Source organism: Oncorhynchus mykiss, chromosome 12 (genome assembly GCF_013265735.2).
Source record: "Oncorhynchus mykiss isolate Arlee chromosome 12, USDA_OmykA_1.1, whole genome shotgun sequence".
In the NCBI taxonomy this organism is placed as follows: domain Eukaryota; kingdom Metazoa; phylum Chordata; class Actinopteri; order Salmoniformes; family Salmonidae; genus Oncorhynchus; species Oncorhynchus mykiss.
Genome location: NC_048576.1, coordinates 33741043 through 33885221, shown reverse-complemented (window position 1 = coordinate 33885221; position 144179 = coordinate 33741043). Strand labels below are relative to the sequence as shown.

General features: G+C 43.3%; 5 protein-coding genes across 13 annotated transcripts in view; 3 read left to right on the top strand and 2 right to left on the bottom strand.

The window, feature by feature from the left end:
• Nucleotides 1-7833, top strand: part of LOC110537486 (transmembrane protein 211) — a 204679-nt gene extending 196846 nt beyond the window's left edge. Inside the window, exon 4 of the mRNA XM_036937429.1 lies at nucleotides 4939-7833. Within this exon, the coding sequence (XP_036793324.1) occupies nucleotides 4939-5165 (227 nt within the window). The 3' untranslated portion in view covers nucleotides 5166-7833. The remainder of the gene's footprint in view (nucleotides 1-4938) is intronic.
• LOC110537484 (spermatogenesis-associated protein 22) lies at nucleotides 7821-12207 on the bottom strand. Of its 6 annotated transcripts, XM_021623555.2 has the most exons (7): nucleotides 12013-12207; nucleotides 10612-10752; nucleotides 10208-10394; nucleotides 9688-10063; nucleotides 9197-9305; nucleotides 8981-9078; nucleotides 7821-8617 (listed from the first exon to the last, which is right to left on the bottom strand). In XM_021623555.2, exons 2-7 carry the CDS (start codon nucleotides 10652-10654, stop codon nucleotides 8426-8428), a joined length of 1005 nt encoding a protein of 334 aa, XP_021479230.2. In that variant the 5' UTR covers nucleotides 10655-10752; nucleotides 12013-12207; the 3' UTR covers nucleotides 7821-8425. The 6 variants fall into 6 exon arrangements, with proteins under 6 accessions (XP_021479230.2, XP_036793322.1, XP_036793318.1 ...); XM_036937427.1 differs by lacking the exon at nucleotides 10208-10394 and having other exon boundaries at nucleotides 12013-12205; XM_036937423.1 differs by lacking the exon at nucleotides 12013-12207 and having other exon boundaries at nucleotides 10612-11059.
• A 17541-nt stretch (nucleotides 12208-29748) lies between these two features.
• cltca (clathrin, heavy chain a (Hc)) lies at nucleotides 29749-94567 on the top strand. 2 transcript variants are annotated; one of them, XM_036937421.1, is made up of 31 exons: nucleotides 29749-30187; nucleotides 45694-45901; nucleotides 46389-46391; nucleotides 49757-50025; nucleotides 50194-50355; nucleotides 50609-50722; nucleotides 52596-52769; nucleotides 64982-65179; nucleotides 65515-65715; nucleotides 66112-66264; nucleotides 66587-66709; nucleotides 67807-67944; nucleotides 68073-68237; nucleotides 68429-68609; nucleotides 70256-70419; nucleotides 74550-74675; nucleotides 74877-75019; nucleotides 75225-75459; nucleotides 75667-75789; nucleotides 76041-76186; nucleotides 76460-76643; nucleotides 77153-77345; nucleotides 77496-77653; nucleotides 80355-80627; nucleotides 80887-81204; nucleotides 81402-81533; nucleotides 81696-81806; nucleotides 82320-82490; nucleotides 82844-83065; nucleotides 90977-91052; nucleotides 93200-94567. In XM_036937421.1, the coding sequence occupies exons 1-31, from the start codon at nucleotides 30146-30148 to the stop codon at nucleotides 93334-93336; spliced, it is 5043 nt and encodes a 1680-aa protein (XP_036793316.1). In that variant the 5' UTR covers nucleotides 29749-30145; the 3' UTR covers nucleotides 93337-94567. The 2 variants fall into 2 exon arrangements, with proteins under 2 accessions (XP_036793316.1, XP_036793317.1); XM_036937422.1 differs by lacking the exon at nucleotides 46389-46391 and having other exon boundaries at nucleotides 29750-30187.
• Nucleotides 94568-100604: 6037 nt separating this feature from the next.
• Nucleotides 100605-102408, bottom strand: ptrh2 (peptidyl-tRNA hydrolase 2). 2 transcript variants are annotated; one of them, XM_021623550.2, is made up of 2 exons: nucleotides 102282-102408; nucleotides 100605-101292 (listed from the first exon to the last, which is right to left on the bottom strand). In XM_021623550.2, the coding sequence occupies exon 2, from the start codon at nucleotides 101273-101275 to the stop codon at nucleotides 100751-100753; it is 525 nt and encodes a 174-aa protein (XP_021479225.2). In that variant the 5' UTR covers nucleotides 101276-101292; nucleotides 102282-102408; the 3' UTR covers nucleotides 100605-100750. The 2 variants fall into 2 exon arrangements, with proteins under 2 accessions (XP_021479225.2, XP_021479226.2); XM_021623551.2 differs by having other exon boundaries at nucleotides 102139-102353.
• Nucleotides 102409-138506: 36098 nt separating this feature from the next.
• LOC110537479 (vacuole membrane protein 1-like) overlaps nucleotides 138507-144179 on the top strand; it is a 37388-nt gene continuing 31715 nt past the window's right edge. The window contains exons 1-2 of one of the 2 annotated variants that reach the window (XR_002475633.2): nucleotides 138507-138900; nucleotides 139673-142489. Coding sequence is in view for 1 of the 2 variants with exons in the window: in XM_036937419.1 (XP_036793314.1) it covers nucleotides 138802-138900 (99 nt within the window). In the remaining variant the exon portion in view is untranslated. Of the gene's footprint in view, nucleotides 138901-139672; nucleotides 142490-144179 lie in introns of those variants that run through there. The other variant, XM_036937419.1, reaches the window with a different exon arrangement.

The window sequence follows — 144179 nt, the reverse complement described above, 5'->3', positions numbered from 1 at the left end:
ACAGTATCCTTTTCCCATTGTTTCCTCTGTCTTTCTCTTCCCCGTTAATTGTTCTCATGCCCTCCCTTCCAGTCCCACCTGATTCCAATCTCCAAGAATGTACATGGCTTGTGTGCACATGAGCGTGAATGGCGCAGGAAGCACAGTAAACGGTGTCTAATAGGAACAGGAAGAAGGAAGGAGATGTGTGTTGAAGTGCTGTGCTGAACGCTTTTCACTGCCATGCAGCTATTGTGGAGACGGCTCTTTAAACTCCCGTAATTACGTTTTAACAGCTCTTCTTCGTGGCTAACTGCCTTTATTACTGCTGTACCTGCCGCCCAACTGGCCAAGTGTGGCGTCAAAAGTCCTCCTGCCCCACTCTTGATGGATACTCATTGTATCTGGGACCAGTTCCGAGTCGCCCATCCAAATTATCGTTGTTGTTTTAGGATTTAGATCATCCTTGGTGCTTTACAATTCTATGTGCAGTTTACAGAATGTAAGTCAGCTCAATGGTTGTTTGTGGCCCGTTTTAATGCTACATTATTTACTTTTATGTTATCGTAGCTTGGGTTTTACAGCACTTGCCAAGTTGCCATTGTGGATATTTTGTATTCAGGTGAACTCCACAAACACTCTCAAGTCAAGTCCCAACTCCAGAATAACTGAGTTTGCCCTTTATAATCACACGTCCATTATGTCTCTCTAAACATGTCAATAAAACATGGGACATTCAATATGGCATATGAGATGAGAGCGGGATGCTTTCTCCACTCCCCTGGCCCTGTTGGATGGGAGAATAATGAATGCTGTGAGGTTACCATATGCAGTTTCACTGCATCGCACCATCGTGTAATTTGTTACTGCTCCCTCAGCTTCTATATTCATGAGATTGCATTTACCCATCTGTGTCCATAGTGGGCTGCTACTGCTAATCTCTCAAATGAAGTTTTCACCTTTTACTCAAGGTTGAACACGAGTCAAATCACTAAATGGTATGTACTGTATATGCATGCATACAGTACATGTAATCCTGAACATCATCAAAACCATCATGTACTGGATGTACAGTTAACGTCGGAAGTTTACATACACCTTAGCCAAATACATTTAAACTCAGTTTTTCACAATTCCTGACATTTAATCCTAGTAAAAATTCCCTGTTTTAGGCCAGTTAGGATCACCACTTTATTTTAAGAATGTGAAATGTCAGAATAATAGTAGAATTATATATTTCAGCTTTTATTTCTTTCATCACATTCCCAGTGGGTCAGAAGTTTACATACACACAATTAGTATTTGGTAGCATTGCCTTTAAATTGTTTAACTTCGGTCAAACGTTTCGGGTAGCCTTCCACAAGCTTCCCAAGCTTCACAAGCTTCCCAGTTTAGGGGAATTTTGGCCCATTCCTCCCAACAGAGCTGATGTAACTGAGTCAGGTTGGTAGGCCTCCTTGCTCGCACATGCTTTTTCAGTTCAGCCCACACATTTTCAATAGGATTCAGGTCAGGGCTTTGTGATGGCCATTCCAATACCTTGACTTTGTTGTCCTTAAGCCATTTTGCCACAACTTTGGCAGTATGCTTGGGGTCATTGTCCATTTGGAAGACCCATTTGCAACCAAGCTTTAACTTCCTGACTGATATCTTGAGATGGTGCTTCAATATATCGATATAGTTTTCCTGCCTCGTGATGCCATCTATTTTGTGAAGTGCACCAGTCCCTCCTGCAGCAAAGCACCCCCACAGCATGATTCTGCTTCATGGTTGAGATGGTGTTCTTCGGCTTGCAAGCCTCCCCCTTTTTCCTCCAAACATAACGATGGTCATTATGGCCAAACAGTTCTATTTTTGTTTCATCAGACCAGAGGACATTTCTCCAGAAAGTACGATCTTTGTCCCCATGTGCAGTAGCAAACCTTATTCTGGCTTTTTTATGGCAGTTTTGGAGCAGTGGCTTCTTCCTTGCTGAGCGGCCATTGAGGTTATGTCGATATAGGACTCGTTTTACTGTGGATATAGATAGTTTTGTACCTGTTTCCTCCAGCATCTTCACAAGGTCCTTTGCTGTTGTTCTGGGTTAGATTTGCACCTTTCACACCAAAGTACGTTCATCTCTATCATCACGTCTCCTTCCTGAGTGGTATGACGACTGCGTGGTCCCATGGTGTTTATTCTTGCGTACTATTGTTTGTACAGATGAACATGGCACCTTCAGGCATTTGGAAATTGCTCCCAAGGATGAACCAGACTTCTCAAAAAAAATTGATGATTTCTTTTGATTTTCCCATGATGTCAAGCAAAGAGGCACTGAGTTACCAGAAGCTTCTAAAGTCATGACAGAATTTTCTGGAATTTTCCAAGCTGTTTAAAGGCACAGTCAACTTAGTGTATGTAAACTTCTGACCCAATGGAATTGTGATACAGTGAATTATAAGTGAAATAATCTGTCTGTAAACAATTGTTGGAAAAATTACTTGTGTCATGCACATAGTAGATGTCCTAACCGACTTGCCAAAACTATAGTTTAACAAGAAATTTGTGGAGTGTTTGAAAAACTAGTTTTAATGACTCCATCCTAAACTTCCAACTTCAGCTGTATACCACAGGGGGCTGTTGAGGGGATGACGGTTCATAATTATAGATGGAACGGAGCATATGGAATGACATCAAATGCATGGAAACAACATGTTTGATGTATTTGATACCATTCCACTTATTCCGCTCCAGCCATTACCACGAGCCCGTCCTCCCCAATTCAGGTGCCACCAACCTCCTGTAATGTGTACAGTACATTTATTATATCACAGACTGACTGTGTATACATGTTTTTAATCATCAATAGGCAACATAAATCAAAGATAAATGCTTCAGTTTGATCTTCCCAGTAATCCTATAGTACATAACACAGTAGCTATAGATCTTCCCAGTCGTCGTACATACAGCAACACAGTAATCTACTCTAGTCTTCAGACTTTATCCAGGTAAAGTGAGTCCAGGGTTGTCAGACTTGTACGTTCTTGATAAGTCTGTTCCCATTAACAGAGCTATGCAGCCTAGAGCGATCATATCGACCTGAGGCACAGTGCTTATCTGATGCAGACAACAATTGCCCCCTCTCCGTATACCTACCCTCAAGGCTTTCGTGCCACTTGTTTCAAAGCTATGTTATGTGGTTTGATTTAATTCCTGCATCGACTATTTGGGGGCCTGGCATGTTTCTTCATTATTTATCCATTTGGGTTTTGGCTGTGTGTGACTGCTGTCATCTCTCTGTTGTGGAGAGGAACGACGAGGGAAGTGCCTTGAAAAGGAAACCCTGCCTGTGTCTTTGTGCACCTTCCACAAAACCAATGATAGTTTGATAGAGAAGGCCATTAAAGTATCATTAGCCAGGCTGCTTTGAAGAGCCGGGCCCCTGCAGATAAACACAGGGCCATTCTGAGCAGGACAGAGACAGAGCTCTGGGTGGATTGGGGGTACAGCATCCTCAGCTCTGGGTTGGGGCTCCAGCAGCCACATCCTCAGCCTCAAACAGCTCACTCTAATGGGGTGATTCTGGTACACAGTGCCCTAACTTCCAACACATACAACCTCTCCCCGTTCCCTCTGCTTCTTGTACTTATTTTTTTGCCACCTATTTCCTTTTTCTCACCCCCTTCTTTCTCTGACTCAGTTTTTCTCCTTCTCATTTTCTCTCCTTGTTTTTCTCCCTATCTCTATCAGTTTATCTCTCCTCTGTGCCCTTAGCATGACTCTCACCAGTCTCTCCCAAAGGGTTTTCAAACACACATCAAAAAGTTACATCTTATCACTCTCTCTGCATGGAACATGTCATAATATAGAGCTCCCTTCAACCCTTTCCCAAAAATCTATAACATTGTAGCATAAAACAATTTTGATACTTGACATCCCCATTGCCTTATCTTATAACTTCACTATTACACTATTACACTCTGCTGCTACACTGTCCTTGAAACTCAGAAACTCTGGAATCAATACATGAACAAAAGATGATACGTGTTTAATGTGTTTTATAGACAGACAGACAGACAGCTGTGAATGATAGCTCGTTATCGATAGTACCCTATTATTTCATTGTACCGTAAAAAACAAACAATGACAGTCCAGTTTAATGGAAATATAACCTTAGTTTTTCCTCAACATGAGTAAGAGTAGGAATGATGATACTCAGCAATGGATAGCTGCTTCTTGGCAGCGCTGGCTGGCAGACCTAACTCAATTTTGAAAAACTGAGCCACTCTCTCAGCCAGTCGCTACATGGGGCACTAAGGATGTGATACTGTCTGGGAAAGCTGATTGCTGCATATTAAAGTGCCAGGCTCTTTTCTTGTGGTCGTCAGTTTGGCATGAGAAGTGCTAATGGTTTTTGGGAGACATGATTCACTTTGCATTAGCCAGGCCTGTCAATCCAGAGCCATCAGAGCTCCTTTTTTTTTTTTTTTTACATAAAAAGCCTATTTCCTCTCCTCAATCAGTCCTTCCTCCATCACTCCCTGGCTGGGTTGAGACTCAATCTCAATAGTGATTTATTTTTCTATAGGTGCTATTCAGGGTGCAACTGGAGATAGGGCAGACAGTGAAGCTCCTAAATTACACTTTTGACCGTATCTGTGGGCTGTTGGCTCATAATGCAAAACCTCTAGTGCCACCAAGTGGCCAGGGGTCAACATTACCAGGAACACTTGTCAAGCTGAACGCAAAGAGCCGGGATGGAAACTTTTACAGCTGGATATTTGATTTAGTTCAGTTGGAAGGATGATTGAAATGTAAGGATAACTGAGAGAAGCACATGAGAAGGAGGGATGTAAGATATATTTGTGGGAAGCTGAACAATAGGGGATCTTGTTGTCCAAAGTGCTGTCTAAAGATATTGTATTTGAATGTAACCCTGGTTGTAACCAAAGCCTCTTCCATTTCTCATCTCTCCTCCAGTGTTTATCATGGGATCTGGGCTGCTGGTCTATCCCTTTGGGCTCAACTCCACCTTGGTGAGATCCTTCTGCGGGGACTCAGACATCTATTATGCCGGGGACTGCCAGATTGGCTGGGGATACATGCTGGCCATCGTCAGCGTCATGCTCACACTCTTCCTGCCTTTCTTCGCCAAATACGCCCCAAAGGAGCACCTGTCCCCGACACCCTTGCCCACTCTCTTATAGGGCAACAACTGACCCCACCCTCATCCAGTCAGTCTACTACAATACTCCCTACGTCCGTGTATGATGTCATGGAGATGGAGAAACCCCTGCGTCCACTTCTTCTGTAGGATGCCATTTTAAAAAGCCCTGCCCACTGATATACAACTAGGCTATACACAACTGTGAATAACATTTATGTACCGTCTTCCTTCAAGCAAAATATATTTATTTGATCTAATAATTTACCTTATTGTTATGTTCTTTATTTTACTGTCAATTTGTGACTTTGCATTTTCTGTTTTTTTTCTGGAAAAAATACATGTTTGAAAGAAACACAAGGATTGATAACAACAACCTCTGTTCAGATGGACAGAAGTATACATCTGTTATACATAGAAAGTTGGTTAAACATTGCAGTAACCAGACAGAGGGTGATGGTCAGGTCTATAACCATAATGACTCCAGGGTGACATTAATAGTGGGCAATACTGAATAAGTGTAACATTCCAGAATCATCAGAGCTGTTTGCAAGAGAAAAGGTGGGACAATAAGGAGAATCTTCAATCGTCAAGGGTGGCATGAGATTAACAGACAATATGAAACATTTCTACAGTTATCAAAGGACATGGACACGCTTCAATCTTCAATGGGTTCATGTGCATATGGCGAACAGTCAAGACAATAGGAGACCCATTTAACATCAAGACAAAGCAAGGATCAGAAAGTTATGACATTGACTCAGACCCATAGATCTCAACACAGTGAGCGCATTCAAAGACTCCGTCCAGAGGAGTTTGAGGAAAGGGGATTGTATATAGGTTTGGATCTAGATGCAGTTTGGATCCAGTATTGAACAACACTCTGGCTGTAAGGATGTCATCAGATGGACGTGTAGCACAGTGAAACATTAGCCTGGGGACTCGCCATCTGACTTAGCCTACACCTTCAACATGGTTCTAAAAGGTCAGAGACCATTCACATTTTCAACAAGTCTCAAGCAGTGACCCATTGGACAGTAACAATTCTAGAGAAATTGTTGGACACGTTTTTCAATGGAGGAGATGTACCAAACAATACAGAAGTGTCTGACCTGCCTTCAAGACAAATTAATATAGATAAAGAGGTGTGCATAATAACACAATAATTGTCTGATAGTCAACTTTTAAGGCATGTGAAGAGCATTTGTTACAAATTTGATGTTGGGATGACATGGCATCCTTCTACCAACCTTTCCAGAGTTCCTAGTGTTAATATGGTTGTCTTGTTAGCCCAAGTCATTATTATTTCAGTTTTTACACAACACAATACTAGCGATACACTATAATTCAGGACTACATTAAATCAGGCGAAAGGCAAGAAGATAAGATAGCATTGTCTTGAAATTCTAGACTAGAGTGCAGATAAAGTTGGGGTTAGTTAATAAATAGTAAAACAGCTGATCTAGATTAAAATATATCTGCTCTGACCATACCAACGTGTGCCTTTATAACAAAACCAAGACAAGTTACTTCAATACTACACTCTTAGAAAAATGGGTTCCAAAACAGTTATTTGTCTGTCCTTTTTGGTTCCAGGTAGAACGCTTTTGGGTTCTACATTGCATTGAACCCAAAAGTGTTCTACCTGGAACCAAAAAGGGTTCTCCTATGGGGACAGCCGAAGAACCCTTTTAGGTTCTAGATATCATATTTTTTTCTAAGAGTTTATTAATATCAGGTTACTATCTACTTCAACTGTGGATATTGTAGTATAGAAATGTTCACGTTATTATTTTCCCTGTGTGCTGTACTTTTCCTGTATATGTTTCAAGATGTGCTTCTTCTGTACATTATAATCTTCTTGAATTTGGAAGAATGTTCTATAGAAGAAAAAAACTGATCTCTTCTTAAAGCTTGAAGGCAATGAGAGAGAGAGCTGTACTTGTGTTGAATTATGCCCCTGACAATTTATTCACAAGAGGAAAATCACTTTAATCACTAAATTAAAAGGTTGTGACATGCAGCTAATGCATTAATTCCTGGCATGCCCATACACCAAGTAGAGTGGCACAACTTGAGAGCAGTACAAATTGAACTTAGCCCGCAGTTATCAGTGTTAAGTTGACACATTATCCAGGTAATATGTAAAGTGTGGCTAAAAATAATTAACTTCTGAGATAAGCCAATGGATTAGTGTGTTTTTGCCATCACATTTCTCCTAATTGAATCGTTTTATTCTTATCATGTTTCATGGACAAATTGTATAATTTCCCTGACTACGCAGCCAATTCCACAAATCGGTGTGCTTTTACATACATACTGCATTCCAATGTGTGTGTGTGCATGCGAGCTTAATACTGAGATGAATGTCATTGAAAATTGCCAAAATTACTTAAAAAGAGGAAAAGTCATGATAAAAAAACGTATGTAATTGTGTTGCCATGTTTTGAAAAGAAGACCAAGAAAGAAATGCTGGTATTTGTATTGGACCTCATACTGTGCTTGATACTGGGAATGACTGGGGTTCACTTACTGCACAGGATTTGTACCCCGATATAATGTTGAAACATTGTGTGTCAAGTCTCAGCACTGGTGAAACTGTTTTTGTAGAGTAGTAGAACTAGTTTTTCCATTGTAATATGTTGGTTGTAAATAAACTAATAACTGTATGTTATTGTAGCTCACTTTTCATTCTTAACTGCCCCCCCCCCCCCCCCCCCCCAAATATATAATTTGACTTATTACATCAACAATGTTTGTTTTATCTGAAACTTCCCTCTTAACAATGTTTGCTGTTCTGTGAATTTTCTTTGTAATTAAACATTTAACTGAGGAAGAGAAGGGGGTTTTATTTTGTGTCCAAAACCAGAATTGCACATATTACATTTTTTATGTGTTAAGTATTATATACACAAGAAAAATATGAAATATCTTACCTGTAATCTGATGATATACAGATGCACGTACATATTTAACATTGGGAAATTCATAAACACACAATCTTAATATGTTGCTTGTCACAAACAGATGGCGCCCTTTACAGGCAAGCAGGTGAAACTGTATACACTTGAACTGCCCAGTTCAGAATATTCTTTCAAAAATAAAATAGGGGTATCACGTACTACTCATCCCTGGAGAATCTTCAGACATGTCAAGGATCTACATACAGTAGGACTCTATATACAGTTTCTAATAGTGGAGAGCACTTGCCATGTAGTGATACTCAAGAACCCATTGGCAAAGACAATTGTTTTGCCTTTGAACAGTTGCTGGAAGCTCCCTTATGTGTTTCTGTGCTGCTGATCAGACTTCACTGAGTGATTTCACCAGGTCCCTCATCTCAGCATCCGAGGCTTTGATAGACTCATGTGCGTTCCTCTGCTCTGAGGGCAGAGCGGCCCTGACAGACACACAGGTGAGGGTGTCCCTGGTGTGGTCGTAGTTCCCCACACAGCGGTGCACCTGGCCTCGGATCAGCCTGGGCAACGCCAGCTCCTCGTGGGGATGGAGCAGAGACGCATTAGACATAAAGGGTATACATCCAGCACAACATGGTAAAGGTAACATAATGGGTATCCACCCTGGAGATACACTACGATTTGAGAAGCCATATCCTCCAGCATTGTTGAAAAACTAACTACTGCTTTATAATGCTGTTGATCAGTAGCAGCTGGTAAGTATCCTGTTGAAATAAAAGTCACCAAAGTTCTTCATACTGAAAAAAAGTGTTGATTTTTTAGGCCTTAAAAAATGTGCTGAACATGAAGTAATTGATTGTTGTCCTCTGATTAACTCTAGACAGCCCTGTAACTGCATGTCTCAATTTCCTATTAAAGAGGAAGTGTTTTTCTGACTCACATTTTCATAGAAGACACACTGCACCACCTCTTTCTCATCTCTCATGAGGAAGTTCTTAGCTCCATGAGACCCGGCGGTGACTACAGAGTCAAGAGTGGCTGTGGGACGAACATAGACTATAAATTAATAGAATAAAATAACATTACAAAAATTGTGTATAGAGTACCAGTAATAGTAAATACAATGTTAGAAAGGTGACACTTCTTGAGAACTTACCGAAAATCTCAAATAGGTACGGGGCTCTGCCCTTGAAATGGATCCAGTGTCTAATGCCATCAATGACAGCAGTCAGGATCCTCAGAGAGTTCTCAGTTGCTGGTTTGACCTGGAACACAGATGGCGCCGTCACAATATAAAAGAGACATTAATACTTTAAAATCACTGATCTAGCATTGAACAACATACATTTTACAAGATAGCATGAAAAGATATACCTACAATTGGGTTAAATATGAAAACTATATAATTGTTATTTTATGGTAAGTAATCTACGGAAACCTGTTTTCTTACAGCAGGGGTATTCAGCTGTTACCCTACGTGGTAAGGCCTGCTGGTTTTCTGTTCTACCAGATAATTAATTGCACCCACCTGGTGGCCCAGCTCTAAATCAGTTCCTGATTAGAGAGGAACTGGCTTCGAGGTCCAAAGTTGGGTTTGAGGGTCCTACAGTGTTAAACTATAAACTACAATTAGCACAGATGACTTACATGTTGTACCTGAGACTGAGAGGTATTTTGAGTTTGATATGTGTCTCTACTATCTTCCATCAGTTGTTTCTGTGGCCCAGTGTTGGTGGTGGTTATAAACTTCCAGGATGTGTTCTGCTTCTGTGTTCCAGGACCGTGACTTGGTCTGCTTGGAGGGGGAGTGGGTTTAGACTGCTGGGAGTAAAGAGGAGGCTCTGGTGGGTTGTCCTGTCTCTGTCTGTAACCTGACTGCTGCTGACCCATCTGAGAGTAGCTGCTTGGGGATACCGGCTTGCTCTGTGTGTTCCCACTGCTGCAAGGGGCGTTGTAGTTGCTCTGTCTGGGGTTTGTAGGGGCTCTTGAGTCCTGCCTCACTGGTGGCTGTCCCATCTGCAGACTGGACATATGCGAAACACTGATATGACAGGTTTGTGTGTTGCAAAATCAACCGTCAAAAAAAGAATCTCTAGTACTATACAGCATATAGACAGTGTTCATCTGCAGGTTAACTTTTTATCTGCGCTATAATGACTGCCTCTACCCTGTATTCCCAGTGTTGTATGGGTGTGAAGGTGCAAAGCTTCTCCCCACAGGTACCGGAACAGGTTGACTGTTAGGACACTGAGACATTTGTTGAGACTGCTGGTTGCTTTGTCTGCTGCACTGATTGTGCTGAACAGCAGGTGCAGGACACCTTGGGGCTTGATCTTGGTAATAGCCTGTGTTACCTGAGTAGAGGTAAAAAATGTTGTTACAGCATTGAGATTTTGGCAGCAAAAATGATTTTTCTTTGTGTGTAGTGCCATCTAGTGACCGAGATAGTAGAATCTCACGCTTTTAAAATCCAAGAAAAATGAATAATAAAAGCAAAGTTTATGAATCACAGAACACATCTGATTATTGCTACTACTGAAGTCCATGAGCAGTAGCCTATACTCCTCTTACCTGATGTGTTGATGATGGATGAAGCAGAGCTGTGTGTAGGCATGTATTCATTGCCGGAACAGAATTTCTTCTCTGAGGGATTGGATGTCAAAGGCAGCCTACTCCTTTTCTTCTGGTTAAACAGAGGCACAGAGAGGCAGTCTGGAAAGCAAACAATCATGAGACATTTTTCTCATGACAGTTTTGACAATGTTTTGACAATGCAGCCATCAGTTTATGACATGAAGTTTATGACATCACATTCTAATTAATAAAATGTCAACCTGGCCTATTTGCATTGACCCCTCGATCTTTAAAAAAATATATATACTGCTGCTGCTACTCACTGTCGGCACATTGACTCGGTACTGGTGTTGTTCGGAAAATCTCCCCCCTCCCCCGCTAATTACTTTTATTTTGTGTCTAGTCAAATACTTTCTGTGGCATACATCAGTGTCAAATACTTTCTGTTGAACTAACTTCACCTCAGGATAGGCAACCGAAATTAATAATGAATGTATGTGTGTTATATTAAACAAATGGAGTGGGGGGGCGCTGAAGGGAGGGAGTGGGGGGGCGCTGAAGTGAGGAGGGGGGGGGGGGCGCTGAAGGGAGGGGGGGGCGCTGAAGGGAGGGGGGGGGGGCGCTGAAGGGAGGGGGGGGGGAGGGGGGGGGGGGCTGAAGGGAGGAGGGGGGGGGGGGGCGCTCGCCCAGGGCGTCATACAAGCTAGAACCGCCACGTACACTTGAAACAAAGAGCCAAACCGAAAACTGCAAGCAAAAATGCTTTCTGCTACTAAGAGCAGTGAAATATAGGCTAAACTGACAACGGAGTGAAGAGCAGAAGTCTCGACTTGCAAGCAAGTCGCAGCAATGAAGAACGCAGGGGGATTCTGTCTGGCTGGCGGGTGGGTTTCGGGACAACACCGGTACCCCCGGTATATAACCTCGGTATTTTTCTTAAAACTGCTTTGTTGACTTAAGGCTTGTAAGTAAGCATTTCACGGTAACGTCTACACTTGTTATATCCTGCGCAGGTGACATAACTTTACAATTTTATTTGAATTTCACAAACCTGCAGTAGGTCTAGCCTGCTGGTTTTAATTTATTTTCATCTTATTCCAGTGTCTTCACTCAGAGTCTAATAATACATTAATAAAAAATAAAAACATTTTTACTAGTTAGCCTGACACCGCTATCTACAAAGCATCAACAACAACGTATTGCTAGCTAGCTGTCGTTATCACTGTGCCCAAATACAGTAGTTACCTAGCTACAGTATAACGTTAGCAAAAAAAGTTATCAATAGCTATGTTTTAGTAGCTAGCTAGCTAAATAACAACCAATTAATCAAACAATGTTTAGTTTTCATCAATGCTAGCGAAGTTACATTTAATTAAATAATGTATTTCCAGTGTTTACCTGTGGTTGCTGTTCCAAGTAACTAGCTAAATACCTATTGTAGTGAGCTCGTCAGCGTCTTCCAACCGTCCTAGAATAAAGCAGGGGCCTCCTTTTCGCCAGTCAGATCCAATGGGCACGCGCTACTGCCCGCGATTTCCCACTTCTTGGCTAGCTAGAACACTTAGCTGTTCTAGTTAGCTATTCGCTAAGAGAGGGAGGCTGCACTTTATATAAATACAACGTTGTTGTTTTTTAAACAAATAAACAAGTGGACTGAGTAAGTGGTTTGGCCTACATACTATGGCCTCTACACTCTTCTCACATGTTCAGGTACTGATAACTGGGCTTTAACTGTGCTCTTGTAATGAGTTAGGCATCATCACATATGGGAGAGTGCGTAAATTGAGAGAATTTACATTCAGCGTCACTCTTTATTTGAATTTATTTATTTCACCTTTATTTAACCAGGTAGACTAGTTGAGAACAAGTTCTCATTTGCAACTGCGACCTGGCCAAGATAAAGCAAAGCAGTGTGACACAGACAACAACACAGAGTTACACATGGAGTAAACAATAAACAAGCCAATAACACAATAAACAAGTCAATGACACAGTAGAAAAAAGAAAGTCTATATACAGTGTGCAAAAGGCATGAGGAGGAGAAAATAATTAGAATTTAGCAGATTAACACTGGAGTGATAAATGAGCAGATGATGATGTGCAAGTAGAGATACTGGTGTGCAAAAGAGCAGAAAAGTAAATAAAATAAAAACAGTATGGGGATGGGGTAGGTAGATTGGGTGGGCTATTTACAGATGGACTATGTACAGCTGCAGCGATCGGTTACGTGCTCAGATAGTTGATGTTTAAAGTTGGTGAGGGAAATAAAAGTCTCCATCTTTTACAGCACAACTCTGTCAAGGGAAATATAGTATTATTTCGAACAACGATATCTACATATATTTCAGGATGTTGTATATGTCTCGAAAGAATCCGAATGCAAGTAAACGTTAGTTTAAAAAATAAAAAAAAATACCCGGACAAGCTATTGGGTAAATTGAGCAACAGGACAGGGTAAATTACACCGCCTACACATTTCTGTACTGAATGAACTATTACCACTACATTTAAAACAAGGTCTATATTTCTTTCCCAAACAATCATTTTTTTCCCCATTAGTCATTTTAATGATCTTTTAACACAGGTTTAACACCCACAAACACTTATTTAAAACGATTTATATACATACACCTTTTGTACTTTACCCCCTTTTTCTCCCCAATCTTTGATCGTGTCTCATCTCTGCCACTCCCCCAACTGGCTCGGGAGAGGCAAAGTTGGAGTCATAGGCCAGGCCCTGTTACCTCAGATCCCAGTGACATAATGGCTTGCATTACGCCTGGGAAGAAAACACCTCAATTTGCTCAACTTGCCTTTGGCTCAACCGTTAGCTCAATTTACCCCAAGACAAACATTTTGACTATATTAACCCACACAGCTAGGAACAGACAGGTAACAAAACAGGAACAGTGTCAGCACGGGTAAACAACGACAAATGACAATTAATGCAGCAGCAGGGAACAGAGACGGGGAGGTAATAAACAGGTGATTGAGTCCAGGTGAGTCTGATAATACGCTGATGCGTGTGACAGGGAAAGGCAGGTGTGCATAATGATGGATATTACATTTTTGCATCTGAGCTCCTAGAGTGTGCGGCTCTCCTTTATTTTCAAGTGCATAAAGATGGTGACAGGAGTGTGTAAAGCTGGGGAGCCTGGCGCCTACGATCACCAGGGAGAGGGAACGGGAGCAGGCGTGACAATACCCCCCACTAGGGGCTCCACCCGGCGTCCCACCTGGGCGAGCCTGAGGGGTCGTCTGTGGCAGGGGTGCTGGACAAGCCAGGAAAACTCCAGATGAACCCGCTGAGGCGTGGAAGCCCGATGATTCCGCTGAGGCGTGGAAGCCTGACGAGCCGTCTGGTCATAAAATCCTGATGATTTGGTTGAAGCCTGCCGTGAGATGGGGCGCCTTCCGAGCCAACCGGGGCAAGAATCTCTCGAGTCAGCTAGGGCGTGACAGCCCGACGAGCTGGCGTAGGTACCCCCAGTTCCATCAGTGGTGGCCCCTGGACCAGACGTCACCACCAACCGGAACACTAGCACTCCATGATGCTTAGTATGATGGCTTCAGCATTCAGTAAGGACCGACGCTGGAAATGAGAAGCATTTATTCAGGAACAGACAAGTAACAAAATAGGAGCAGCATCAGCACGCGGGTAAACAACGACAAACAATAATTAATGCAGCAGATAGGAACAGAGATGGGGAACTGACAAATAGGGGAGGTAATAAACAGGTGATTGAGTCCAGGTGAGTCCAATAATACGCTCATGCACGTGACGGGGAAAGATAGGTGTGTGTAATGATGGTGACAGGAGTGTGTTTAAGCTGGGGAGCCTGGTGGCCTTCCAGCGCCAGAGAGGAGGAGCGGGAGCAGGCGTGACACCTCAATATCTGTCATTATTGAAAGAGATTGTGATATCTCACATCTAAAAATAGGGCTACTTAAATGTTAGATTCCTCACTTCCAAGGCAGTTACAGTCAAAGAACTAATCACTGATCATAATCTTGATATGATTGGCCTGACTGAAACAGGGCTTAAACTTGATTAAATTAATGTGTTAAATGAGGCCTCTCCTCCTGGTTACACAAGTGACCATATCCCCTGTGCCTCACGCAAAGGCGGAGGTGTTGCTAACATTTACGACAGCAAATTTCAATTTTACCACCCCCAAAATGACTGCATTTTCATCTTTTGAGCTTCTGGTCATGAAATCTATGCAGCCTACTCAATCCCTTTTTATAGCTACTGTGTCACAAGATACTAGCCCCCTGGTATACAGAAAATACCTGAGCCCTGAAGAAAGCTTCCAGAAAATTGGAACATAAATGGAGCTCCACCAAACTGGAAGTCTTCCTACTAGCTTGGAAAGAAAGTACAGTGCAATATCGAAGAGCTCTCACTGCTGCTCGATCAACCTATTTTTCCAACCTAATTGTGGAGAATAAGAACAAGCCAAAATGTATATTTGATAGTGTCGCAAAGCTAACCACAAAGCAGCATTCCCAAGAGAGGATGCCTTTCACTTCAGCAGTGAAGAATTCATGAATGAAAAGGTCATGATCATTAGAAAGCAAACTACGGACTCCTCTTTGAATCTGCCTTCCTGAAGACAAATAATGTACATGAAACGCTTCAGTCTGATTTTAACTCTGTCAATCAATCATAACTACAATCATAACTCTGAGACTGCACTTGTGAAGGTGGTAAATTACCTTTTAATGGTGTCAGACCAAGGCCCTGCATCGGTCCTCGTGCTCCAAGACCTTAGTGCTGCTTTTGACACCATCAATCACCACATTCTTTTGGAGAGATTGGAAACCTTCTTGCCTGGTTTAGATCTTATCTGTCCAAAATATATCAGTTAGTCTCTGTGGATGGTTTGTCCTCTGACAAGTTTTGGTGTTCCTCAAGGTTCTGTTTTAGGACCACTATTGTTTTCACTATATATTTAACCTCTTGGTGATGTCATTCGGGAACACAATGTTAACTTTCATTGCTATGTGGACAATACACAGCTGTACATTTCGTTGAAACATGGTGAAGCCCCAAAATTGCCTACCCTGGAAGCCTGTGTTTCAGACATAAAGAAGTAGATGGCGGCACGTTCTTTTTATTTTTAAACTTGGACAAAACAGATGCTAGTTCTAGGTCCCAAAAAACAAAGAAATCTTCTGTTGGATCTGACAATCTTGATGGTTGTACAGTCGTCTAAAAAAAACCTGTGAAGGACCTCTGCATTACTCTGGATACTGATCTCTTTTGACGAATATATCAAGAATATTTCAAAGGCTTTTTTCCATCTTTGTAACATTGCAAAAATCTGAAACTTTCTGTTCAAAAATGATGCAGAAAAACGAATCCATGCTTTTGTCACTTCTAGATTAGACTACTGCAATGCTCTACTCTCCGGCTACCCAGATAAAGCACTAAATACACTTTAGTTAGTGCTAAACACGGCTGCTAGAATCTTGACTTGAACCCTAAAATGTGATCATAATATTACTCCAGTGCTAGGCGCTCTACACTGGCTTCCTGTTAAGGCTACTGCTGATTTCAAGGTTTTACTGATAACCTACAAAGCGTTTACATGGGCTTGCTCCTACCTCTCTCAGATTTTTCCCTGCCATACATACCTACACATATTCTACAGTCACAAGACACAGGCCTCCTTATTGTCCCTAGAATTTCTAAGCAAACAGCTGCAGGAAGGGCTTTCTCCTAGAGAGCTCCATTTTTATGGAATGGTCTGCCTATCCATGTGAGAGACACAGACTCGGTCCCAACCTTTCAGTCTGTACTGAAGACTCATCTCTTCAGTAAGTCCTATGATTGAGTGTAGTCTGGCCCAGGGGTGTGGAGGTGAATGTGAACTTAAAGGCACTGGAGCGACAAACCGCCCTTGCTGTCTCTGCCTGGCCGGTTCCCCTCTCTCCACTGGGATTCTCTGCCTCTGACTCTATTACGGGTGCTGAGTCACTGTCTTACTAGTGCTCTTCCATGCCGTTCCTTGGAGGGGTGCGTCACTTGAGTGGATTGAGTCACTGGCGTGATCTTCCTGTCCAGTTTGTCGCCCCCTCGGACTCATGCGGTGGAGGAGATCTTCATGGGCTACACCCAGCCTTGTCTCAGGGTAGGGGGTTTGTGGTCTGTTGATATCCCTCTAGTGGTGTGCGGGCTGTGCTTTGGCAAAGTGGGTGGGGTTATATCCTGCCTGGTTGGCCCTGTCTGGGGGTATTGTCGGACAGGGGCCACAGTGTCTCCCGACCCACTCCCAATATCTATGCTGCAATAGTCTAGGTGCCGGGGGGCTAGGGTCCATCTGTTATATCTGGTGTTATTTTCCTTTCTTATCCGGTGTCCTGTGTGAATTTAAGTATGCTCCCTCTAATTCTCTTTCTCTCCCTCCCCTCCCAGAGGACCTGAGCCCTAGGACCATGCCTCAGGACTACCTGGCCTGATGACTCCTTGCTGTCCCCAGTCCAACTGGCCGTGCTGCTGCTCCAGTTTCAACACTTCTGCCTGCGGCTATGGAATCCTAACCTGTTCACCGGATGTGCTACCTTGTCCCAGACCTGCTGTTTTCAACTCTCTCTCTCTACAGCACCTGCTCTTTCAACCTCTGGATGCCTGGCTATGAAAAGCCAAGTGACATTTACTCCTGATGTACTGACCTGTTGCAACCTCCACAACCACTGTGATTATTATTTGACCTTGCTGGTCATCTCGGATATCAGTACAGCTGCATCAAAGCTGGGACCGAGAGACTGAAAATTAGCTTATATTTTTCAGTCCTTAAAGTCGTCCATCATCTCTGCTCCGGCAGTATCAGTCAGCCAGCCAGACCATATAATGGTATCTACAGTGCCTTGCGAAAGTATTCGGCCCCCTTGAACTTTGCGACCTTTTGCCACATTTCAGGCTTCAAACATAAATATATAAAACTGTATTTTTTTGTGAAGAATCAACAACAAGTGGGACACAATCATGAAGTGGAACGACATTTATTGGATATTTCAAACTTTTTTAACAAATCAAAAACTGAAAAATTGGGCGTGCAAAATTATTCAGCCCCCTTAAGTTAATACTTTGTAGCGCCACCTTTTGCTGCGATTACAGCTGGAAGTCGCATTGATGCCAAAAAGTTCAATTTTGGTTTCATCTGACCAGAGCACTTTCTTCCACATGTTTGGTGTGTCTCCCAGGTGGCTTGTGGCAAACTTTAAACAACACTTTTTATGGATATCTTTAAGAAATGGCTTTCTTCTTGCCACTCTTCCATAAAGGCCAGATTTGTGCAATATACGACTTATTGTTGTCCTATGGACAGAGTCTCCCACCTCAGCTGTAGATCTCTGCAGTTCATCCAGAGTGATCATGGGCCTCTTGGCTGCATCTCTGATCAGTCTTCTCCTTGTATGAGCTGAAAGTTTAGAGGGACGGCCAGGTCTTGGTAGATTTGCAGTGGTCTGATACTCCTTCCATTTCAATATTATCGCTTGCACAGTGCTCCTTGGGATGTTTAAAGCTTGGGAAATCTTTTTGTATCCAAATCCGGCTTTAAACTTCTTCACAACAGTATCTCGGACCTGCCTGGTGTGTTCCTTGTTCTTCATGATGCTCTCTGCGCTTTTAACGGACCTCTGAGACTATCACAGTGCAGGTGCATTTATACGGAGACTTGATTACACACAGGTGGATTGTATTTATCATCATTAGTCATTTATGTCAACATTGGATCATTCAGAGATCTTCACTGAACTTCTGGAGAGAGTTTGCTGCACTGAAAGTAAAGGGGCTGAATAATTTTGCACGCCCAATTTTTCAGTTTTTGATTTGTTAAAAAAGTTTGAAATATCCAATAAATGTCGTTCCACTTCATGATTGTGTCCCACTTGTTGTTGATTCTTCACAAAAAAAATACAGTTTTATATCTTTATGTTTGAAGCCTGAAATGTGGCAAAAGGTCGCAAAGTTCAAGGGGGCCGAATACTTTCGCAAGGCACTGTAATTACTTCGACTCTACGGCCTATTTATTGCCTTACCTCCCTAGTCTTCTCATTTGCACACACTGTATATAGATTTTTTCTATTGTGTTATTGACCCTACGTTTATTTATTCCATGTGTAACTGTGTTTGTGTCGCACTGCTTTGCTTTATCTTGGACAGGTCGCAGTTGTAAATGAGAACTTGTTCTCAACTGGCCTACCTGGTTAAATAACAGTGAAATATATATTTTTAAATAAATATATTTATTCTTATTCCATCCCTTTTCTTAGATTTGTGTGTATTATGTAGTTGTTGTGGAATTGTTAGATTACTTGTTAGATATTACTCCACTGTCGGAACTAGAAGCACAAGCATTTCACTACACTCCAATAACATCTGCTAACCATGTATGTGACCAATAACATATTGTTTTATTTGATGAACGTTTGAACATCTTGGAGACCAACCCGGCCTTAATGGCCATGTACTGTTATAATCTCCACCCGGCACAGCCAGGAGAGGACTGGCCACCCATCAGAGCCTGGTTCCTCTCTAGGTTTCTTCCTACAGTAGGTTCCTGCCTTTCTAGGGAGTTTTTCCCAGCCACCAGGCTTCTACATCTGCATTGCTTGCTGTTTGGGGTTTTAGGCTGGGTTTCTGTATAGCACTTTGTGACATCTGCTGATGTAAAAAGGGCTTTATAAATACATTTGATTGATTATGAAACCTCTAACAAATTAATTTGACTTGGTGAAAACCATTTTTTTTGGACCTAACTTGCTTATCACTTTTTCCATGTGGTTTCTTCCTTCACGGACTCCATGAAATGATGACCTTTTTCCCAAATATATACATTCCCCACTCTCCCCTACCACAATATATGCAATCTGAATCAGTTACAGTATATGAATAGTAGGCTACACACAATGCATTTCCAATGTCATGAATAGAATAGAGAATCACTGATTGTCAAGGTTTTTGTGTTTTTGAAGTACTGATGTTTGAAGTGGGGGTTAGAGTGAGCAGACTGATATCCACCTACTGCAGCCTCCCACAGTCAGGGCCAGTGGTTGAATGTCTCAACAATTCTGTGTCCTGTCCCCTGCTCTTTTATTCTTTAATGGGAGGGATCAAAGAGCATATACATTGACATGTCTCCACAGTCAATTAGTAACTTCCCCTCAGCTCCAAACCAAAGGGTGCATGTTACTGCTGTGCTACCAATGGAACTCCAGACACTTTATAAACTGGCATAAAGAAAATTAGAGATAGAGATTGTGACAAAGTAGATGTGTTTTTGGTGTATTCTTTAATGTTATTTAGAGCGGATTCTTTTTTTTTACCTGTTTCCAATCATAATCATTTAGCTGCCAGGGTGGCGGTTGATAATCAGACAAGGGGAATGATTGTTTTGCTGAGGCTATATCTCTTTCATATCAATCCTTAGTAAAGTGGACTGCAAACTTGATTAAAAGCGATGAGTCTTTTGGCTCACACATATTCAATTTCATATTGAGTATATTGTCATTTGTTCAGCCTAGATAGAAAAGCAGTGGGATCTGCACAAGTGGAGCACATGACAAATGAAGATACACTGACAGTCTCACATAGTTACATTCATTATCACATTCACAATTTGGGCTATTATTTTCAAAGGAGAGGTTTTGTATGTATTATATCAAGGTGGGGAAAACAGTGTATGAAGGACAGCGTGCCAGGTCATGACCACTGGCAGGCCTACACATGCTTTATTTACAATCATTGATTGCCAGACAGAGAGGGGGAGAGTGAAAATGTCAGTGAATGTGTGTGTGCGTGCGCATGTTTGCATTCCATAGCGTCACAGAACCTCTTAAGTATGTTTGGGACTTCTCACTATGCGAGTTCTCGCTCCCTGCACTGGCTCCTAGTTAGTCCATTCTTTAAATCACTGGGGGAATACTTCAGCCCATTAATCAAGAGCCAATAGTTACTCTTACATAATGTCTGTCCAAGACTAGAGAGACAGTTTTCTGTTTACATCTTTTCCTTAACACATATTCTTTATAATCTAAGGAAGGCATAGATGTTTAGAGAATCAATGGCAAGAATCTAGATGGTGGATCTGAGCCTGTTTACTTTATCCATGTTGAAGATGGATCTGTTACTCTGCACTTAATAGGAAATGACAAGGGTCAGGGCTGTTAACAGCGTTTTGCTTCATTAGCTCTAAGCCTGAGGGTAATCGCTGGCTCCTCAGCGTGCCTGTGACATACCGGCAGCAAGTCCGAAAGCCACCCTTTTATGACACACATGGCCTCTCTGTATGAGCAACTGTGTCTTGTGTTTCCAGGGTCCCTACCTTCATGGCAACGGAGATTTGCATAGTCTTCTCAGGGAGAGGAGCCTTCTTCCTTGCACTGCACTCTTTAATCTCCCCTAGTAGTAATTAGTCTCCCAGCAGAAGAGAACTGATCAATTTCTACTCCTTGGTGCAAAACCAATGGCTCACCACTGGCACCTCTTCAGAGGTGGTATCCAATTGTTTTAGTAGCTACTATCTTGTCTCATCGCTACAACTCCCGTACGGGCTCGAGAGAGACGAAGGTCGAAAGCCATGTGTCCTCCAAAACACAACCAAGCCGCACTGCTTCTTAACACAGCGCGCATCCAACCCGGAAGCCAGCCGCACCAATGTGTCGGAGGAAACACTGTGCACCTGGTGACCTTGGTTAGCGTGCACTGCGCCCGGCCCGCCACAGGAGTCGCTGGTGCGCGATGAGACAAGGATATCCCTACCGGCCAAACCCTCCCTAAACCGGATGACACTAGGCCAATTGTGCGTCACGCGACCCCAGAGTCTCTGGTGGCACAGCTAGCGCTGTGATGCAGTGCCCTAGACCACTGCCTCACCCGGGAGGCCAAGGAGACAGATTTAACAAAGAGTATGGACTTTTTAAAAATTTTATAAATAAAATGGACAAAGTAGCTTTAGGCCAACCATTAATGTGCAAGGTGGAAGTTATTCCTCAAACAGGTCTTTCTCCAGTTTATGGAGTGTGGAATTCCATTCCAGGTTTCCCTCCAGCTCGGTCTACTCCAGAGCCACCTCCTCTGGGTAAGGCCTGAAGCACAAAGAAATGTTGAGCAGTACAATGCCTCAATTGTATTTTAATAAATATTTACAATTAAGGCCAAGTGTCTGCGGGTTTTCGCTCCTTGATTGACACAATAAGATCAATAATTAGTAGGAACTCCCCTCACCTGGTTGTCTATGTTTGGTTGGTTCATGGATCAGAGACCAGTTGCTGCTGGAAGTGGTGTTAGAGGACCAGTAGGATGCACTCTTTCCTCTGATCTAAAGTGTTTCTAAAATCCCCATTGGGAAAAATAAATGGTGAAAAAAAAAACTATTGGAACCATTTCCATGTTTGACCGCTATGTTTTATGGGTATTATGACTGTGGTACTCTATTTGAAGCCTTGCAGAGGCAGCCGAGCTGCTAGGGGCGTTGACGAAGGCCGTCAGTCAAACAGAGAACTGGTTTCCACAGCCACAATCTCTCTCGGACAAGGTGACTTTTATCAATGTATTTGCCTGTATTTACCCCCCACAAATGAAATGCTAATTAGAATATCATAAAGAACTACAAATGCCATGATCTGGATGAGAATGCTGAATCGAGGAAGATGTAAGACTCTCTGGATGAACTAATGTTAGCTACATTTAAAAAAATGTACCTGAAAGAAAAGATGCCAGCTCGAGATGACGTGCAGGGATTTGTAGTCTTGCATGACATCTACTTTGATGCTAATTAGCATTTTTGAATCTGAGAGTAAATAGACCTGAATACATTGATAAAAAAGTAACCTTGTCCGCTAGAGACTTACTGTCATGCCCTAGCCATAGAGAGGTTTTTAATTCTCTATTTTGGGTAGGCCAGGGTGTGACTAGGGTGGGCATTCTAGTTTCTTTATTTCTATGTTGGTGTTGTTCCCAATCAGAGGCAGCTGTCTATCGTTGTCTCTGATTGGGGGGGATCATATATAAGTTGTCTTTTTTCATTTGGGTTTTGTGGGTAGTTTTGTTTAGTGTCTGCACCTGACAGGACTGTTTTGGTTTTCCCTGTTATTTTGTTTGAGTTTTAAATTTATCATGAACACTTACCACGCTGATTTTGGTACACTCCTTCGTACGACGATCGTTACACTTACATGGTTATCAAAACTTCACACCGGGGTCATCCTACACGAAACAGACCTTATTGTATGTGTTTCTATTTACCCTGTAGAAAAATGATTGGAACCATTTCCCTTTTTTGACCGCTAGGTTTTATGACACCTCCACTGTGGGGCTCCAAACAAATCAAATCAAATTTTATTTGTCACATACACATGGTTAGCAGATGTTAATGCGAGTGTAGCGAAATGCTTGTGCTTCTAGTTCCGACAATGCAGTAATAACCAACAAGTAATCTAACTAACAATTCCAAAACTACTGTCTTGTACACAGTGTAAGGGGATAAAGAATATGTACTTAAGGATATATGAATGAGTGATGGTACAGAGCAGCATAGGCAAGATACAGTAGATGGTATCGAGTACAGTATGTACAAATGAGATGAGTATGTAAACAAAGTGGCATAGTTTAAAGTGGCTAGTGATTCATGTATTACATAAGGATACAGTCGATGATATAGAGTACAGTATATACGTATGCATATGAGATGAATAATGTAGGGTAAGTAACATTATATAAGGTAGCATTGTTTAAAGTGGCTAGTGATATATTTACATCATTTCCCATCAATTCCCATTATTAAAGTGGCTGGAGTTGAGTCAGTGTCAGTGTGTTGGCAGCAGCCACTCAGTGTTAGTGGTGGCTGTTTAACAGTCTGATGGCCTTGAGATAGAAGCTGTTTTTCAGTCTCTCGGTCCCAGCTTTGATGCACCTGTACTGACCTCGCCTTCTGGATGATAGCGGGGTGAACAGGCAGTGGCTCGGGTGGTTGATGTCCTTGATGATCTTTATGGCCTTCCTGTGACATCGGGTGGTGTAGGTGTCCTGGAGGGCAGGTAGTTTGCCCCCGGTGATGCGTTGTGCAGACCTCACCACCCTCTGGAGAGCCTTACGGTTGAGGGCGGAGCAGTTGCCGTACCAGGCGGTGATACAGCCCGCCAGGATGCTCTCGATTGTGCATCTGTAGAAGTTTGTGAGTGCTTTTGGTGACAAGCCAAATTTCTTCAGCCTCCTGAGGTTGAAGAGGCGCTGCTGCGCCTTCTTCACAATGCTGTCTGTGTGAGTGGACCAATTCAGTTTGTCTGTGATGTGTATGCCGAGGAACTTAAAACTTGCTACCCTCTCCACTACTGTTCCATCGATGTGGATAGGGGGGTGTTCCCTCTGCTGTTTCCTGAAGTCCACAATCATCTCCTTAGTTTTGTTGACGTTGAGTGTGAGGTTATTTTCCTGACACCACACTCCGAGGGCCCTCACCTCCTCCCTGTAGGCCGTCTCGTCGTTGTTGGTAATCAAGCCTACCACTGTTGTGTCGTCCGCAAACTTGATGATTGAGTTGGAGGCGTGCGTGGCCACGCAGTCGTGGGTGAACAGGGAGTACAGGAGAGGGCTCAGAACGCACCCTTGTGGGGCCCCAGTGTTGAGGATCAGCGGGGAGGAGATGTTGTTGCCTACCCTCACCACCTGGGGGCGGCCCGTCAGGAAGTCCAGTACCCAGTTGCACAGGGCGGGGTCGAGACCCAGGGTCTCGAGCTTGATGACGAGCTTGGAGGGTACTATGGTGTTGAATGCCGAGCTGTAGTCAATGAACAGCATTCTCACATAGGTATTCCTCTTGTCCAGATGGGTTAGGGCGGTGTGCAGTGTGGTTGAGATTGCATCGTCTGTGGACCTATTTGGGCGGTAAGCAAATTGGAGTGGGTCTAGGGTGTCAGGTAGGGTGGAGGTGATATGGTCCTTGACTAGTCTCTCAAAGCACTTCATGATGACGGAAGTGAGTGCTACGGGGCGGTAGTCGTTTAGCTCAGTTACCTTAGCTTTCTTGGGAACAGGAACAATGGTGGCCCTCTTGAAGCATGTGGGAACAGCAGACTGGTATAGGGATTGATTGAATATGTCCGTAAACACACCGGCCAGCTGGTCTGCGCATGCTCTGAGGGCGCGGCTGGGGATGCCGTCTGGGCCTGCAGCCTTGCGAGGGTTAACACGTTTAAATGTCTTACTCACCTCGGCTGCAGTGAAGGAGAGACCGCATGTTTTCGTTGCCGGCCGTGTCAGTGGCACTGTATTGTCCTCAAAGCGGGCAAAAAAGTTGTTTAGTCTGCCTGGGAGCAGGACATCCTGGTCCGTGACTGGGCTGGATTTCTTCCTGTAGTCCGTGATTGACTGTAGACCCTGCCACATGCCTCTTGTGTCTGAGCCGTTGAATTGAGATTCTACTTTGTCTCTGTACTGACGCTTAGCTTGTTTGATAGCCTTGCGGAGGGAATAGCTGCACTGTTTGTATTCGGTCATGTTACCAGACACCTTCCCCCGATTAAAAGCAGTGGTTCGCGCTTTCAGTTTCACGCGAATGCTGCCATCAATCCACGGTTTCTGGTTAGGGAATGTTTTAATCGTTGCTATGGGAACGACATCTTCAACGCACGTTCTAATGAACTCACACACCGAATCAGCGTATTCGTCAATGTTGTTGTCTGACGCAATACGAAACATGTCCCAGTCCACGTGGTGGAAGCAGTCTTGGAGTGTGGAGTCAGCTTGGTCGGACCAGCGTTGGACAGACCTCAGCGTGGGAGCCTCTTGTTTTAGTTTCTGTCTGTAGGCAGGGATCAACAAAATGGAGTCGTGGTCAGCTTTTCCTATGCGTCGCGGAAGTTAGAGTAACAATGATCCAAGGTCTTTCCACCCCTGGTTGCGCAATCGATATGCTGATAAAATTTAGGGAGTCTTGTTTTCAGATTAGCCTTGTTAAAATCCCCAGCTACAATGAATGCAGCCTCCGGATGAATGGTTTCCAGTTTGCAAAGAGTTAAATAAAGTTCGTTCAGAGCCATCGATGTGTCTGCTTGGGGGGGGATGTATACGGCTGTGATTATAATCGAAGAGAATTCTCTTGGTAGATAATGCGGTCTACATTTGATTGTGAGGAATTCTAAATCAGGTGAACAGAAGGATTTGAGTTCCTGTATGTTTCTTTCATCACACCATATCACGTTAGTCATAAGGCATACGCCCCCGCCCCTCTTCTTACCAGAAAGTTGTTTGTTTCTGTCTGCGCGATGTGTGGAGAAACCCGTTGGCTGCACCGCTTCGGATAGAGTCTCTCCAGTGAGCCACGTTTCCGTGAAGCAAAGAACGTTACAGTCTCTGATGTCCCTCTGGAATGCTACCCTTGCTCGGATTTCATCAACCTTGTTGTCAAGAGACTGGACATTGGCAAGAAGAATGCTAGGGAGTGGTGCACGATGTGCCCGTCTCCGGAGTCTGACCAGAAGACCGCCTCGTTTCCCTCTTTTTCGGAGTTGTTTTTTTTTTGGGTCGCTGCATGGAATCCACTCAGTTGTCCTGTTTGTAAGGCAGAACACAAGATCCGCGTCGCGAAAACCATATTCTTGGTAGTACTGATGGTGAGTTGATGCTGATCTTATATTCAGTAGTTCTTCTCGACTGTATGTAATGAAACCTAAGATGAGCTGGGGTACTAATGTAAGAAATAACACGTAAAAAAAAACAAAAAACTGCATAGTTTCCTAGGAACGCGAAGCGAGGCGGCCATCTCTGTCGGCGCCGGAAGTAACACAGATCAATATGCAGTGAACCAATGGGAATACACCTTGAACAATTGTTCCTGCATTCTCAAGGGTGGGGTGAAAATCAGATCGCAAGTTGTTACGTTCTCCTGCTGTTGCACTCCTGTGATTGTTGGCAATGAACCCAGGTTGGTGTCACCTTAATTGGGGAAGATTAACTCGTTAATGGCTGGAGTGGAATGGTTTCATACACAAATATGCAAACAATACATTTGCTGGAGCAATCCACAACAACTGTTTCCTTATGAATGTAATTTCATCAGAGCATGATATGGGTGTGTGGATGGTGTGTGTTCCTGTACCATAAAGGCCAATGAGGTTTAAGCTGTGGGAAGCAATCACTATGCTTGCATGAACTGGACTGAGATTAAACAGTACAAATGAAAAGACACTTGATGTCAGCTTTTATTCTTCTACCAAAGGAACAGGTGGATACTTCCAATACATGACCACCAATAACCCTAGCTCTTAAATCTTTTCTCCATATGCAGGGTTTTCAGCGGTTACATTCACCCATGGTTGGCCGCCATGTGAAGTACAATTCGGACACGGTTTTAAAGTTCAGAAACGTCAAATCATTGCTTTCAAACCTGTTTTCGAAACATATGCCGATGTCACTTATTTCAGATCAACAAGAGAAACTTTCAAATAAAAAGGTACACTTACTGTAGAAATGTCAGGGATCCACAGGCTTTGTGCACATCCAGTTGACAAATGACACTTCATCTCCAGTTACTTACACACAGGTGTTTGGAGCATGCAAAGGTGTGTAGTAATTCAACCTTTACTGTTTCTCGCTGATATGTTCCTTATCTTTAAACCATACTGCATACGATTAATTTTGTCATTCAAGACATTAGGGCGCAAGGCGAGACCCAGATGTAGACACAGGAGGCAGATGGTTAGAGTCCAAGATGTTTATTACCAATCCAAAAAGGGTAGGCAAGAGAACGGTCGTGGACAGGCAAAAGGTCAAAACCGGATGGATGGATGGCAGGCTGGCAGGCGAAGTTAAAACCAGGAGGACTCGTAAAAGACAAGCAGACGCACGGGGGAAAACCACACTGGTTGACTTGAACATACAAGACAAACTGGCACAGAGAGATAGGAAACACAGGTATAAATACACCAGGGAAAATAAGCGACACCTGGAGGGGGTGGAGACAATCACAAGGACAGGTGAAACAGATCAGGGCGTGACAGAACAAGCGTCAGGGATATTAACAAAACTCCCCCGGGCCAGAAGATACCATTAATAGGGTGTAAAACAGTTAGTGTCTATAATTGAAACCCTGCCATTTCTCTGTGTAACTATAAATACAGTAAGACATTCATGAAATAATAACAACATTGCAACAGCACTATACAATGAAGCACATTTAGTTGTAAAGTTGTTTCCACTCATAATAATTGCACTGTTATAGCTATTATAGTTAGAGAGCACTTGTAAAAGTCTTGTGTATGTGAAGATGATGAGGGCCATATAGGCTACAGTGGAGTAAACAAGAATCACAATGAGTGTGTGTTCCCAGAGATATCTTCAAGTAACTACATTTATACAATGATGCTTTTTCAATTAGACTTAGGATTTTGGATCACGCTACTCTGCATGTTAAGTAGCGTGATCAATTAACATACTGAATTATCACACAGAACTTCCTGTCATTTCCACAACTTCACTTTGATCAATTTCTTACATAATGTAAGGGGACCAGTATATGAAAGCAGTATCACAACGTGCTCAGAGAGAGAGAGAAAACAATGTTGTGTATTCATAGAAAGAAAGCTGAAACTAAAGTTTAATTAGCATTTTCATAGACAGTATTTCGGCACTCAATATTGTAAGAGTCAATAAAACCAGTGGAGGAAGAGATAGTTTGCAGCTGTACTGACACTGGATTATGCATATGCAGCCATGAGTCATTCAATAAAATGTTTCATGGTTTTCAATTTCATGATTTGCAATATATTATTTTTTGTGTAACTTGCAGCTCAAGTTCAAAAACAGTAATGGGTTTGCATTGGGTTTGAGTTCTATCGGAAATAACTGTAATTCACAAGGCGTGTGGGCTCCTGAGTGGCGCAGTGGTCTAAGGCACTCAGTGCTTGAGGCGTCACTACAGACACCCTTGTTGAATTCATCTGCAGACTAGCCAATTGTAAACAACTCTTCTTACTCTAAAGTGCAAACGCTAATATTCTACTGGTGGATCCAGATAAGATCATTGTCAATGCCTCTTGTCTTTATTCGATCTGATTTAGGAACCAATGTGTTTACAAAATATCAAATGGTCAGAAATACCCACCCATTCTTGATTAAGATAACTTCTTTAACAAGAGGACAAAATAAGGAGAAATGTTTTTGTATTAGCTTATTCTTGACCACTCCTTGTCCACTACTTGAGCAAGTAAGTGCTGGCTCAGACGCCTGCTGCATCTTCATGATGAAATGGCATTACTGCCAGAAGGTCAGCTTCACTGTCAAGTCCCAAGGAAGGCTTTGCCAACCCTCATTATTTTATTGTGCAATTATAGCCTATTACACTCAGTTACCATGCAGATTGTGGCCACATAAAGTAGAAAATGGCTACTTGGATGTCTGACACAGCCTTAGCACTCTGGTATGATAAAGATGTTGATAGACATTTGGATCCAGGATCCAAGAGAAATTGGATTGTTGTTGAGTTGGATGATCTATTGTGCAAATACTCGAGAGTCGAGATCGTTCAACAACTATTTTAAACAGGTCGTTATTACTTATTTCAACTGAAACGATACACTCACCTCAAGATTTAGCTGAGTAAGCAGCTGACGTGTCATTGTGTCAGCTGATTTACTACTACCAGTGCTTTGGAAATGGACAGGATGGAGCTGTGTTGACTTCAACAATGTATATTTGACCGAAAGGTCTTGATGAAATGTGGGATGATTCAGTTCTCAGCAAGTGGATATGTGGAAAGCCCTGTTTGACTTTTGAATGCAAATGAATTCAAGTTGTTCATATTTGCTGCACATACAAGATGCACATTAATTGTTTATTGTCTATAATTAGTGGCTTCACCTGTTATCACCTGAATTCACCTGTGAATTCAAGAGGCATACAAAACTCCATTATCATGATTTTATTGTTGGAGCTTTTATTGTAAATCGAATAACAGTTTTCACCGGTGCGGAACAGGAGTAGCCTACGCACTACGCAAGTAGGAACTGACGTGCATTCACGAGGACGAATGATGTGGCAAAAATCAAAGGGCGAATCGCAAAGAAATAGTACCAATGTATCCTTATCTCACAAACGGTATGCTCCCTTTACACACTAGTCAATTTTCTTGGATTGTATAAAAATGAATAGGTTTCAATGGTGAATATCCTACATCAGTTTAATCATGATTAGAAATGACCATTTTTGAAACATGAATATCAATATTCGTCCGCCCCACTGAAGTACACAGCCATTTCCGGATTGTTTCTCTCCTCTTGAGCAGCTGCCACCGCCATTGCAGGTTCAGGGTGTTCAGTGCAGCTGCAGCCGTCCGTCATCAGGGGAAGAGCGCAAGTTAACAGCAAAAGGACGAATAAAATCACCATTACATTTTCATACAAGACTTCGAGTCTACCCAATTGGACTTTAAACTAGCTGTTCCCTGGCTGTCCGGCTAGGATCTGAGAAGAAGCCGTAGTTTGTTAGCATTACTTGGAGAATCGGGAGGAGAGCAGAGGAACCGTCATGGCTCAGATTCTGCCTATCCGCTTTCAGGAGCACCTGCAGGTATGTTGTCTGTTGAATGAATGGTAATATTTCGAAAAATATATAATGTATTACTTGCCTCATATTCATTGTTCTTTAGGACATCAAATTAACCGATAAGTAAGCAAGCGTCACTGATCTCTGAATGAAAAATAGCTCCGTCTCAACATAATGTGAGTTAGCTTAGCTAGCTTATGACATATCGTCGACCGGCTCCGTGGGAAGTTGACACATAATAGCAATGGATTATATTATTTGGTTAGATATCGTTTCTACCTAGTTATCTTACCCGGTGGTATGGATGGCGAGGTCGTTGGTAGGAAGATAAGCTGTTATTGTTGAAGTTAGAAACTAAAATTAAATCTAGTTAGCTAGCTAACCCGTAACAAACTCTAAGTCAACTACTCACGTATGTGTCGTAGTGGCAGCTAGTTAGCTACATTGCTAAGGAAATAATGCAATACCAATTCAGCAATACACCATCAATCGCAAACTACGATGCCGGGTGGTTTGGTGTTGTCCACATATAACGTTATAGCTAACAATCGCTAGCAAGCTAGGTAGCTAAATTGCTGACTATTCAACCCGGATCAAAGATTAGTTAGCTAAGCTAGGTGGCTGGTTAAAGTTAGCCAACGTTCTAACCCGTCACACATCTGACTTAACAAGCGATTTGAGTTTGAATTTCCAACCCTCCATTTACACTTGTTCTTGCCCCAGTTTTGAAAAGGCTGATCTAGCTCAGCCAGCTGAGCGAGGTCTCTAGCTAACACCAAGTCTGATAGTCAGTACTCAATAGGCACCGTTTGTCTTTCCGAACTTAACAGTAACAATCTCCTTTCATTCATGTTGATTGCTAATACATTTTAGTGCTTTGCTGGTGGTAGTGAATGGACATTACCTCCTAGGTACACACATCTTGATATTATGAGAGCATGTCATCAGCAGGTGCATAACACACCTTCACAGGAAAGCACACTAGGCTTTCTTATGTGATTTTTGTTTTTGTTTGTATGAATGCATACTGACCAAAGATTTCTCATATCACAGATAACACGTTTTATAATTACTTTTTTATTTTTGATATGAGACTCTTAGGCAGGTTGGCTGTAGCTTATGTTTAGTGGACGATCACCTCAAGCACTAAAATGCTCCACAAATGACACCTGACATAGATCCCTGTTTTTTAATATTTTTAATATTTGTTTTATTTATTTAAATGGAACCTTTTATTGAACTAGGCAAGTCTGTGAAGAACATTATTATTTACTATGACGTTGATGACGCTGGGCCAAATGTGCACCACCCTATGGGACTCCCAATCAAGGCCGGATGTGATACAGCTTAGATTCGTGTGCGAATCAGGGACTGTAGTGATGCCTCTTGCACTGAGATGCAGTGCCTTAGACCGCTGCACCACTCCGGGATCCTTGTGATGTCTGAGACCAATAAAACCAAGGAGAACTGTGTTTGTGGGTTTCGAATGACCATACCTTAGCCTGACATAGGTTACATGTCATGGTGACTATTGGACTCTGTCGGTCAGGTTGAGGAAGTGGAAAACATTCATGCTCCTTGGAGAGCATGGAGTGTCTCAAGACTTGGCTTGCAAGATCTGTTACCTAGCTAGTGAATAAATCAGTCTTTGGTGTTTTTGTGGAGCCTCAGATTCAGAACAAGACATGCGATCCGCCTACATCTTGGCTTGGGAAAAATCATCTGGTTTGCTTTGTTTATTTGCTGCTACATAATGCATCGTTTGTTTGTTTTTACAGCATGTCTCGCACACAACCCGTTATTAGAAGCACAGCTGGATAGATTGTCACAGTCAGACTGACTTTACTACAATACTTCCATAGACACAAGCTCTGCTCGTGACTGAGACTACATCACTTGTGTTGTTCAATTGTGTAGGTTATTTTCTACATCTGAAGAGGTACTGTTTTTGCTATTACATTGATTCTACTTTATCTTCTCTATTCTCATGGATATTGTATTGTCTGAGTGGAATTGTTACTGTTATTCTCAGTATTTAAATCTGTGGTGAGAAATTATTATTCTCAGGGGGATTATGGCTAACCACATATGGTGAAGGGAGGAAAAAAGTATTTCCCTCTCTGTCCCCCTCTGTCACTTTGAGCTAATGTTATTGGAGGGATGTCCTCTAGATTTTGTTGTTGTTGTGCAGAGTGCAGACAGGGATGGTGACTTCAACACAAATGAACCCTACAGGCAGTGCCCCAATCATGAGACCCATTATCCACTCTAGCCTTTACTGCTGCACAGCACAGTGCACTCACAGCAATATCACTACTGTACCTGTTCTGTTGGCTACTGAAGCTACATTTGATTCGCCAACTTTAAATAATATAGCTCTGGAGTTATTCATACATCAAGTCTGAGGTTGACAAGCCTGTGTAAAGGCCTTTTGTCTGTGGAATTAGAATGTACAGTTTATAGAGGGGGACAAGTCTGATGCCCTTGACAGGTCCATAATTGCAGGAGTGGGTGTTACAGTAGATGGAGGAAGGTGGTACTGTTAGAATCTGTACGGGCTATTCTGTGCATTGAGCTCAGCTGGCGTTTCATTTATATCTGCAGACGCTGGAAGGCATGGGTGTCGTGCAACAGATCCACCACCTCTCATGCATTCTGACTGAGAAATATTACTTCTCAGAATGATAGATTTTTGACTGAAATGTGTGTGTGTAGAATTCACCTGTGGTGCATTCTATCGTTTTAAGGCCATCTCAGGTTATTCTCAACATGAAAGCATGTTCACTGCAAAGCCAGATAAGGATATTATATTCACACAATTAATTGCATTCATTTGTTTCTGTGGCCTTACAACAGCTGCCCACAGCACACACGTTTAGGGTGATAAGAAGTTATTACTGAAGTATGTATCCTCTGATTTCTGTGTCATTGGCACGTAAAGGTCATTGTGTGTGACTGATGTATACTATATGGGAGTCCAGCCACCATCTCTTATGCATGACCTGCATATGCTTTCATGCATGTTTCACGGATGGTATGGAGCTGGGCATGAGCAGCGGATCATGCAGAATGTGCCACGTCCTTCAACTGGGCATTTCACAGTGGGCTGTAATTGGTAATGAAGAGCCAAGGGTTCCCTTTAGTGTCATTCAGTCATTTACATTATAAAAGATGTAGCAGAGGCCTACAGTGATCATCTGTTGGCCTCCCTGTCAGGTTTATGTCCACACACAGCCCCTCTTGAGTGTCAGGTATATGGGGTGGTTGGTATGGGGCTTCACACACAGGAGAGCTAGCTAGCTCCAAGGAAACAGTCGAAGCCTTACTGAGCCCATTGGTTAATTGACTAATCTAACGTCAGCCCCCTATATCTGTCGCCGTGACGTCACGGTGCTCCAGTGGGCAGGTGATGGATGGTTTCTCTAAAACAGCATAGTCACAGAGACCCAGCCAGCCAAGCTCTATCAGATCCATGACTTCTACAGATGGCCAGATATTGGCAAATTACCAGAATCTCGCAGTATTCTTCAAAGCACCCGTGGCTTCACCCGTACTGACCCCACAGGCTGAGGGAAACCCATGGTTTAACTTCAATGCAGTGCTGCTGGCTGGGACACTGTGCTGTTTATCTCCCACTGGGCCAAGACATTAAAGATGGAGTCCGCAGTAGGGGGAAACGGAGCCGCTGTCCGCTCCACCACCATTGTTATTGTTTTTGTTGTGGAACTGAGGAGCATCGCGCAGCATGGTCCAAAAAATGGTGGTACATATTGTGCCACTCTGTCGCATGCGCAATTATGTTAGCAAAAAAAAGTGTTGGTTTACAGTAATTTCTTTGTTGTAATATCACAAACGGACATGGCTGTTTCACCACTAAGGATTTCAGCTTTAAAGCCTCCCACCCACTTTATTTGCTCTCCCCCTGCTGGTGTCCTGTCCTATCCTCACTCACCCGGGGCCACTTGCATAGCTTGCAATTTTATATATCAACCATTTATACAGCTGGGTGTTTAGTGAGCCCTGGCTGTGATAGATTGGGACTTTTCTCTCTCTAAGTAACAAGACCACTGCTTGTTTTTCCAGGCATTCTTTTACACACTCACATTCATAAATCCAGACACTAAGAATGTAAAATGCTGCCAATTGTGCAAAATTTGGAGTTGAGAAATATATCAAACATGACTGGAAAGCTGGGATCCTGCTCTTTTAAATAATTGCAGACTGTTGTAGTTTAGGAATGTTAGGCAGTGACTGGGCTTATTAGAACACATTTAGTTCCATGCAGCAATTGGCTGTATGAGGCGTTGCATGCTCTCGCCACCTGACATTTGATGTTCTATAGATAACAATAGCATTATTTTAAAAAATAATTGTGATTTGTGTAAATGTTTGTCTTGACAAGCAAGCAGCAACATGTAGTCCTAGGCCTATGTAAACTTTTCTTTGCTGATAATGACATCGCTATGTAGGATGTCTGATATGAAAAAAGACTGAAAAGGTGGACTTTTGTTCTGTGATTGTGGAATGCGTGTGCCAAAGTTAATCTCAGAATTGACGGGTCTGTCACTAGTATCCAGAACATACTGAGGCGGGGCTCACTCGAGACAGAGAGTGAAGGCTTTGACATTCTTGGCTTCGCTTGGAAATCAAATGCTGGTTAATAACAAGTTTGAAACGTCATCTTGAAGATTGGGATGGATTAAATACAAATAGAAAGGATTTAAAAAATATATGTTTTGGAGTTTGAAAATGTACTGGCCCAAGCAGGCTATATGAAAGCTTGATTAACTGGCCGGGTGAGCTCGGCAGATGTTGCCGGGGTAGCCCTGAATGTCGAGCACTGACAACCAACCGTCAAACAGCAGCAGGGAGGCGGTGTAACCATTAGACACACATTCACATGCCCTGATAACTTGTTCCCCATGCAACTGCAAGAACAGGCCATTTTCAACACCACAGACAGCGACCCAAATGCCAGTGATTAGGCTTACTTGTAGGCAGCGTTTCACACGCACTGCCTAGGCAGCGTTACTGATTTGAGATGTATACTTACACAATACACATGTAATGTAATAATAGTAGAGGGTGCTACTGTAAATAAACACTTACTTGTAAATGATTTCCGTCTGTCCTTCTGGGTAAAGACATCCGTTTCAGCACAGAAAATGACCTCTCAACAGATGCTGTTGTGGCTGGTATAGTGCGGACCAGCTGCAGTAACTTTGTTGCCTCGGGGATAGTCTGTTTCAGGTCATGCTGGAACAAAAAGCTGAGGAGCTGTCCAGGTGATTTGTCTCGTACCATTTGTGAACTGTACAATCTGACAAGATGAGCCTTGAGTCCTAACGAATTCTAAGTACTGGTGTCGATCTTCTGTGACCTTTTTATTTTTTTGCATTCGACCACATTTAAGTTCACCAAAGAGGTCAAACCTGTCTGTCACCTGAACATTGACATTGTCCGGTATGTTTTCGATTTGCTTCCTCTCTACTCAGCTGATTGTCTGTTTACAACAAGTTTCGCAGTTCTGCTCGAATCGCTCATAGAAATTATCAAAGTATTATCGCTGCTGTTCCAGTGCTTTCATTGTTCCACTGATACTGCTAGGGGAGAAACCCATATCCATCACTTTGTTCTGCAGAACACGTAGAGTGCGCTAGTTTCATTAAATTCCACCATAGCCCTTGAGCACAAAGCAAACACAGTGGTCTCTAAATGGGTTGCTAGCTTGTTTTTTTTCCCAGCAAAGGCATTTAGTAGTCCTACTTAGTTTCCCCTGGGCCTGTTTGATGAGCTGGTACTCTCATCGTTGCCACGAAATGCCAACTCCTGTTTACCTAGGTAGCATTAATTAGCTAGGTCACGGTTCTCTTTTACCTTTGCGTTGTGCATGCTTATGTTCCATCTCCATTTTTCATTCATTGCGAGATCTATCCGTGAGCTGTAGGGCTGTCCTCGACTAAAAAAAAATATTGGTCGATGAGACTCGTCCTGTTCTTTCGACCAATCTATTGGTTGAAATGTTTAAACTTATTTTTTCATATAGACACACAACTTATTTTTTTGAATAAAAACAACTACTTATGCACATCTGATGCTTTAAGCACACTGGTTGACTAAATAATTAAAACACACACATGACTCAAAGAGCCCGATGAGAGGGCCTGTGTGACAGGCGCACGCTGTCTCGCTCTCCTCTACTGCAGAAAGTGTGTATTGCGCTGTCCGTGCTGAAGCAGCAACATTTCATCCATTTAGTTTCCTTCTTGTTTCTGACTGAAAAGTTCTGTTACTGAAATCCCTAATTTGTTTAGGAAAAACATTCCCTATTCCCTCAACCCTTGCGCTCTATACGTAAAACATGTAAGCATCACATGTATGTGACCCATAGGGCCTGACCTATAGCCCATCATAATCACATCAATAAATCGGTTATAACAAACTCCAGACGTGACAGCAAAATGGATGCAGAAGACATGAAAAAGAAACTCGAAACGGGCTAATGTTTACTGGTTCCTCAGGAGTGAAAGGGCAAGTCAGATCTGTGGAATATTAGGTGTGTGTGTTTTGCGATTTGATGTTCCAAACATATTGCTCAACACATGTCTGTTGCAGAGGGATGAGAGCCATGATAATCAAGTTTTGATCAGTCATGGAAATAAGTGCCTAAAACAAATTGTCTCCCTATTTAAAAAGATGGAGAACAAGCTATGAAGGAATAATACTGGAGTTTTGGTGCTGGTACAGCCAAGTAGCGCAAAAATTATTTTGCGAGATTGTCAACGATCTGATACAAATCAGGATATTTGACGATAGTGTAACTGTATCGATTTGTTTTCCACCATCACTACGAAGTAGCCTAGGTTTATCATAGGGCTGTCTAGCAGAGCATAAAACATAATTATCTCTGTTAATGCAGCATGAACAAGTTACAACCATGTAACCAGTTCAGCTGAAAATGAAATGGCCTCAGTCCTCAAGGTCGCTTCCATTTCTCCTCCTACCTAGCTACATTGTACGTGACTGTGCTCCTCTCCTTACTGCCTTTAAGTCTTTATGCATTTTAGCATGGCAATAACCCTTGCCAAATGGCATTTAAATGAGACATGACATTTTACCCCACCAGTTAAAAAAAAAAGTTTGAATGGATTTTTTTTTGCCCTGCTCTCTTTAATAAGACATGCACTTTAAAAGGTTTTTGTGATCATCTTTAAACTCTCACCTGGTAACCGGCTGATATCTTGTGACATGCTTGTGAGCATATGGATTTGCTGAACACTTGACATTCCTCAGTGCAGGCCACCGGACTGTACAATAATGCAGCAAAGCATTTCACAAAAAGGAAAATAACTACCCGGAAACCAACCCTCAGTCAGCAGAACTGGCTTGACCAGTGGCTGGATTCCACTCTGTGTTCCTCTTCCCTTTTCTCCCTTATATCCATCAGGCCAGGGCACCCTTTTTCCTCACCCCATGGTTGGTGCTGGTCAAATGTCCTGTGGTCACATGGTCGCCGTGGAGACAGGTCCTGCCTGTTGTTTCAGTCCGTGGGACAATGGGCTCCTGCTTCCTGTTGTGGAGTTCTAGAGCGGGTTGGGGCTGCAGCCTCTGCAAGCCTCAGCACATCCTACCCTTGACCTTCCTTTAACTCCCGCAGAACACGGGGGGCTTTTGTGCTGAGCAAGGTGCCAGTGTTCCCTCGAAGGAAAAGAGGAAACGCTAACCTCGGGTTAAATTAGCAGATTCATTCATGGGGCAGGGGCTTCCTCTTATGAGAGAGCTTAAGAAAGCTGTTGGTCAACTTCAAAACATACAGAATGCTGTACATTACACCGGTTTTAAGATTCTTCTTTCTGTTTTTAAATCAATCCACGATTGTGCAGCCCAATACATGTCAGACATGCTTTTAAGTGATGTACCCAGTAGGTCCCTCAGGTCCTCTGGCACTGGCCTTTTATCTATCCCAAAGCCTAGGACCAAGAGGCATGGAGAGGCAGCCTTTAGTTATTATGCCCCCAGCATCTGGAATAGCCAGAGTACCTGAAACTGTGAACATATTTAAGAGATCTTTAAACACATTTTTCTTTGCTTTTCCTTAGGTTGCTTTTTAGTTGTCCTTCTGTTTAAAAAAAATCTTATGTATGTTGTGTATCAAATATTTCAGCTTTTATTTTATTATTTTCCTGTAAAGCCAATTGCGTTGCATTCCCTGTGTGAAATAAAGCTTGCAGTATAAATAAAGCTTGATTTGATTAACATGGGGTCAGGGAAAGTGTCTGATTTGCAGTTTAGGCTAGTGGTCGTAACATAAGCTTTGATTAACCCAGGGAGAGAGTGCAGTTACATGTGACTTGGATGCTCATTCGTCGCCGCTAGGCTCCAGCTTTGTGAAAGGGATTTATTTCCAGTTTAAGGTCACTGATTCCTGGTGAGTGAAGAGCGGACCGCAGCTGCAGTCGTGGCCACAGTGTCGCGCTACTGCAGCTTCTAGAGAGCTGAAGCGGAAGTTGCCAATGATAACACCAACAATTTCAACTGAGCTTGCAGATTTCTTGTAAACCGATTACTGATTTTCTAAAATATTTTTTACAAACTGTCACTAACTGAAAACCCCTTATGAGATTTACTTTCTCTATGGAGTCTGTGCTGCTAATATTAAGCTCTGTTCCACACAGTGCACTACTGCTGTTCCACTGTCTGCCAGTGAGGCTGTAGTGGATATCCATTTGATCCAGCCACGCCAAGGCATCTGACACCAGGAGCTGCTCGGCTCAGCCCTTATTAATAAATGATTGAGATGTGTCAGTCTACATTTCTTGTCGGCTTCCCAGTCTTACATAACAGAAGTATGCAGAGCATGCTCCACTGTAGTGCCATATAAGATCTAGTTCGGGGCTTTCATGTCATTGTGACAGTGGAGTGGGAGAGACGGGTTTGTGGTGGTAATGGATGAGGAGAGGTTTGATGGTGGGTGAGGAGTGACTTACTGTTGCCTTGTGGCAGTCTGTCTGCTTCTTCCCACAGCACAGCACCCACAGAGTCAATAACCTGGCTGGGAGCATCACTCAGAATCATGCTCCCTCTTTTTCATCCCTCTCCCTTTGTTTCCCCCAATCTCTTTGTCTCTTCTGTTTCCCCTCTCTCGCTCTCTCTCATTATGCTGCCGTGGCAAAGTGAACTTGGACAAGGACACCCACCGGATAAATAAGCATGTCGCGCTGTGGAGTCAGCCGTGACCCTAAGTCTTTCTCGCTCTCTCTCTCATTTCATCCATCTTTCATTGTCTTTCAAGTCTCTTTCCTGCTCTTTACTCACTTACATCCTCCATTTACTCCTTTATTTTATCGCTCTTCTGTGTCAAGTCTCGTGGCGTGTGCTTCCCTGCTGTGTTGGCGTACATGTCCATGTTTAATGCAGTGATTCGCCGGAAATTTGCCAAAACCCGCCAATCCTGCTGGTGCCAAGGGGTAGGTAACCCAACAGCTGGTCTGTGTGAGGAGAGGACACAGCCTCATGATTAAATGAGTGATTTTCCAGCCACCAGGTTGGTGTGTGTACAATGGTGTCGGTTTGTTCTGGTTTCACCCAAATGCCACCTCAGTGATGTCATGCATGGCTATGTGGGGTGGGCTATGTTAGTGCCTGCCCAGCCTGCACTCATGTTTTGCCTGGTTGTGGACAATCTGTGTAGACAGACAAGCATTTTGCTCAAATCAAATGTTATGTCACATGCGCCGAATACAACTGGTGTTGACTTTACCGTGAGATGCTTCCAATGATGCAGAGTTAACTGTATTATACAATAGTAACACGAGGCATAAAATACACAAGCATCTTTTTAAGTGGGAGAACTTGCACAATTGGTGGCTGACTAAATACTTTTTTGCCCCATTGTATATTCCCTTTGATTTCTCAGCCATGGGAGTTTAGTATATTTTTGTAGGATGATTTACGCTGGTCTTTTTGACGATCATTGGTGTAATTATCCAGGGTTTTGTCCTACAAGGCATCAGTGTCCATCAACAATAATAATAATTAGGTGGGTGCTCATTTATCCTATTTCACAAATGTACATGATTGTATAATATGCATGTATGAATTGGAAATGTATGTTTTGCATATCCCAACTACCCTTTAGACACTCTCTGTGTGGGGTCACTGCCAGAGCCTGACATTATCGAAGGCGACCTGGAGCAATTAGGGTTAGTTGCCTTGCTCAAGGGCACATTGACAGATTTTTTTCATCTTGTCGGCACGGGGATTAAAAATATTGCGATTTGACTTACAATATATAAAGAACAAAATTAGAAGGGGGAGCAGCCATGGGTGGGCCTTGGAGAGCATAGGCCCACCCACTTGGGAGCAAGGCCCAGCCAATCATCATTTGTTTTTCCACTACAAAAGGGCTTTATTACAGACAGAAATACTCCTCAGATTCATCAGCTATCCGGAAGGCTGGTCTCAGACGATCCCTCAGACTATACCGCAGATGAAGAAGCCGGATGTTGAGGTCCTGGGCTGGTGTGGTTACACGTGGTTGTGAGGCCTGTGGACTGCTTTTTGTGCATATGGAACATTTCTGGGATCCTCTATTTCATCTCACTTTACATGTTGTGTTTATTTTTGTTCAGTATAGAGCAAAACATTTGGGTGAACTGTTGGAATCATAAAATGGAATGATTTATATTTAAAAGTGAAGTAGGAAGCGGCATCGTTCTTGTTTGGAATCGGTTGACTGCATTTGACCTAACAGAACAGCATGCCAACTTGTAGTGAATTTAACAGCGGGGAGGAGGAACTGCGCCCTTGAGTGACAGGGGGTGTGGCTCGGTGTGTGTGGGAGGCAGCTGCAAGAGGAGGATTTTTTTTTACACCTGGCTCAGTGACATTTTAAAATATTGCATGTGATATAGATCTCTTGCAATTTTTGATTTTGCAAATGTGAATTTGATTAATCCTATATCCGAGCCACTAAAACGGGTGCGTTTCAAACACATCATAGTCCTGTCATCACACTGGTTTTATAAATGGAATCTCTTAAAGAATGTCCTTGAATCTGTTGAAGAATTGTGGTAGTATGTGTTTTGTTCTGGGCTTGGGTAAAGTGACGGTAATCTCTAGGGAGATGGTAGCCTTTGTTGTAGTGTGTGTGTGTGTGTGTGTGTGCGTGCGTTTGGCTGGCAGGCTGGCTGATGTTACCCACGGTGAACAGACAGGCAGTTCTAAATGTGACCATGTCTTTACTGAGGGATGAATCGTGTTTGGCTAGGGGCTGCAGGTCTCCATTGTCTACTGTTCAATTCACTTAGTGATCGTTACTGCTTTAGCACTTCCTACGCCGTGTTCCCTACCACTGACAAATAGCACCGAGGTCAAGGGTTCCCTCCAGCCAATGAGAGATGGTTAGACCCAAGATGCAGTGATGTCATCAGGGCGATAGTAAATAGAACTCTAAACTGGAATGTACAGGAACTGATGTGCAACTTTCTATAATAGAATTTCTACCATACATTTAGATGGGTATCTATCTCCTTTTTTTGTCCCTTCTGTTATAATGATAAAGGAGAGTTCCCTTTTCACCCTGACCGTTCTCTTTAACATGTCATTCCCATAACAGGCTCTTAAATTACTTTTACCAAAGGTTATGGCTATACTGACAAGATGCATGTCTCTCCGCCCTAACAATGGGAGTCGTTGTCCACAAAGTGGCAAGGCTGCCTATCTAGAGCCCGCCTATCCTTTTTCTTTGGATTGGTGGATACATCTCATTATTGTAATCCTTTTTTTGTGAATATTCGATGAGTTTTGTTGACGTCAACCGCCTGTATTCATTAGAGAGAGATGAGGCTAGTAGCATAGCATGCCATGAATATGCAGAGCCATCTCGAAGCCGACTCCAATATAGATTTTTATTGAAGTTGCCAGGATTTCACGTCCTACTTATATCAGTACTCGTAACAACATAAGCACTACAAAACTTATGTTAGATCAAATAAACCACACGTAGCAAATAAGCCATACATGTTTTTGAGGTTGACCAAATTCGACACTCATTAACCTCCATTTTAAAACTCCCTGCTTGGTGTTGTGGAACAATGAAAAAACGCCACATGCTGGAGGGAGATTTTCTGCCAAGTTGTGCCTCTGTCTTCCTCTCTGCTTTTACACAACTTTTGAGTCTACTTCCATGACTTTTGTCTTGTGTGTAGGGTAGATGGGTAATTGAAAAAGAAGAACTGAGGCTACACATGAGTGAAAGAATTCGCTGCCTGCCTGGTGTGGTTGTGGAGTGTGACTTACCATTGATGAAGGTTCAGGTCCTGGATTTGTTACACCACATTTCCAGGAAGGGCTCATGTTAGCTAGTGGTCTAGGCCAGGGGTGGGGTATTTACCCATGTGCTTTCTTTTCTTTGCTATACCCTCAGGCCTGATTCAGTCAAAACCGGTATCTGTGTTACCTGGATATTTCAACAACAAATGAACATTTTACCTGTGCACAGTGTGCAGCAAGAGAGCATGTTTGAACTGTTTCAGATTGTCAGACCGAGGCCACATGGTTTTGTTCAGTAGGCAACATTAATCCGATCAAGATGTTTTAAATCCAAAAATAGAATGTATTTTTACCATTAACCCTTAAACCTGGCTACTGGTTTTGATTTGAGTAGGCTCGGTCTCCATGCTTGTGCTTTGTGTACACTCCAGGGCATTAGCTAGGGGAAATCCAGTGGTAAAATACCTGGAATTACTGGTCTCCCATTTGCTTTGTGGGGAGGCATAAAATTAATTGCTTACAATTTAGGAATGTATGTTTGGTCTTTTGTGTAATAAATATGTATTTTAAGAAAAGAATGAAGCTGTCATCTGATATTATGTGAAGAAAAAAAATGTCTTTGGATAGTTGTTGTGAGCCATGGGGGGTTGTGCCATACAGCTGTGTACAGAACAGTTCTGAATCAGAGATGTGTACTGCTTGGCGTAACAATTACATAACGCCTCCCCCTGACCCTCTCTCTGTCAGATTCTATTCCTGTCAGTTACCATAGCCGCTGCAGGCGCTGTGGCACCTCCAGCCCTGTGTGTTTCTGTGTGTCTTGATGGAGAGCTCCCTGTTTTTCTCTTTCACTTTAAATTTGACTCCCCTCAATGTCTTATGTTTTATTTCTTTAACCTTTTAGTTAACTGGGCAAGTCAGTTAAGAAAATTCTTATTTACAACACCGGCCAAACCCTCCCCTAACTCGGACGACGCTGGGCCAATTAGACGGGACCCTGGATCACAGCCGGTTGTGAAACAGCCCAGGATCGAACCCGGGTTTGTAGTGAAGCCTCTAGCACTGTGATTCAGTGACTTAGACCGCTGCGCCATTCAGGATCTTGGTTGGTTTTGGTTGGTTTTGGCTGCATTTCAAGTCTGAGCAGCTAGATGGATGGATAGGGGCAGAGGGAGAATCCTCCATCTAATAGCCCTGGAGGGAGAAGGACCTCCGTGGCCCTCAGAATCAATGAGCCTCAACCTAGACATATACCTGCAGGTTGTAGACTACTACTACCCTGTCAGAATCACAAACTGACACATGTGCCTTGCAGCCCCAGTTCAATGTACACTCCCACATTACTACACAAGTAGTATGAGGTGAGAATGTAAAACAAGGTGAGAAAGACATGCTCAACTTGTCCTCAGAAATAAAGGGTCACCAAATGTGACGGTGAATAGGGATAGATCAATGCTAGATAGGCCCATGGGCACAGTATGCCACTTCACCCGCTGCTACCCTGCAGATGGCCGGTTGTTGCTGTGTCAGGGTTTCTATGAGTCAGTGTGAGTATGTTGTGTAGGTGTTATGCCTGGCAGACACAGGGTGACAGAGTGGTGCCTGCGAGGCAGCTTGTGTAATGTTGTTGATCTGGCCTCCCGCAGGTCTTTGTTATTGGAACACGAGTTGACTCCTTGTTTTCCTTCTCATGCAGGCTGATAGTCTCTGTAGGCCATGTGGTCAGCAGTGAGTTCAACAACAGATCAGAGCAGGACTTGCTACTCAACACAAGCTATACCTAGCCTTGACAGCACCTATGTTCCTCTGCAGGAGCTATCTGGACCAGCTTTTAAAAGAGCCTCAGGAATGGGGTGTGTTGGCATCACAATGCCTCGTCATCATCAGACATACATGTTTGGCTGGCACACCTAAAATGTACAGCACATGATTACACGTTGGAGTTCTAATTGGTGTTGTCAGACCATTACTATGAGCTGAGCCAAATGTAGTATGAGATTGTGAACCGGACTTTGGAGTCCACATTGAATAAGGGTCCAGACGTTTTGCAACAGAGTTACTTAGTGGTGAAATGCTGCCAAATGAAACGTTGGCCAAGGATCACTCCCCCTTCCCTACTCCAGTCCCCAGTCCTAGAGACCATGCAGCTCTGCTCTGTTCTGATCGTCTCTGTTGGGGTGCTGCTCGCTGTCAGGCTCAATGTCATCACCAGTCACAACAGCACCACCACCACACCCCTTTTAAGTACTGTGTGCTGCTGACCTGATGTTAAATCCCTGACATAACACTTGTTTAGCCACCAAGGCCATTCATTCATCCCATGTGCTGCTACTGCAGATAACCACACGACCTGTAGATACTGTTGTCAAGCTTATTACCATCAAGTGAACTAAGTTGCAACATGTGGAAGAGTGAAGACCCTTTGATTGTCTTCCAAGTATTTCTGAATAGTCTTCTGAGTATGCCCCTTCCCCATGTTCTTTTCCCACTTCATAACCAGTCAGCCAGCACCAACTGACAGTGGAGTCTGATGAAAATGTTGATGTTTGTAGAAAAGCAGTGTGCCTGTGTGAGAGAGGCTGTCTTGCTATTGATTGGCTCATTATTATAACAGTACGTTCGGAAAGTATTGACACCTTGAATTTTTCTACATTGCGTTACTTTACAGCCCTAGATTAATACATTTTAGTATATCTATGCACAATACCCTATAATGACCAATCCTGTCTTGTAGCTCTACAGACAATTCCTTCAACCTCATGGCTTGGCTTTTCAATTGATATGTACTGTCAACTGTTGGACCTTTTTTTATTTGTGTGTGTCTTTTCAAATCATGTCCAGTCAATTGAATTTACCACAAGTTGTAGAAACATCTCAAGGATGATCAATGGAAACAGGATGCACCTGAGCTCAATTTTGACACTCAGAGCAAAGGGTCTGAATACTTATGTAAACAAGGTATTTCTGTTTTTTTATTTTTAATACATTTGCCATATATTCTAAACCTGTTTTTGCTTTGTAATTCTAGTGTTTTGTGTGTAGAAGAATGAAGATTTTTAAAATGATTTAATACATTTTAAAATAAGGCTGTAACGTAACAAAATGTGAAAAATGTAATGGGTCTGAATGCACAGTGTACACATGCACACACACAAGGTATCCCTGTCATTCCAGCTGGTATTGTTTTTTTGTTCTTCCTATTACTCAGGTAATTGATAGCTGAAAAGCTCCTAATGTTGTCTCCCCCTCCCCCCTAGCTCCAAAACTTGGGGATCAACCCGGCCAACATCGGGTTCAGCACCCTGACGATGGAGTCTGATAAGTTCATCTGTATCCGAGAGAAGGTGGGCGAGCAAGCGCAGGTGGTGATCATAGACATGGCCGACCCCAACACGCCCATCCGCAGGCCTATCTCTGCAGACAGCGCCATCATGAACCCCGCCTCCAAAGTCATCGCACTTAAAGGTAAGCCAGTCGAAACGGACAGTCTGAATTTCATTAAGCCTTCATTTAACCAGGGTACCATCCCTGGGAAACAATAGGATTTGTCAAGTTATCTGATGTACAACAGACCTACCGTTTTGTACACTTGTGTTGATGTTTTTATTGATGCAGTACAGACACATTTAACCCTTAATGGGCCTGCCTTCATGATTCACTTTTGACATGTTTGTTATGTAGCCAGCAGATTTCTGTCAACAACCAATGTCCATTCAGTGTTGAAGTAAACATCTGTTTATGTCCACATACATACAGCTATTTCTATTTAGTTTTGTAAAGTATATTTGATTGTCCCAGACATTAGTCTTACTGACCTATGACCCAACAGTAGTAAGTCTTGTTCAGCAGCCATAATTGCTTTGTCTGTTTTGTTATGTTATGTTTTGTTTTTGTTTCTCTGTTTGTTTTTTTTGTTTTTGTTTTTGTTTACTGCTTTCTTATGTGTATGCAGACGGTGAGTTAAAATTTCAGTACAACAGAGTTGTGGAAGTTTTAAATCCTGTTTTTAAATCCGCATTCAAACATCCTTAAGACTTAGTTCAAGTCCACACTATGTTCACTAGAAACACTTGCACACACTCATTCACTCTAGTCTCTCCTTTCATATTAGACATATCATCACCATGTTATCATCCAGCTTGGGACTGACTCCCACTGTTCCAGTTCCCTTTTACTCTATTCCAAACCCTGTCTATGCACACAGATGGACATAATTGTGAAAATACAGTGGCAGGACAAATTTTTTCATACATGCTATATTTGGTGCACCTATGTTTAAGCTATTATCTAACTATTAGGCCAATCTAAACAGGATTTATCTTTCACAACCTTCTAGCTTGAATGTTGGCATTACATCAATATTGTTTCTTAGATGTACCAATGATTTAGTATCTGTTTGGGGTGGAAATATTGTGGGTTGACACAAATTTGTTGCTTGCCATTTCGATTCCCTCCCCAGTTCCTGTGTTTGAATCTGTTGTCCAAACCCTTGGGATTCAATGGGGTTCACTACCTTTGTCATAAGAGCTGTGTAAGAGTTTAGGTTATGTATTATCCAGAAACGAGACCACATAAGTTGTGGGTAAAGCAGTAAGTAGACGTGAGCTAGGTTACTCGTGATGTAATCTGATTATTTTATTGAGAGATTTAGAATTCTCTCATAGCTAGCTAACGATCACTGTAGATCCGTGCTCCTCCCTCTGTTAGAGGCAGTGAACGGGGCCTGGGTGATGATAGTGATTTAAATCAATGTTTTGTATTCTGATGGTAGCTCTGCTCAGATTTAGATGATGTTGCATGTCCAGTGAGTCTTCCTCTGGTATTCTATCAGATGATGGTGTCGATATAGCAAGTGTACATTTCAGGCCAGAAGGAGTATGGAGATGATGAATAGGGCCCCTTGACAAGTTAGAATGGCCCAGAGGGCTGAAAAATCAGATTAGCCACCAGTTGATTGGTCGTTAACGTAAAATAGCCATTGATTGGTTTAAACCAGTAGATTTAATAAGAGTCATGCTCCTCCCTGTGGGTCCAACACTGCCCCTTTCCACCCCCATCCCTACTGCCAATCCTAATGTAATTTACACTGGCCCAAACCACTTAAACAAACCTAGATTGGAAATATTTCCTGTGATTCCATTCAGACAGACCGACACAGACCCCATCTATGTGACCGTAGTGCTTGGTGTGTCCTCCTAGCTTCCCGTCTCTCCTTCTTTGTATCGTGACCCTGCGTTTTCCCTGACTGCCTGGTTTCAGCAACCAGTAATATATCTGAAAGGCACATTTTCTAGCTAGTGAGTGAATGAATGACTATTTCTGAAATAGCACAGTACCGAAGGGCCAGTCATCAACTTGGAGTTAAAACATTTTTTTATACCTTTGAGGTTAGGATGGCTGTGTTAATACACAGTGTTTGGAGGAGGGACTCATTATTAGTCTGTGGCTACAGCCAATAGGCCTATATACGGATTTCAGGAGTAGCTATAGTCAACAATTACCTTAGTATTACTGTTACATTAAATCTTGTCTTAACCTGCAATTTAGTTTTGGAGCCCGCTCTTCATTCACAAACATATGACCAAAGGACACAAGTTGAGTGGCAAATGTGAGAAAAGGGACTTCCAGCGCCTAAGATAGTAAAAACACTCATGCTATAAAATGCCATTAAATGATCATCTCATTTGAAGCAGAAAGCAGTTGTGAGATTATACTGGATTAGCAAGCATGACCTTTTCCATTATTTGGCATCTCATTCGCAATAATTTGTGTTGTACTGTAGGACGGAATTACAGGTTGTATTACTATGTAGTGGGAAACGCAGGGCCGTGGTCTTCTAGCATAGTAGCATAGCTATCTAACTTCTCTTCTTCCTCTTCCCTAATCTGCCCTCCCTCTTTACCACCGTGCTAAATCTATCATGTGATGGTTTAGTGACCCTGGGGGATGGGAGAAGCAGAATATGCACCATGCAGATTCTCACGTGCACCTCCAATTGCTTAATCTGGTCTAATCAAAACTCACTTTGTTAATTTGGTTCACACTTTTAAATGGGGCTGCCGATGCTGTAATTGGTCGACTGCAAACTATAGTCTGTGTGATGTTTATGATTATGAAGCCATGGCTTTGGTATCAAAAACTGATAACACAGCAAATAATTATTTAGCAACTTTTGGAAATGAATTGCAATTTGCTTTCGATAAAATGAACAGGGAATACAATAATTAATGCTTCTTAATAAAGCTTTAACTAACTTCACCCAAAACTAATCAAACAAAACACAGGTGAGTAACCTTTTCTAACCTATCCATCATTGATACACTGAGTACACCAAACATTAGGGACACCTTCCTAATATTGAGTTGACCCCCACTCCCCCGCACCGTTTTCCCTTAGAACGGACTAAATTCCTCAGGGCATGGACTCTACAAGGTGTTAAGCATTCCATAGGGATGCTGGCACATGTTGACTCTAATGCTTCCCACAGTTGTCAAGTTGGCTGGATGTCCTTGATACACACACAGGAAACCCAGCAGCGTTGCGGTTCTTGACACAAATCGTTGCGCATGGCACCTACTATACCCCGTTCCAAGGCACTTAAAGATTTTGTCCTGCCCATTCACCCTCTGGATGGCACACATCCACAATCCATGTCTCTATTGTCTCAAGGCTTAAAATCATTATTTAACCTGCCTCCTCCCCTTCATCTACACTGATTTGAAGTGGATTTAACAAGTGACATCAATAAGGGATCATAGCTTTAATCTGGATTCTCCTGGTCAGTCTGTCATGGAAAGAGCGTGTTCTTAATGTTTTCTATACTCAGTGTATATAAACAAAGTAAAATAACATCTAATAACGTACAATGGTACAGGCTTAATCAATATTGAAAACCTCTTTTCATTGACTTTTTTATAAGGGCGTCCTTTGACAGTAAGTCCCCAACCACACTGTCAACATTCCTTTCCTTACCCTCTAATACTGTCTAAGTATTAGTCCTCTTCCTGTTTTATCTTATAATTGACCTGGATGCTGATATGTAACATTTTAGTGGTCTGTGTTTCATTTCTTTGCTTAATCTCTCTGACTGCTGTGTCATGATGTCCTTATTGCCTGATGCTCTCTTTGGGCCATTACTACCATTTCGAGCTTGACTCTCATTACTCAAGGGAAATTTGGCGTTTACTTTACCTTTCCCTCAGTCTGACGTGTGTGTTTGTGGCACTCTGACCTGTGTGTGTGTTTGCTGACTTCTCAGAGTAGCCATAACGGGTTGTTCTCCCATTCGATGCCTCTCTCTGCTCCCTCTTCCCCTCTCAGCCGCCAAAACCCTTCAGATCTTTAACATTGAGATGAAGAGCAAGATGAAGGCCCACACCATGACTGACGACGTCACCTTCTGGAAGTGGATCTCCCTCAACACAGTGGCACTTGTGACTGACAATGCCGTCTACCATTGGAGCATGGAGGGGGACTCCCAGCCAATCAAAGTCTTTGACCGGCACTCCAGCCTGGCGGGCTGTCAAATCATCAACTACCGCACTGATGCCAAGCAGAAGTGGCTGCTGCTCATCGGCATCTCCGCACAGGTTACTGTCTTAGACACGCACACAATCACATTAACTCAATGACAGTGAATATATCTAATCACACACACACATACATAGCTGTGCACTATCAAACTCAACTAATTGCTGTAGCAGAGAATGCCATTACCTTGTAATGAACATAAAGAGCACGTGTTTTCTCTGTTGCAGCAAAACCGTGTGGTGGGCGCCATGCAGTTGTACTCTGTGGACAGGAAGGTGTCACAGCCCATCGAGGGCCACGCCGCCGGCTTCGCCCAGTTCAAAATGGAGGGCAACACAGAGGAGTCCACACTGTTCTGCTTTGCTGTGAGAGGACAGGCCGGAGGAAAGGTAGGCCAAAGGACCTGGGTACTGAGGTTAGGAGGTGATATTGGGGTTGGTTGGTGGAGATGTTTTAAAAAATATTCTCGACAATACTCAGCTGGCAAAGCTGGTTGAAATGACATAATTATAACCAGATTATAACAGGTTAAATTCTAGCTGTGTTGATGTCATTGCAGCCAGTTTTTCCCGCTGGCTAAATGACAGTCAGTGTAGACGACTGTAAATGACATTGTTCTCTAATGGTTCCTCTCTATTGTAGTTGCACATCATTGAGGTGGGCACCCCACCCACAGGGAACCAGCCTTTTCCAAAGAAAGCAGTGGACGTGTTCTTCCCTCCAGAGGCTCAGAATGACTTCCCTGTGGCCATGCAGGTACATAATAGCAATCAATGTACTATATTTATCACTCTAAGACCAGCTGTACTGCACTGGCGTGGTTATGGATCTGTCATAATTGCATGCTGGGAAGTCTAACGTGAAAAGAAAAGTAGTATTGTTCGTGTCGGCAAAGTAATGTGAGAAGGGTATTAGTGTTAGCCAAGGGAAGCCTAGTAGGTAGCTGTGGACTGTACTTAACACTGATAGCCACTGTTGACCAAGGACACCCTGACATTGTAGCACAGCACATAGTGTCTTTGTTACTGCCTGAATTCAAAATGGATTGCGTTTATTTGTTTCTCACCCATCTACACACAATACTCCATAATGACAAAGTGATTTTAAATGTCTTTGTTGTTGAAAATGTTAGTTAATTTATTGCTGTACAGAAATCGAATTTGCGTAAGTATTCAATACATGTTAGAATCACTTTTGGCAGGGATTACAGCTGTGAGTCTTAATGGGTAAGTCTCAAAGAGCTTTCCACACCTAGATTGTACATTATTTAACCATTTTATTTTCAAAATTCTTCCAGCTCTGTCAAATTGTTTGTTGATCATTGCTAGAGAACCAATTTCAGGACTTGCCGTAGATTTTCAAGCAGATTTAAGTCAAAACTGTCACTCGGCCACTCAGGAACATTCGCTGTCTTCTTGGTAAGCATTTTTTTTTATCGTGAAACACTCACCAGTCCTTAACGAATACAAGCATACCCATAATATGATGCAGCCACCACTATGCTTGAAAATATGGAGAGTGGTACTCTGTATTGGATTTGCCCCAAACATAACATTTTGTATTCAGGACAAAAAGTGTATTGCTTTGCCATGTTTTTAGCTGGATTACTTTAGTGCCTTGTTGCAAACAGAATGACTGTTTTGGAATATTTTTATTCTGTACAGGCCCCCCCCCCCCCCCCACTCTGTCAATTAGGTTAGTAATTGTGGAGTAACTACAATGTTGTTGATCCAGCCTCAGTTTTCTCATCACAGCCATTAAACTCTGTTTGAAAGTCACCTTTGGCCTCATGGTGATATCTCTGAGTTCCTTCCTCTCCGGCAAATGAGTTAGGAAGGACGTCTGTAACTTTGTAGTGACTGGGTATATTGATAGACCATCCGAAGTGTGATGAATAAATAAACCATGCTTAAAGGGATATTATAAAAAAAATGTTTTTTTTACCCATTGGTACCCTTTGCGAGGCATTGGAAAACCTTTCTGGTCTTTGTGGTTGGATCTGTGTTTGAAATTTACTGCTCAACTGCGTGACTTTACGAGTATCTGTATGTGTCGGGAACAGAGATGAGGTAGTCATTCAAAAATCATGTTCAACACTATTATTGCATACAGAGCCAATGCAACTTATTATGTGACTTGTTAAGCACATTTTTACTCCTGAACTTATTTAGGCTTGCTATAACAAGGGGGTTGAATACAAGACATTTCAGCTTTTCATTGTTAATTAATTTGTAAAATGTCAAATATAATTCCACATTATGGGGTATTGTGTTTAGGCCAATGACAAACAAACCTGAATTTAATCAATTTTATAAATTCAGGCTTTAACACAACAAATTAGGGAAAGTCGAGGGGTGTGAATATTTTCTGAATGCACTGTAGTAGGGGAGGGGGCTAAAGATCAGCACTGGAATGTATTAGCACCGGAAGAGTAGAGCTCTTAATACTTTGACTTTTATTTTCATGAATGAATAAAATGTAATAAATGAATGAAAGACAACTGTACTGCCCTTGAAGGGATTTATTTTGTACAATCGTAGAGAATACTCTGCCTTTACATATGTTACACTTTACACGTTTTGCGCCTCTGCATTTATTTTTATTTTTAAATCTGACTTTTTCCTATCAGATAAGCTCCAAGCAGGATGTGGTGTTCCTCATCACCAAATATGGCTACATCCACCTGTACGACCTGGAGACTGGCACCTGCATCTACATGAACAGGATCAGCGGGGAGACCATCTTTGTCACGGCCCCACACGAAGCCACCGCTGGGATCATCGGGGTCAACAGGAAAGGACAGGTACAGATACCACCCCTCTACCTCTCCCACCCTCCTCTTTACCATATTCCTCTATCACCACGTTCTTGGAAAGACAGAAATAACATATGACTTGGTTTTATTTAAAAAAAAATCTTGACACTCACAGCATTTTCCAGTGTAAAGAGAACTATCATCACCACGTGTTGATTATTTTACACCCCCTCTTTTGTATGTAACAATTTGTAGTGCACACTACATTATAATCCATTCAGCTAGATGAATCTAGTTGTCATCCTAGCATTGTAACTATTGATGTGCTCCAATGCAAACCAGCCTCGTGTCCCTCATTACTATACCACCGCTGGTTCAATACTGCTCTGCTTTCCATACATTATACAGCGCCTCTCGGGACACCAGAGGAGGAGAAGGCTGGGTCTAGAATACATACAGCAGCACCCTATATAATACCCCCCACCACCACATTTAAGACCCAATAAGGCAGTCATTAATAATCCCACCCTCTTTCATATCCAACCAAGTTTTCAATGGTAAGCAGCACAGGGAGGTGGATAGATGATAAGAAGAACTGGAGTTGAGCGAACGGCCTGTCGTCTCTGTTGTCAGAGGACTCCATCTAAGCAAGGAGGTGTCCGTTCGTTATAAATAATCAAAGGTGTAGAGTTTCACAGGTGATCCAGAGAGAGATCCAACACACACACACACACACACACACACACACACACCCCTCCACTGTGAAGGCATTAGAGCAGGATAACAGCATCCACCTAACTGATGAATAATGTTCCAGCCAGACCACATGCATTATTGAGTGGAGGAGGGGAAACTGATCTGAGACGCACTCCGTCAGACCTGCATTGCTGGAGCTTAGAGCACACAGAGCTAGACACTGGCTGGGGCTCCTATTATAGAGCAGAGACACTGGCTGGGGCTCCTATTATAGAGCAGAGACACTGGCTGGGGCTCCTATAGAGCAGTGAGCAGAGACGCTGGCTGGGGCTCCTATAGAGCAGTGAGCAGTGACGCTGGCTGGGGCTCCTATAGAGCAGAGACACTGGCTGGGGCTCCTATAGAGCAGAGACACTGGCTGGGGCTCCTATTATAGAGCAGTGAGCAGAGACACTGGCTGGGGCTCCTATTATAGAGCAGTGAGCAGAGACACTGGCTGGGGCTCCTATTATAGAGCAGTGAGCAGAGACACTGGCTGGGGCTCCTATTATAGAGCAGTGAGCAGAGACACTGGCTGGGGCTCCTATTATAGAGCAGTGAGCAGAGACACTGGCTGGGGCTCCTATTATATAGCAGTGAGCAGAGACACTGGCTGGGGCTCCTATAGAGCAGTGAGCAGAGACACTGGCTGGGGCTCCTATTATAGAGCAGAGACTCTGGCTGGGGCTCCTATTATAGAGCAGAGACGCTGGCTGGGGCTCCTATTATAGAGCAGTGAGCAGAGACGCTGGCTGGGGCTCCTATTATAGAGCAGAGACGCTGGCTGGGGCTCCTATTATAGAGCAGAGACGCTGGCTGGGGCTCCTATTATAGAGCAGAGACGCTGGCTGGGGCTCCTATTATAGAGCAGAGACGCTGGCTGGGGCTCCTATTATAGAGCAGTGAGCAGAGACGCTGGCGGTAGTTTGTATGATAATGGCATAGAGACACTCAGGCTGGGGATCCAGTAAAGTTTTTCCCCTATATGCATTTAAATCAACGCCACTGCAAAAAAAAAATATATATATTTATTTATTTATTTATTGTTGTTGTGATGTAGATGTATGCCCCGCCCCCGCTATCTCTGCCACTGCTGCTGAAAAAGATTATAGGAGAAACTCTGTAGTAGACAGGTATAATAGTAGGCCACTGTCTGTCTGGTTGGCTGGGGGACAGCCTCCACTTGACTAGGTCCAAGGTAAATGAATGGCAGTGGAAATATTTAGGCCTCATCCTGTACTCCTGTCAGTGGAATGTTTGATGGGTATATTAATTTGCTTCCCTTTCGTGGCTGAAGATGGAGCCTAGCTTGCTGGAGTTGGAATGCGAGGGCACAGTTGTCATGTGTGGTTTGATTGCTCATGAGTTGGAATTAATTGAAATAGCTTAAAAGCATAATGCCTTGGTAGTAGGAATGCCTTGGTAGTAGGGATGCCTGCTGGCTTAGCAGGTCCTACAGTGGTTGTCTTCTCCATCACGGAGTCCCACACAGAGAGCTGTGGGGTTGGGCTCGCCTCTCCTCTTCCCCCTGTGTGTGTGTCGGGAAGAGCTGTGGGGTTGGGCTCGCCTATGCTCTTCCCCCTTGTGTGTGTCAGGGGGAAGAACCAGGGTCCAAGTTGCTGCGTCTGCAACCAGGCACAGGAACACCGTTACAGGCACTGACTGGCCTTGAGATGGAGGAATCCCTGCAAAAATAGCTACAGCACAGAGCTGGCCTGCAGTAATTAGGGGGAGAAAAGGGGGAGAGAAAAAGAGAGGGTAATGTGATTAACTGCCAGAACCAGTTGATAATGTCACTGCTCTCTGTAGCCACTAAGGTTTGGCTCACTGCTCATCTCTGCCTCTAGCCACTACTGACATCTATACATAACCCTCCACACACACACACTAGGGTTTAATATTTTCCCGGTATTTTACAAATGTTCCATCCCGAGAATAAATTGCTTTTCCGGGTAACCTGGTATTTCCTGCCAACTCCTGAAGTGTTGTTCAAAAGCATTATCTGGCATATAAATAGGCCTTTGTTTGGATTTGATTAGAGCTTTGATCCATAATTCAAGCCTGAGCCAGATAAGTCAGACATTAAATACATTTAATGAGCCCAAGCCCAAAAAAGCCCAAAGCATTGTGTGGTTTCCAATAAATATGATGTAGGCTACTGTGCATTACTCATGACAGAAAAACACAAAAGCCCATGGATGTAGCTAGCTATATGCTCTCTTGGGTAAATAAACGAAACTAGCTCCTGTAGACTAGTCTTTTTGAGTGTGAACTGTGTTACTGTATTGTGTTGTATTGATTGGAATTACGCACATCAAATCAAAGTTTATTTGTCACGTGCGCCGAATACAACTGTAGACCTTAGTGAAATGCTTACTTACAGGCTTTAACCAATAGTGCAAAAAATGTATTAGGTGAACAATAGGTAGGTAAAGAAATAAAACAACAGTAAGAAGACAGGCTATAAAGGTAGCTAGGCTACATACAGACACCGGTTAGTCAGGCTGATTTGAGGTAGTATGTTCATGTAGATATGGTTAAAGTGACTATGCATATATGATAAACAGAGAGTAGCAGCACTGTAAGAAGAGGGGTTGGGGGGGGGGGGGGGGGGGGACACAATGCAAATAGTCCGGATAGCCATTTGATTACCTGTTCAGGAGTCTTATGGCTTGGGGGTAAAAACTTTTGAGAAGCCATTTTGTCCTAGACTTGGCACTCCGGTACCGCTTGCCATGCGGTAGTAGAGAGAACAGTCTATGACTGGGGTGGCTGGGGTCTTTGACAATTTTTAGGGCCTTCCTCTGACACCGCCTGGTGTAGAGGTCCTGGATGGCAGGCAGCTTTGCCCCAGTGATGTACTGGCCGAGCAATTGCCGTACCAGGCAGTGATGCAACCGGTCAGGATGCTCTCGTTGTTGCAGCTGTAGAACCTTTTGAGGATCTCAGGACCCATGCCAAATCTTTTTAATTTCCTGAGTGCCCTCTTCACAACTGTCTTGGTGCATTTGGACCATTCTAGTTTGTTGATGTGGACACCAAGGAACCTGACGCTCTCAACCTGCTCCACTACAGCCCCGTCGATGAGAATGGGGGCGTGCTCGGTCCTCCTTTTCCTGTCGTCGACAATCATCTCCTTAATCTTGGTTACGTTGAGGGATAGGTTGTTATTCTGGCACCACCTGGCCAGGTCTCTGACCTCCTCCCTATAGGCTGTCTCGTCATTGTCGGTGATCAGGCCTACCGCTGTTGTGTCATCTGCAAACTTAATGATGGTGTTGGAGTCGTGCCTGGCCATGCAGTCATTGGTGAACAGGGAGTACAGGAGGGTACTGAGCACGCACCCCGGGGGAGCTCCAGTGTTGAGGATCGGTGTGGCAGATGTGTTGATCCCTACCATCACCACCTGGGGGCGGCCCGTCAGGATGTCCAGGATCCAGTTGCAGAGGGAGGTGTTTAGTCCAAGGATCCTTAGCTTAGTTATGAGCTTTGAGGGTACTATGGTATTGAACACTGAGCTGTAGTCAATGAATAGCATTCTCACTTAGGTGTTCTGCTTTTGTCCAGGTGTGAAAGGGCAGTGTGGAGTGCAATAGAGATTGCATCATCTGTGGATCTGTTTGGGTGGTAAGCAAATTCGAGTGGGTCTAGGGTTTCTGGGATAATGGTGTTGATGTGAGCCATTACCAGCCTTTCAAAGCACTTCATGGCTACGGACGTGAGTGCTACAGGTTTGTAGTCATTTAGGCAGGTTGCCTTTGTGATCTTGGGCACAGGGACTATGGTGGTCTGCTTGAAGCATGTTGCTATTACAGACTCAATCAGGGACATGTTGAAAATGTCAGTGAAGAAACCTGCCAGTTGGTCAGCACATGCCCGGAGCACACGTCCTGGTAATCCGTCTGGCCCCGCAGCCTTGTGTATGTTGACCTGTTTAAAGGTCTTACTCACGTCGGCTACGGAGAGCGTGATCACAGTCTTCCGGAACAGCTGATGCTCTCATGCATGCCTCAGTGTTGCTTGCCTCGAAGCGAGCATAGAAGTGATTTAGCTCGTCTGGTAGGCTCGTGTCACTGGGCAGCTCGCGGCTGTGCTTCCCTTTGTAGTCTGTAATAGTTTGCAAGCCCTGCCACATAAGATGAGCATTGGAGCCGGTGTAGTATGATTCAATCTTAGTCCTGTATTGATGCTTTGCCTGTTTGATGGTTTGTCGCAGGGCATAGCAGGATTTCTTGTAAGCTTCCGGGTTAGAGTCCCGCACCTTAAAAGCGGCAGCTCTACCCTTTAGCTCAGTGCAGATGTTTCCTGTAATCCATGGCTTCTGGTTGGGGTATGCACGTGCAGTCACTGTGGGGACTGCACGTGTAAGTGTCCTCGATGCACTTATTGATAAAGCCAGTGACTGATGTGGTGTACTCCTCGACGTCATCGGAAGAATCCCGGAACATGTTCCAGTCTGTGCTAGCACAACAGTCCTGTAGTTTAGTATCTGCTTCATCTGACCCCCTATTTTTAGACCGAGTCACTGGTGCTTCCTGCTTTAATTTTTGCTTGTAACCAGGAATCAGGAGGATAGAGTTGTGGTCGAATTTACCAAATGGAGGGCGAGGGAGAGCTTTGCGCGCGTCTCGGTCTAGAGTACAGGTGATCTAGAATTTTTTTCCCCCCTCGTTGCACATTTAACATGTTTATGGAAATTTGGTAGAACTCATTTAAGTTTCCCTGCCTTATTGTTTCCAGCCACTAGGAGCGCCGCATCTGGGTGAGTGGTTTCCTGTTTGCTTATTTCCTTATACAGCTGACTGAGTGCGGTCTTAGTGCCGGCAGCTTTCTGGGGTGGTAAATAAACAGCCACGAAAAGTATAGTTGAAAACTCTCTAGGCAAGTAGTGTGGCCTGCAATTTATCACAATACACTCTACTTCAGGCGAGCAAAATCTAGAGACTTCCTTCGATTTTGTGAACCAGCTGTTGTTTACAAATATGCACAGCCCCCCCCGTCTTACCGGAGTGCGCTGTTCTATCTTGCCGGTGCAGCGTATAACCCGCTAGCTAAATAGCCATGTCATCATTCAGCCACGATTCCGTGAAACATAGGATATTACAGGTTTTGATGTCCCGTTGGTAGGATATTAGTGATTGTACCTCGTCTAGTTCATTGTCCAATGATTGCACGTTGGCGAGTAGTATGGACGGTAACGGCCACTCGCCTTTTCCGGGTCCTGACCATGCATCCGGCTCTTTGTCCTCTGTACCTGCGTCGTTTCCTCTTGCAAATAACGGGGATGTTGGCCCTGTGGGGTGTTTAGAGAATGTGCGTCTTGTTTGTTGAAGAAGAAATCTTGGTCTAATCCGAGGTGAGTGATCGCTGTCCTGATATCCAGAATCTCTTTTTTTTTGCCGTAAGATACGGTTGCAGAAACATTATGTACAAAATAAGTTACAAATAACATGAAAAAACCCCACATAATAGCACAATTGGTTGGGCGCCCGTAGAACTGCTGCCATTTCTTCCGGCGCCATGCTAAAGCAGAGGGAGAACATGCGATTCTAGTGCAAAGCACTAGGCTAGTGAATTAGATTAGATTTCATAGTATAATTGGGCCTATTTGTATAATTGGTTGGCTGACGACATATCTTTCATAATATTTCCCCTAATGTTATAGCCTACCTTCTTTCTATTGTAGCTTCATTCCTTCCTCGCTTTCAACAGTTAAATTAAATGTTTCATTGTCCATATCTTCATCGTTCTAATGACATGGTTGAATAATATAGGACAAGAATTAGATACAGAAGGCCTTCACTTCTCTTAATGAAGATTAAATGGTTATGGGTCTGAATAAATAACTGCTTTAGCCTACTGCCATCGCGCGTTCGCTCTTTCAAACTATCCGTGAGTTCTATTGGCTGCTGTATTTAACGTTCAGCAATTCTGCTTTTAATAATTTATTGGTATAAGAAATGCTAAAAATAAAACAATACCCAGCAAGCTATTCTAGTCTAGCTTTTCCTACATGGGACTTGAAGAGAGGCCAGCGGAGCACAGGTGCGTGCCATGCGTACGTATTGCATAAGTGACAAGGCTGTAAAATGGAAGCTTATTATGCATAACCTATTATTAATTAGCTAAATGTAAGGCTAATACTACATTGAATTTATTACCTGAAAGGGGTAGGCTAGGACATATCTCATTCTTGAACAGAATGATCTATTTTAGATGCAATTTGAATTGAGTTGATGGTGAGAAGAGTAGTGAATTAGAGGCGCATTTGGTCTTTATTACTGTAGCATAGACTATGCTGCAGCAAATGCATGCCTACCTGTCACAAGAAAAAAAAGTTACCATTATGAGTTGATAGGTCTACATGCGTTGAACTGCGCTCCATAGTGAGATGGGCTGTCTGTCCCCACCCAGAGCGTTGATGTTTAATTATGCAGAGGCCGTAGAGAAGCCTGATTTAGACATTGACTATAATTTAAAGTTCCATTTCATTAATAATATATTATAATTGACTGGTTTCTCAGTTATATATCCTGGGAAAAGGTGTGTGATTTGGGGCGGTAAATCTCTATAACCGGGTTCCCGCCATTCAACACACACACACACACACACACACACACACACACACACACACAGGTGGAGAGAGGGCACATCTCCACAAAGAAGCTCTAATTTCACTCTTTCCCTCCATCCCACCCGCCTTTATTAGCCCAATGATATTATTAGGGGAATTGTCTTTCTGACCGCTCCTCTCTGAGTGAAGGGGAGAAAGAGGTGCAATCATGCCTGTTAACAGCTGTGGGGCAGTGACCTGCTGCGCTTGTTATCGTTGGGCTCCCCCTCTCCAGTCCCCCACATAGAACCTACCACCAGAGATGCATGTTACTGTCACACTAATGATGCATTTACCATCATTACCATGTACCAGCCCCAACCCACTGCCTGGCTCAGTGCTCCCAGAACAGTTAGTTTAACCTAATACGCCTTATTGCCCTCGGTGCATTTCAATTCTGTTTTCGTCACAGCCATCTATCTCAAAGCTCCTAGAAGTAAAAGCGTGTGTGGTTGAATTTGCATGTGTAATACAGTATGTGGTTTAACGAGCTGAGTCTATGGTCCACTCTATGCATTTGGCTTTTGACTGGCCCTGAATCTGCTGCCTGTTGTTGAGAGTATAGGCCACTACATATGGAGCAGAGGCCATTTCATTGGCAAGATTAGCATACTTAGGCATGACATTCCAGCAACAAATGCTGACACTACACATCCAAATATATCTGACCAAATTATGTAATTTTGAATTCAGTAAAGTAAGTGTGGAAGAGGTGAAAAAATAGTTTATCAACAATGACAAACCACGGGGTCTGACACTTGGATGGGAAATTACTGAGGATAATAGCGAACGATATTGCTACTCCTATTTGCCACATCTTCAATTTAAGCCTAATAGAAAGTGTGTGCCCTCAGGCCTGGAGGGAAGCTAAAGTCCTTCCACTACCCAAGAATATTTAAGCACCCTTTACTGGTTCAAATAACTGACAAATCAGCCTGTTACCAACCCTTAGTAAACTTCTGGGAAAATTGTTTGTCCAGATACAGTGCTATTTTACAGTAAACAAATTGACAACATACTTTCAGTACGCATATAGGGAAGGACATTCGACAAGCACAGCACTTACACAAATTAGTGATTGGCTGAGAGAAATTGATGATAAAAAGATTGAGGGGGCTGTTTTGTTAGACTTCAGTGCGGCTATTAACATTATCAAGCAGCCTTGCTGGAAAAACATATGCGTTATGACTTTAAACCCCCTGCTATATTGTGGATAAAGCGTTACCTGTCAAACAGAACAGAGGGTGTTCTTTAATGGAAACCTCTCCAACATAATTCAGGTAGAAACAGGAATTGCTCAAGGCAGCTGTCTAAGCACCTTTTTTTCAATCTTTACTAATGACATGCCATTGGCTTTGAGTAAGGCCAGTGTGTATGTATGCGGATGACTCGACACTATACATGTCATCCACTACAGCGACTGAAATGACAGCAACACTTAACAAGGAGCTGCAGATAGTTTCAGAATGGGTGGCAAGGAATAAGTTTGTCCTAAATATTTCAAACTGAAAACATTGTATTTGGGACAAATCATTCACTCAACCTTAACTAAATATTGTAATGAATGTGGTAATTGAGCAAATAGAGGAGACTAAACTGCTTGGATTAACTCTGGATTATAAACTGTCATGGTCAAAACAGATTGACACAACAGTAGCTAGGATGGGAAGGAGTTTGTCTATAATGCTGTTAATGCAGAACAGCACTTTATCAACAAGGCAGGTCCTACCGGCCCTAATTTTGTCGCACCTGGACTACTGTTCAGTCGTGGTCAGGTGTCACAGAGAGGGACAGCGCGGCTGGCCCTTGGATTTACTCAGAGGGATAACATGTATAATATGCATGTCAATCTCTCCTGGCTGAAAGTGGAGGAGAGATTGACTTCATCACTACTTGTTTTTGTAAGAAGTGTTGTCAAGCTAAATGCACCGAACTCATTCATATCCCACAAGACATGCCACTTGAGGTCTCTTCAGTCTCCCAGTCCAGAACAGACTATGGGAGGCGCACAGTACTACATAGAGCCTTGACTACATGGAACTCTATTCCACATCAAGTAACTCATGCCAGCAGTAACATTTTGATTAAAAAAATAAATAATAATAAACGATACAAATGCACCTTATGGAACAGCAGGGACTGTGAAGCAACACAAACATACACACGATAACACACTATACACACATGGATTTTGTTATTGATATGTGGTAGTAAGGGCAATTTTAAATAGATTAGATAATAGATTCCTGTTTGATAGATAATATTACACAGCTTTTTGTTTTTTATATATTCCATAATAACCAAATGTAGCCCATTACCTGCTGAGTGTACATAGAGATAATCAAGTGTTGGAAAAAGTACCCATACTTGGGTAAAAGTCAAGATCGCTTAATAGAAAATGACTGTGAAAGTCATCCAGTAAAATTCTAAAAGTATTTGGTTTTAAATATAGTTAAGTATTTAAAGTAAGTATCAAATTCCATATTGAGCAAAATAAAAATGATAGCCAGGTGCACAGTGACTTTATGTACATACAAGCATTTGTGAATCCTCCAGATCAGAGGCAGTAGAGATGACCAGGGAAGTTTTCTTGATAAGTGCGTGAATTAGACCATTTTCCTTTCCTGCTAAGCATTCAAAATGTAACAAGTACTTTTAGTTGTCAGCGAAAATGGTAAAGGACATTTATTTTATTTAGGGATGTGGTGAAGTAAAAGTTGTCAAATCCAGATACCCCAAAAAACTACTTAAGTAATACTTTAAAGTATTTTTACTTGAGTACTTTACACCACTGATAATTAAACATAGGCCTTCATTGACCCCAAGTCCGGCCCCCACTTTCCCCGTTTGACCTCGCTGACTTTCCTCTCCTACCTGATTGATTGCTCGTCCTCCAGAGTTTAAAAAGAAAATAAAAATAAAAAAACGTAAATAATCTGGCTAGCTGGTACTTAACTGGGTTGGAGGAAAAGTACATAGAGCGAACAAACCAATGGTTAGCTAGTGCCGTCTCTCCAGCAGAAAGCGAACACCTCTCACTCTTCATCCTTTCCACACATGGCTGTGTCCTTTGTTTACTTGTGACGCTGTGGATGGGATTGCCTTACACACTGTTACAGATCTCTGGCTCTGGCCTACCATCTACTGACCTGTCTGTTAGGAACCTGACCTGGAGCATATGCTGGCGTCTCTACATGTCCTTCAATGGGAACCATGTACAAGAACAGACGCCATTGTAGCTGGATAGTAGATATACCCCCCTGTCAACAAGTAGGTCAATTAGCACTATTGAGATGAAGAGAAAAGGATCAATAGAGCAATGTTTTGTTATTGATTTAGTTTAAACTGAAATATCATTTTCTGTCAGCCCCATATACAATAAGCCCCATGTACATGTAGCCCCTTACACGCATACCGGTAGGCAGGTCGAAAATGGCCGATTTGGGCACTGATAAGCGCCTAAATTGTAACACGCTATACAACAACACGCTATACATGATGTCAGAGCTCAGGGTCTCCGCTTCACATCTCTGTATGGGTTTTGACTGACAGCCGTTCTGAACTTGAGTCCCTCGCTCAACATTTTTTGTTGTCTTAGTGAGGGAAATGCATTAAGTTAAGAGGACTATGTATTTTGAAAGATGATACATTGATGATTATAATAAATACCACTTTGTTGTCATACAAGCAAGCCAAACACCTGTGAGTCCAAATCTGCACTTCCCATTTCCATATCATAAAACTCATGTCATATACAGTGTCAACGTTTATGATCAGTGTTTGACTTAGTTACAAGATGACTTGTAGTTATACCCTGGGTTGTCCTGAACAGAATGAGCCTGTTTGTTGTATTGTGAAGAAAATTTGCATTAATGACTTGATTCTATACGCTTCTAAATGACGATCTGCCTTGTGAAAGCCTAACACTGTAAGATGGTATTTTATAATTTAGCTAGTCATGGTGGTACTAGAACAAGCTTTCAAATGATGCCCACCTGATCCAGATTACGATTTATAATGGATCGTTGGATTGCGTAACAACAACAACAGTAATTGTGTAAAGGGGGCATGCAGGGCTGTGTTCCAAACAACTACAGGTGTGCTTGCTCTTGTTCCTCAATGGCACAGCTAGGAGAGCTCAGAAAAACACATTATTACTTAGGAACTGTGCACACTTTGCAGAGGTGTGTGGACACTTGGAGACACCAGTTAGTCCTCTCACTCTAACCCATATTTGTTTGTCTTATGTTGCACTTATCCCACATTTTCCTAGAATATTAGTATAGTATTTTCAGGTTTCGTTATCAAAAATGCGTAGAAGTACATTAAATGTAAAATGCACAAATCAAGTGTAATGTTTGGATTCAGTCTTGTGTCTGGTGAACATTTGTCATCCCCTTTATAAATTTCCCATAATCTCAAAACTGTTCCCTTTTTTATTTATTGCTACCATGTGTATGCTTTCCATATTTCAATTTAGCCCTATCCATACAGGCCAATTGCCACTCATGGGAAGGTTTTTAAAAATGTTATTTTATTGAAAATCCAAAACATACAATATACTTGCAGTGAAGCCTTTCAACAACTACTAAAGAGGAAACAAGAGAAAGACAGAAGAAAACAGCAAACAACAATGCAAACAGTCCTACTAGTGGGAAGGGTTAAAGCACCAACTCTCAAAGGTGTGTTTTTTTTTTTTTGTTTTGTTTTGCTGCCCCATGACCCCCCCCCCCCCCCCCCCCAACAAAATAAAAATAAGCCTTTTGGGTTTTCTTGGGACATGGCCAATTCAACAAGGTTATCGTTTCTTGTCATCGAACCCAGTCTGAAACGATGACCCAATGGGGACAAGAATCAACTATTGGGTCCTATGTTTATGTTTAAACTCATCTCTCACCGATGTCCTCTCCAGGTCCTGTCGGTGTGTGTGGAGGAGGAGAATATCATCCCCTACATTACCAATGTGCTCCAGAACCCAGACCTGGCCTTACGCATGGCTGTCCGTAACAATCTAGCTGGGGCCGAGGAGCTGTTCGCACGCAAGTTCAACAACCTGTTTGCTGGGGGAAACTACTCTGAGGCTGCCAAGGTGGCTGCCAACGCACCAAAGGTAACTTGTATAGAAACAGTACAGGGTCTTGCTACAGGGGATGTCTGATCACATCTCTGTGATTTAATGGAAGGTAACTTACTGATGTCCATATCCTGTTACATCAATACACTATCAAAGTGATTTAGAAGTTCACTTGATCACGAGAGACTTTGGATATGCAAATACAAACGATGAATAGTTTGTCTCCAGCATGTATGTGTTGCTATGTACAATATGTTGCTAGCAAAACCCTCTCACAGCCATGCATCAGCAGTATCGCTCTGTGTGTGTATATAAACTGCAGCAGACCCGCTCCACCCATGTCTTGTTGTTCCGTCTCCTCTCTCCTCCAGGGTATCCTGCGTACTCCAGATACCATCCGTAAGTTCCAGAGTGTGCCAGCCCAGCCGGGCCAGACCTCTCCCCTGCTGCAGTACTTTGGCATCCTGCTGGACCAGGGCCAGCTCAACAAGTTTGAGTCCCTGGAGCTGTGCAGGCCAGTCCTACAGCAGGGACGCAAGCAGCTGCTGGAGAAGTGGCTCAAAGAGGACAAGGTGTGTCTGTGTCTCCGAGAAAGGGGGGAGAGATGGTTATCTGACTTCCTGTAGGAAGAAGCCTTTCCTGAACTGTGTGTGTTTGTTCATATCTCCCCAGTCATCTGGGTTGTTTGTCCTTTCTTTGACATGAGGCAATCAGTTTGCTATGCTGAGCATTTGAAGAGGTTAAAATATATATATTTTTCCCCCTCCAGAGAGGAATATGGGTGGGAATATGGGTGGCTCCTTAGTCGGTCTCGATGTGTCCCCCCCCCATAGTTTTCTGCTTCACACTAATTGTGAATGTTTAATGTGTTAAAAATCATTCACAACATTTATATTCCAAACATGATAAAGTATGTTCTCTCGCCTGTAGGGTACTTGTGGTGAAACTAACAGTTTGTTTCTTCTCAGCTGGAATGTTCTGAGGAGCTGGGGGACCTGGTGAAGTCAGTGGACCCCACCCTGGCTCTCTCCGTCTACCTGAGGGCCAACGTACCCAACAAGGTCATCCAGTGCTTTGCTGAGACCGGACAGTTCCCCAAGATAGTCCTGTACGCCAAGAAGGTACGTTTTCACTCTGAGATGGAGCTCTGTTGATGTTCTTGTTTCCTTTCCTTGGTTTCCTTATGACACAGTTGAGGAAGTGGATGAGCTGTATATTAGCATTCCGAGAGGGGCTTCAGAATGGGGTCGGCTTCATTGGGTCCAAATGGGGGTTGGAAGGAGGGCATTAGCTAGATACTTGATGTATGAATGAAAGGTACGTCATGTGACAATGAAAGAGGGTTTAGAAATAAAGAAATAAATACATACTCTAAATATGTACGTTGAGTAGGATGGTGCATTGGTAAATGTAACTACTGTCTTGCTCTTCCTGTGTCGGTAGGTGGGCTACACTCCAGACTGGATCTTCCTGCTGAGGAATGTGATGAGGATCAGTCCAGAACAGGGCCTGCAGTTCTCACAGATGCTGGTCCAGGACGAAGAGCCTCTTGCTGACATCACACAGGTTGGTGGTGGGGGTGGGGAAGAGGTAGGATGAGTGTGATGGAGAGGGAGGGAGAGAGTTTGAGAGTGATGAGATATAGGGGGAAGATGAGAGGGAGGAAGACTGAAGGGAGAGATGAGGGAAGGCTAACCTGCTGATAACACCGCTTGCGTTACGTGTGAGAGCATTACAATGATTGTGTACATTTGTTTTGCATCTACACTGCTCGTGCGCGTCGACGAGTGTCTGCGTAGCCAGGCGCTAAAATAGAACTTGGTTCCATTTGTGTCGCTTGATGCGCTGCAAGTCCTTCCTTTCCCATCTCATTGGTTTTTAGGAGCATTTACCCACGTGGGTAATTGAAAGATGAATTGAGGTCCACACTCCAGTCCAGTTGGTAGTGGTAATGCACCTTAAAGTTGGTTGCCAGCCGCCATATAAAGTCAGAAGGAGGAGAGATTACTAGAAACAAACTCGGTTTACCCTTTTTTCTGTATATTAATTGTCAGAGTAGAGGACATTGTGCATTTCAGGTAAAATAACAACTCAATGTTTATATTCCAGGACAAATTAGCTAGCAACAGCAAGCTAGCTAGCTAAATTGCCATAAATGCTTTCTCGACCTGTCCCCAAATGAATATAGTTGGTTCAGAGTTGGTTTTGATATTTAAACCTGTGTGTCCTGATCGCGTCTGGTGTGGGTGGACAAAATCTAAATGCGTGCTATGGCTCACACCCGCTCCTGATCTAGTCAGCATGTTAGGAAAGAGGGAGAGGTCGAGAAGTGATTTGAGAGAGGAACAGAACCTTGACTAGAGCATGCCATCTCTCTCATCCACGTCATTCACTCTCCACTATTATATTCCTCCTGTCTGGGCTTGGCAGGACTGTCTACTCTGAACTGTCAATGTGCTGATCAGATCTGGGTCAAATACATTGGTCAAAATTAGGATGCACTTGATTTAGTTTGACTGGTACAATGGAACCAATTAAATACTCCCAAAAGTGCAATCTCAAAGCTAAATCAAGAGTTTCAAATACTCATAATAGTAAGTAGTGTATTTCTGTGTCTTCTGTTGACAGTTATGTTGTTACTCTCGTGTCCCCTGTCTGTTCAGATCGTGGATGTGTTCATGGAGTATAACCTGATCCAGCAGTGTACCTCATTCCTATTGGACGCCCTGAAGAACAACAGGCCATCTGAGGGGCCGCTGCAGACACGCCTACTGGAGATGAACCTCATGCACGCCCCACAGGTACACACCCTACCCCCTTACATTTAGATGAGAATATGATAGTCAAATATCCGGTGGCCCTTAAAACGAACAGACCATTATTGACATTCACACTTCCAAAACTGCTCCATGCATATCCTTCTCTGTAGGTTGCTGATGCTATCCTGGGCAACCAGATGTTCACCAACTACGACCGTGCCCACATAGCCCAACTGTGTGAGAAGGCTGGCCTGCTGCAGAGGGCTCTGGAGCACTACACCGACCTATACGACATCAAGCGGGCCGTGGTGCACACACACTTGCTCAACCCAGAGGTATGACAGCTAGCATAAAAAAAAATAACTGTCACATTTAGTTTCAATTAACACAGCTAGATGAATGTGACTGTCGTGTACTTCCTCATGACACTATCTAACTCTGACCCTACTCTCTTCTCTCATGCCCCCCCCCCCTTCTTTGCATCTCCTCCCTTTGTCTTCCCTCTTCCCTCTCTCCCTCCCCTTAGTGGCTGGTGAATTTCTTTGGCTCCCTCTCAGTGGAGGACTCTCTAGAGTGCCTGAGGGCCATGTTGTCTGCCAACATCCGTCAGAACCTGCAGATTTGTGTCCAGGTGGCCTCCAAGTACCACGAGCAGCTCTCCACCAACTCCCTCACCGAGCTCTTCGAGTCCTTCAAGAGCTTTGAGGGTGAGACATACAGCCACGCACACTATTTTACACTTCCCTTCCCTGGACAGGGTTCGAGACTGTGACCATAACACTTGCATTTGCAACCCTTTGACTTAGCAGTGCGACACCATTTTTTTGTTATTGGTCTCTAGGGTGCCAGCGCAAATATGTAGCTGGTCACGTTCGTTTTTTGGTTCACAATTTGCTTTTATTTAAAAAAGTCTTTGTTGAATCTTGGCAATGCACAAGTCAGTCATCATGCGCTGTTTGAATGAACGTTTTTGAAGGTTTCCCAAAAAACCTTCCTAATTAAATGTTGACTGCAAAGTAGGCCTACCTGACACAATGATATCATGATGATTTGTAACAATCGCTGGGCATTTGTTTTGCATACACTGCCATCACATGTAGCCTACACTGTACATTTGACAGTACACAAACACAGCTAGCCAAACACAGCAGTCTCTTGCTAGGTGTGCAATTGAATTAAAGGGGAACTACACCCTTCACATTTTTTTAAGTAATTATTATTCCAAGACCTCAGTTGGTCTCCTGATGTGGTTTAAGCATTGTAGATTTAGAACGTCAAAAAATGTGTTTATATAAATAGAGGGATTTTGAGTGAGAACCTGAACTCGGAAACAGGGAAAAACTAACCCTGGAAAAATGTAATTTACCAAAAGGGCCCAACAACTGTTTAAAGGGCCCAACAACTGTAGACTGGCAAATGTACCTGAATGTCAAGCCCTGCAAGGGAATGCTAATTTAAAAGGTGGTTTGTCATTATTAGCCTGGTTCTGTATGGAATACAGGCACATTATGAGAGACAGGTCAGATCAAAAATTGGTGCGACCAAGTCGTGCTGGTGCCAGCAACTGGGAAACGTTGGTAGCACCAGTGACTGCAGTGGAACAAGTTAGTCTAGAACCCTGTTGGATCACTCTTCCAGCTATATGCCCAAGTAGGCCAGAGGCAGCAGGATTGTTGATCGACTCAATAGAATGGCCTGGAGGGGTGGACACTGGGACTGGGGTGGACTAGAGACGAGGTGGCCAGTCATAATGGAGCTACAGCTTAATAAACTAAGTGAGAGCCACTGTTTTCAATTGTCCAAAACAAACAAACAATAGAATGGCCTGGAGGGGTGGACACTGGGACTGGGCTGGACTAGAGACGAGGTGGCCAGTCATAATGGAGCTACAGCTTAATAAACTAAGTGAGAGCCACTGTTTTCAATTGTCCAAAACAAACATGGTGGAAAGTGTTAGGAAAAATGATTTGTCAAAATCACAAAGGGAAGAGAGTCCATTTAAACTATCTTTATCAGCTAATTCTGACTGTTTGGTATTATAGCCTGAAATGTGATGTACATTTAATCAAACAAGGGGCGATGAGATGGTGACAGTAGTCGTCTGCTCCGGTCCCTTGGGGGGGCAGTTGCAGCCCTCTCGTAATCGCTGTTCTATTTTCCCAGCAAAATGTATACTATTGAACACGCTTATTGTGTTCTTCATATTTCTCATGTTTTCTTTCTAGTATTACATTGTTGTTGGTTTTTGAGTTTGCAAGAAGTGCATGTGACATTAAAAGATGTCCTGACGTGACTGACATGGTCTCTGGTACTGTATTTCCTCCTGACTGACATTGTCTCCATGGTGTCCCAGGTCTGTTCTACTTCCTGGGTTCCATCGTTAACTTCAGCCAGGATGCAGAGGTCCACTTCAAGTACATCCAGGCTGCCTGCAAGACGGGACAGATCAAAGAGGTGGAGAGGATCTGCAGAGAGAGCAACTGCTACGACCCAGAACGAGTCAAGAACTTCCTCAAGGTAGAATATGGAGTCTGGGGGGAGAAGGTATCTAGAGGGAGGTGAAATGTAACTGACAGAAGATGTACTCTACTCTCCTTTTTCGTTTTTGCTTTTCTCTCCTTTGTCTTTCTTTAGTTTAACTTTATTCTTTCATTCTCGTCTGTTCTCGTGTGTTCAGTCGGTTGATCCCCTGGACCGCTCTGTCGCTGAAATTCAATGATGACATGGTTTTAAATTTAGAAATTATATTGAAATGAAATTTACAAAACTTCTGTCAATCCTATTTATATGTATATCAGCCTGCGAACACTAGCATTAGTGAAACACTTTCAATTTTCTTTCATTGGTAAGAAGTGATGCCGGTTATTATCTCTTGTGCTTTTCTGTTGTCTATGGAATGCGAGGATATGTACCAGATACATCTATCCCCAAGTGCAGGACTCCCTTACTATTTTATCTGGACTTCTGGAGATACAGGATTAAACCTGGGATATGTATTATGATTATGACACAACCAGCTGCTGTACTAGGTCTGGGCAATATGGCCTAAAAATCAAATCTCTTTAAAAAAATATATATAAAAAAACATATATGGGAGAGTCACGATATATATATATATACTACATGGCCAAAAGTATGTGGACGGCTGCTTGTTGAACATCTCATTCCAAATCATGGGCATTAATATGGAGTTGGTCCCCCCTTTGCTGCTATAACAACCTCCACTCTTCTGGGAAGGCTTTCCACTAGATGTTGTAACATTGCTGCGGGGACTTGCTTCCATTCAGCCACCTTACTATAAGAGCATTAGTGAGGTCGGGCACTGATGTTGGGCTATTAGGCCTGGCTCACAGTCGGCGTTCCTATTCATCCCAAAGGTGTTCGATGGGGTGAGGTCAGGGCTCTACAGACCATTTGTTCTTCCACACGATCTCAACAAACCATTACTGTATGGACATCGCTTTGTGCATGGGAGCATTGTCATGCTGAAACAGGAAAGGGCCTTCCCCAAAATGTTGTTACAAAGTTGGAAGCACAGAATTGTTTGTCTAGAATGTCAATGTATGAGTTAAGATTTCCCTTCACTGGAACTAAGGGGCCTAACCCTAACCATAAAAAACTATTGTTCCTCCTCCACCAAACTTTACAGTTGCCGCTGTATGCGGGCAGGTAGCTTTCTCCCAGCATCCACCAAACCCAGAATAATCCATCGGATTTCAAGATGGTGAAGCGTGATTCATCACTCCAGAGAAAGCATTTCCACTGCTCCAGAGTTGAACGGCAGTGAGCTTTACACCACTCCAGCCGATGCTTGCCATTGTGCATGGTGATCTTAGGCTTGTGTACAGTTGCTTGGCCATGGAAACCCATTTAATGAAGCTCCCGGCAAACAGTTATTGTGCTGACGTTGCTTCCAGAGGCAGTTAGGAGGTCGGGAGTGAGTGTCGCAATCGAGGACAGACCATTTTTACGCACTTCAGCGGTCCTGTTCTGTGAGCGTGTGTGGCCTACCACTTTACAGCAGAGCCGTTGCTGCTCCTACACGTTTCCATTGCACAATAGCAGCACTTACAGTTGACCGGTGCAGAAATTTGACTAACGGACTTGTTGGAAAAATGCCATCCTATGAAGGTGCCACGTTAAATGACACTGAGCTCTTCAGTAAGGCCCGTTCTACTAACAATGTCTATGGAAATTGCATGGCTGTGTGCTAAATTGTATACATCTGTCAGCAACGGGTGTGGCTGAAGTAGCCAAATCCACTAATTTGAAGGGGTGCCCACATACTTTTGGCCATGTAATTTATCTGGATTTTTTTAAATGTAAATTCTCTAAAGAAACTTTGTTGCACAATTTAAGTCAATAAACTGCATGCAAAATTATACATAGGCTAAATATAAGCCTTCCACAACCATAAGACCCACTAATAATACAATTATTTTAACTAAATATTTTAACCAGATTTTTTTTCTTCTTCAATAATCTGGTATTCAAGTATATATATATATATATATATATATATATATATATATATATATATATATACACATACACACACACACACACACACACACACACACACAGTGCCTTGCGAAAGTATTCGGCCCCCTTGAACTTTGCGACCTTTTGCCACATTTCAGGCTTCAAACATAAAGATATAAAACTGTATTTTTTTGTGAAGAATCAACAACAAGTGGGACACAATCATGAAGTGGAACGACATTTATTGGATATTTCAAACTTTCTTAACAAATCAAAAACGGAAAAATTGGGCGTGCAAAATTATTCAGCCCCCTTAAGTTAATACTTTGTAGCGCCACCTTTTGCTGCGATTACAGCTGTAAGTCGCTTGGGGTATGTCTATCAGTTTTGCACATCGAGAGACTGAAATTTTTTCCCATTCCTCCTTGCAAAACAGCTTGAGCTCAGTGAGGTTGGATGAAGAGCATTTGTGAACAGCAGTTTTCAGTTCTTTCCACAGATTCTCAATTGGATTCAGGTCTGGACTTTGACTTGGCCATTCTAACACCTGGATATGTTTATTTTTGAACCATTCCATTGTAGATTTTGCTTTATGTTTTGGATCATTGTCTTGTTGGAAGACAAATCTCTGTCCCAGTCTCAGGTCTTTTGCAGACTCCATCAGGTTTTCTTCCAGAATGGTCCTGTATTTGGCTCCATCCAGCTTCCCATAAATTTTAACCATCTTCCCTGTCCCTGCTGAAGAAAAGCAGGCCCAAACCATGATGCTGCCACCACCATGTTTGACAGTGGGGATGGTGTGTTCAGCTGTGTTGCTTTTACGCCAAACATAACGTTTTGCATTGTTGCCAAAAAGTTCAATTTTGGTTTCATCTGACCAGAGTACCTTCTTCCACATGTTTGGTGTGTCTCCCAGGTGGCTTGTGGCAAACTTTAAACACTTTTTATGGATATCTTTAAGAAATGGCTTTCTTCTTGCCACTCTTCCATAAAGGCCAGATTTGTGCAATATACGACTGATTGTTGTCCTATGGACAGTCTCCCACCTCAGCTGTAGATCTAATTTTGCACTCCCAATTTTTCAGTTTTTGATTTGTTAAAAAAGTTTTAAATATCCAATAAATGTCGTTCCACTTCATGATTGTGTCCCACTTGTTGTTGATTCTTCACAAAAAAATACAGTTTTATATCTTTATGTTTGAAGCCTGAAATGTGGCAAAAGGTTGCAAAGTTCAAGGGGGCCGAATACTTTCGCAAGGCACTGTATATATATGTATATGTATATATATGTATATATGTGTAACCAGCTTAGTTATTTGCTTGCTAACAAGTTAGAAAGAACAGTTGCATGGTTATGAATACACCCTCCTGTCCTTCTCCAACTGTTTGAACAACAAAGCCTGTTCTCTTTGTTTAGATATTGAAATTAAGTGGCCAACCTGGATAAGAAGATGCTTAGGCTATTTCTTAGAATGAGAACGAGTTGCCAATTCCTTATATAAATGCATCTTTTTATGTTTATTGCACATTTTCTAAAACAGTTGTTTGTTCTGGAGTGGAATATTGGGTGTGTTGCAGTACCTCAGTAGTACCTGCAGATGGAGTCCTAGGTCTGTACATGTGTGATTGAGCCTTACCATAGGGTTTTCTTTCTGTTTCTCTCCTTTTTTGCCCTTGTCTTTTCATCTGTCCACTCAGACGCAGTAAACAAAATGTTTGAGGTACTTAACCATCTTCTAACCTCTCAAAGTGTGATGCCTCCCGTTTGTCCGAGTTACATTTTTGATGTCTAATTTTCAAATCACTCGAGCAGGATCGTTTTAACTGGAAATAACTTCCCAATTTCATTTTAAGTGATTCTAATATGTATTTTATCATTAGTACATTCATTAGTGGTTGTAAGACCCCAACAAGATTAGTCAAACGTATAGCTCGGATTTTAACATTGAACCACTTGCTACATTCTTTGCTACTTTCTTAAAAACATCTCTACATACAGGAACTAAAAACCAAAAAACACTCAAAGCTTCAATACTAGCCATTACGATCACATATAGCCTGTGAATTCTCAGTGGTTAAAGTGTCAGGTTTGGCTGTGATCAGGTGTACAGTCTCATAGAGATGTCAAACTAACCTTGACCCACCCCTGCTCTGTGATTGGACAGGAGGCCAAGCTTACCGACCAGCTCCCGCTCATCATCGTGTGTGACCGCTTCGACTTTGTCCACGACCTGGTCCTCTACCTGTACCGCAACAACCTGCAGAAATACATTGAGATCTATGTGCAGAAAGTAAGTCAAACTCACACACTAGCAAGCATCTACTAGACAATACTTTGTCTACATTTCCAAAATCTACCAACTTTCAAACTTGATTCTCAGTTTCTAACTACAGAAACTATATATTTATTAGCGCACTCGAAAAACACACCCACACTCAAAATGCAGTGTCCAGGAATATGTGCGTAGGATATTGACATGTATGTGTGTTAGGTGAACCCCAGCCGTCTGCCGGTGGTGATTGGAGGGCTTCTGGACGTGGACTGTTCTGAGGACGTCATTAAGAGTCTGATCCTGGTGGTCAGAGGACAGTTCTCCACTGACGAACTGGTGGCCGAGGTGGAAAAGAGGAACAGGTACAACAACCCCTTATCAGATGGCAAAAAAATAACTAGTACTTAGAGGGGTGAAATGTAGTTATGTCAGCCCCAAGCTCCCAACCTCTTCAAACACCAGAGTATCAGAACCAAAGTGTCTTTATAACTTAGTCTTTACTATACTAGCTGTGTTGTCAGTAGTAGTCAGCAGGCTCATCTTTCTCTCTCCCCTCATTTTCCTCAGGCTGAAGCTTCTCCTGCCCTGGCTGGAGGCCCGTATCCATGAGGGCTGTGAGGAGCCCGCTACCCACAATGCCCTGGCCAAGATCTACATCGACAGTAACAACAACCCTGAGCGCTTCCTGCGTGAGAACCCCTACTACGATAGCCGCGTGGTGGGCAAGTACTGTGAGAAGAGGGACCCCCACCTGGCCTGTGTGGCCTACGAGAGAGGACAGTGTGACCAGGAACTCATCAATGTCAGTAGCCTGTTCTTCCTCTCCTCTTATAGGAAATAGTTTCATATATAATTACATTTTTTACAGAAAGGCATTGCGTGATAAATGATCTACATTGTTATGTATGATTTTAAAAAGCAATACTGGGAATACCCTACATATTAGGTTATTACAGAATGTGAGGTGAGAGCCTGGTGGAGTAACTGTGTTCTCTCTGTTTCCTCTCAGGTGTGCAATGAGAACTCCCTGTTCAAGAGTCTGTCTCGCTACCTGGTACGTCGCAGGGACCCGGACCTGTGGGCCAGCGTGCTGCTGGAGACCAACCCCTTCAGAAGACCGCTCATCGACCAGGTAGGACCTCATCTTTCTGTTACCCCTGTGCCAGCTCTGAACCAGGGTTGGGGTTGATTTCCTGTTCAATTTATGAATTGTAAATTGACCCAAGTTTTCTAGGAGGATTTTTCAGTTAATTCATTGAATTTCAGTTCACTTCTTCAATTGATAGTGGAATTGGGTTGAACCCTACTGTAAACAATAAAGGAGTTTGAGGTTCATGCATCTACTCATGACCCTGTCTAAATCTCTTTTTCCCTCACTGTCAGGTGGTGCAGACCGCCCTATCTGAGACCCAGGACCCAGAGGAGGTGTCAGTCACAGTCAAGGCCTTCATGACTGCAGACTTGCCCAATGAACTCATTGAGCTACTGGAGAAGATCGTACTGGATAACTCCGTCTTCAGTGAACACAGGTAACAGAGCTCTTAGTGCTCTGATACCTGTGCTCACTGTAGGCTGGGCTGTCCATTATGTGTCTTCTCTCTCGGTCTTCGCTCCATCTTCGTCATAGTTTTCCAAATCAATCAAATCAAACTTTATTTAAAGTACATTTAAAATCGCAACACACTTTACTGTGCATGTAAACTTTATGACTTTACACATACAACTGCTGAATCTCACTACGGTGAATTATGGGATGGTGTTTTTGTGTGTCGATGCTGAGGATAGTTTGTGTGTTGATCCAGAAACCTGCAAAACCTGCTGATCCTGACGGCCATAAAGGCGGACCGTACCCGTGTGATGGAGTACATCAACCGCCTGGATAATTATGACGCCCCAGACATCGCCAACATCGCCATCAGCAACGAGCTCTTCGAGGAGGCATTCGCTATCTTCAAGAAGTTTGACGTCAACACATCCGCTGTGCAGGTGAGAGATGAACCCTAACCCCCACAAACTCCATGGAGTAGTCATATCACACCTTTCTATCTCTCTTATGGCTGTCTCAATGTCAGTAGTCTTGTCGCTTGAGCTTCCATTTCCCCTCTCCTTACGTTCAGTATCACTGATCTGAAAGTATTGGACAGGTGAAAGATAGGGGAGGGGATATCGGACAGGTGAAAGGTAGGGGATGGGGAGGTTGGGCTTTAACTTTTCCTGTTTATACTGAATGTATTATTACTTAAACTCTATGTATTTCAGTTTTTTTCTTGTTTTTCGTGGCAGCCTATGGGTACATGTTTTCTAAACTTAAAAATGTAAATAGATAATGTACCTTTAAACTCCCCCCACCAACAAAAAAATACACTTAAAAATGAAGATGGTAAAAATAAGTCTAATAAAGGAAAGGTGTTGAGAAGAGGAAGCTAGTCAACATGATTGACACACACTGTCTGACTCCCTGTGATGTTGACTCCCCTGTTGTCTCTCCTCCCCAGGTTCTGATTGAGCACATTGGGAACCTGGACCGGGCCTATGAGTTCGCCGAGCGTTGCAACGAGCCGGCCGTGTGGAGCCAGCTGGCCAAGGCTCAGCTGCAGAAGGGCCTGGTCAAGGAGGCCATTGACTCCTACATCAAGGCTGACGACCCCTCTGCCTACATGGAGGTGGTACAGGCCGCCGACCAGAGTGGTAAGGATGGTGGGGCAGACCATAGCTGGGGGCAGGGTGGGATTTCTGTAATCATCATTGGCTCACTGACTGACCTCAGGATCCAAGGTACTGTAACCTCCCAGCCTCTCTTAGCTGACTAATGGTTGTTCTGGTGTGTGTGTGTGTTAGGTAACTGGGAGGACCTAGTGAAGTTCCTTCAGATGGCCCGTAAGAAGGCCCGGGAGTCCTATGTGGAGACAGAGCTTATCTTTGCCCTGGCCAAGACCAACCGCCTGGCTGAGCTGGAAGAGTTCATCAACGGACCCAACAACGCCCACATCCAACAGGTACTGTCGACAAATCAATACAACATGTACCGTACCTAATTAACTGGCCACTGAGTATGGCCACTAGATGACTGATAGCGGGCGCTGTTCTGAAGTCACTTCATTATGACACTCCCACTTTACAGTATTTCAGTAATGTTTCAAGGACAAAAAAAAGTAGTTTTAGTGGGCATTGCGACATAAGAACTAAAATATTCCAATGTTTTTAATTTTCAATTTTTGAAAAATGATGGGCTTCAGTTCATTTCATACAACACTGTGGTATGAAAAAAATACATATTAATCGACCAAAACCTGTAGCCGTTGAAATGTAAACATGTAGCTCAACTCTCTACACTACAAAGCAACACAATGTCGATTGTATAATGTAAAGCTGGAGAAGATAATCCATTATCCCATAATGTTTTCAATATTGCTGACCAATTTAAGATCAATCAGGTGTAAAGTTACTCCCGCATGAAGCCAATGCATAGAAATGGCAATAGTCAAGATCACTAAATGACTCTTAGTACAAAAGCCTAAGACTAGATTCACTCACACTATAAAAAACATGGGTTCCCCGGTGGCCTTTTTTTGTACACAATATGTCATGTAGGTACTAGGCTGGCTGCTAGCTTTAACTACATTCATTGTCAATGCACAATATTTGTTCAACAGTTGAAAGGACTATTAGAAAATCCATAAGAACAGCAGTTCAAGACATTTGCTTACATGCATTGCTATGGTTACACAGTACCACAAGCTGTCAGGAGCGGTCTGTCAGATAGAAAAAGTTAATTTTGGTGCTTCCATATCAAATGTTTTCCAACATGCCTTGAATTGGTGCTGGCTGCATCCATATGCCGCACATTGTGACATTGTTGACATGTTGGCTATTTTAATGTGGGGATATAATTTTTCCCCTGAATAGCTTCCATTAATCAAAGCCCTGAAAGGAGGAGTAGGATTATGGTGGCCTGGTGGCTTCAAAAACTCTTATTGGCAAAGACCTAGCGTCAGCGATCCAGGTTTTTAATACGCTGTTGCATAACAGGTAGTGTTACTGTAGGCCTGACTGCATACAACAGGTAGTGTTACTGTAGGCCTGACTGCATACAACAGGTACTGTTACTGTAGGCCTGACTGCATACAACAGGTAGTGTTACTGTAGGCCTGACTGAATACAACAGGTAGTGTTACTGTAGGCCTGACTGCATACAACAGGTAGTGTTACCGTAGGCCTGACTGCATACAACAGGTAGTGTTACTGTAGGCCTGACTGAATACAACAGGTAGTGTTACTGTAGGCCTGACTGCATACAACAGGTAGTGTTACTGTAGGTCTGACTGCATACAACAGGTAGTGTTACTGTAGGCCTGACTGCATACAACAGGTAGTGTTACTGTAGGTCTGACTGCATACAACAGGTAGTGTTACTTTAGGTCTGACTGCATACAACAGGTACTGTTACTATAGGCCTGACTGCATACAACAGGTAGTATTACTGTAGGCCTGACTGCATACAACAGGTAGTGTTACTTTAGGTCTGACTGCATACAACAGGTACTGTTACTATAGGCCTGACTGAATACAACAGGTAATGTTACTATAGGCCTGACTGCATACAACAGGTACTGTTACTATAGGCCTGACTGCATACAACAGGTACTGTTACTGTAGGCCTGACTGCATACAACAGGTACTGTTACTGTAGGCCTGACTGCATACAACAGGTACTGTTACTGTAGGCCTGACTGCATACAACAGGTACTGTTACTGTAGGCCTGACTGCATACAACAGGTACTGTTACTGTAGGCCTGACTGCATACAACAGGTAGTGTTACTGTAGGCCTGACTGAATACAACAGGTAGTGTTACTGTAGGCCTGACTGCATACAACAGGTAGTGTTACCGTAGGCCTGACTGCATACAACAGGTAGTGTTACTGTAGGCCTGACTGAATACAACAGGTAGTGTTACTGTAGGCCTGACTGCATACAACAGGTAGTGTTACTGTAGGTCTGACTGCATACAACAGGTAGTGTTACTGTAGGCCTGACTGCATACAACAGGTAGTGTTACTGTAGGTCTGACTGCATACAACAGGTAGTGTTACTTTAGGTCTGACTGCATACAACAGGTACTGTTACTATAGGCCTGACTGCATACAACAGGTAGTATTACTGTAGGCCTGACTGCATACAACAGGTAGTGTTACTTTAGGTCTGACTGCATACAACAGGTACTGTTACTATAGGCCTGACTGAATACAACAGGTAATGTTACTATAGGCCTGACTGCATACAACAGGTACTGTTACTATAGGCCTGACTGCATACAACAGGTACTGTTACTGTAGGCCTGACTGCATACAACAGGTACTGTTACTGTAGGCCTGACTGCATACAACAGGTACTGTTACTGTAGGCCTGACTGCATACAACAGGTACTGTTACTGTAGGCCTGACTGCATACAACAGGTACTGTTACTGTAGGCCTGACTGCATACAACAGGTAGTGTTACTGTAGGCCTGACTACATACTGTAGGCCTGACTGCATACAACAGGTACTGTTACTGTAGGTCTGACTGCATACAACAGGTTGTTGTATTCAATGGGAAATATAAACGGTGATGTGATTTTTCGCTCCTAGTTTGTTTTCCCGAACAACTCCTTATGTAAGATGTTGATTGACAGTCATACGATTCTCCTCACCTAAGGTCGGCGACCGCTGTTATGACGAGAAAATGTACGATGCGGCCAAGTTACTGTACAACAACGTGTCCAACTTCGGCCGCCTGGCGTCCACCCTGGTTCACCTCGGGGAGTACCAGGCGGCGGTAGATGGGGCACGCAAGGCCAACAGCACTAGGACCTGGAAGGAGGTGTGCTTCGCTTGCGTGGATGGGAAGGAATTCCGGCTGGCCCAGATGTGTGGCCTCCACATCGTGGTGCATGCTGATGAACTGGAGGAACTCATCAACTACTACCAGGTAAGACTGATGCACGCACACACACGACCCACTCGGTCTCGATGCACCTTATCCACCTTGCTGCTAGACGATGTCAAGGTTGTTTGTATTAAATTTGTGTTTTCAGTGTAGTCAACTTGAAAAATCTTAATTTCGTCCACCTCTCTCCACACACTCGACAATCACATTTGGTGCTTTAGAACCTCTTAATGCTTTTGTTTCTACAAACACACAACCACCTTTAACCAATACCCCCCCCCCCCCCCCCCCCCATGTTCAGGACCGTGCTTACTTTGAGGAGCTGATCACCATGCTGGAGGCAGCCCTGGGGCTGGAACGGGCTCACATGGGTATGTTCACTGAGCTGGCCATCCTCTACTCCAAATTCAAACCCCAGAAGATGAGGGAGCACCTGGAGCTCTTCTGGTCCAGAGTCAACATTCCAAAGGTTCTGCGGGCGGCGGAGCAGGCCCACCTGTGGGCGGAGCTGGTGTTCCTGTACGATAAGTACGAGGAGTTTGACAATGCCATCATCACCATGATGAACCACCCCACAGACGCCTGGAAGGAGGGCCAGTTCAAAGACATTATCACCAAGGTACCAGTCATTGCTGCGTAGGAACTATGACAAAGCTTGACTTAATGTGATATTGTTCAGTGTTTCTTTTTAAAGTAAATTGAAACCTCTCAATACACTTACAATTTAAAATGTTAAAATTGTACATATGCATGCATATTGTCTTCTCTTCACAATACTTTCATACATGACAATCTCTCTTTCCTGTGACTGTGTAGGTGGCCAACGTGGAGCTGTATTACAAAGCAACTCAGTTCTATTTGGAGTTCAAGCCGTTGTTACTGAATGACCTGCTCATAGTGCTGTCCCCCAGACTGGACCACTCCCGTGCGGTCAACTTCTTCAGCAAGGTGAGATGAGCTCTCTGTCCCCCCCTATCTGCCAACACAGGAAACTGAAGCATTGATACCTTTTATAGTAGTTACTCTAAGACTGAAACAATATGTATAGTACAGTGCACTCTGCTTAAAGTGAATGCAGTTCTAGTAATCAATGGTGTGTGTGTGGTCCAGGTGAAACAGCTGCCCCTGGTCAAGCCCTACCTGCGCTCAGTACAGAACCACAACAACAAGTCTGTCAATGAAGCACTTAGCAACCTCTTCATCACAGAGGAGGACTATCAGGTTTGTGGTCAATTTTTTTGTTGGTTACATAGTCAAGCAAGGAAGACGGACACATTTAAGGCTTAAAGAGATACTTAAGGATTTTATCAATGAGGCCTTTTCTATTTCCCCAGTCAGATTAACTTGTGGATACCCTTTTGTCGCTGCGTGCAGGTTGAAGTTTCTAAGTAGTGTTAGCACAACGAATTTAAGTCTAGGATAACTGCTAGCATGCTAGTAGATGCCATAGACTCCCAGTCATTGCGTTAAGAGGTAGTTTCACAAGGTAATATTAACTTCCTTCATAATGGATGCAGGCACATACAAATGGTATCCATGAGTTGATCTGACTCTGAGGAAGTAGATAAAAGGATACTTATTATTGCCAAAGTAAGTATCCCTTTAATCTGGGTCTGGCGATCTGTCTCTATATACAGTAACATTTCTATTACCTTTACGTGAAACCAGTGTTTATTGCTTCACTGAACAACAAAGTAACTCCTTCCTCATCCTTTCTTCCCTCCGTGGTCTCAGGCTCTGAGGACGTCTATAGATGCCTATGACAACTTCGACAACATCTCGCTGGCCCAGCGCCTGGAGAAACACGAGCTGATGGAGTTCAGGAGAATCGCTGCGTACCTCTTCAAGGGTAACAACCGCTGGAAACAGAGTGTGGAGCTCTGCAAGAAGGACAGACTCTACAAGGTAATCATTCATTCCCTTCGCCTTACCAGGGCTTGTTTCTCCTTAGACTGCCATTCACTGGGGAAAGTGCCATTGTCATTTAATGTAATTTGTTAGGAGAGAGAGGTGGATAATGGGAATTATTTTCTGGTAAGGTTAGTGGTTAAGATGATTGTTGGTGTACTTTGTTGCAAATCAGAAATTCCCAATGGGATATTAAAGTTATGCCTAGGTGGAATAAGTCCTATACTTTCTAAGCATTACTAGATTGCGCCACACCTGCCACTTTGTCTTGGTATCTACCTTCCCCTCTAAAGTATCAAGTCACTTTCCTGATCTTGAACCTCCTCCTCATAGTTCCCATTTTCCTCCAGGATGCCATGCAGTACGCGTCAGAGTCCAAGGACACGGAGCTGGCTGAGGAGCTGCTGGGCTGGTTCCTGATGGAGGACAAGAAGGAGTGCTTTGCCGCCTGCCTTTTCACCTGCTACGACCTGCTGAGGCCAGACGTGGTGCTGGAGACTGCCTGGAAGCACAACATCATGGACTTCTCCATGCCCTACTTCATCCAGGTCATGAGAGAGTACCTCTCCAAGGTTGGTGGCTGTTTGGACTTGGCTAGGTGGAGTGTTGAGTGGGCAAAGCGGTTTTATTCTACGTGTTCATTAAGGCATGCAACGGAAAATGTCAGTTTTATTCCATTTGGTGGCTAATGAACACGACCCAGGTCTGCTTTCAGAGGTAGTTGGGTGAACTGTCCCCTAATCATTGATCTAGGGTCCGTTTGGAATGTCTTACCCCAAAAGGTTAAAGCGCCAATCAGCAGTTGAAACAACAACAAATTAAGTCCCCGCCCCTGTTTTGCTAAAAGCTGAGGGACGAGACTGGAGAAATGTAACCACTCTACAATTCATAGACAGAGCTATGGACTAACAAAATCATAGTTTTAACCATGTTTTGAGGTTATATGTTTACTTTGTTTACAATCATTGGAGTAAACAAGCTGATATTGTGTTCTGATGGGGTATGACAGTTGAAGCTCATGAAGCATTTAAGTTATATTCTTCACAAATCAATTGGTACACATTGTTAATTTTTAAGTCCAAAAAAGGATGCAGCAACTGCTGACTTTGCACCTTTAAGGTTAGGATTGAGTGAAAATAAGCTGATCCTAAATACCATCGTCCACTTTGACCCAAAGCCATCCAAACACACTGTGCAGTGATCTTCTGTTACACAGTCAACTGCTTTTAGCAGTTGGCCAGGTTTGAAAAGCCACTTAGTCAGTAGCACAATACCTTATTTTTATATGGCAAGTTCAGTTTCTACCAGAGATTCTTCAATGATTCCATTAGAACTCAGTCCAGCAGTCTAGACTTCGCAGCACATGTGTTGTAATAGAAATATAATTACTGAAATCAGTAGAATATTCTATTTAGAATATAATTGTGTGGCATGCCAGTAGACTCTAGAGGAAGACAGTTATTTATTTTGTTTTTCTATCAACTTGCCTTTTTAGTGCCTCGTCTCTTCTGTTTGTCTGAGTTTGATCAAGCTAAACAAACCTCTGCTCCGATGCCTTATACTCATGCCATTAGTTTGAATTCCCCTCTTGTTAACCATTTTACAGCTTTTTTGTTTACCCTTTCCATATCAAAGACAGTAATTGATTTATTGTTTTAATGCGCTGACAAATTAAACTGCATCATCTGAAATTAAAATTTTTATTTTAGTACAGTGCAAGTGTCTTGTTGATGCATTGTTTCAAGGTGGTGTCCCCTCTGCTTTGAAACGATCTTTAGTTCCTCTCTAGAGTCCAGTTTGTTTTCTTGTCATTGATATTAAGTGCCAAGTAAGTGGAGCTTGTCATTGGATGCTGCATGTGGGACTGCTGTGACTTGAGCATGTCTGTCTGCACACCTCAACCACAGCCATATTTCTCTCTCCATCTACAGTACCAGTCAAAAGTTCAGACATACCTATTCGTTCAAGGTTTTTCCTTTATTTTTACTATTTTCTACATTGACCTCAACTATGAAATAACACATGGAATTATGTAGTAACCAAAAAAGTGTTATATTTAGATTTTCTTCAAAGTAGCCACCCTTTGCCTTGATGACAGCTTTGCATTCTCTCAACCTGCTTCACCTAGAATGCTTTTCTAACAGTCTTGAAGGAGATCCCACATGCTGAGCACTTGTTGGCTGCTTTTCCTTCACTCTGCGGTCCAACTCATCCCAAACCATCGCAATTGGGTTGAGGTCGGGTGATTGTGGAGGCCGGGTCATCTGATGCAGCACTCCATCATTGTCCTTCTTGGTCAAATAGCCCTTACACAGCCTAGAGGTGTGTTGGGTCATTGTCCTGTTGAAAAACAAATGATAGTCCCACTAAGAGAGAACCAGATGGGATTGCATATCGCTGCGGAATGCTGTGGTAGCAATGCTGGTTAAGTTTGCCTTGAATTCTAAATAAATCACTGACAGTGCCACCAGCAAAGCACCATCGCACCTCCTTCCTGCTTCATGGGGGGAACCACACATGTGGAGATCATCCGTTCACCTACTCTGCATCTCAAAGACACAGCGGTTGGAACCACAAATCTCAAATTTGGACACATCAGACCAAAGGACAGATTTCCACAGGTCTAATGGCCATTGCTTGTGTTTCTTGGCCCAAGCAAGTCTTCTTCTTATTGGTGTCCTTTTAGTAGTGTTTTCTTTACAACAATTCGACCATGAAGGTCTGATTGACTCAGTCTCCTCTGAGCAGATGATGTTGATGTCTGTTACTTGAATTCTGAAGCATTTATTCGGGCTGCAATTTGAGGCTGGTAACTCTAATGAACTCATCCTCTGCAGCTGCGGTAACTCTGGGTCTTCCTTTCCTGTGGCGGTCCTCATGAGAGCCTGTTTCATCATAGCCCTTGATGGGTTTTGCGACTGTACTTGAAGAAACTTTCAAAGTTCTTAATTGTCTGCATTGACTGACCATGTCTTAAAGTAATGATGGACTGTCATTTCTCTTCTTATTTGAGCTGTTCTTGCCATAATATGGACTTTAGAAGGAAAGAAATTCCACACCTGTTAATTGAAATGAATTCCTCATGAAGCTGGTTGAGAGAATGCGCAAAGCTGTCAAAGGTGGCAGCTTTGAAGAATCTATTTTGATTTAACACTTTGGTTACTACATGATTCCATATGTGTTACTTCATAGTTTGTCTTCCCTATTTTACAATGCAGAAAATATATTTTTTAAAATAAGAAAAACCCTTGAATGAGTAGGCGTGTCTAAATGTTTAAATAGTATTGTGTATATGGATGATTTATAAAGCCGGGCACATTTAAGTTGGGCTATGGATTATAAACAATTAAGTAGATTTCCTCTCTTCAATTTTCTTAGACAATTAGCCTAATGCAAGGGTTGTTTCCTCGTCATTGCTGCTGCCTCCACCGCATTGTTCTAAATCCCAATATGCTGGTTAACTTCGCTATTGTGCACATAAAGTAGCAACACGGGGAAAGATTGTTTCAGAGCCGCAGACAGTGACCGTATCCAATGCTGGAGAAAGCGCATTTGTTATATAATATTACATAACCATATACAATTTCAGTATGACATGTCTTAGAGTGATGGACTGTGCCATCCCCGTGGACTCCAATGGATTAGTCTACTGAGACAGGCGCGAATCAGACCGGTGTGTTGTGCGCCTTAACAAATGTAAAAAATAATTTGACTGCTCGACTAAAGAAATCTCGGTCGACCAACAGCCTATCAACCAAACAATTGACCAGTCAACTAAATAGGGTCAGTCCTAAGCTACATATTACAGTGCCTTCGGAAAGTATTCAGACCCCTTGACTTTTCCTAATTTTGTTACGTTAGCCTTATACCCTGACCACACCGCTCGCGTCGCAAAATAAATGTAGGTATCTGTTATTCAATTATTGCACCCACTGCTCGTGTGCGTCTGCGTTGCCAAGGGCTAAAATAGAAGTCAATCCTATTTCTGACGCAGATCGCGCTGCAAGTCCTGCCTCTCCAATCTCCTCATTGGTTTATAGAAGCAGGTACCCACGTGCCATCTCCTCATTGGTTATACCCCATTGGGTGATTGAAAGACGAATTGTGTTGCCGTTTTTTCGTTGTGATACTATGAAAGTTTAGATTCCAATCACCATATAAGTTCAAAGATGAAAAACCTGGAAGGAGGAGAGATGACTAGAAACAATTCGGTTGACCGTTTTATGTGTGGATTAATTGTCGGAGTAGAGGACCTTGAGCATTTCAGGTAATATAACTCAATGTTTATATCCCAGGACAAATTAGCTAGCAAGTGTAAGCTAACTAACTAAATTGCCATAAATATTTAATGCTTTTCGACCTGTCCCCAAATGAATGTCATTGGTTCAAAGTTTGTTTTGATATTTTAACCTGCGTGTCGTGATCACGTTTGGTGTAGGGGGACAAAATAAATGTATGCGCAGGCGCACAGCCGGTTTGGGTTCTGTGTTATTCTAAAATGGATTAAATAAAACAATTCTCAGCAATCTTCACACAAATACCCCATAATAACAGGTTTAGTAATTTTTGCAGATATATTGAACAAAAAAGATTTACATAAGTACTCAGACCCTTTGGTATGAGACTTGAAATTGAGCTCGGGTGCATCCTAAATAAGCAAAAATGTATACAAATCTGTTTTTGCTTTGTCATTTTGGGGTATTGTGTGTAGATTGATCAGGGGGAAAAAATAATACATTTTAGATTAAGCTGTAATGTAACAAAATGTGGGAAAGTTCAAGGTCTGAATTCTTTCTGAAGGCACTGTACATGTATTATATGGCTCTGAATGGAACAGTAGTCCAGCAGCTCTCTAGGCCAGCCAATGGAGGATGCTAGTTCTAGCATGTCTGTCTATCAATAGAACAGGGCTAATGCAGTCTGGACTGCTCTGCTCTCAATATTTTAGTACAGCTGTACACTAGCCTACTAAATTGAAAACATTTTGCCAATTTTCATATTTGGCCAGCACAGTAGAAACGATTTTGATGCAAGTAAATGTGAAAAAGATAAGTATTGTAGTTATCTTAAAAACAATATTTCTTAGGATGGAAAGGATAGTTTAACAATTAAACTTGAAATATTCAGAAATTGTTTGACTTCCTTTGACAGGAGTGTTACTGTATTTTCTACAGTGTGTATATTTGGTTGCCTGTCTCAGCCTGCTCTCTCTGCACTATGGGAAACTGATTTTTATTTTCTAAGCTGCGCTTCTTGAATTCCCTTCCAGGTTAATGCAATTAAGGAAAAGGTGAAAGTCTATTCCTATATTCCATCTCTTTATTTCATTTTTGTTCATTTATCTTGAAGGACTGCAACCTCAAGAATCTGCATGAGTTTTATTTTAAGTCATCTGTTACACTATTATTTATCCAAACACCCACACACCGAGTAGTGTCCTCTCAAACGGACTCTCACCGACTGGGCAGCCAAGCACTGTAGTAGATCTGTAGTTTACTCAACAATGACAACCCTTAGTCTGAGGAAGACTACCAACGACGCCAGTCTGCTATTGGTTTCCAGTCCTGACCTTTCAACCCACTAAAGCACCCTTGATGCCCCAAGAGTGTCTGAGAGAAAAGTTAATTTTGTAGAATAAGTTGGAACGCCTTTTAATGAACTCCGTCTTGAGTCTCCACATACTGCCAGCACTTAATTAAGACCTTTTTTCAAAAAGGACTGCAAACCAGTTGTAGACTGCATTTAACCATAGTACTAAAACTGTGAGCCAATCAATTAATTATTGTTTGTGAAGAGAATGCAGTTTTTTCAAAATGTTTCAGAAATTACACATTTTGTAGTGATGACATTTAAGTAATAAGGCCTGAGGTATATGGCCAATATACCACGGCTAAGGGCTCTTATGCACGACGCATCGCGGACTGCCTGGATACAGCCCTTAGCTGTGGTATATTGGTCTTGTACCACAAATCCTTGAGGTGCCTTATTGTGATTATAACCTGGTTATCAATGTAATTAAACCAGTAAATAGTAGTTCTTTGTCCTACCCATGGTTTATGGTCTGATACCACGGCTTTCAGTCAACCAGGGCTCGAACCACCGGGTTTACAATTAAAACTTTGTCATGTTTGTATTGACAGTGAATTAGAAGCTGAGCAACAACAAAACATCAGTCTAAGTACATTTTTCACGGGCAGTAACTGGAAAGTGCATTCCTTCACAGACATTTACACTGTATCTAGGAGAGTATGTACTGTATGTTTAGTTTCTTCAGAAAGTATTCACACCCCTTGACCTTTTCCACAAATTGGGATTAAAATGGATTTAAGTCTTAACGATCTACACAATTTATTTTGAAAGATTAATGAAAAATAAAACTAATCTTGATTTAGATTAGTATTCAACCCCCTGAGGCAATACATGTTAGAATCACCTTGGGCAAAAATTACAGCTGTGAGTCTTTGGTAAATCTTTCTTCAAGCTCTGGTTGATGATCATTGTCATACAGCCATTTTATGTCAAAACTGTAACCAAGCCACTCGGGAACATTCAATGTCGTCTTGGTAAGCAACTCCAGTGTATATTTGGTCTTGTGTTTTAGGTTATTATCCTTTGAAAGGTGACTTCATCTCCCATTGTCTGTTGGAAAGTAGACTGAACCAGCTTTTCCTCTAGGATTTTGCCTGTGCTTAGCTCTGTTTCCTTTTATCCTTGCCAATGACTAGAATACCCATAACATGATGCAGCCACCTCCATGCTTTAAAATATGAAGAGTGGTACTCAGTGATGTGTGCTGTTGGATTTGCCCCAAACATAATGCTATGTATTCAGGACAAAAAGTAAATTTATTAGCATACAGGATGCATGTTTTGGAATATTTGTATTCCTTTTCACTCCATTTAGGTTAGTAGTGTGGAATAACTAGTTGATCCATCCTGTTTTATCCTATCACAGCCATTAAACTGGAACTGTTTTAAAGCCACCATTGGCCTCATGGTGATATCCCTGAGCGGTTTCCTTCCTCTCCAGCAACTGAGTTAGGAAGGACGCCTGTGTGTTTGTCGTGACTGGGTGTACTGATTCACCATCCAAATTGTAATTAGTAACTTCACCATGCTCAAAGGGATATTCAATGTCTGCTTTATTTTGACCCATCTACCAATAGGTGCCCTTCTTTGCGAGGCATTGGAAAACTTCCCTAGTCTTTGGTTGAAATCCACTACTCGACTGAGGGACCTTAACAGATACTTGTGTGTGGGGTAATCATAAAAAAAATATTAAAAAATCTTATCCACTATTGTGAGTCCATGCAACTTTTGTGATTTGTACTACTGAATGTGTTTAGACTTGCAATAACAAAGGGGTTATATGCTTATTGATTTTATTTGTATTGTGTGTAGATCAGTGGCACAATGTGGAAAAAGTCAAGGGGTGTGAATACTTTCTGAAGGCAATGTATGTTTGTGTGAGAAATGGGTAATGGTACCTGCACTTTTGGAAATGTTCTCTGGTTTTAAAATATGCATGTGATAAGAGGCCATGCCATTGAGTAGCTAGGAGACATTGCTGTTGGCTGACGGGAATACGGGTCCTTGAGTGGTTGGACTACAAATCATCCCAAGCTTTCACTCCCTCTGCGCTATAGTACTTATGCCTCTTTCATGCACACTGTTAACCAGCTCTAACAACTACTGTAGCATGTTGCTCTTCTCCTTTCAATGAAGCATTGGCTTGTTGGGATTTTGTGGGAAGAGATTTACTGATAGTAGTTACTTACGTTCCTAACAAGAAGTATGGAGGGAATTAAACCCACTTTAAACACTGAGAACCACAGCTAAACATAGTGAAGAAAAAGGGGGTGTATTTTAATTTGCACAAAATGCATCTTGCCAACACAATTAAGTTTTCTTCCTAACAACATTTGGAAAGCTGCTATTTTTACTGCTATGCTTAAAACGTCACTCCCAGGATTGGAGTTAGTGGGCTGATATTGACAAGCTATAAACTAAGTATGTTAGATTTATGAGGAAGGTTGAATGGTTCTTAGATAAATCGGTGAAAATACCATCGGGTAGTTGGCATTCCTGCTTTTGTAGGCCTGATTCATACTTGATATGGGTTTGGTTTTCTACATACATAGCAATGTATATCTGAAAACTTCAAGTACAGATTGGTGGCTGAATGGTGGGACCAAAGTCAATGGAGTCTTTCTCCAGTCACGCATATCTTAATGCTCATTTTTCTTCACTAGTTTTAAATATATGTCGAAGAGGCAGCTCACAGCAGCCTTGAATGTGTTAAATAAAAATCACCTGAAATGTACACACTTTACACACCGGGAACGGTCCTGTCCATCAATCACTTAACATTTAATTTAACTACTAAATGAAAGTCGATGAATGAAGACTTTCCAGCACATCTAGTCTTCTAAGGCCTGCCTGCTTGTAGCTGTGTTTCATTGTTATTTTTTACCTTTATTCCAGGTGGACAAGCTGGAGACCTCCGAGTCCCTACGGAAAGAGGAGGAGCAGGCGACAGAGACCCAACCCATAGTCTATGGTAAGTACCTTGCGCATCATTCACTACCAGTGTTGGGGGTACCGTGTTACAAAAGTATCAACTCAAATTTTATTGGTCACATACACATGGTAATGCGAGGGTAGTGAAATGCTTGTGCTTCTAGTTCCGACAGTGCAGTACTATCTAACAAATTCACAACGACTACCTTATACACACACATGTAAAAGGATGACTAAGAATATGTACATATAAATATGGATGAGTGATGGCTGTGTGGCATAGGCAAGATGCAGTATATACATATGAGATGAGTAATGAAGGATATGTAGGCATTATTAAAGTGGCGTTATTTAAAGCTGGTCTGCGCATGCACTGAGGACGCGGCTAGGGATACCGACAGTGGCACTGTATTGTCCTCAAAGCGAATAAGTTGTTTTAATTTGTCTGTGAGCAAGACGTCGATGGTTTTTGTTTTGTAATCCGTGATTGGCTGTAGACCCTGCCACGTGTGTCTCGTATTTGAGCCGTTGAATTGCAATTCTGTCTACACTGACGCTTTGCTTGTTTTCCTTGCGGAGGGAATAGCTACACTGTTTGTTTCCGGTCGCCTTGCCGTAATTAAAAGCGGTGGTCATACTTTCAGTTGTGTGCAAATTCTGCCATGAATCCTCTGGTTATGGAAGGTTTTAATAGTCACAGTGGATACAACATCACCGATGCACTTGCTAATAAACTCGCTCAGTCAGCGTCAATGTTATTGTCTGAGGGTACCCGGAACATATCCCAGTCCATGTGATCGAAGCAATCTTGAAGCATGGAATCCGATTGGTCGGATCAGCATTGGCTTGACCTGAGCACGGTTGTTTCCTGTTTTAGTTTCTGTCTTTATGCTGGGAGCAACAAAATGGAATTATGGTCAGATTTGCATCACGGAAGTTAGAGGAGCAATGGTCAAGAATACGACCAGCCAGTGTCGCTATGCTGATCGAATTTACTAAACCTTGTTTACTAAACCCAGCTACAATAAATGCAGCCTCAGGATATGGTGTCCAGTGAATTCCTTTCAGGGCCGTCGAGTTATCTGCTTGGGAGGGGATATACATGGCAGTGACTATAATTGAAGAGAATTCTCTTGGTAGATAATGTGGTCGGCATTTGATTGTAAGGAATTCTAAGTCAGGTGATTACTTTACGTAATCAATTACTTTTATGGGTAATGGAGTAAAGTAACACGTAACCTTTTCAGAATCTTCTCTCTACTGGGTGTGTTTCCATGATTCAATCTCAGCTTGTTTCCTCATTTAGTTCTCGAGTGAGTGGAGAAAGGCTGTTTGGCAGCAGCAGTCCATAGAAATGTATAGAGGGTGCACCTTTAACCTTGCCATTGATCGGTTCTGTGAAAGCAAAGCCCCATAGATGGCTTTTCCGTGTAGTGGTAAGTGTGTCCTCTATACATCTCTATGGGGCCGTGTAAGTGCAGTCTATAACCAGAAAAGAGTCCATCTGTCCAGTCGTATTTTAAAGTAACATTAACTGATCAGCACACTTGAACGGAGACCATGTACAGCTGTTCACACTGAATCCTCATTACCTAGCCTTTTGTACAGCAAGTAGTAAAGTTTTGACTCGAAGACAAAAAGTAGATGGTAACGAGAAATGTATAAAATGTCATGTACATTTTTTGGGGGGTGTTTATTGGTGACATGCATATGTGTATAGGGCTGTCTCGGAATTCGTATTCGTATCATTCATAATAGTTCCTGTGTCAAAAGGCTGGTATTTCTCCTCCTAACAGGTCCTGATCATTTAAAATGCTGAGCCAACATGTTTTCAGCACTATTTTTCTGTTAAACTCACTTCCTTGTCCCTCTGCAGCAGAATGGCGATAGTCAAGTGAACAACACATTTAAGCTTCCTTGTGGTCCAGTGGTTCGTACGTCTGACTTAGACAAATGCCAGAGTCAAAATTGGTTTGAATCTGGCCCACTTCCCTCGATCTCTCCAGTCTCTCTGTTCTGTTTCTATGAAAAAAGATTAAAGGAGCATTGCCCCACTCCTTCCTTGGCACTCTGGAATGTTGAGAGTTGCGCTGTGTCTTGTACGCCATGCTAAAACAATTTTGTGAATGAGTAAACAAATCAAATCTGAATAGATTCTAATCTAATACATGTGTAACTCTCCTCCAGGCACACCCCAGCTGATGCTGACTGCTGGCCCCAGTGTGCCCGTACCAGCCCAGCAGGCCTATGGCTATGGTTACCAGGCCCCTGCGGGCTATCCCCAGAACCCTCAGGCACAGCCAGGCTTCGGCTACAGCATGTGAAGGCCCTTCTGGTCCGGAGCAACCCTGGAGCCCATCCTTCATCTCCCCCCCCCACTCAGCTCAGTCCTTCACCAGCCATTACTATCTTCTACTCGCAACATACAGGGGATTCCAACAAGCAGTTATTACTCTGTTTTAATTATCGTTTTCCTTTTTGTCATGAAGGACTCAATTTCATTTCCATTGTCAAAGAAAAGGATTGGATGACAAGGATTTTTCCCCCACATTCCATTATATTTACTAATGTAATTTGTCCATTTTTATTTTTATGTACAATGAGGGGGCTTGTGGGAAGAGCGAGTCCTTAATAAAGGTTGTTGTGAAGCATCTGATTTGCACTCTGTAGTGAGAACTCATGTAGATGTGTGAGCAGCTTGTTCTGTCAGTCTGTAAAATGCATTTAATTATTGTATATTCAGAAACTAAAGTTACAATGTTCTATATTTGAACACGACTGCCGCTTCCATGAACCACAAACCAACTAGAAACACTACGTACAATACCAGTAATGACCTATACAGGGTTGAAGGGGTTGTGTAGCTCTCGAGAGAAGAAAATTGATTTTAAAATGCATACAGACATGATTTCCATCCTTCCCATTCCAAGCATATGCACGTTCTCCAGTCAGACCGTGCGGTGTAGAGATGTACTCTGCTGCGTGTCACAAACCTTTCCTCGTGCTGTAAAAAGTGCTCTTGTGTGGGACCATTCCATTTAGGAGGGATTGATTACTAGCATTAAAGAAGCCCTGTTCTTCAGTTCAGTTAGACCTATGTGTTTTACTAACTAACCACACCTTGCACCCTGCTCCAGGTCACTGTTCTGGAGTGTACAGAAGAGAGAATATAAAACATAATAGCCTCTGTCCTGCCAGGTTCTTTTTCTTTCTTTGCCTGGGTCCAAAATGGCACCCTATTCCCTACATAGTGCAAAACCCTTATGGGCCCTGGTCAAAATGTTTTGCACTATGTAGGGAATAGGGTGCCATTTGGGACAGGACCTATCAGTTTGCCCTCTGATCTAATTAATCACAGGACTGTGGTAATTTGGTGTTTTTATCGAAGGCTTGCGTGTATACAAAGACATTAATCTACCCTATACTCTCTAAAAACAAATGACTTTAGATTTAACAGTGCACTTAAATACATTGTGCAGAATCTCTGGATCATGATGAATGAAATGGCAGTTTTCTTTTCCACATAAAATAAAGGCTTCTTGTTTGTCAAGAAAAGTCGGGTCAAGTCTCGTTCCCTTCTGAACTTTGTTTTGTCAGACTAACACACATCGACCGTTCGCAGTAGATCACGTGCTGGGTGTCAACTCAATATTTAGAATATATACGGCCATCCGCTGTGCACGGTCGACATTTGTGATGGTCTCTTATGAACCTTCTCACCAAGGCATCCTGTAAGGAAAATCCATATCACTCCATATGGGGCGGCAGGGTAGCCTAGTGGTTAGAGCGTTGGACTAGTAACCGGAAGGTTGCAAGTTCAAACCCCCAAGCTGACAAGGTACAAATCTGTCGTTCTGCCCTTGAACAGGCAGTTCCTAGGCCGTCATTGAAAATAAGAATTTGTTCTTAACTGACTTGCCTGGTTAAATAAAGGTAAAAAAAAAAAAAAAAATGTACAATACAAAGATGGGTTTGGGGTAGTTCAAGCACAGCCAAAGTTAACTATTGGGTCCTATCAGTTACTGCTAGAATGCCAGTCTATTGACAGCATACTGAGTCTGTCTGATGTTCAAAAGTAACCTATTCTATTAGGGGATAAGTATGAATCATAACCTAGCGGTCAAACAGGGACATGGTTCCAATTGTTTTTCCACAGGGGATTTTAGAAACACTTAAGGACTAAGTTTCATGTAGACTTAGCCTGTGACAAGTGAAAATCTCTAGGACAAGGTAACTTGGACAATTCACCTGTATTTACCCCCCGCCCCCCCCCCCCCCCCCCCCCCAAAAAAATGAAACTGATCTGGACGAGACCGCCGAATCAAGGCATTAACTATAATGTAGTAATGAACCAATGTCTTAGTTCAGAATTGTGCAAGTTTTAAATTGACAATTCCTGTCAGCTAGAGATGTGCAGGAGCTTGCAGAAAGTGCTAGTTTTGATGCTAATTAGCATTTTCAAATCAATAAATGGAGCCAAAAATATTGATAACCATGTAAACCTACACAAAACACAGCCCTTATTTGAAGTGTTTCTAATATTCCCTATGGGAAAAATGATTGGAACCATTTCCCTATTTGACCACTCGGCTTTATGACACCACTGCGGGGCTCTATTCGGACTCAAGCGCACATAAATGGAACACACTTCTCTCTACATGTATTCTGACCTTGAACTTAGTTTGGGGTGGAGATCAAATAAATGAAAATGTGGCGACGGTGTGTCTATACACACCCTGTATTCTGACCTTAATTCTCCTAATAATACACGAGGGAACAAGGTCTAGTGAACCAATCCGTTCTGAGAGGAAAAAGCATAACTTTTTTGTTTTTGTTAACACCATTGTCAATGCACTATAATTTACAACTTGATAAGAGATGAAAGTAACACAGTAATCCGTTTGGAAAATGGAATTGTAAATAGGACACGTTTCACCTTATCACTGTAGTCACAACCACAAACTGTGCAACAGTTCATAAGGAAATAAGTCAATTAGGCCCTAATCTACAGATTTCACGACTGGAAATACAGGTATGTATTGTTAGCATCTGTTGGTTACCAATACCTTAAAAAAAAATAAATAAATTGGAACTGGAACACGCTGTCGAACGTGTCGAATCAGAGCATCCCAAACATGCTCAGTGGGTGACATCTGGTGAGTATGCATGCCATGGAAGAACTGGGACATTTTCAGCTTCCAGGAATTGTGTACAGATCCTTGAGACATGGGGCCGTTCATAATGCTGAAACATGAGGTGATGGTGGAAGATGAATGGTGCGGCAATCTATGTGCATTCAAATTGCCATGGAAAAAATGTAATCGTGTTCATTGTACGTAGCTTATGCCTGCCCATACCATAACCCCACCATGGGGCACTTGGTTCACATCAGCAAACTGCTTGCCCACACGATGCGATACACAGTCTGCCATCTGCCCGTTACAGTTGAACCGGGATTAATCTGAAGAGCACACTTCTCCAGCGTGCCAGTGGCCATCAAACGTGAGCAGCCATCAATGATGAGCAATTGCACACTGAAGAAGGTAATGACCCCAAACTGCTGTCAGGTCAAGACCCTGGTGAGGATGTAGATGATATTCCCTTAGAAGTTTTCTGATAGTTTGTGCAGAAATTCTTTGGTTGTGCAAGTCCAGGTGGCTGGTCTCAGACGAAGCCGCATGTGGAGGTCCTGTACTGGTGTGGTTACAGGGGTTGTGATGCCGGTTGGACATACTGTCAAATTCTCTAAAATGACATTGGAGGCAGTTCATGGTAGAGAAATTAACAAATTATCTGGTAACAGCTCTGGTGGACATTCCTGCAGTCAGCATACCAATTGCACGCTCCCTGAACTTGAGACATCTATGTTTTGTGACAAAACTGCACATTTTAGAGTGGCCTTATTGTCCCCAGCACCAGGTGCACCTGTGTAATGATCATGGTGTTTAATCAGCTTCTTGAAAAGACAAACTATGAAATGACATAGGTGCTGCAAGCTAGCTGTGAAGATCAGAAGTAGTGGTGCAGGGATTACGGCAGGAATCCGGCATTGTTGTGGAGAGACAGTCCGATATTGGTAGACAGGCGAGTATTATCCAGGCTAAAACAGGGCTGGTATCTGTGCAGAAGGTAAAAGCCGCTAGTAGTGGCTAACAATGACTAAATAGCTTGTAGCCAATTAGCTGGTTAGCTTCTGGAGATTCTTGAATGTGTTCTAAAATTGAAAATAATAGCGATTCTGTATTACATTGGGTGAGGCTAGTTACCGGAAGGTATAATAAAAAAAAAATTATTCAAGAAGAGATTTGTATATATATTTCAATTTAATTTCAAAGTACACGAGAGGACAAAACAAACACGTATTCACAGCTATGCCATCTTGGATGGGGTCTAACCCCAAGAAGTTATGGGACACTGTTAAAGACCTGGAGAATAAACCCTCCTCCTCACAGCTGCCCGTGTCCCTTAAAGTTGATGAGGTGGTTGTTACTGACAAGAAGCACATGGCTGAGCTTTTTAATCACCACTTCATTAAGGTCAGGATTCCCATTTGACTCAGCCATGCCTCCTTGCACGTCCAACATTTCCTCATCTCTCACCCCTTCTAATGCAACTATCCCCGATGCTTCTCCCTCTTTTCCCCCTGCCCCACTACAAAGTTTCTCCCTGCAGGCAATCACTGAGTCTGAGGTGCTAAATATCTATAGCTCCTTAAATATGACCCCCCCAAAAAACATCTGGGTCAGATGGTTTAGACCCTTCTTTAAGGTTGCAGTGACACATCAATAACCTGAGCGGAAACCAGATTGCATACCAGAGAGAATACTATAGACATCAAGAAAGTCAGTCAGTTGATTGACAAGTTTGTCCAACACTTTTGATAAACAGGGCAAAATAGAGATAGGCCTATAAATTAGGATCAGCTAGATCTCCCCATTTTAAATAAAGGATGAACCGTGGCTGTCTTCCAAGCAATGGGAACCTCCCCAGAAAGGAGAGACAGGTTAAAAAGGTTGATGATAGGGGCAGTAACCTTAAAGGTCTTCAATGATGTCACCATTGCCCTTGATTCTAAGCAATGTTGTGCTGCTATTTTTATTTACTTCGCCAAAGCTTTTGATACGGTAGACCATTCCATTCTTGTGGGCCAGGTAAAGGAGTATTGGTGTCTCTTAGGGGTTTTTGGCTGGTTTGCTAACTACCTCTCTCAACAAGTGCAGGGTATAAAGTCAGAAAATCTTCTGTCTCAGCCACTGCCTGTCACCAAGGGAGTACCCCAAGGCTCGATCCTAGGCCCCACGCTCTTCTCAATTTACATCAACAACATAGCTCAGGCAGTAGGAAGCGCTCTCATCCATTTATATGCAGATGATAGTCTTATACTCAGCTGGCCCCTCTCCGGATTTTGTGTTAAAAGCTCTACAACAAAGCTTTCTTGGTTTCCAATAAGCTTTCTCTACCCTTAACCATGTTCTGAACACCTACAAAACAAAGGTCATGTGGTTTGGTAAGAAGAATGCCCCTCTCCCTGCAGGTGTGATTACTACCTCTGAGGGTTTAGAGCTTGAGGTAGTCACCTCATATGAGTACTTGGGAGTATGGCTAGACAGTATACTGTCCTTCTCTCAGAACATACCAAAGCTGCAGGCTAAAGTTAAATCTAGACTTGGTTTCCTCTATCGTAATTGCTCCTCTTTCACCCCAGCTGCCAAACTAACCCTGATTGATGACCATCCTTCCCATGCTAGATTACGGAGACAATTTATAGATCGGCAGTTAAGGGTGCTCTCGAGTGGCTTGAAGTTCTTTACCATTAGGCCATCAGATTTGCAACTTATAGGACACATCACTGCACTCTATACTCCACTGTAAACTGGTCATCTCTGTATACCTGTTACAAGACCCACTGGTTTGATGCTTATTTATAAAACCCACTTTGCCCCCCCCCCCCCCTGAGATATCTACTGTAGCCCTCATCCTCCACCCGTTCTGCCAGTCACATTCTGTTAAAGGTCCCCAAAGCTCACACATCCCTGGGTCGCTCGTCTTTTCAGTATGCTGCAGCTAGCAACTGGAATGAGCTGAAACAAACACTCAAACTGGACAGTTTTATCTCAATCTCTTCATTCAAAGACTCAATCATGGACACTCTTACTGACAGTTGTGGCTGCACTATTGTCTACCTTCTTGCCCTTTGTGCTGTTGTTTGTGTTATGTTTTGTCATGTGTTGCTGCCTTATGTTGTCTAATACCCTGTTACACCGCTCGCGTTGCAAAATACATTTAGAAATCTGTTATTCAATTATTCTACCCACGCTGCTCGCACGCATCAACAAGCATCTGCGTTGCCAAGGGATAAAATAGAAGTCTCTCCCATCTCCTCATTGGTTTATAGAAGCATGCACCCACGTGCCATCTCCTCATTGGTTATACCCACGTGGGTGATTGAAAGACTAATTGTGTTGCCAGTTGTCGTGGTAATACTATGAAAGTTTAGATACCAATCACCATATAAGTTCAAAGATGAAAAAGCCTGGAAGGAGGAGAGATGACTAGAAACAATTCGGTTGACCGTTTTATGTGTGGATTAATTGTCGGAGTAGAGGACCTTGTGCATTTCAGGTAAAATAACAACTTAATGTTTATATCCCAGGACAAAGTAGCTAGCAACAGCAAGCTAGCTAAATAGGACAAATTAGCTAGCAAGTGCAAGCTAACTAGCTAAATTGCCATAAATGTTTAATGCTTTTCAACCTGTCCCCAAATTAATGTCATTGGTTGAGTTTGTTTTGATATTTTACCCTGTGTGTCGTGATCGCGTTTGGTGTAGGGGGACAAAATAAATGTATGCACGATGGCAGCCGGTTTGGGTAACACTTTTTTGGTTACTGCCTGATTCCATGTGTTATTTCATAGTTTGATGTCTTCACTATTAATTTTACAATGTAGAAAATAGTGAAAAGAAAAACCCTTGAGTGAGTAGGTGTGTCCAATCTGACTGGTACTATATATTTTAAAGACGTAGGCTAAATAAATCACGATGTTGTGCAGACCAAGCCGTAACAGTTTGAACCCAATGGTTGGTGTAGGCAATAGATGAGGGTATAACCTATTGTACACTAACCTTCCAACATTACTTTGGGTTAAAGAACTGAATATGGCAACTTCTGGGATGAATCAAACCACTATTCTTTTACCAATATTTTGTGTGGAAAGGCTCTCCAAACCAGTTTATCATAAATTATTTCCTAAACCTAAATCTACAAGATCAGAGTATATTTAAATCTACCAATTGGTGCTGAAACTGAGACAAATATGCATACATTGAGATGGCTTCCTTTCATTGATCCCTAATGTTCTGAACCCATTAGATAAATGTACTGATAACCCCACAAGAAAATCTCTTGGCCACCAAGTGGGAGGGTTTTCAGCAATTGAATGAAATGTATTCAGACCGTGAAAGGTAGCCAGCAACACCTGCAGAGCACGTTACACGACTGAATAAGGTATGCCTGAATACCAAATACTTAGTGTTTAAGTACATTTCCTAGGTCTGAATCAGCCCCTTAATGCAAATGTGAGGACAAAATTACATGTTTGGACCTTTTAATGAAAATTAATGTACAGATCCCAAAATACAATTTCTCCATTAAAAAAAATACATTTTAAAGTGGACCATGATTATCCTACTTCAAATACAACTAATACAGACAACTCAATTCAAGTCTTATTTTGTGTCTAATAGAGCTTCAAGTGTCCAGTGACTTTGTCCACAAGATCAGCTGCTCCAGGGCCTACACCCAGCACAGTACGGGATCCTGGCGCTATCTGGGTCCTCCCAGCATCTTGGATCAGACTGACAGGCAGCCCTAACTCTTTGGCATGGGTTAGCAGTTCTATCAGACTGTCCTCATCTGGAGCTTTAACCACAACCTTGGGTTGGCCACAGTACTCCCATTGTTTCAGAAGCTCAGGGTTCCTGCGTTGGACCTGTTTATAGGCTGACACGGCAGCGTGTGAGCACTGGGCGGCCACTTTCCCCTTGCCCATCTTCAGGTCGGATCGGACCACCAGGATCATTTTGAACTCCCCTCCTTCTCCCATGACGCTGGTGGCCGTTTCACCCCTACTGCCATTCCCCATCGCCGCCCCGTTGTCTTTGGAAGAGTTGCTGAACCGAGCCCGGAAGTGCCAGCCAAGGAAAAGTCCACAGCCCACTCCTCCCAATACTCCAATGGCTACCTGGCCGTATAGGGAATCCATCTTGAGACTTGTCGAACCTGAAAATTGATTTAAGGCTGTGAATTTATTGGAGGCTACATCTCGTAGCTACATAGTCTATTAGGGCCCTATAAAATCTTTTTTCCCTAATTCCTTTTTGTTTTTCCCTAAATTCTGTTTTCCATTTTCCCAAGATTTATTTCAACTCTTTGCTATCAAAATCGCACTTCTAATTGAATACGAATAACAACTTTATTGGATGTTCGAGGTCAACAATACTGCTTGAACCACATCAGGAGACTACTTTTGAGGTCTTGGGAAATTGAGAAATTTCGATTTTTGGGGTTAAGTACCCTATCATTCCAGTGGGCACCTAGCAAGAGGATGTTCAGTTATGTTTTTGGATTTATGCAAATAATCATGATATCATTCTGGCAGGTATGCATAGGCTACTTTGTAGTTAACATTGAATCTACCAGAAGATTTTTCATTAGCATCATCGCTAACGGCTACACGTAAGTGGTAGCTGGGCGCCGCACATACAGACGGGGAATTGTCGTTTCCTCTTCAGAAAGTTGCATTAAATAAGAATCACTGATGCATTATGTTTGTCTTTTGATAAACGTGTGCTAATTCATTTAATACGTTTATTGTTTAATTGTATCGATTCCGTTCGCATCTCAAAATGTATAGGGCCCGCATAGTTGGCTAACTAGTTTGGAACTAAAATCACCTAGCTACCTAACGTTACCCTAAATGTGTTTCCACTTCAGACAAACATTGACCAGTCATCCGTTGATCTTATAGGATTTTTGAACATACAAAGGCTGAACAAATGCATGTTTATTTATGGTAACTTAACTGTTTGAACAAAATATTCAGAACTGAGAGTAGGCTAACGTTACCTTCAAAGCATCTCTGCTACCATTGAACAAGCATGTGGCTAACGCGTTATCTAGCCTGAGTCAACTTCGTAATATCACCTCAAGGGAGGCATAATTCGTGTCCTTTATAACATTTTGCATAGCAGTTTATAACCAAACTTTACCGATTTTTACTTGCTCCGGGCGAGATCAACACGCTTACATTCGTCTTCATCTACCGTCCACTTCTGATGACGTCACATTAAATATACTGGACACGTTTCAGGCTGCCGGTATGAAGAGTAGGCATCAACTGGGAGATGCACATAAATTGGGTGTATCTCTGAGTTTATGCAGCTTTTTAGGTTTGATGGTTTGAATTGGAGTATTTGAAAATAACATGGTTCAATTTCAAAGTATTACTATCCCATGTATTTCAATCAAAGATTCTCTAGGTCAATCTTTTTAATGCTGGATCACACGTCAGAGTTAATTTTTTTTTAAGAAAAGTGTAATAATCATGGCCAAATAACTACTGGGCACTCAAGGCACGTGCCCAGAAATCATATGGCATAATCATATTTACATGGCAAAAACTGTAGAATTTGCTTAGCTTTAAAACGGCAAAGATTGCTCTCCACCCCATAAGTAGAATTGCATGAAATTTGTTATAAAATTGCTAAATTATCTCTCAAAACTGCAAATGTTGAAGAAAACGATTGCACTGATTCATTGCTCTCGAACGCACCCGCACCCGCTCAGTTTTACCTGACTTTGAAGCACCTGGATATACTCATCGCCTAGCAGTTAATGGATGGGGCTTCGATCAAAGCCCATCCAAATGATAAGGTGTTTTGTGGTACAACTATTCCTATTGGATGGGGTGGATCGAGGTCTGCATTTCAGCTGAAGTACACTCAGAGACCGAAGAGGAAGCGAGACACCAATAGAGATAGATATAGGACTCATCTTTATATCTGTGCCATTATAGCATCTGTGACACCACAAGCGCCTTTGAGGTAATCTCAATTTTGAAATAGTCAATTTTCTTCTTAACAATTGGCTGATCCCTCCTGATGATCTGTTTGGACATGACTCCAACAGTGTCATCATGAGGAATCAGCAAATTAAGTTGGAAGTCCCACCCAGTTGACTACATTAAAATGGTGGAAGTCCTTAATGGTGCTGCCCATGCTTAAATGGCCTTTTGGCCACTAGAGGCCTCTATCATTCTCTATGGACACGCCCACTGTTTTTTTCTGGTTTAATGAAAGTCAATGAACTGTGTAGACCATACACAGCTGCTATTGCATTGGTGTCTATTGGAGACATACACAGTTAGGTAGATCGAAACTACTTTTTTTCATTGGTAAACGGCCTCAGTGAACTATCTTCGTTTATCTCCCATCTTTGGTACACGGTCCATGGAATAAAACACACGTCTGTCTCCTGTGCTGCAGGCTGCAGCGTTTGACAGCTCGAGAGTGAAAGGAGAGGGTAAGGGGACTATTTGTACCGTTCATGTCTGCTCATTGTCGTGGTGTGTTCATAATAATAGTTAGTAGAATAACATTAGGACAAATACAGTCTGTCCCCATTTGACGTTAGGTTATTCTCCATCATCAGCGTGTCTTTGTAAAATGCCAGTCTATTATCAGGTTACATACGCGTGCCAGTGCCAGGTTTTGCTCAGGATAAAACAAGGTTGACATTAATATAGCTACCTTAATAACATATTTTGAGAGGCTCTAAAATCAAGTAAGTGAATAAAATAGGGAGTCCTTGATGAATGCAAATGTTCTAGTGTCTTGGAAAAAACCTGTTGGCAGGCTAACGGGTGAACATGCTTTTATAACAGTGGTACGATCTGGATAATTAATGCCATGGTGTATGAATGAAACCAGGTTAGTATCAATTAAACTATTGTCTTGTGAATTAAATCAGGTCATATGGGTTTTATGGTTTTGAAAAACAAAAATGAACCGTTCTATTATATTTTCTTCTATTTTATTATATTCTGTTCTGTATGCACCTGGCATCTACTTGAGATTAACACCAAAAGTGCGTAGGCAGTCATTTTGACTGGATATGAATTTTAAACTGAAATATCGCTGAAATGTTTAGTCATTCCCACCTCTGTCCTTAACTTAACTTAAAATAAGTTTATTTAACACACATGTTGTTAGTATTGTAATGAAACAGCAGGGAGCAGATCTCGAACCCTCGACCTTTGAGCCCGAGGTCCGGGGCGCTATTGACTGTGCTGCAAAAGCATGCTCTTGCGAGAGAGTCGATTTCCGCAGAAATAGCAGATTCTGAAGTTTCCAAAACCAGTACCTTTGCCAAATAACTCTTTGGCAAAGGTAAGGGTTTTGCGCAGAAGATTGCCTACAGTAACAAACTAATGAAAGTGCTGTGCATATTTAAATGTTCCACAAGACATTCATAAACACAACCAAAGTGTATTCTCTGTTGATCTTTTTTTGTTCCTCGATAACATCACAAATTCCCATCAGATCAACTCCTTGAATGCCCTACTCCTTGAAGTTTGCAGTTGTGTCTAAAAAACACTATTTTGTTCAAAACATTTTTTACCCTTTAGTGCAGTGACTCCCAACCAGGGGTACTAGTGTAACGGGTGTGAAATGGCTAACTAGTTAGTGATGCTCTCTAGTTGAGTTTCAATTGGTAACAATGCTTTGTGTGAGGCAGTTGTCTGTGTTCAGATGGTTCCTGGTTCAAGCCCAGGTTGGCGCGAGTAGAGGGACAGAAGCAAAACTGTTACATTGGTGCCGTGACCCGGATCACTTAGTTGGGCTCTGCCTAGCTTCTGGGGTTGTCGGTGATGTCACTCGCTCTGAGACCTTGAAGTAGTTGTTTCTCGTGCTCTGCAGCTATTGTGGAGTGACAGGTAACGATGCTTCGTGGGAGGCAGTTGACGATGTGTTCAAAGGGTCCTTGATTCAAGACCAAGTTGGGGCAACACTGTTACACTAGAACCGTTGCGTGTACTTGAGAAGACTCATAAGACTACTGGTAAAATGCACATGAGGGGGTACTTCAGGGGTACACCAGGCAGAGCAAAATTCAGTTGGTGGTACAGTAACTGAAAAAGGTTGGGAACCACTGCTTTAGTGTGTGTACTTTACTGTATTTGTAGGGTACTAGGGGGAAACTAGCCCCCTGGGTTAACTGCCCCTTGTAATTCACATTAGGACCTCAAGATGTCACTAAAATATTTCCCCAGAACTTGCCCTCGCTTTTTTAAAGTTGTATATCTAACTTCATTGGAATATATCACGATAGCTGATGCACTTTTGTACATCACACTGTTCTGTACATTTGGCCTTTATTTTAGCACCACCAAAATGTAATAATTCCAGGTCAACTGTAATATGAATACCACTAAAAAACTATTTTCCAGCCAAATCAATGACGAGACCTTCATGCTGCCTGTTTTTGCATGATTGAAGAAGGCAATGGAGCACCACCGGGTCTTTTGCGTGGTAATGAAAGGGATATGTCGTGTGGGGAAACAGCTTTTTTGACCTGATTTCTGTCCAACTTATCACCTAAAATGTAAATAAAACACTATAAAGAGTTTATAAACTCAGCAAAAAAAAGAAACTGCCCTTTTTCAGGACCCTGTATTTCAAAGATATGTAAAAATCCAAATAACTTCACAGATCTTCATTGTAAAGGGTTTAAACACTGTTTCCCATGCTTGTTCAATGAACCATAAACTATTAATGAACATGCACCTGTGGAACGGTCATTAAGACACTAACAGCTTACAGACCATAGGCAATTAAGGTCACAGTTATGAAAACTTAGGACACTAAAGAGGCCTTTCTTCTGATTCTGAAAAACACCAAAAGAAAGATGCCATGGTCCCTGCTCATCTGCGTGAACGTGCCTTAGGCATGCTGCAAGGAGGCATAAGGACTGCAGATGTGGCCAGGGCAATAAATTGCAATGTCCGTACTGTGAGACGCCTAAGACAGCGCTACAGGATGGACAGCTGAACACCTGCACAGGATCGGTACATCCGAACATCACACCTGCGGGACAGGTACAGGATGGCAACAACAACTGCCCGAGTTACACCAGGAACGCACAAACCCTCCATCAGTGCTCAGATTGTGCACAAGAGAGAGAGAGAGGCTGGACTGAGGGTTTGTAGACCTGTTGTAAGGCAGGTCCTCACCAGACATCACTGGAAACAACGGTGCCTATGGGCACAAACCCACCGTCGCTGGACCAGACAGGATTGGCAAAAAGTGCTCTTTGCTGATGAGTCGCAATTTTGTCTCACCAGGAGTGATGGTTGGATTTGCGTTTATCGTCGAAGGAATGAGCGTTACGCCGAGGCCTGTACTCTGGAGCGGGATCGATTTGGAGGTGCAGGATCCATCATGGTCTAGGGCGGTGTGTCACAGCATCATCGGACTGAGCTTGTTGTCATTGCAGGAAATCTCATTTGCTGTGTGTTACAGGGAAGACATTCCTGTACCCTTCCTGCAGGCTCATTCTGACATGACCCTCCAGCATGACAATGCCACCAGCCATACTGCTCGTTCTGTGCGTGATTTCCTGCAAGACAGGAATGTCAGTGTTCTGCCATGGCCAGCAAAGAGCCCGGATCTCAATCCCATTAAGCACGTCTGGGACCTGTTGGATCGGAGGGTGGGGGCTAGGGTCATTCTCCACAGAAATGTCTGGGAACTTGCAGGTGACTTGGTGGAAGAGTGGGGTAACATCTCAAAGCAAGAACTGGAAAATCTGGTGCAGTCCATGAGGAGATGCACTGCAGTACTTAATGCAGCTGATGGCCACACCAGATACTGACTGTTACACATTATTCAATTTCTGTTAGTCACATGTCTGTGGAACTTGTTCAGTTTATGTCTCAGTTGTTGAATCTTATGTTCATACCAATATTTACACGTTAAGTTTGCTGAAAATATGGAACTTCCGGCGCCGACAGAGATGGCCGCCTCGCTTCGCGTTCCTAGGAAACTATGCAGTTTTTTGTTTTTTTACGTGTTATTTCTTACATTGGTACCCCAGGTCATCTTAGGTTTCATTACATACAGAAGAACTACTGAATATAAGAGCAACGTCAACTCACCATCAGTACGACCAGGAATATGTATTTCCCGAAGCGGACCCTGTGTTCTGCCTTTCACCCAGGACAACGGAATGGATCCCAGCCTGCGACCCAAAACAAAGACGTCGTAAAAGAGGGAAACGAAGCGGTCTTCTGGTCAGGCTCTGGAGACGGGCACATCGCGCACCACTCCCTAGCATACTTCTCGCCAATGTCCAGTCTCTTGACAACAAGGTTGATGCAATTCGAGCAAGGGTAGCATTTTTTTTTTTTTTTTTTTTTTACCTTTATTTAACCAGGCAAGTCAGTTAAGAACAAATTCTTATTTTCAATGACGGCCTGGGAACAGTGGGTTAACTGCCTGTTCAGGGGCAGAACGACAGATTTGTACCTTGTCAGCTCGGGGGTTTGAACTCACAACCTTCCGGTTACTAGTCCAACGCTCTAACCACTAGGCTACCCTGCCGCCCCAGCATTCCAGAGGGATATCAGAGACTGTAACGTTCTTTGCTTCACGGAAACATTGCTCACTCGAGAGACGCTAACGGATTCGGTGAGCGAGTTCATTAGAACGTGCATTGAAGATATCGTTCCCATAGCAACGATTAAAACATTCCCAAACCAGAAACCGTTGATTGATGGCAGCATTCGCGTGAAACTGAAAGCGCGAACCACTGCTTTTAACCAGGGCAAGGTGACCAGAAACATGACCGAATACAAACAGTGTAGCTATTCCCTCCGCAAGGCAATCAAACAAGCTAAGCGTCAGTATAGAGACAAAGTAAAGTCGCAATTCAACAGCTCAGACACAAGAGGTATGTGGCAGGGTCTACAGTCAATCACGGATTACAAAAAGAAAACCAGCCTTGTCGCGGACCAGGATGTCTTTCTCCCAGGCAGACTAAATCACTTTTTTCCCCGCTTTGAGGACAATACAGTGCCACTGACACGGCCCGCAACCAAAACATGCGGACTCTCCTTCACTGCAGCCGACGTGAGTAAAACATTTAAACGTGTTAACCCTCGCAAGGCTGCAGGCCCAGACGGGATCCCCAGCCGCGCCCTCAAAGCATGCGTAGACCAGCTGGCTGGTGTGTTTACGGACATATTCAATTAATCCTTATCACAGTCTGCTGTTCCCACATGCTTCAAGAGGGCCACCATTGTTCCTGTTCCCAAGAAAGCTAAGGTAACTGAGCTAAACGACTACCGCCCCGTAGCACTCACTTATGTCATCATGAAGTGCTTTGAGAGACTAGTCAAGGACCATATCACCTCCACCCTACCTGACACCCTAGACCCACTCCAATTTGCTTACCGCCCAAATAGGTCCACAGACGATGAAATCTCAACCACACTGCCCTAACCCATATGGACAAGAGGAATACCTATGTGTGAATGCTGTTCATCAACTACAGCTCAGCATTTAACACCATAGTACCCTCCAAACTCGTCATCAAGCTGGGTCTCGACCCCGCCCTGTGCAACTGGGTACTGGACTTCCTGACGGGCCGCCCCCAGGTGGTGAGGGTAAGTAACAACATCTACACCCCGCTGATCCTCAACACTGGGGCCCCACAAGGGTGCGTTCTGAGCCCTCTCCTGTACTCCCTGTTCACCCACGACTGCGTGGCCATGCACGCCTCCAACTCAATCATCAAGTTTGCGGACGACACTACAGTGGTAGGCTGATTACCAACAACGACGAGACGGCCTACAGGGAGGAGGTGAGGGCCCTCGGAGTGTGGTGTCAGGAAAATAACCTCACACTCAACGTCAACAAAACTAAGGAGATGATTGTGGACTTCAGGAAACAGCAGGGGGAGTACCCCCCTATCCACATCGATGGGACAGTAGTGGAGAGGGTAGTAAGTTTTAAGTTCCTCGGCGTACACATCACAGACAAACTGAATTGGTCCACCCACACAGACAGCATCGTGAAGAAGGTGCAGCAGCGCCGATTCAACCTCAGGAGGCTGAAGAAATTTGGCTTGTCACCAAAAGCACTCAGAAACTTCTACAGATGCACAATCGAGAGCATCCTGTCGGGCTGTATCACCGCCTGGTACGGCAACTGCTCCGCCCACAACCGTAAGGCTCTCCAGAGGATAGTGAGGTCTGCACAACGCATCACCGGGGGCAAACTACCTGCCCTCCAGGACACCTACACCACCCGATGTCACAGGAAGGCCATAAAGATCATCAAGGACAACAACCACCCGAGCCACTGCCTGTTCAGGTCAGTACAGGCGAGGTCAGTACAGGTGCATCAAAGCTGGGACCGAGAGACTGAAAAACAGCTTCTATCTCAAGGCCATCAGACTGTTAAACAGCCACCACTAACATTGAGTGGCTGCTGCCAACACACTGACTCAACTCCAGCCACTTTAACAATGGGAATAGATGGAAATTGATGTAAAATATATCACTAGCCACTTGAAACAATGCTACTTAATATAATGTTTGCATACCCTACATTATTCATCTCATATGTATGTAACAGTACTCGTCTTGCATTGTACCCTGTTACATGTACAGTGCCTTGCTTAAGTATTCGGCCCCCTTGAACTTTGCGACCTTTTGCCACATTTCAGGCTTCAAACATAAAGATATAAAACTGTATTTTTTTGTGAAGAATCAACAACAAGTGGGACACGATCATGAAGTGGAACGACATTTATTGGATATTTCAAACTTTTTTAACAAATAAAAAACTGAAAAATTGAGCGTGCAAAATTATTCAGCCCCCTTAAGTTAATACTTTGTAGTGCCACCTTTTGCTGCGATTACAGCTGTAAGTCGCTTGGGGTATGTCTCTATCAGTTTTGCACATCGAGAGACTGACATTTTTTCCCATTCCTCCTTGCAAAACAGCTCGAGCTCAGTGAGGTTGGATGGAGAGCATTTGTGAACAGCAGTTTTCAGTTCTTTCCACAGATTCTTGAAATAAATACAGTTTTATATCTTTATGTTTGAAGCCTGAAATGTGGCAAAAGGTCGCAAAGTTCAAGGGGGCCGAATACTTTCGCAAGGCACTGTATATGTATATACTGTACTCTATATCATCTACTGCATCTTTATGTAATACATGTATCACTAGCCACTTTAAACTAAGCCACTTTGTTTACATACCCTACATTACTCATCTCATATGTATATACTGTACCCAATACCATCTACTGCATCTTGCCTATGCCGTTCTGTAGCATCACTCATTCATATCTTTATGTACATATTCTTTATCCCTTTACACTTGTGTGTGTATAAAGTAGTAGTTTTGGAATTGTTAGGTTAGATTACTGCATTGTCGGAACTAGAAGCACAAGCATTTCGCTACACTCGCATTAACATCTGCTAACCATGTGTATGTGACTAATACATTTGATTTGATTTGAAATCAACGCAGTTGACAGTGAGAGGGCGTTTATTTTTTTGTCCGAGTTTGTCTATTTGAAGTTTTGTTGAATTTGAATAGGGTTTTTAGGGCAGCGCTAAATTTATATTCATAATTAAACTGTAGCTGTCACGGTTTTTGAGTCAAGATGGCTCGCAGTGATTACACAAAATTAACAATTGATTGAATTAACTATTGCTGAACTCACAAGTAATTAACTTTACAATCACCATTAGCGAAGAGGCTGTACGGCACAGAATGAGTTACTCCGTGATACGTCACAATTTAACATACAGCGCCAGAGGGGTCAGGTTTTTTAAAAACATTTCTCCAATACTATTGTCTATTACCATGTCAATCAATGCTTGAATAGAAACGTAGTCCACACCCCACATTTTGATGCCAACACAGTCGCTACAGTCCCATTAGTTTTCATTGCAGCCTCGTTTGAATGCTGCGGTTGCGCAAATGTGTATGGATTTAAAATCTTGCATTATTCAAATAATATTTAGTGCAATTGTACATAATGGATTGTATGGTAAAGGAACAACAATGATAGAACAAATAAAATGTGCAGGTAAAAAGAGGGACTTTACATCAAATCTCCTCATAGTGAGGATATTAATGGTGACATGTGCAACACCATTTCCCCACCCCTCCCATATTTTAATAATTAAAATAAGACAATTAGACTTAGCTTTTAACTATTACTTACTAAACAATTTCTAAATAAAAGTGATTAAATGGATTTGAACACACTTGTGTGAAACCCTATGCCATAATCTCCTAGCAGGGTAACTGCCACTTTTTTTAAATGTCCCTTTTCTAAAAACAAAATTGACTGTAGCCATTTATTTACCTTTATATTTTATTTGCCAAAGCATGACCATCATCCACATGGTCATCCCCCCCAAACGTAGCTTTTTTATGACCGCAATTAGACAATATTATTAGGGGGGGAGGGGGCTAGTTACCCCCTAGAACCCTATTTGGGATGTAGCTTTTCAACAGGAAAAGTTCCACAATAACTGGAGGAAGTCTATAAATCTGCTATTTTAGAAGGGGACCAACACCTGACAGAATGTTAGGTTATAGCTTGAGTGCAAGAAGGACATATTCTTGTTGCATTGGCTCTCTATCAAGGTTTATTCAAACAACATGCCATGCAGTATTATTATTTGTTTTATCTTTCTTGGCTTGAAATAATGGATGTAGGCCGATTAATAGCATGCACACAATAGCATGCACACAATAGCATGCCATGCATAAGTATTTAATTATAATGACAAATGTCAAATCAAATAAAATCAAATCAAATTTTACACTACTGTTAAAGTTTGGGGTCACTTAGAAATGTCCTTTGTTTTTGAAAGAAACACACTTTTTTGTCCATTAAAATAACATCACATTGATCAGAAATACAGTGTAGACATTGTTAATGTTGTAAATGACTATTGTAGCTGGAAACGGCAGATTTAAAAAAAAAATTGAATATCTACATCATCAGCAACCATCACTCCTGTGTTCCAATGGCACGTTCTGTTCGCTAATCCAAGTTTATCATTTCAAAGGCTAATTGATCATTAGAAAACCCATTTGCAATTATGTTAGCACAGCTGAACACTGTTTAAAGAAGCAATAAAACTGACCTTCTTTAGACTAGTTGAGTATCTGGAGCAACAGCATTTGTGGGTTCGAATACAGGCTCAAAATGGCCAGAAACAAAGAACTGTCTTCCGAATCACGTCAGTCAATTATTGTTCTGAGGAATGAAGTAGAGGTCGACCGATTGTGATTTTTCAACGCCGATACCGATTATTGGAGGACCAAAAAAGCATATACCGATTAATCGGCCGATTTAAATTTTAAAAAATGTATTTGTAATAATGACAATTACAACAATACTGAATGAACACTTATTTTAACTTAATATAATACATCAATAAAATCAATTTAGCCTCAAGTAAATAATGAAACATGTTCAATTTGGTTTAAATAATGCAAAAACAAAGTGTTGGAGAAGAAAGTAAAAGTGCATTATGTGCTATGTAAGAAAGCTAATGTTTCAGTTCCTTGCTCAGAACATTTGAAAGCTGGTGGTTCAATATTCCCAGGTAAGAAGTTTTAGGTTGTAGTTATTATAGGAATTATAGGACTATTTTCCTCTATACCATTTGTATTTCACTAACCTGACTATTGGATGTTCTTATAGGCACTTTAGTATTGCCAGTGTAACAGTATTGCTTCTGTCCCTCTCCTCGCTCCTCCCTGGGCTCGAACCAGCAACACAACGACAATTAGCACGCGCTAACTAGCTAGCCATTTCACTTCGGTTACACGAGCCTCATCTCGGGAGTTGATAAGCTTGAAGTCATAAACAGCGCAATGCTTGACGCACAACGAAGAGCTGCTGTCAAAACGCACGAAAGTGTTGTTTGAATGAATGTTTACACGCCTGCTTCTGCCTACCACCGCTCAGTCAGATACTTAGATACTTGTATGCTCAGTCAGATTATATGCAAAGCAGGACACGCTAGATAATATCATCAACCATGTGTAGTTAACTAGTGATTATGATTGATTGTTTTTTATAAGATAAGTTTAATGCTAGCTAACAACTTACCTTGGCTTACTGCATTTGCGTAACAGGCAGTCTCCTTGTGGAGTGCAACGAGAGAGAGGCAGGTCGTTATTGCGTTGGACTCGTTAACTGTAAGGTTGCAAGATTGGATCCCCCGAGCTGACAAGGTGAAAATCTATCGTTCTGCCCCTGAACAAGGCAGTTAACCCACCATTCCTAGGCCGTCATTGAAAATAAGAATGTGTTCTTAACTGACTTGCCTAGTTAAATAAAGGTATTAAAAAATTGGCAAATCGGCGCCCAAAAATACCGATTTCCGATTGTTATGAAAACTTGAAATCGGCCCTAATTAATCGGCCATTCCGATTAATCGGTCAACCTCTAGAATGAAGGCTATTCCATGCGAGAAATTGCCAAGGAACTCACGATCTTGTACAACGCTGTGTACTACTCCCTTCACAGAACATCGCAAACTGTCTCTAGCCAGAATAGAAAGAGTGGGAGGCCACTGAGCAAGAGGACAAGTACATTAGTGTTTCTCATACTAGACAGACGCCTCTCGCAAGTCCTCAACTGGCAGTTTCATTAAACAGTATCCGCAAAACACCGGTCTCAACGTCAACAGTGAAGAGGCGACTCCGGGATGCTGGCCTTTAGGCAGAATTGCAAAGAAAAAGCCATATCTCAAACGATTAAGGCAAAATAACACAGACACTGGACAGGGGAACTCTGCCTAGAAGGCCAGCATCCCAGAGTCACATTTTCACTATTGATGTTGAGACTGGTGTTTTGACCCCCTTATCAGTATGTATTTTCAGTGGTAATTTAGGTAATGTCTTATCCAAGACATGACTTGACAATCTCCTCACCCTGGGTGTCTTCTCAGTTTGGTCTGGGTAAGGCTGCCATTCATTTTCTTTGCTCATTCCACATAGAGATTCGTTAGATGCCTTTTCCAGTAAAGTTATATGATTACTTTATTTTTAGAGCTTTAATTAGTCTTGATCTCTTGGGGTAGTTACTAGGCTAATTATGAAACATCCGCTCACATTTACTCTTGCCTGCCATTATATGGCCTTTTGGTACTGCTGATACTTGAAACCAGTGCGTAGCCTACTGCGTGGAGGGAGTGTTGCTAGAACTGCTTGCCAAAAACATTTCACATTTAATTTGACGCGGTTATTTAGACCTATGTTGTTACTCGACTTAAACCATAGTCTTGCGTTCGAAGCGTAATAAAGCCTCAATGATTTATCATAGTCCAAATACGTGTAGGTGTACACACAGCAGTATTCTAAAATATTGGCTTTCATACTTTTCCAATTCTCAGCGCAGCTCAAGCAATTCCTCCAACTGTCAACACATTCAAATGAATTGAGGACGTGTACCGGAGACGCGTTGGTTGGGAATTGTGTGGAGGTGAGTATTCGGGCTGTCCATCCCCTGCAGATGGTGGTCTTAGAGCAATGTAAGCTATTTCATAAAGGGCCGCCGGACTGTCGCGTCCTAGCTTCTGTGGACTATGATTTACGCTTTAGACCAATATCCGTGGAGGACGCACACCCCATAACGCGCACGTCCCCACCATTCCCAACCAATGCATCTCCGGTATGCATTAGCTTGAATACGTTGACAGTTGGAGAAATGTCTTTAGCTGCACTGAAAAGTATGAATATTCTAGAACACTGCTGTGCATACCAGTACAACCAGTATAAAACCTTAACGGCGCACGGGGCCTCATGCACACAGCCTGTTGTTTTGAAGGAAGTTATTGCACAATCGAGTCCAGTTCATGCACACGTTGTGCTCGCTGCTGGATTTAGAACACGCTCTGTTTTGTTCTTTTCGGCAGTATTTTTTGAAATTGCTGATTTGTGAAAACAACATGAGTAAATCAATGATCGTCCTCGAATGATGAAGCGCAGTCATTTGTGATGCTGGGAATTGGTCAACATTTTTGCATCAAGTTGCGTCAACACAGCCAAACAACAGTCCCGTTGACGCACGAGAGTAGACAAGACATAAAGCAAGGTGCTTGAATAGCTCTGCAACGCAGCTGGACATGACTCATATTGCTCTCCTTTTTGGATGACTGTCAACAGACTGTCAATCCAAAGGTTTTTGGTTTCAACCAAATCTTCTTCTCTCATGCAAAAACAGTCATGGTATGACTAGAGACAGTTAGTTGAAATTGATATCTGGCATCCAATACCTTTACTCCCAATAAACTTTAAATGTCTGGGTTAACTTTGAGGGTACAAATCAGTCTGTTGTGCTGCACCAACTCTCATGTAAATAGCCTCAGTAACCTCACTCTGCATTGTTGTTTATGCTCCTACATGTAGCCTTTAAACTCAACACTGATTGACACATTTTAATGCTGCTGTATTATCAGCCTACTATAAATACTGTCTGCAGGCATCTCTTCCAACCCTGTATTTGTCTTAGACGGAACCAGTAAAACATGGTACGTTCTCTGTAGTGTTGGTTTTTAAATAGTCCGCTCATTCACTTACCAGGGTTTTAAAATTAATTGTATTTGTAATTAGGGATGAACTGTTACATACCTATACATACCATACAGTCCTATCCAAGATGGCATAGCAGTTCAGACGTCTTTTGTCTTCGTCTTGTCGTGTCCCGTATATATATATATATATATTTACAACTTTTTTCACATACATTTTTTTAATTTTCCATAAACTCATCTTCAAAACACTCTCCTGCAACCCGCCTCACCAATTTATATTTATAAAAAAGTATTATTTACCTCAAATCTGTAATCCTCCAAGAAGCTAGCCAGAAACTCCAAGAAGCTAGCCAGAAACTAGCCAGGAGCTAGCCAGAAGTTAGCCAGAAGCTAGTTCAGAAGCTAGTTAGCTTCTTTACTGGCAAATCGTTAGTATTCAGCTAACCACGGTTTGTGGTCATCAGCTATCCTTTAGCTCGAAAATCTATCGCCAGTTTTGTACGGCGCAGCGCGGCTCGGAACGGAACATACCGGACCAATTTTTCTCTCCACGTCCCTGGATTTCAACCGCTAACTCTGGACATTCATACCTGGATCTCACAGCTAGCTAGCTGCTATCCGTGTGACTATAGGCTTTCGTCGATTCCGGAGCAAACATCAATTATTCCGGAGCTAGCCAGCTGAAGAGTTCCATCAATCACTCCTGGGCTGCAGTCGCCTATCCGGACCCGTTTTACTGCCTACGCGGAGCCCCACCGGGCCTTCACAACTGGACTGCCGACGTTATCTACCCGAAGGAGTTATCCGGCTGGCTCCTCCGTCGCGACGTTACCTGAACGCCCATCTGCGGCCTGCTAACCGTTAGCTGTCTTATCGGCTGCTATCTGAATAGACAATCGGACAATTTTTAATTTTTTTTTTATTGTTATTATTATTATTTTTTCTTCTTGGGCCTCTATAACTATATATATTGTTTTTATTTTTGTTGTTGTTGTTGTGTGATTTGGATTAATCCCCTCTACCACACGGAACCCCACTAGTCTACTGACGGAACGCAAGAGGTGGCTAATAACAGACCTCCATCCTATGCTAGCTTGCTACCGATGGCCTGGCTAGCTGTCTAAATCCCTGTGACCCCCAACCAACCTCTCCACTCACCGGACCCTTTTTTGTGATCACTCGACTAAGCATGCCTCTCCTTAATGTCAATATGCCTTGTCTATTGCTGTTCTGGTTAGTGTTTATTGGCTTATTTCACTGTAGAGCCTCAAGTCCTGTTCACTATACCTTATCCAACCTATTAGTTCCACCACCCACACATGCAATGACATCTCCTGGTTTCAATGATGTTCTAGCTGTGTCTGAATCCTGGCTTAGGAAGACCACCAAAAATTCTGACATTTTAATTCCAAACTACAACATTTTCAGACAAGATAGAACTGCCAAAGGGGGCGGTGTTGCAATCTACTGCAAAGATAGCCTGCAGAGTTCTGTCCTACTATCCAGGTCTGTACCCAAACAATTTGAACTTCTACTTTTAAAAATCCACCTCTCTAAAAACAAGTCTCTCACTGTTGCCGCCTGCTATAGACCACCCTCTGCCCCCAGCTGTGCTCTGGATACCATATGTGAACTGATTGCCCCCCATCTATCTTCAGAGCTCGTGCTGCTAGGCGACCTAAACTGGAACATGCTTAACACCCCAGCCATCCTACAATCTAAACTTGATGCCCTCAATTTCACACAAATTATCAATGAACCTACCAGGTACCTCCCCAAAGCCTTAAACACGGGCACCCTCATAGATATCATCCTAACCAACTTGCCCTCTAAATACACCTCTGCTGTCTTCAACCAAGATCTCAGCGATCACTGCCTCATTGCCTGCATCCGTAATGGGTCAGCGGTCAAACGACCTCCACTCATCACTGTAAAACGCTCCCTGAAACACTTCAGCGAGCAGGCCTTTCTAATCGACCTGGCCGGGGTATCCTGGAAGGATATTGATCTCATCCCGTCAGTAGAGGATGCCTGGATATTTTTTTAAAATGCCTTCCTAACTCCAACTTCCAGCGCAGACAGAGATGGCCGCCTCACTTCGCGTTCCTAGGAAACTATGCAGTTTTTTGTTTTTTTTACGTGTTATTTCTTACATTGGTACCCCAGGTCATCTTAGGTTTCATTACACACAGTCGAGAAGAACTACTGAACATAAGAGCAGCGTCAACTCACCATCAGTACGACCAAGAATATGACTTTCGCGAAGCGGATCCTGTGTTCTGCATTTCACCCAGGACAACGGAATGGATCCCAGCCGGCGACCCCAAAAAACGACTTCGTAAAAGGGGGAAACGGAGCGGTCTTCTGGTCAGACTCCGGAGACGGGCACATCGTGCACCACTCCCTGGCATTCTTCTCGCCAATGTCCAGTCTCTTGACAACAAGGTTGATGAAATCCGAGCAAGGGTAGCATTCCAGAGGGACATCAGAGACTGTAATGTTCTTTGCTTCACGGAAACATGGCTCACTGGAGAGATGCTATCGGAGTCAGTGCAGCCAGCTGGTTTCTCCACGCATCGCGCAGACAGAAACAAACATCTTTCTGGTAAGAAGAGGGGCGGGGGCGTATGCTTCATGGTTAACGTGACGTGGTGTGATCATAACAACATACAGGTACTCAAGTCCTTCTGTTCACCTGATTTAGAATTCCTCACAATCAAATGTCGACCGCATTTTCTACCAAGGGAATTCTCTTCGATTATAATCACAGCCGTATATATTCCCCCCCCCCCCCAAGCAGACACATCGATGGCTCTGAGCGAACTTTATTTGAGTCTTTGCAAACTGGAATCCATTTATCCGGAGGCTGCATTCATTGTAGCTGGGGATTTTAACAAGGCTAATCTGAAAACAAGACTCCCTAAATTTTATCAGCATATCGATTGCGCAACCAGGGGTGGAAAAACCTTGGATCACTGCTATTCTAACAGAAACTAAAACAAGAAGCTCCCGCGCTGAGGTCTGTTCAACGCTGGTCCGACCAATCTGATTCCACACTCCAAGACTGCTTCCATTACGTGGACTGGGATATGTTTCGTATTGCGTCAGACAACAACATTGACGAATACGCTGATTCGGTGAGCGAGTTCATTAGAACGTGCGTTGAAGATGTCGTTCCCATAGCAACGATTAAAACATTCCCAAACCAGAAACCGTGGATTGATGGCAGCTTTCGCGTGAAACTGAAAGCCCGAACCACTGCTTTTAATCAGGGCAAGGTGACCGGAAACATGACCGAATACAAACAGTGTAACTATTCCCTCCGCAAGGCAATCAAACAAGCTAAGCGTCAGTATAGAGACAAAGTAGAATCTCAATTCAACGGCTCAGACACAAGAGGTATGTGGCAGGGTCTACAGTCAATCACAGATTACAAGAAGAAAACCAGCCCCGTCACGGACCACGATGTCTTGCTCCCAGGCAGACTAAATAACTTTTTTGCCCGCTTTGAGGACAATACAGTGCCACTGACACGGCCCGCAACTAAAACATGCGGACTCTCCTTCACTGCAGCCGACGTGAGGAAAACATTTAAACGTGTCAACCCTCGCAAGGCTGCAGGCCCAGACGGCATCCCCAGCCGCGCCCTCAGAGCATGCGCAGACCAGCTGGCTGGTGTGTTTACGGACATATTCAATCAATCCCTATCCCAGTCTGTTGTTCCCACATGCTTCAAGAGGGCCACCATTATTCCTGTTCCCAAGAAAGCTAAGGTAACTGAGCTAAACGACTACCGCCCCGTAGCACTCACTTCCGTCATCATGAAGTGCTTTGAGAGACTAGTCAAGGACCATATCACCTCCACCCTACCTGACACCCTAGACCCACTCCAATTTGCTTACCGCCCAAATAGGTCCACAGACGATGCAATCTCAACCACACTGCACACTGCCCTAACCCATCTGGACAAGAGGAATACCTATGTGAGAATGCTGTTCATCGACTACAGCTCGGCATTTAACACCATAGTGCCCTCCAAGCTCGTCATCAAGCCCGAGACCCTGGGTCTCGACCCCGCCCTGTGCAACTGGGTACTGGACTTCCTGACGGGCCGCCCCCAGGTGGTGAGGGTAGGCAACAACATTTCCACCCCGCTGATCCTCAACACTGGGGCCCCACAAGGGTGCGTACTGAGCCCTCTCCTGTACTCCCTGTTCACCCACGACTGCGTGGCCACGCACGCCTCCAACTCAATCATCAAGTTTGCGGACGACACAACAGTGGTAGGCTTGATTACCAACAATGACGAGACGGCCTACAGGGAAGAGGTGAGGGCCCTCGGAGTGTGATGTCAGGAAAATAACCTCACACTCAACGTCAACAAAACTAAGGAGATGATTGTGGACTTCAGGAAACAGCATGGAACAGTAGTGGAGAGGGTAGTAAGTTTTAAGTTCCTCGGCGTACACATCACAGACAAACTGAATTGGTCCACCCACACAGACAGCATCGTGAAGAAGGCGCAGCAGCGCCTCTTCAACCTCAGGAGGCTGAAGAAATTTGGCTTGTCACCAAAAGCACTCACAAACTTCTACAGATGCACAATCGAGAGCATCCTTGTTTTACTCCATGTGTAACTCTGTGTCGTTGTACCTGTCGAACTGCTTTGCTTTATCTTGGCCAGGTCGCAATTGTAAATGAGAACTTGTTCTCAACTTGCCTACCTGGTTAAATAAAGGTGAAATAAATAAAAATAAAATAGGCCGCCCTATACCATTCAGCTTTACGTTTTCATTGTCCATCACATTTGTTCCAAAGGCAGCCAGCTAGTATTTTCACAAAGAAAAAAAACATGACCCTACTCTGGCCTCAGAATTCCTATCTACAATCTAAAGAGCCATCATGGGCCCAATGAAAGTCAATGATGTACATTGACTGGGCTGACAGACAGCAGACAATGTGGAAACTGGATCCAGGGGCCCTCCTGCATTGGAGCCGAGGGCACTAAATAGAGTGATTAAGAGGCTGTGTGACACTGAGACTTTCACCAGATTGTGAGATGAGCAGTCTGCGTGCCAGTACTCTGAGGTCTCTCTCACACACAAACACATATCCTCAGAGAAATGGGGGTGGACAGGACACTGGGTTTATAAGTGTCCCTGCTATGTCTCACTCTTACCTCCTCCCGCCTGGTTCTGGTCCGTAACATCCCATAGAAAGACTGTGTAGCAGAACAGATGTGTCTAGAGATGCAGAAGGATGGATCCTTTCACTGAAGTATCTGAGAAGGGAAGCATGGTCAGAAATGTTGGCTTGTTAGTGTGTTCTTGAGAAAAACATGTGGAGGATAGAATCTCTCATCACCATTGGTCCTTATCTCTGACACATGATCCTGTTGTCTAGATACTATAAATGTTACCTTGCATCTGCACTGTTCTACTCTGTTCTTCAGAGGCTGTCTGTTGTGTTCATTTCGGACATATAATCTATGACCTTAAAAAACAAAACACACATATACACTCACTGACCAGGAGATCAGAGCTTTCACGGAGCCTGTGCTGTGTCCTGCAGATTAGTGGTAACCCGATAAAGCGCTGTGTGACCTAATGATACTATCACCTTCTGCACTCAGTCACATCTAGACCTGCCAACAACACAGTCGGCCCCATATCCTGCAGCCCTCTGCTCGTGACTTAGCCACCACAGAGTCTGGACAGACAGAGGCCCCTAGGTTTGCTCTAACCACAGTCTATCCCCTATTTGATTATTGTTGTTCCTCTCTCTAAGTGTCCCCCCCAATCCTCCCACTACTCAATGAGATGGCAGAGAATGGGGCTCACTGCGAGCTCCCTCAGTGGCACCTAGCAGCCAAGGAGTAGCACAACGGGCAGTCTGCAGGTAGGGACCGCTGAATGAATCACCATATGACCATGGCCATAAAGTGAATGATTGTTATTGTTGACGTAGCATACAGTGTAGGCCTAAGTATTTTTCTTCACACTGGCTGAAGAAAATAACCTGCACACTGCACTTTGACAGTATCACTTGAGTTTATTTAAGCTACATCCTAGCAGTTCACACTGACTGACATGTCTTTAGAGGCAGTTAAGGCAAACCCCACTGTGTGGGTATGTGTTGATAAAGACTCCTTGTTGCCGAGGGAGAGAAAGTAAAGGGACCGTGAGAAGCGTGTCTCTAGTGTTATGGAAGAAACTGCTCGTCACGCTACACTACTTCCTGCTTGAGCTGCTCATCACCCTGTAGGACTGGACGTGGAGGTGAGACACTCACTCAGACCCTCACCCGTCACCTGCTATTTGTTTAATTTATTTGACCACTTTTCTCCCCAATTTCATGTTATCCAATTGGTAGTTAGTTTTGTCCCATCGCTGCAACTCCCATACGAACTCGGGAGAAGTGAAGGTCGAGACTTGCCATCATTTAGGACTGGTTTGTGTGGTCTTCTCAGTTTTGATATTGTTGAATATAAAGTGTTAGAATCAGTGTTACAAAGTAAGTGTTGATTCTAAAGTTTTGAATACAAAGTATAGAATAAGTGTTACAAAATGGGAAATACAAAGTATTGATTGTGTTGAAATAGAAAATATTATAGTGTGTGTAGAAACAGATGTTATGTTCATGAATCCCCCCCAACACTGATCTATTGCATGTCAGACTGAGCAAATAAACAGTCTAGCTAGTCTGGTGTTTGTAGGAAGACGAAGGTCTGAGCCCACACACATACTCCCTACTGCTGAGGAAAGTGAGGTCTTGATATGGCAGCCCAGCCACAGAAAGATGTGGAGGCAGCAGGGTCTCCACTACAAGATAGAGGCTCTTTCTCAATTTGTCTTTCCTCTATTCCTCGCATACTCTGTCCTCGCCTCCTTGGGGAGAAGATTTGGGGAGAAGATTCAAGGTCCCTCCCTTCGGACCTTCTCCTTCAAAATGTCTAGAGAAGGAGATGAGGAGAAAGGACATGCAGACAGACAGACCTTGACTCTTTCTGCTCCCCTCCTGGCTCGCTCCCCTGTACTGAATCCTGTCTGCCTGGCTGTACAGTCAGACAGTACAAGACAGGATCATTTATTAAAACAACTTCGTAAGCAGGGAGTAGTCAACCTTCATTGATGTAGCTATGAAAGACGCCAATTAGATGCCCTGCCAAAATAGTTTTAAAAAATCTTACCCAGTCCAGTTTAAAAAGTGTTTATCAGAATTATATGATGAGTTTATATAGAGTTCAGTTGAATAATACTTTTACAAACTTTGTATCACTGCAGGCTCAATGTTATTGATGATATGGAACCGGTTTCTGATATGAATAACTTTGCCCCAGGCATGATCCCTATGTTGATTTCCCTGTTTTTAGTCACCTAATACTCTATTGACGTAAGGGCCTTATTAAAGGAGGTTATTGTGCACACCTTGAGAGCCTCTTGAGTCTGAGGGCAACATGTTTATTTACTTAATGACAAGAGGATGTGGTGAACCTCAGGCATCACAAGGCGAGTATTGTGCTGCCAGAGTAAGTGGCTGCTCAGTTCAGGATAGCACAAGTTGTTTTTACAGCAAGTGGATCACATGGTGAGAGAGAGAAAGATGGCGCTGCAGTGGATAGTAGCCGTCTTACTGGCTATTTTGAATATATTTTTTTTAGGCTGATCTGAACTTTTTTGTACATAATGTCTCCGCCATAATTTCCTATGACAGAAAACAACATTTGGACATCAGAATAGCAATCACTAACTTCGATTTGGATGAACATTTCTAATTTAACAAGTCGGCAGCTCTGGATGTTCTGCACGCCATCATTCTTTGAATCAGGTGGCTCATTCATCACAAAACCTACTGATATTGCCAACTACTTTAATTACTTTTTAATTGGCAAGATAAGCAAACTTAGGGATGACATGCTAGCAACAAACGCTGATACTACACTTCCAAGTATCTCGGACCAAATTATGAAAGACATGAATTGTACTTTTGAATTCTGTAAAGTCGGTGTGGAAGAAGTGAAATAATTATTTTTGTATATCAACAATGTCATGCCACCGGGGTCTGACAATCTGGATGGAAAATTTACTGAGGATAATAATAGCAGACGATATTGCCACTTCTATTTGCCACATCTTCAATTTAAGCCTAATAGAAAGTGTGTGCCCTCAGGCCTGGAGGGAAGCTAAAGTCATTCCACTACCCAAGAATAGTAAAGCCCCCTTTATTGGCTCAAATAGCCGATCAATCAGCCTGTTACCAACCCTTAGTAAAACCTCTGGAAAAATTGTGTTTGACCAGATACAATGTTATTTTACAGTAAACAAATTGGCAACCGACTTTCAGCACGCATATAGGGATGGGCACTCAACAAGAACAGCACTTACACAAATGATTGATGATTGGCTAAGAGAAAATTGATGATAAAATGATTGTTTGACTTCAGTGCAGCTTTTGACATTCTCGATCATGCTGCTGGAAAAATGTATGTGTTATGGCTTTACACCCCCTGCTATAATGCGGATAAAGAGTTACTTGTCTAACAGAACACAGAGGATGTTCTTTAATGGAAGCCTCTCAAACATAATCCAGGTAGAGTCAGGAATTCCCCAGGGAATTGCTTTTTTTCAATCTTTGCTAATGACATGCCAATGGTTTTGAGTAAGGCCGGTGTGTCTATGTATGCGGATGACTCAACACTATAGACGTCAGCTACTACAGTCACTGAAATGACTGCAACACTTAACAAAGAGCTGCAGTTAGTTTTGGAATGGGTAGCAAGGAATAAATTAGTCCTAAATATTCCCAGAACTAAAAGCGTTGTATTTGGGAAAAATCATTCACTAAACCCTCTCGTAATGAATAATGTGGAAATTGAGCAAGTTGAGGTGACTAAACTGCTTGGAGTAACCCTGATTGTGAATGGTCAAAACATATTGATACAACAGTAGCTAAAATGGGGAGAAGTCTGTCCATTATAAAGCACTGCTCTGCCTTAACGACACTATCAACAAGGCAGTTCCTACAGGCCCTGGTTTTGTCGCACCTAGAATCCTACTGCGCCAGATGTGTCAGGGCTTGCAAACTATCACAGATTACAAAGGGTAACCCAGCTGCGAGCCGCCCAGCGACCCAAGCCTACCAGGCAAGCTAAATGCCTACTAGGCTCACTTCGAGACAAGCAAACTGAACCATGCATGAGAGAACCAGCTGTTCTGGACTACTGTGTGATCTTGCTTTGCGTAGCCAATGTAAGTCCTTTAAACAGGTTAATGTTTGCAAGGCCGCGTGGCCAGACAGAATACCAGGACGTGTGTGCTAACCAGCTGGCAAGTGTCTTCACTGACATTTTCAACCTATCCCTGACCCGGTCTTTGATACCAACTTATTTCAAGTAGACCACCATAGTCCCTGTGCCCAAGAATGCCAAGGTAACCTGCCTAAATGACTACCTCCCCGTAGCACTGACATCTATATCCATGAAATGCTTTGAAAGGCTGGTCATGGCTCACATCAACACAATCATTCCAGACACCCTGGACCCCCTCCAATTTGCATACTGCTCCAACAGATCCACAGATGACGCATTCTCTATTGCACTCCACACTGCCCTCACCCACCTGGACAAAAGGAATACCTATGTAACAACATAGTCCCCACCTAGCTCCTCACCAAGCTCAGGACCCTGGGGGAACAGGCGGTGAGGGTAGGCAACAGCACATCCGCCACACTGACCATCAACACAGGGGCCTCTCAGGGGTGTGTGCTTAGTCCCCTCCTGTACTCCCTGTTTACCCACGACTGTGTGGACATGCATGACTCCAACACCCTCATCAAGTTTGCTGACAACACAACAGTGTTAGGACTGATCATCGACGGCGATGAGGCAGCCTATAGGGAGGAGGTCAGAGACCTGGCAGTGTGGTGCCAGGACTGCAACCTCTCCCTCATCTTCAACAAGACAAAGGAGCTGGTCGTGGGCTATAGGAAAGGGAGGAGCAAGCACACCCTCATCCACATCGATGGGGCTGTAGTGGAGCGGGTCGAGAGCTTGAAGTTCCTCGGTATCCACATCACAAAGGAATTAACATGGTCCAGACACACCCACACAGTTGTGAAGAAGGCATGACAGCTCCTCTTTGTTCGCAGGAGGCTGAAAAGATTCTATCAGAAGTTCAGTACAGCTGCACCACTGAGAGCATCTTGACTAGCTGTATCACCGCTTGGTACTGCAACTGCAAGGTACCTGACCGCAAGGCGCTACAGAAGGTGGTGAGTACAGCCCAGTCATCACTGGGGCCAAGCTCCCTGCCATCCAGGACCTCTATACCAGGCTGTGTAAAAGGAAGCCCCAAAAGACTCCAGCCACCCAAGCCATAGATTGTTCTCTTTGCTTCCACAAGGCAAGCAGTACCGGAACATCAAGTCTGACACTAACAGGCACCTGAACAGCTTCTATCCTCAAGCCATCAGACTGCTAAATAGATAACAAAATGGCTACTATCTGCATTGACCCTTCTATTGTTATTTATGACTGTCTCTATGCACACTCACACTCAAAATTCTACAAACACACACACACATTCATACTGACTCTACACACATGCACACACTCGCATACAATCATCATGTACGCTGCTTTTACTCTGTTTATCATACCTTATCCCTATACATATTTCAAATAAAATAAAATAAAATTTTATTTGTCACAAATGCGCCGAGTACAACAGGTACTTAAAGTGAAATGCTTACAAGTCCTTAACCAACAATGCAGTATTAAGAAAAATAAGTGTTAAGTAAAAAATACACTGCTCAAAAAAAGAAAGGGAACACTTAAACAACACAATGTAACTCCAAGTCAATCACACTTCTGTGAAATCAAACTGTCCACTTAGGAAGCAACACTGATTAACAATAAATTTCACATGCTGTTGTGCAAATGGAATAGACAACAGGTGGAAATTATAGGCAATTAGCGAGACACCCCCAATAAAGGAGTGGTTCTACAGGTGGGGACCACAGACCACTTCTCAGTTCCTATGCTTCCTGGCTGATGTTTTGGTCACTTTTGAATGCTGGCGGTGCTTTCACTCTAGTGGTAGCATGAAACCCACACAAGTGGCTCCGGTAGTGCAGCTCATCCAGGATGGAACATCAATGCGAGCTGTGGCAAGAAGGTTTGCTGTGTCTGTCAGCGTAGTGTCCAGAGGATGGAGGCGCTACCAGGAGACAGGCCAGTACATCAGGAGACGTGGAGGAGACCGTAGGAGGGCAACAACACAGCAGCAGGACCGCTACCTCCGCCTTTGTGCAAGGAGGAGCACTGCCAGAGCCCTGCAAAATGACCTCCAGCAGGCCACAAATGTGCATGTGTCTGCTCAAACGGTCAGAAACAGGGTTCCTCCTAATGCAAGACAATGCTAGACCTCATGTGGCTGGAGTGTGTCAGCAGTTCCTGCAAGAGGAAGGCGTTGATGCTATGGACTGGCCCGCCCGTTCCCCAGACCTGAATCCAATTGAGCACATCTGGGACATCAAATCAAATCAAATCAAATGTATTTATATAGCCCTTCGTACATCAGCTGATATCTCAAAGTGCTGTACAGAAACCCAGCCTAAAACCCCAAACAGCAAGCAATGCAGGTGTAGAAGCACGGTGGCTAGGAAAAACTCCCTAGAAAGGCCAAAACCTAGGAAGAAACCTAGAGAGGAACCAGGCTATGTGGGGTGGCCAGTCCTCTTCTGGCTGTGCCGGGTGGAGATTATAACAGAACATGGTCAAGATGTTCAAATGTTCATAAATGACCAGCATGGTCGAATAATAATAAGGCAGAACAGTTGAAACTGGAGCAGCAGCACGGCCAGGTGGACTGGGGACAGCAAGGAGTCATCATGTCAGGTAGTCCTGGGGCATGGTCCTAGGGCTCAGGTCCTCCGAGAGAGAGAAAGAGAGAAGGAGAGAATTAGAGAACGCACACTTAGATTCACACAGGACACCAAATAGGACAGGAGAAGTACTCCAGATATAACAAACTGACCCTAGCCCCCCGACACATAAACTACTGCAGCATAAATACTGGAGGCTGAGACAGGAGGGGTCAGGAGACACTGTGGCCCCATCCGAGGACACCCCCGGACAGGGCCAAACAGGAAGGATATAACCCCACCCACTTTGCCAAAGCACAGCCCCCACACCACTAGAGGGATATCTTCAACCACCAACTTACCATCCTGAGACAAGGCTGAGTATAGCCCACAAAGACCTCCGCCACGGCACAACCCAATTGGGGGGGGCAGGGCAACCCAGACAGGATGACCACATCAGTGAATCAACCCACTCAGGTGACGCACCCCCTCCAGGGACGGCATGAGAGAGCCCCAGTAAGCCAGTGACTCAGCCCCTGTAACAGGGTTAGAGGCAGAGAATCCCAGTGCAAAGAGGGGAACCGGCCAGGCAGAGACAGCAAGGGCGGTTCGTTGCTCCAGAGCCCCTCCCACTCCTGGGCCAGACTACACTCAATCATATGACCCACTGAAGAGATGAGTCTTCAGTAGAGACTTAAAGGTTGAGACCGAGTTTGCGTCTCTGACATCTCTGACATCATGTCTCGCTCCATCCACCAACGCCACGTTGCACCACAGACTGTTCAGCAGTTGGCGGATGCTTTAGTCCAGGTCTGGGAGGAGATCCTTCAGGAGACCATCCGCCACCTCATCAGGAGCATGCCCAGGCGTTGTAGGGAGGTCATACGGGCACGTGGAGGCCACACACACTAGTGAGCCTCATTTTGACTTGTTTTAAGGACATTGCATCAAAGTTGGATCAGCCTGTAGTGTGGTTTTCCACACTCCAAATCCAGACCTCCATGGGTTGATACATTTGATTTCCATTGATAATTTTTGTGTAATTTTGTTGTCAGATCATTCAACTATGTAAAGAAAAAAGTATTTAATAAGAACATTTCATTCATTCAGATCTAGGATGTGTTATTTTAGTGTTCCCTTTATTTTTTTGAGCAGTGTACAAATAACAAATAATTAAAGAGCAGCAGTAAAATAACAGCAGTGAGGCTATATACAGGGGGTACCGGCACAATCTTAAATCTAACCCTACCACTCCAGTATCTCTACACATTGTAAATATGTTATTGGCACTGACCCTGGAACTGACCTTGTAAATAATTTACTTACATTCCCGTGTTCTTCTTATTTCTCATGTTTTTTTTTGTTGTACTTGAATTTTTTAATATATATTTTTTTATGGTACTACTGATAATGATTGCTGCATTGTTTGGAAAGAGCAAGCAAGAAAGGCATTTCACTGTACTAGTGCACGTGACAATAAAACTTGAAGTTAAGGGTTAGGGTTGAGCCAGCATGTGGACATGGTGCTAGGGTTAGGGTTAGGATTAGAGTTGAGGCTAGGGTAAGGGTTGAGCCAGCATGTGGACATGGAGCTAGGTTTAGGGTTAGGATTAGAGTTGAGGCTAGGGTAATGGTTCAGCCAGCATGTGGACATGGAGCTAGGTTTAGGGTTAGGATTAGAGTTGAGGCTAGGGTAATGGTTGAGCCAGCATGTGGACATGGTGCTAGGTTTAGGGTTAGGATTAGAGTTGAGGCTAGGGTAATGGTTGAGCCAGCATGTGGACATGGTGCTAGGGTTAGGGTTAGGATTATAGTTGAGGCTAGGGTAATGGTTGAGCCAGCATGTGGACATGGAGCTAGGTTTAGGGTTAGGATTAGAGTTGAGGCTAGGGTAATGGTTGAGCCAGCATGTGGACATGGAGCTAGGTTTAGGGTTAGGATTAGAGTTGAGGCTAGGGTAATGGTTGAGCCAGCATGTGGACATGGAGCTAGGTTTAGGGTTAGGATTAGAGTTGAGGCTAGGGTAATGGTTGAGCCAGCATGTGGACATGGAGCTAGGTTTAGGGTTAGGATTATAGTTGAGGCTAAGGTAAGGGTTGAGCCAGCATGTGGACATGGAGCTAGGTTTAGGGTTAGGATTAGAGTTGAGGCTAGGGTAATGGTTGAGCCAGCATGTGGACATGGTGCTAGGGTTAGGGTTAGGATTAGAGTTGAGGCTAAGGTAAGGGTTGAGCCAGCATGTGGACATGGAGCTAGGTTTAGGGTTAGGATTAGAGTTGAGGCTAGGGTAAGGGTTGAGCCAGCATGTGGACATGGTGCTAGGGTTAGGGTTAGGATTAGAGTTGAGGCTAGGGTAAGGGTTGAGCCAGCATGTGGACATGGTGCTAGGGTTAGGCTTACGGTTAGGGTTAGGGTTAGGGTTGAGCCAGAAGGTGGATATGAGGGCCTCCCGAGTGGCGCAGTGGACTCATGAGGCGGCACAAAATTGGCCCAGCGTCATCCGGGTTAGGGGAGGGTTGCACTCTGACATGGTCGCCAGTTGTACGGTGTTTCCTCCGACACATTGGTGTGGCTGGCTTCCGGGTTAAGCGAGCAGTGTGTCAAGAAGCAGTGCAGTTTGTCAGGGTTGTGTTTTTGAGGACACATGGCTCTCGACCTTTGCCTCTCCCTAGTCCGTATGGGAGTTGCAGTGATGGGACAAGACTGTAACTGCCAATTGGATAGCATAAAATTGGGGAATATGAAGGTAAGGGTCAGCTTTATTCACCTAATAATCTCACATTTTATTGAACAAGCATTTAAATCATGAACTGCATTTCAGTTAATTCCTGAACAGACAAATAATATAATGGCAATGCAACCCTATGGGCCCTGGTCAAAAGTAGTGCACCAAATAGGGAATAGGGTGCCATTTGTGACGCAGTGTGTGCCAGCCAGTGTTAATATCCTGTGACACTCTGAGCCTAATGAGTGTGGGTCAAGAGGAGAGAAGGGGAAGGGAGTCTATAAAGCCTTTAATATGGTTGTCAGGGATTAGGGCCTTAAATCCTCCAACACCCCTCAGCCCCAGACGCCCACTTAAACACACTGGGATAGGATCAGCCTGCGTGCCAGCTCAAGGACAGCCACCATCTCATCTGCCCGTTTTCTCATCCTCTTCTCCCTCCCCATATCTTCTTCTTTACCTCCTTCCCCTCTTCCTCTTTTCCCTGCTTCTCCTCCTTCTCTTCTTTCCCTCTTCCCTCTTCCCTCCCTCTCTTCTTTCCTCAGGTTATGGCGTCAAATACATTATTTATTGTCTTTGCTGGTGCTGGTCACCCTCTTCTCCACCGCCTACTCTGTTGAAGGAAAACATCAGAAGGTGAAGTGTGTGTCTGTGTGTGTGTCACGTCTGTGATACATTAGGTGTTCATTTGGTACAGTGTGTGTGTGCATCAGGGGTTGCTAATTAACATTCCTAAGCCTTTATAAAGCTGTTGTCTCCCGAGACCTGAAAAGCTGAAAAAAGTGTTGAACGTACTACCTGCCCTATTTACCAGCTGCCCTATTTACCACCTGCCCTATTTACCACTGGCCCTATTTACCGCCTGCCCTATTTACCGCCTGCCCTATTTACCACTGGCCCTATTTACCACTGGCCCTATTTACCACCTGCCCTATTTACCACCTGCCCTATTTACCACTGGCCCTATTTACCGCCTGCCCTATTTACCACCTGCCCTATTTATCGCATGCCCTATTTATCGCATGCCCTATTTACCACCGGCCCTATTTATCGCATGCCCTATTTACCACCTGCCCTATTTATTGCATGCCCTATTTATCGCATGCCCTATTTACCACCTGCCCTATTTATCGCATGCCCTATTTACCACCTGCCCTATTTATCGCATGCCCTATTTACCACCTGCCCTATTTATCGCATGCCCTATTTACCGCCTGCCCTATTTACCACCTGCCCTATTTATTGCCGGCCCTATTTACCACCTGCCCTATTTACCGCATGCACTAATTACCACCGGCCCTATTTACCACCGGCCCTATTTACCACCGGCCCTATTTACCACCGGCCCTATTTATCGCATGCCCTATTTACCACCACCTGCCCTATTTATCGCATGCCCTATTTACCACCAGCCCTATTTACCACCTGCCCTATTTACCACCAGCCCTATTTACCACCGGCCCTATTTACCACCTGCCCTATTTACTACCGGCCCTATTTACCACCGGCGCTATTTACCACCGGCCCTATTTACCACCTGCCCTATTTACCACCGGCCCTATTTACCACCGGCCCTATTTACCGCCGGCCCTATTTATCGCCGGCCCTATTTATCGCATGCCCTATTTACCACCGGCCCTATTTACCGCATGCCCTATTTACCGCATGCCCTATTTACCACCTGCCCTATTTATCACATGCCCTATTTACCACCTGCCCTATTTACCGCATGCCCTATTTACCACCTGCCCTATTTACCGCATGCCCTATTTACCGCATGCCCTATTTACCACCTGCCCTATTTATCGCATGCCCTATTTACCACCTGCCCTATTTACCGCATGCCCTATTTACCACCTGCACTATTTACCGCATGCCCTATTTACCACCTGCCCTACTTACCGCACGCCCTATTTACCGCATGCCCTATTTACCACCTGCCCTATTTATTGCATGCCCTATTTACCACCTGCCCTATTTACCGCATGCCCTATTTACCACCTGCCCTATTTACCGCATGCCCTATTTAGCCGCATGCCCTATTTACCCCCTGCCCTATTTATCGCATGCCCTATTTATTGCATGCCCTATTTATCGCATGCCCTATTTACCACCTGCCCTATTTACCATCGGCCCAATTTACCACCTGCCCTATTTACCACCAGCCCAATTTACCACCGGCCCTATTTACCACCGGCCCTATTTATCGCATGCCCTATTTATCGCATGCCCTATTTACCACCTGCCCTATTTACCGCATGCCCTATTTACCACCTGCCCTGTTTACCGCATGCCCTATTTACCGCCTGCCCTATTTACCGCATGCCCTATTTACCACCTGCCCTATTTATCGCATGCCCTATTTACCACCTGCCCTATTTATCGCATGCCCTATTTACCACCAGCCCTATTTACCACCTGCCCTATTTACCACCGGCCCTATTTACCACCGGCCCTATTTACCACCGGCCCTATTTACCACCTACCCTATTTACTACCGGCCCTATTTACCACCGGCCCTATTTACCACCGGCCCTATTTACCACCGGCCCTATTTACCGCCGGCCCTATTTACCACCGGCCCTATTTATCGCATGCCCTATTTACCGCATGCCCTATTTACCGCATGCCCTATTTACCACCTGCCCTGTTTATCGCATGCCCTATTTACCACCTGCCCTATTTACCGCATGCTCTATTTACCACCTGCCCTATTTACCGCATGCCCTATTTACCGCATGCCCTATTTACCGCATGCCCTATTTACCCCCTGCCCTATTTATCGCATGCCCTATTTATTGCATGCCCTATTTATCGAATGCCCTATTTACCACCGGCCCTATTTACCACCTGCCCTATTTACCACCGGCCCTATTTACCACCTGCCCTATTTACCACCAGCCCTATTTACCACCGGCCCTATTTACCACCGGCCCTATTTATCGCATGCCCTATTTATCGCATGCCCTATTTATCGCATGCCCTATTTACCACCGGCCCTATTTACCACCTGCCCTATTTATCGCATGCCCTATTTATTGCATGCCCTATTTACCACCTGCCCTATTTATCGCATGCCCTATTTATCGCATGCCCTATTTACCACCTGCTCTATTTATCGCATGCCCTATTTACCACCGGCCCTATTTACCACCTGCCATATTTACCACCGGCCCTATTTACCACCGGCCCTATTTACCACCTGCCCTATTTACCACCGGCCCTATTTACCACCGGCCCTATTTACCATCGGCCCTATTTATCGCATGCCCTATTTACCACCGGCCCTATTTACCGCATGCCCTATTTACCGCATGCCCTATTTACCACCTGCCCTATTTATCGCATGCCCTATTTACCACCTGCCCTATTTATCGCATGCCCTATTTACCACCTGCCCTGTTTACCGCATGCCCTGTTTACCGCATGCCCTATTTACCGCATGCCCTATTTACCGCATGCCCTATTTACCACCTGCCCTATTTATCGCATGCCCTATTTACCACCTGCCCTATTTACCCCATGCCCTATTTACCACCTGCACTATTTACCACCTGCCCTATTTACCGCATGCCCTATTTACCACCTGCCCTATTTACCGCATGCCCTATTTACCGCATGCCCTATTTACCACCTGCCCTATTTATCGCATGCCCTATTTACCACCTGCCCTATTTACCGCATGCCCTATTTAACACCTGCCCTATTTACCACATGCCCTATTTACTGCATGCCCTATTTACCACCTGCCCTATTTATCGCATGCCCTATTTACCACCGACCCTATTTACCACCGGCCCTATTTAACACCTTCCCTATTTACCACCGGCCCTATTTACCACCGGCCCTATTTACCACCGGCCCTATTTAACACCTGCCCTATTCACCACCTGCCCTATTTACCACCTGCCCTATTTACCGCATGCCCTATTTACCACCTGCCCTATTTACCACATGCCCTATTTACTGCATGCCCTATTTACCACCTGCCCTATTTATCGCATGCCCTATTTACCACCGACCCTATTTACCACCGGCCCTATTTACCACCTGCCCTATTTACCACCGGCCCTATTTACCACCGGCCCTATTTACCACCGGCCCTATTTAACACCTGCCCTATTCACCACCGGCCCTATTTACCACCTGCCCTATTCACCACCGGCCCTATTTACCACCTGCCCTATTTACCGCATGCCCTATTTATTGCATGCCCTATTTACCACCGGCCCTATTTATCGCATGCCCTATTTACCACCTGCCCTATTTATTGCATGCCCTATTTATCGCATGCCCTATTTACCACCTGCCCTATTTATCGCATGCCCTATTTACCACCTGCCCTATTTATCGCATGCCCTATTTACCACCTGCCCTATTTATCGCATGCCCTATTTACCGCCTGCCCTATTTACCACCTGCCCTATTTATTGCCGGCCCTATTTACCACCTGCCCTATTTACCGCATGCACTAATTACCACCGGCCCTATTTACCACCGGCCCTATTTACCACCGGCCCTATTTACCACCGGCCCTATTTATCGCATGCCCTATTTACCACCACCTGCCCTATTTATCGCATGCCCTATTTACCACCAGCCCTATTTACCACCTGCCCTATTTACCACCAGCCCTATTTACCACCGGCCCTATTTACCACCTGCCCTATTTACTACCGGCCCTATTTACCACCGGCGCTATTTACCACCGGCCCTATTTACCACCTGCCCTATTTACCACCGGCCCTATTTACCACCGGCCCTATTTACCGCCGGCCCTATTTATCGCCGGCCCTATTTATCGCATGCCCTATTTACCACCGGCCCTATTTACCGCATGCCCTATTTACCGCATGCCCTATTTACCACCTGCCCTATTTATCACATGCCCTATTTACCACCTGCCCTATTTACCGCATGCCCTATTTACCACCTGCCCTATTTACCGCATGCCCTATTTACCGCATGCCCTATTTACCACCTGCCCTATTTATCGCATGCCCTATTTACCACCTGCCCTATTTACCGCATGCCCTATTTACCACCTGCACTATTTACCGCATGCCCTATTTACCACCTGCCCTACTTACCGCACGCCCTATTTACCGCATGCCCTATTTACCACCTGCCCTATTTATTGCATGCCCTATTTACCACCTGCCCTATTTACCGCATGCCCTATTTACCACCTGCCCTATTTACCGCATGCCCTATTTAGCCGCATGCCCTATTTACCCCCTGCCCTATTTATCGCATGCCCTATTTATTGCATGCCCTATTTATCGCATGCCCTATTTACCACCTGCCCTATTTACCATCGGCCCAATTTACCACCTGCCCTATTTACCACCAGCCCAATTTACCACCGGCCCTATTTACCACCGGCCCTATTTATCGCATGCCCTATTTATCGCATGCCCTATTTACCACCTGCCCTATTTACCGCATGCCCTATTTACCACCTGCCCTGTTTACCGCATGCCCTATTTACCGCCTGCCCTATTTACCGCATGCCCTATTTACCACCTGCCCTATTTATCGCATGCCCTATTTACCACCTGCCCTATTTATCGCATGCCCTATTTAACACCAGCCCTATTTACCACCTGCCCTATTTACCACCGGCCCTATTTACCACCGGCCCTATTTACCACCGGCCCTATTTACCACCTACCCTATTTACTACCGGCCCTATTTACCACCGGCCCTATTTACCACCGGCCCTATTTACCACCGGCCCTATTTACCGCCGGCCCTATTTACCACCGGCCCTATTTATCGCATGCCCTATTTACCGCATGCCCTATTTACCGCATGCCCTATTTACCACCTGCCCTGTTTATCGCATGCCCTATTTACCACCTGCCCTATTTACCGCATGCTCTATTTACCACCTGCCCTATTTACCGCATGCCCTATTTACCGCATGCCCTATTTACCGCATGCCCTATTTACCCCCTGCCCTATTTATCGCATGCCCTATTTATTGCATGCCCTATTTATCGAATGCCCTATTTACCACCGGCCCTATTTACCACCTGCCCTATTTACCACCGGCCCTATTTACCACCTGCCCTATTTACCACCAGCCCTATTTACCACCGGCCCTATTTACCACCGGCCCTATTTATCGCATGCCCTATTTATCGCATGCCCTATTTATCGCATGCCCTATTTACCACCGGCCCTATTTACCACCTGCCCTATTTATCGCATGCCCTATTTATTGCATGCCCTATTTACCACCTGCCCTATTTATCGCATGCCCTATTTATCGCATGCCCTATTTACCACCTGCTCTATTTATCGCATGCCCTATTTACCACCGGCCCTATTTACCACCTGCCATATTTACCACCGGCCCTATTTACCACCGGCCCTATTTACCACCTGCCCTATTTACCACCGGCCCTATTTACCACCGGCCCTATTTACCATCGGCCCTATTTATCGCATGCCCTATTTACCACCGTCCCTATTTACCGCATGCCCTATTTACCGCATGCCCTATTTACCACCTGCCCTATTTATCGCATGCCCTATTTACCACCTGCCCTATTTATCGCATGCCCTATTTACCACCTGCCCTGTTTACCGCATGCCCTGTTTACCGCATGCCCTATTTACCGCATGCCCTATTTACCGCATGCCCTATTTACCACCTGCCCTATTTATCGCATGCCCTATTTACCACCTGCCCTATTTACCCCATGCCCTATTTACCACCTGCACTATTTACCACCTGCCCTATTTACCGCATGCCCTATTTACCACCTGCCCTATTTACCGCATGCCCTATTTACCGCATGCCCTATTTACCACCTGCCCTATTTATCGCATGCCCTATTTACCACCTGCCCTATTTACCGCATGCCCTATTTAACACCTGCCCTATTTACCACATGCCCTATTTACTGCATGCCCTATTTACCACCTGCCCTATTTATCGCATGCCCTATTTACCACCGACCCTATTTACCACCGGCCCTATTTAACACCTTCCCTATTTACCACCGGCCCTATTTACCACCGGCCCTATTTACCACCGGCCCTATTTAACACCTGCCCTATTCACCACCTGCCCTATTTACCACCTGCCCTATTTACCGCATGCCCTATTTACCACCTGCCCTATTTACCACATGCCCTATTTACTGCATGCCCTATTTACCACCTGCCCTATTTATCGCATGCCCTATTTACCACCGACCCTATTTACCACCGGCCCTATTTACCACCTGCCCTATTTACCACCGGCCCTATTTACCACCGGCCCTATTTACCACCGGCCCTATTTAACACCTGCCCTATTCACCACCGGCCCTATTTACCACCTGCCCTATTCACCACCGGCCCTATTTACCACCTGCCCTATTTACCGCATGCCCTATTTACCACATGCCCTATTTACCACATTCCCTATTTAATCAGTACATTAGCTGTACCACATGAACAGCTAAAGTACTGATTACACACACACAGATCTTACCAAATGAACAGCTAATATACCACAGTAAAAGTGTCTCCAGAGACCCAGACAGAATTGCTTTAAAACTGTAGCACCAAATATATTATAGTCCATGTTAAACTCCTAAACTCTAGTCCTAATGTGTTACGTCATTAATTCTTGGTAACCCTGAAAACAATTGGACATGGCTGGCACTTCCCACCCAGACTTTTTAATAGGCCATGAGAGACGCTGCTGGTGCTTATCATGTATATATTTTTTTCCTGTGTTCACTTGGGTTTTCTGGGAAATGAGTTCGGTGCCAAAAAAACTCCACAGTGTTCCCGTAATCTACAACATCACTGGCTCTTCCTGAAAACAACCCGTTTGCCCATGCTCGAGGTGGTGTTTGGTCTATATAGTGTACTATCAATGGAGTGAGGGATGGAGGGAGAGATGGGTGGGGGAAGAGAGAGAGTTGTGCAAGAGCTGACTTCCTTGTAGAAGAACAATTATTCTGCTCTTCTTTTTGTCTGTGTTGTTCTGAATCTGAACACTCCTACCCTATGGGCTTGTCCTCTAAAACTCTCAACAGCAGGCACTAACTGATATTCTCTCACTTTTGCTCTCTCTGCCTCTCTTTCTCTCTCTCACTTGCCCTCTCTCACCATCTCTGACCCTCTCTCCCTCCTTCACTCTCTCATTTGCCGTCTCTCACCTTCTCTGCCCCTCTCTCCCTCCCTCACTCTCTCATTTGCCGTCTCTCACCCTCTCTGCCCCTCTCTATCTCCCTCACTCTCTCATTTGCCGTCTCTCACCCTCTCTGCCCCTCTCCCTCCCTCACTCTCTCTCTCTCACCCTCTCTCCACTGCTCCCCCTCTCTTTCTGTGGCGCACTTTCACTTTCTGCCTTGTTTACCTTCTCTCACTCTTGGCCCTCCCTCCTTTCTCTAGAACAGAGTAGGGTGCACACAGTGCACACGCTCAACCTCCTACTGTCTCTCCTACTTCGTTTTTCTCTCACTCTGCCTGAGTCTCCCATGGCTGACTGTCTCTCTGTCTTCAGTGAAGCTGGCGCTGTCTCTCTGTCTGTGTGTCTGTCCCCTGTGTGCAGCACATGTTGAAGAGCTTCATGTGGTGTGCCTACTGGGCAGGCTTGGGTAACCTGTCCTCTGTGGGACTGGGGACTGGCATGCACACCTTCCTCCTGTACCTGGTAAGAACTCTCATTTACCATGCAACTACACATTTCCACAATGGTCAGAGATAGCCTCAGAACACTGTTATATACCATGCAAATGCATTTCATATTCAAATAGAGAGAGCCGTACGACAATTTCATACCATAGAAATGCCTGCTGAGGCTCAGATTGCAGCTAGCCTATAAACACTTTCATATACCATCCAAATCCTCGTTACTTCTCAGGTTGAAATATCCTGTTTGTATGATGTTACTTAGTCAGTCCCACTGCGTATGTCTGTCTCAGACTCGGTATTGATGTTTTGTGAGTTACTGCTAAGAGAGTTGTAATAGGAAGTTGGAACATCGCTAAAAGTTCAAGGAGATTCCCTGTGTCTCAGAGGGTAGTGTGTGTTTTTGTGTGCATGCGTGCTGGCGTGCATCACTGCATGCATTTGTGTGTTAGGTGTGTGCGTGTGTGTGTAGAACACTGTGTTGTTAAGTTTCCCTCAGTGAATAGGCACACACTGTGGCGGAAAGGCGGGTAGCAGTAGTGTTTTGACAGGCAGTCCAAGAAATAATGAGCGCACTCAATGACCCCGCTGACTGAGTGCATGCAAGGATAGCCAACCTCTTACCTCCCTTTTTCTCTTTTTCTTATCGCTCTCTTTTTTCTTTCTCTGTCCCTCCCTCCCATTTATTTCTCTTTCCACCTCTGCTCTCCCTCTCTTTTCTCTCTCTCTCTCTCTTTCTCTCTTTTCTCTTTCATTCCACCCTCTTCACTCCCTCCTCTCCCTGTTTTGAGCAGCAGTGCGGAGCGGAAAAATGGGGGCTGGCTGGCTCAAGATCTGGGCTCCCAAACATCTGGTAGTCTTTACATTTGTTCTGAGAGCATTATTAACACTTAGCCACCCATCTGTCATTTGGGAGCAGCGCAGTCACAGTCCCATTGCATCGCCCAGTGGAGCTGAACTGGAAACTGTCCTCCATTCTGTGTCATGGAGAGCACACTCAAATGTCATTTGAGACATTTTTTATATTCAAATTTTTGTTGGGTGACCTGACTTACTTTCCAAGACGCCTGTCTGTTTCAAAGGAGGACGTCGCCATCTTATGGCCTTATTGATGGATCAGTAGATTTTCAGTGCTGTTTGAGGAATCCGTTCAAGTTTCCTGCTTTTGAATGTGGAGCTGATTGAGACAGCTGGATTGATGGGGGCTGTTGCAGGGGCTGAATTGAGTCATTGTGAGTTTGTGCTCCCCTACCCACAGAGGCCTCAGTAGAACCATAGATGTATGGTTAGAACACTGCTCCTTCTCTAATCTATCTTGTCCATGTTCACTTCTACAGGAAATGCTCACTACTACAGGAAACCATATGAATGTTTGTAATGATTTTTGCAATGTTTGATGGTTGCAGCGACTTGTTTATAGAAATGTTTGTGGTCATACGCACATCCTTAAAAATGTAGGTGCTGGGCTAATAAAGAATACTTGTAAAGAACCGGAAAGCTCGCACACTGTTTATGCTTCCCCAATTCACCGCTTTCTTGTCAACGTGACTTGTTTCCTCTTTCTAGATACGGTCCTTCTTCTTCACAATGGTTGATGCAGCTTTCCTGCTTGGGTTGAGGGGGTTCACTGTGAACCCATGCCCCTTACCTTCTGTGAGCAGTAGATGGCGACATTTGTCAGTGAATGTGAGTCAGACGCTGCATGCAATGTATGTAGCTGTACTGGCCATGTTCGAGAGGATCAAAACTGTAATGTATCATGGGTAAATTGTGACTGATTGATCTACAAATAATAATGAGTAGGTATTTATGATGCAAGGTACATTGCAGATCACTCAGTCGACAGTCGCCTGCACTGTTGGCTGCGATGTTAAACAAGCTCACCCAGCAAACCAAAATTGGTTAGGTCATGCAAATGTACTCATAACACATAAACTGTCCCGTTGATGATAATTCTAGAATGTTTGTATAAAACATTTGCCTAATGTTGCAAGAATGTTCCTCAAACAAATGTCATCTGTTCTTCAAAGGTTCCCAGAATGTTTCATTAGGGTGTGGGAACAGTCTGGTGAGAATATTGTGGGCACATCACAAAAGATATGTTTCCGAAACACAAAAACTGTCCAGTTGTGCAGATGATTCTACAATATTTATTTAGGGTGCAAAAAACACCTGATGTCACACGGATGTTCCCAGAATAACATTTAGTCTGTTCTTTAGAGGTGCCAATAATGTTTCATTAGGCTGTGGGAACATTGTGTGTGTATGATGAGAGAGGTTCCCAAAACACAAAATATGCTCAGTTGTGATGACATTCCTATAATGTAAGAATGTTGTCAGAACACCTGGTCTAACTTCTTTAAAGGTTCCAGGAATATTATATTAATTCATGGGAGTTGTCTGGGATGTTGCACGAATATTCCCACAGAACATTCCCACAATGTTCCACAATTTACAGATAAGTCATGACGTTCATAGCCTATTTATTTTAGGTTTGACATATTCAATATACATTTTATCTTGTCTTGGAGGTCCTCAGAAACATGTCAAGACCATTTAGAAAATTATAGATTTAATTTTTACCTTATATTACCACAACATTCTCAGCATGCAAATGTGTAGCTCCTTAAAGCAGATTGGAATACATCCTCATTATATTTCTCTCCACGTTTAATGGACGTCCAGGGGGTTTTTCCTAGCCACCGTGCTTCTACACCTGCATTGCTTGCTGTTTGGGGTTTTAGGCTGGTTTTCTGTTCAGCACTTTGAGATATCAGCTGATGTACGAAGGGCTATATAAATAAATTTGATTTGATTTTTGATTCACATTTGAAGGTGATATAGAGACACATGGCATTTTAATTCATAGGACATTTGAACAGCATTTAATCATACAAACACAACTATATTTTTTTACACTTCAAAAGTTGACAATCTGCTTGGTTTGGTTCACATGCCAGGTTTTTTTTATCCTCTGCACCACCAGGAATGCTCTTGTTTTTTTCACTATATAGCCATGGCAGTATGAAATCAGGAATTCCATGCATCCTTTTTTGTCTTCTTAGACATATCTGACCCGGGGAAATAATGGTAACTGGGTTATTCACCCATCCTCTTTATATGCTGCGTACATCTGGGCTCATATTTACAAGGTATCCAAGACTACGAGTGCTGATCTTGGATCACTTTTGCTTTTCAGATCATGAAAAATGATTTAACCTTTATTTAACTAGGCAAGTCAGTTAAGAACAAATTCTTATTTACAATGACGGCCTACACCGGCCAAACGCGGACGACGCTAGGCCAATTGGGCGCCTTATGGGACTCCCTATCACGGCCAGTTGTGATACAGCCTGGAATCGAACCAGGGTGTCTGTAGTGATGCCTCAAGCACTGAGGCGTCACTACAGACCACTGTGCCACTCGGGAGCAGCGGTCCGGAGTGAAAAATAAGACGGGACAATATTAAGCTTTTCAAAGTAGGACTTCCATTGGGTGTGTTTTTTATGGTTGAACAGTTTTATTTAAATTCTGCATTTCTGACTGGATTTATAAATCTGGACGAAATAAAGACATTCTTTATTTTTGGTTGATTATGTCTGAGCCTCATTCCCCCCACCTTAAACATATATATATATATATATATATATATATATATATATATATTTTTTTTTTTACAGAAACATGGTTAAGGAATTGGTGGGATTGAACCTGAAATCTTCAACTCTACAGTCAGATCATTAATCCTCTGCATTACCAGGCGATAACAATGCTATTGTGTTTTTTTGACCATATTCGACCCCCAAATCAGGACAAAATGTTCCCATCCTCTTCATATACTGTGTACTAGTAATACTGTGTACTAGTAACACTGTATTTTAAGTGTAAAAAATATGTTTGTGTTTGTATAATGAAATTAAAATGGCAAGTGTGTCTATATCACCTTCTAGTGGGCCTATAATACAGTCCTCAAATGCAAATTGCCATTAAATCTGGAGAGAAACATAATGTGGATGTGTTCCAATTTGCATTCTTATGCTTTGAAGAGCTACACATTTGCATGCTGAGAATGTTGTGGTAATATTAGGACAAACTTAAATATAACATTTTCAAAATGTTCTTGAATTGTTCTAAGGATTTCCAAGACAAGGTAAAATGAACATCAATGGAATATTATGTTAAACCTAAAACAGATATGCTATGAACGTCATAACTGACTTATTTGGAAATTGTGGAACATTACGCAACATTGTGGGAATGTTCTGTGCAACCTTTACAAATATCACAATAATATTATTTCAACATGTCCTGTGCAACTTCAACATTTTTAATAAAGTCATCACAACTGAGCATATTTTGTGTTTTGGGAACCTATAATGCATTCGGAAAGTATTCAGACCCCTTGACTATTTCCAAATTTTTGTTACGTAACAGCCTTATTCTAAAATGGATTAAATAAATAAAATCATTGATCTACACACAATACCCCATAATGACAAAACAAATACCTTATTTAAATAAGTATTCAGACCCTTTGATATGAGACTTGAAATTGAGCTCAGGTGCATCCTCTTTACATTGATCATCCTTGAGATGTTTCTACAAGTTGATTGGAGTCCACCTGTGGTAAATTGATTGGACATGATTTGGAAAGGCTCACACCTGTCTATATAAGGTCCCACAGTTGACATTACCAAGCAGAAACCAAGCCATGAGGTCGAAGGAATTGTGTGTAGTGCTCCGAGACAGGATTTGTGTCGAGGCACAGATCTGGGGAAGAGTACCAAAAAAGAATGGGAGAAACTCCCCAAATACAGGTGTGCCAAGCTTGAAGCGTCATACTCAAGAAGACTTGATACTGTAGTCACTCCAAACGATGCTTCAACAAATTACTGAGTAAAGGGTCTGAAACTTATGTAAATGTGATATTTCAGTTTTAGTATTTAATTATTTATTTTTTTGCAAAAATGTCAAAAAAACTGTTTTTGCTTTGTCATTATGGGGTTTTGTGTGTAGATTGATGAGGGGAAAAAACGATTTAGCCCATTTTAGAATCTGAATACTTTCCGAATGCACTGTATCTCTTGTAATGTATCCACACTGTTCCCACAACCTAATAAAATGTTCTGGGAACCTTTAAAGAACTCTGAAAGGCTGTGACGTCAACATTCTTGCAACATCAAAGCAATGTTTTTTGCACCCTGATATAAAGATTATCTGAATGTCAGTACAACTGGACAGTTTTTTAGTGTTTTGGGAACACTAAAAAAATAAAAAACACAACCTAAAACATTCTGGGAA

Bases quoted from the DNA above. Each gene is read 5' to 3' on its own strand.
- LOC110537484 (XM_036937423.1), bottom strand. From the start codon at position 10,771: ATGATTGTTTGCTTTCCAGACTGCCTCTCTGTGCCTCTGTTTAACCAG. The intron at 9,306-9,687 runs GTAAGTCATCTG...TCTGTGTTCCAG, and splicing joins CTCAGTCTCAGGTACAACAT to GTCAAACCAGCAACTGAGAA. The intron at 9,079-9,196 runs GTAAGTTCTCAA...TTCGTCCCACAG, and splicing joins GTACCTATTTGAGATTTTCG to CCACTCTTGACTCTGTAGTC.
- cltca (XM_036937421.1), top strand. From the start codon at position 30,146: ATGGCTCAGATTCTGCCTATCCGCTTTCAGGAGCACCTGCAG. The intron at 50,723-52,595 runs GTACATAATAGC...TTTTCCTATCAG, and splicing joins ACTTCCCTGTGGCCATGCAG to ATAAGCTCCAAGCAGGATGT. The intron at 75,020-75,224 runs GTACAACAACCC...CATTTTCCTCAG, and splicing joins GAGGTGGAAAAGAGGAACAG to GCTGAAGCTTCTCCTGCCCT.
- ptrh2 (XM_021623550.2), bottom strand. From the start codon at position 101,275: ATGGATTCCCTATACGGCCAGGTAGCCATTGGAGTATTGGGAGGAGTG.